General features: G+C 51.8%; 4 protein-coding genes, 1 long non-coding RNA gene, 1 other non-coding gene and 1 pseudogene across 6 annotated transcripts; 3 read left to right on the top strand and 4 right to left on the bottom strand.

Annotated features, from left to right (window-relative positions):
- Window positions 1-21602: 21602 nt before the first annotated feature.
- LOC126036939 (olfactory receptor 14J1-like) lies at window positions 21603-23681 on the bottom strand (annotated as a pseudogene).
- A 42328-nt stretch (window positions 23682-66009) lies between these two features.
- Window positions 66010-66082, top strand: TRNAF-GAA (transfer RNA phenylalanine (anticodon GAA)). Its single transcript has one exon. It is a non-coding gene; the product is annotated as a tRNA-Phe (tRNA).
- Window positions 66083-69719: 3637 nt separating this feature from the next.
- On the bottom strand, window positions 69720-95472 carry LOC126036938 (scavenger receptor cysteine-rich type 1 protein M130-like). Its single transcript, XM_049797170.1, has 18 exons — window positions 95286-95472; window positions 86846-86963; window positions 85378-85506; window positions 81434-81558; window positions 80649-80963; window positions 79008-79189; window positions 78474-78642; window positions 77932-78198; window positions 76115-76423; window positions 75574-75879; window positions 74696-75022; window positions 74295-74609; window positions 73624-73938; window positions 72684-72998; window positions 71821-71958; window positions 70995-71090; window positions 70118-70270; window positions 69720-69904 (listed from the first exon to the last, which is right to left on the bottom strand). The coding sequence occupies exons 1-18, from the start codon at window positions 95470-95472 to the stop codon at window positions 69720-69722; spliced, it is 3951 nt and encodes a 1316-aa protein (XP_049653127.1).
- A 2665-nt stretch (window positions 95473-98137) lies between these two features.
- LOC126036965 (uncharacterized) lies at window positions 98138-100504 on the bottom strand. Its single transcript, XR_007505410.1, has 4 exons — window positions 100408-100504; window positions 99346-99381; window positions 98741-98812; window positions 98138-98248 (listed from the first exon to the last, which is right to left on the bottom strand). It is a non-coding gene; the product is annotated as an uncharacterized LOC126036965 (long non-coding RNA).
- A 3407-nt stretch (window positions 100505-103911) lies between these two features.
- Window positions 103912-107435, bottom strand: LOC126036937 (putative olfactory receptor 13C6). Its single transcript, XM_049797169.1, has 2 exons — window positions 106838-107435; window positions 103912-103967 (listed from the first exon to the last, which is right to left on the bottom strand). The coding sequence occupies exons 1-2, from the start codon at window positions 107433-107435 to the stop codon at window positions 103912-103914; spliced, it is 654 nt and encodes a 217-aa protein (XP_049653126.1).
- Window positions 107436-111202: 3767 nt separating this feature from the next.
- LOC126036935 (putative olfactory receptor 13C6) lies at window positions 111203-114726 on the top strand. Its single transcript, XM_049797168.1, has 2 exons — window positions 111203-111800; window positions 114671-114726. Exons 1-2 carry the CDS (start codon window positions 111203-111205, stop codon window positions 114724-114726), a joined length of 654 nt encoding a protein of 217 aa, XP_049653125.1.
- Window positions 114727-133407: 18681 nt separating this feature from the next.
- Window positions 133408-140714, top strand: LOC126036934 (olfactory receptor 14A16-like). Its single transcript, XM_049797167.1, has 3 exons — window positions 133408-134373; window positions 136248-136387; window positions 140564-140714. Exons 1-3 carry the CDS (start codon window positions 133408-133410, stop codon window positions 140712-140714), a joined length of 1257 nt encoding a protein of 418 aa, XP_049653124.1.
- Window positions 140715-141338: the final 624 nt, after the last annotated feature.

The raw sequence follows: 141338 nt of genomic DNA, 5'->3' as shown, positions 1-141338 counted from the left end.
GGCTCGAGATCGAGGGGTGGACTTGACCATGGACACTATCGCACAGGTCATCCATGAATGTGAAACATGTGCTGCAATTAAGCAAGCCAAGCGGCAAAAACCCCTGTGGTATGGAGGGCGATGGCTGAAATATAAACAGTGGGAGGCCTGGCAGATTGACTATATCACACTCCCACGAACATGCCAAGGCAAGTGCCATGTGCTTACAATGGTGGAAGCAACCACTGGGTGGCTGGAAACATACCCTGTGTCCCATGCCACTGCCCAGAACACTATCCTGGGCCTTGAAGAGAAAATTTTATGGCAACACGGCACCCCAGAAAGAATCGAGTCGGACAACGGGACTCACTTCCGAAACAACCTCGTAGACACCTGGGCCAAAGAACATGGCATTGAGTGGGTGTATCACATCCCTTATCACGCACCAGCCTCCGGAAAAATTGAACGGTACAATGGACTGCTGAAAACTACATTGAGAGCGATGGGGGGTGGAACTTTCAAGCATTGGGATACACATTTAACAAAAGCCACCTGGTTAGTTAATACTAGAGGATCCGCCAATCGGGCTGGCCCCGCCCAACCAAGAGTTCCACATACTGTAGAAGGGGATAAAGTCCCTGTAGTGCGCATGAGGAGTATGTTAGGAAAGACAGTCTGGGTTAGTCCTCCCTCAAGCAGAAGCAAACCCATTCAAGGACCTGGGTACACCTGGTGGGTGATGCAGAAGGATGGGGAGGTTCGATGTGTACCTCAGGGAGATTTGATTTTGGGAGAGAATAGCCAGTGAATTGGGCTGTATGATATTTAACTGCTAAATAACCTGCCAATGCATGTCATTGTATCTATAGTGTCTATATGCCATATCAAGGGTATTATTGTGAGAATTATCCAAATGACTACAGGATGGACTTTTGAAACTGAGCCAAGTACAACAGCGATAGAACTTGAACTGGCACCCAACAATTTCCTCAAGATCAACATCTTCGACCTGCAGACCAGGGGCATGAGTTACACCAAATGTACTAGCCACAAGTTCCAGAGGCAGCGTACAACAACCCAACATCTCACACCATCTCTCTCTTATCCTGAAGAACTGTTACAACAGATAGAGCCCCAAAATCGATGGACACATTAGAGGGATAGCCCATAGGCTAAAGGAACACCGTGTGTGTGTGTGCGAGGTCAGGGGGGGGAGTCCATATACTTATATATAAGACAAGGAAAGTTGTAGTGGTTGATTGGGAAAAAAAAATGTAAGATCTGGGCATGATGTAGATGGTATAGAATAAGGGGCGGATAATGTCCTGACTCTTCTGTGGTTTTTTTCTACTTTGACAGCGCCACATTCCCACAGCAAGAAAATGTCCAATGGAAGCTCCATCACCCAGTTCCTCCTCCTGGCATTTGCAGACAGACGGGAGCTGCAGCTCTTGCACTTCTGGCTCTTCCTGGGTGTCCTGGGTTCAGCTGGGATAGAGTTAATTTTTACAGGAACCTGGGAGGTGGGGGCATAGCCAGGGAAGCTGACCTGAACTAGCCAAGGAGCTATTCCATACCATGTGACATCCTGCCCAGTATATAAAGGGGGAGCGGGCCGGGGGGTGGTCTCTGTTTTCGGTGGGGGAAGTGGCGGAGCGTCGGGTCCCGGGTGGTGAGCAGTTGCACTGTGCATCACTCTTTTTGTATACTTTTTTTCATTAGTGCCGTTGTTGTTGTTGTAATCTCTTTGTGTTTGTCCCAGTAAACTGCCTTTATCTCAACCCTCAAGGTTCCAGTTTCATTTTCTTTTCTCTCCTCCGTCTCCTCCCCATCCCACCGGAGGGGGGCGGAGGAGTGAGCGAGCGGCTGCGTGGTCCTTTGTTACCGGCCGGGCTGAAACCACGACACTGGGCATCTACCTGGCTGCCCTCCTGGGAAATGGCCTTATCATCACTGCCGTAGCCTGTGACCACCACCTCCACACACCCATGTACTTCTTCCTCCTCAACCTATCCCTCCTCGACTTGGGCTCCATCTCCACCACTGTCCCTAATTCCATAGCCAACTCCCTCTGGAACAGCAGGGCCTTCTCCTACCCAGCATGTGCTGCCCAGGCATTTCTGTTTCTCTTTTTGATCTCAGCAGAGTGTTCTATTCTCACTATCATAGCCTATAACCGCTACTTTGCCATCTGCAAACCCCTGCTCTATGGGACCCTCCTGGGCAGCAGAGCTTGTGTCCACATTGCAGCAGCTGCCTGAGGCAGTGGGCTCCTCAATGCTGTGCTGCACACTGCCAGTACATTTTCAGTACCCCTCTGCCAAGGCAATGCTGTGGACCAGTTCTTCTGTGGAATCCCCCAGATCCTCAAGCTCTCCTGCTCAGATGCCTACCTCAGGGAAGATGGGGTACTTGTAGTTGGTGTCTGTTTAGTCTTTGGTTGTTTTGTTTTCATTGTGCTGTCCTATGTGCAGATCTTCAGAGCCTGCTGAAGATCCCCTCCGAGCAGGGACGGCACAAAACCTTTTCCACGTTCCTCCTTCACCTGGCTGTGGTCTCCTTGTTTGTAAGCACTGCCACGGCTGCCTACCTGAAGCCCCCCTCCAACTCCTCCCCATCCCTGGACCTGCTGGTGGCTGTTCTGTACTGTGCCTCCAGCCGTGAACCCCCTCATCTACAGCATGAGAAACCCTGAGATCAAGGATGCCCTGAGAAAACTAATGACTAGATGCTTTTTAGAAGGAGCAAACTGCCTCTTGTCTTCTGCATAGTACTTATATCTCATTACAGAACCAACCTGTCTTTTGCTGGTCTTTTTTATGGTGATTTTGGGTGTGGTTTAACTTTTTCTATTTTGCATTTTTTTACTACTCTGAATGCTCTTCACAAAAAAACTGTCTTTATTCCTCCAGTTTCTAATTCACAACATATCCAGGCTTTCTGTGCCCTGGAGGCTGTGCAAATAAAGAGCTGTACCCTCTGTGTGTTTGCGCAAAATAATGTGCCCTGAAGTGACTCTTTTGGGTTTTTTTTTGCATCCTTCCTTTAATACCTTTTTTGGTGCTGCAGGGAGCAGTGCCTGTATGCAGAGGGGAAGAAGAAAAAAGTCCTGGCACAGCAACAGTGCCAGGGATCACCAGCGCTTGGTCTTTCCCAAGCTGCTCTCTTCCCACTTCCATGCTTTCCTTTTGAATCCTTGGGTTAGTATAATGCCTGAGCGCTCTTGAAGCTTGGTTAGAGTCCTGCTGTGTGGCATGCTTGTGACCGCAGGCGAGGACAGGCAATGGGCACTTGTATGACAGGGCTGGCCTCCATAGCAGCATTTCCATTGTACAAGGGGATCTCAGGCCTTGTGCTACAGATGCCTCCCACACCTGGTGCTCAGCCCTCTCCACCCCCGAGGAGCTGCTGTGCCCTTCAGAGTGTCTGGGGCTGTGGGGTGAGTGCCCAGAGCTCTGCCGCACCCTGTGATGGGCACTGCTGTGGGGCCATGGCAGACTGGGCTGCACTGGGGAGAGGGCAGGGGAGGTGGAGAGAGGTCAAGGGTGGTGGAAGGAGTTTAGGGGGAGCTGGTCTGGGCTGGAAAGTGCCCAAGAGAGAAAAATATCCATGTAGAGCTTGTACTGTGTGCCCATACATGGTAAGGACTCACACTGGGTGTTTGTGGTGCAGAGCCAGGGTTTGTGGAAAACAGTGAAGACATGCAGATGAGGAGGAGAGGAGGAGACTTGTCTGTGCCTTTGTTGGCATGGACAGACAGAGAAGGTGACTCAGGGTCTTCGTCACCCCCAGCATCTCTCATTGGCCATTTCCAGCACTTTCTGGTCACCCTAGGTTTACAGGTGAGTTTTGCTGTGAGGCCACCTCCATCTTTGTGGTGGTCCCAAGGCTGGTTTGGGGGAACAAACAGCCCTGCCCATCTTCTCTCCTTCCCCAGACCCTGGCAGAGCAGAGCTGTCTAGAAAACCCCATGTAGGACAATGCTGCAGCAGGGCATGTGTCAGCTGCTGGGGAAGCTGCAAAAGTAGCAGGGTCATGGTGGAACTGTGATCTGAAGCCATCTTTGGGATCACAATGGGGGGAAGGTCCCCACCCCTGACTCTCCCCTTTTCCATGCTGTGCCTGCAGAGTGGGACTGTGTATGGTCAGTTGGGCTGGGCCAGCACAAGGACAGGCGCCATGAAGCAGCTGCCAGGAGGCAGGTTCACATTACTCCCTTGCTGCAAATTCTCTACTCATCCCAACACCAAGAGGAGCATGGGGGACAGTGAAGAGGCGGTTAACAGTCAGTAAAGAACAACTCTCCCTCTCCTTCCTCCTCACACTTCTCCCCTCTTCCAGCTTGGGTCTCCTCCATGGGATCCCACAATATTTGTGGTTAAGGCTATGTGGAGGTCATTTCTTTCTGTCTTAGCTTTCTCCTTTATACTCACAGAATCACAGACATGTTGACGTTGGAATGGACCTCTGGAGACCCTCCAGTTCAACCCCCTCAGCTGAGGAAGGCTCAGCTAGAGTATGTTGCTCAGCACTTTATCTAGGTGGGTATGAAGTACCCCCATGTATGGGGACTCCACAACCTCTCCGGGAAGCCTGTTCCAGTGTTTAACCACCCACAGAGTCAAATGGTGTTTTCTTGGGTTCAGAATGGAATTTTATACACTTTCTTCTCCAGGCTGAAGAGTCCCACATCTCTCAGCTTTTGCTTCTAGGAAAGATGCTCCAGTCCCTTAATCAGCTTTATGACTCTTTGCTGGACTTGCTTGAGTAGGTCAGCAAGTATGATGCACTGGGCAGTGCAGCACTTGACACAGCACTCCAGCTGTGGCCTCAGCAGTGCTGAGTAGAAGGGAAGGATCACCTCCCTCCATCTGCCAGCAAGGCTTCTCCTAATGCAGACCAGGAGGCTGTTGGCCTTTACCATGAGTGTGCATTGCTTGCTCATGCTCAGCTGCTTGTCCTCTGGGACCTCAAGGTCCTTCCCTGTGGAGCTGCTATCTAGCTGGTTGATTCCCAGCATTACGTCCACAGTGTGGCTGGATCACAGGCTGTCCTCCCCCAGGGACTTGTCATTCTTGAAGATGATCTTCACCTCTGGCAGAGGTCCCACAGTGCTGCAGAGTCAGCTGGGACAGCAAACCCCTCTCCTGCCAGGGCTGCACAGCCCAGGCCACTTTCACTCTGGCCTTGGGGACTGCAGCTTTTGCTCTCTGTTGGAACATCATTCATCATGATGTTGCCACCTGCCATCTACTCCAGCATGCCTCTGCTGAGAAGCCAAGCCTTTCTAGACAAGGGCTCCCATCACTTGGTAGAAGCTTTCCTTGTTACAAGTCTGCCCTTGGCCCTGGAGCCACATCTGAGGTGTTGCAGTCCTAAAGGGCATCAAAGCCCACCACCTGTTGCATGGATAGCAGGAGTGCTGTTGACCATGGCAGAGCTGTGACATGAGTGGTATAAGCTGTGTTGAGGAAGGACAGCTCCCACGGGTTATTTGGTGAATGGAGGCACAACATGCTTAGGAGAGATGGACACAGAACGTGAGAAATGGGGAATGCCTTGCGTGATGTCAGGGCAGCTCAGATATATATGGACGCTCTCTATGGGACAGGCAAGTGATGAGGTGGGAGGTTCTGTGTGGTTCAGCTTCTGAATAGGCCGTCCAGTCTGATGCTCACCTGGACCTGGAACTCCCAGAAGAGGAAGAGCTGGTCAGGGAAGTGAAGACTGGTGTCAGCCTTGGCCATAGTGACCATGAAATTGGGGTCTCCCAGATCCCCAGGGATGGGAAGAAGGAGAGTAGCAGAGAGGAGACCCTGCACATCAGGGAATGAGAATTTGGCCTATTGAGGGCACTGGCAGGTGGGGTCTAAGATGGCAGTGTCAAGGCATTGAGCAGCATCACCTGCGGCCTCCACACACACCTCTGTCCATGGGCCTGTGCCCTCGTTTCAGCTGGGATAGAGCTAACTGTCTTCCTAGTAGCTGGTACAGTGCTATGTTTTGAGTTCAGGATGCGAAGAATGTTGATAACACTGATGTTTTCAGTTGTTGCTAAGTAGTGTTTACACTAAAGTCAAGGATTTTTCAGCTTCTCATGCCCAGCCAGCGAGAAAGGTGGAGGGGCACAAGAAGTTGTCACAGGACAGAGCCAGGGCACCTGACCCAAACTGGCCAACGGGGTATTCCATACCATGGGATGTCACATCTAGTATAGGAACTGGGAAGGGGGGGCAGGGAATCGCCGCTCAGGGATTAGCTGGGTGTCGATCAGCGGGTGGTGAGCAATTGCTCTGCACATCATTTGTACATACCAATCCTTTTATTACTACTGTTGTCATTTTATTAGTATTGTCATTATCAGTATTAGGTTCTTCTTTTCTGTTTTTTTAAACTGAACTTATCTCAACCCACGAGTTTTACTTTTTTCCCGAATTTCTCCCCCATCCCACTGGATGAGGGGGAGTGAGTGAGCGGCTGTGTGGTGCTTAAATACTGGCTGGGGTTAAACCACAACATCCTCATACCTACAGCCTCCGGACTATAAAGGTTAGGGAAGGGGGACACTGAGAAAAATGCTCAGGGAAGCTGTGAGCTGCACGGAGAGCACATGGAAGTTGTGGGCCTGCAGGAAGAGATTGCTTCTGGTTCTCTTTTAAACCAGCCCAAAGGACCTGGACTGGCATGTGCGGTGTCCTGGGCACTCCCCTGCAAGTGTGGGATATGAAGACAAGTTTTAGTGTGCAATGCAGCAGAGAGGTGCTGGTAGAGCTGGCTGGTGTCATCACGAGGCCTCTCAAACATCTTGGAAGGGGCAGAGAGATCAGGGAGGCTCCAGGATCCTCAGAAAAGGCAAATCTCAAACCCATTTTCAAGAAGGGCAAAAAGGAGGATGCAGAGTGTTACAGGTTAGCCACCTTCACCTCAGTCCCTGGCAAGGTGACAGGGAAAATTCTCTTGCAGCCATCTCCGTCACTTGATGGACAAGAAAAGGACTGCTGAACCCATGTGGGAGGGGAAAGAAGGGCATGCTGTGTACCTGGACTTTGCAAGACCTTGGATGTGGTTTTCCATAGTCTCCTTAGAGCGGATTGTTGATATCTGGACTGAAGACGTGGAAGATGCAGTGCATGGGAAGTTGGCTGGACGATCAGGATCAAATTCCATCAGTGGTACAAAGTCCTCTGAGGAGATAGATAGCAGCAGCATTCCACTGTGATCAGCAAAATTTCATAAAAGGTCATTAAAAGACAGAAATTAAGACTTTTTCTGCTATTACATAGGTTTCCTTTTCTGCACAGGCTTCAACATTTTTCTAAAACTTACATTCTGGTCTTGACTCAGTTGCCTGCACAGAGGTGGCCGTGGCAACCAAGCTGCCCTGTGGAAACTGAAGCACCCATGTGGGAAAAGTGGTGCAAGAATCCTTTGGATGTACGAGTGGGTTTTCAGGCAGGGAATCTCTGGGGTGGTGCAGTGCATCACCTTCCTCCAGTGCTGCTGGGTAGGCTGTGAAGAGGCCTCTCAAGCACAGCAGACAGTATGTCCCCTTGGATGGTGGCTGTGAGGTCACTTATGACTGGTCAGCAACAGCAGGGAGAGAGATACTCTTAGGTCATGAAGGTCATCAGGAAGCCACCCTCAACAAGATGACACTTTTGGGGAGGTCAGGAGCAGCCTGGGCAAAAGAAATGGGAGATCTGGGGGAGGGAAGAGGGGCTTGACCAACTGACACAAAAGATTTTGAAGAGGTAAAAAGGGGTTAAGGGGACGTTGCTGTGAAAACGCTAACTGTGAATACATTCCTGTTAAGCCCTTACACTATCTCTAACTAGTAACCTTAAGCCCGAACCATACCCCTAAATACTCCTCCTCCCCCTGACAGTAATCCACTTTAAGTAATCTAACAGAGTTTAGGCTATCCATAAAAACAAACCTTACATCTAAACCAAATCCCAAACCCATAAGCCCTTACACTTACACTTACCCGGTTGCTCAGACTGGCCCCTAGCCTCTACCCCTAGTATTAACATGTTGGCCTTAATCCTAGTCCTCACGCCAGCCCTAAACAAAACCCTTACCCACCATGGTAGCCCACACCTTAAACACTAGCCAGGGAACCTCAGCAGTACACCAAACTCTCTCCCTAAGCCTTTCCCTAATCCCCAAACCTGAAAGGTGAGCTCTAATCCCTAAACTCCAACCTCAACACTGAATCCAAAAAGCTCTTTTTCCCACACTCTACTGCCCTCATCTTGGTCACCTCTCCTCAACCTTACTTAAGCTGTATGGACCTTGGGACCGGGGCAGGGATTGTGAGGTCCTAGAACAGTCGCATGGCATTGGGAGAGGAATGTGAGGTGACCTGTATCTGATGAGCTCGTAGGCCACAAGGAGGAGATGGGTGGGAATGCTATGGTGAGGTCAGCTGTGCCTCAGGATCTCATGGGACAGCAGGAGGCACAAGGCTGGGAAGGTGGCTGTAAGGTGCCTTCTGTCCGTGGAGTTGATAGGCGAGCAGCAGGACCATGGCTGGGAAAGGGACTGTGAGGTCACTTCTTTCTGAAGGAGCCGATAGGTCAGCCCTTGACTCACGGCTGGGATATCTGCTTTTACGCTCACATCTGCCAGTGTCTCTAACAGGCCAGCAAAAGCGTGTTGATTGGGAGAATCCCTTTCCCTAAGTATCTGGTAGGTCTGTCCAGGACGAGGGCTCGGATATGGGTTCTCACACCTCTTCTGCCTGAGTACATGATGGGACAGCAGCAGGCACGTGGCTTGTAAGATCATGGTGAAGTTACTTCTGTCTGGTCAGCTGACATGCCACAAGAAGGCTGATGCGTTAAGCTATCACTCTGACATCAATTATGTCTGAGAAGATCATAGGCCAGCAGGAGGCACATGGCCATGAAGGCCAGTGTGAGGTCATTGGAATCTCCAATCTCTTGGGGTCATTGGCCATCAGCAGACACCTGGCTGGCATGTTGACTATGACATCACTTCTGCCTGAGAATCTGAGAGCCAGCAGCAGACATGTGCCTTGGTCATTGCTCTGCACCTGGAGGTTCTGGTTTGTGACGTCCCCAGTAAGAAAGGCATGCAGCTTCGGTGCAGTACCATTTAAAATGCCATTTCAGAGAGAGAACACTACAAACAGTGAATAAGGCCAACTACATACAGGGCTGTATTAGGAGGTGCGTGGCCACCCAGGCAAGGCTGTTATCATCCCTCTGGCCTCAGCACTGGTGTGGCCACATCTGGACTAGTGTGTCTGTGTGTGGGGTTCCCAGGTCTGGAGGAGCGGGGAAGAACTGGAGCTTTCCCAGAGGACATCTGCCAAGATGGGCACTGGCCTCTTTTTGGAGAGGCTGAAGGACTTGGGCTTATTTAGCCTGGTGAAATGGAGGCTCGGGGCACTATGGTAGTAGAGTGCACCTGCTTGAGAGATGATGGAGCTTTCCTTGGTGAAGTGAGAAGAGAAGGAAACCTGCACAAAGTGCAGCTTTGAAGGTTCAGACTGGATGTGTTGAGAAAGAAATGTCACTCAAAGGGTAGCCTTGTGGTGCAAGAGGTCACCCAGAGAGAGCCCGGGTCAGCCCACGGTGTCGTGTTTCAAGGAAAATCCAGCCAGGCTGAAGAGACATCAGTGAAGGAATAGAAATGCTGGGGTGAGAGCTAGGTGGGAAAGCAAGATGGACATCAACAGCCTGAAGGGAAAGAAGTAAGGCTTGGGACAGGTTATGACAGCCTGCAGTAGAGGTGGCCAAGTGATCTGGCAAGGCTGAAAGGCAGAACAGGTCCAAGGTATCTGTTGTCTTGGCTTTGTCAGCTGCCTCTGCCACCAAGGCCTACCAGACAAAACTGGTTTTGAGGCTCTGGAATTAGTTTCTTCCTCACCCCTGTTTGGGGAGGCTGGGAGGTGTTGCACAGTTTCCCTACACTTGGCATTGCTCACCCTCACATCCTGCTGACCCAGGAAGATCCCTGAGCCATGCATGAGGGACAGGATCTGCCTTCCCAGGGCCTGGGGATTAGGGCTTGGACTTTCTGCTGCATAAAACAAACCAAGGGTTTTCTCAGCATTGCAGCCACCTGCACAGTGCTTTTGCCTACCTGCAATCACAGACTCCAATTATCTGCTCTAACGAGTCCCTGGGGAGGCTTTGCCAGGAATGGCCCTCAGTGGGGCCCATTAATGTTTCAAGGTACTTTGCTTCTGACTTTGACTTCTTGAGAAGTTCATTTTAGTCTGCTCTCAGTAGCTGAGGTTCATGGACTGAGACTCAAACATACCATGGGGCTCATTAAGATACAGAAAACCCTAACGAGCCTTGTTTCTTCCTGCAATTCTCTTCAAGTCTTCAAGACTTGTACAGGTAATTAGAAAAACTTCATAGTGTAGTTAAGGAGGAAGATGTCAAAGTGTACCTATACCCATGTTTTTTTTCTTTTAAAGGACACTTTTTCTTACTTTTCAGTATAGAGAAGAGGTGATAGAAGCATTCTTCAAGTGATAATGATCCAGAGTATCTGCTCTGGAGGTCTGGACAGCTAGGAAAAGCAGTGCCTTGAGGTCTGACACTATGGACACACTTGCTCCTCACCTCTCAAACCTCAGCACTTCTGACATTGGCCACCTGGGGCCTTACATCTCTGTTCCTTGCCTCAGACTTCTCCACTGATCTCTACAGCTGGAGGTTACAGCTCCATTACATCATCTTCCCCCCCCCCCCCCCCCCCCCTGCTTAGCAAGCTGGCTGCACACAGGCCCAGAAGAATTTTTCTTATTTGCAAGCAAAGCAAATATAATCATTTTCAAGTTCATAAACAATAAGTCACACTCCTCAACCATATGCAAAGTACAAGCTGCTTCTAATGAGACTGCCTTTCTACAAGGGATCGTCTTATGAGAAATGTTTGTGACAGATACTAAAATGTTAGAGATAAACACAATTAAAGAATTGGACGAAGAGGCAATTGGACTACTGGAAGATAGGCAAGCTCTTAGTTCCCTGAAGCTCAAAGCAGCTGCATAGTGGAGAGGTATGTTGATGAACAAAGAGTAAGGGAAGGAGAGAAGTGGAGCATCAGGGAAAGGGCCTTTGCCTAGGCAGTCTGCATCTGAAAAGATGACTTTCAGAATGTCAGGACGGGTGTAACTATGTGAAGGACTAGAGCAACTAAATACACCATAGGACAGGCAGAATAGTGGCAATGAAGTTACAGGGGAAGATGTTTATTTCTTTGGAATGTCCTCTTTAAAGTGTCATGGAATTGGTAGGGGTCTCTTGAGAGTTAACACAACCCAATGTTAGGCCCATCTTCTAAAAGGCCAAAAGTGCAACCCAGTGAACCACAGGCTGTACAAGGTCACTTTGATGAGGAACGTGCTGTTGAGTGACTCCTCATGGGTGACATTTCTGGGCACCTAAAATAGGACAACTTCGGCATGGACTTCCCAAGGGTAAATCAGGCCTTGCCAACCTGATTGCTGTCATGATGAAGGAAGTGCTTTTGTGCATGAGGGGAGCACAGTGGATGTTGTTTGCCTCCTTTTGGCATGGTCTCCCTCAATATCCTTCTACTCAAGTTAGGACATTATGGTCTGGATGGATAGACAAAGAGATGGGGAAAACACCAGTTGGATGATGAGGCTGAGACCGCAGTGGTGAAGGGGCCATACCCTACCTGGAAGCCAGTGGGACATATTGGGGCATTGTGGGGCTGTACAGGGGACTCTCCTGGGTGCTGTGCATTTTAACACCTGTATCCATGACCCAGAGGACACAACTCTCACCCCATTTGTTGATGGCACCATATTGGGAGGACCATTCCTGTGCCTTGGGATGCCATTCAGGGGAACCCTAACAGGCAGAAGGACTGTCCTGTCAGGGACGTTGTGAGATACAAGAAAGACAAAGGCCAGATCCTGTGCCTGGGATAGACTGACAGCCTGCAGTGGCAGGGGAAGGGGACTGCCTGGCCAGAGAGCATCTCTGAGGAAACAGCCCTGGTGGTGCTGGGGGACAGAAGGCAAAACACGATCCAGGAGTGATCCACATGATCCAGGGCTACCTGGTAGCAGAGGTGGCCAGCAGTGTCCAGGAGTGTAGAAAGAAGAGCCTCACCAAAAGAGTGAGGGAAATTATTGTCTCCCCTGCCCATGACTTGTCAAACCTACTACAGTACACTACTGTGTCCCTTTTTGGGACCCTGGTTCAAGTGTCCAGGGTCTGGCTGGGGTGGGATTCACTTCCTTCATACCAGACCCTATGGTGTTATGTTTTGCATTGGTGCCTGAAACAGTGTTGATAAGACACCAGCATTTTAGCTGTTGCTGAATAGTGTTTGCACATCGTCAAGGCCTTCTCTGTTTCTCACTCTGCTCCCTCCCAGCGAGTAGGCTGGGGGTGGGTGAGAAGTTGGGGGGCAATGGGACACAGCCAGGCCAGCTGACCCCATCTGACCAAAGGGATATTCCATACTATATGATGTCATACTCAGCAATAAAAGCTCGGGCAGACGAAGAAGGTGGTGGGAGTTTCCAGTTGTTCAAGGTGTCTGTTGAGGGAGTCTGGCTGGGTGTCAGTCTGCTTGTGGGAGGTGGTGAGTGATTGCCTTTGCATTGCCTGTTGGGTTGGGTTTATATTTGTTTAAATCTTTTTTCATTCACCTATTATCTGTTTTTGTCCCAACCCAGAAGCTGCACAACAACTCCATGCAGCAGCATGGGAAGAGACGTGGCCAGCTAAGGAGTGCTCTAAGGAGAAGGACCCGGGCAGCAGGATGATGCCGTATGAGCCAGTGGGCCTCCCATTTCAAAAGGAGAGTGGAGGAACTGGAGAAGGTCTGGAGGAGGTCTGCCAAGGTGGAGTGTGGGGCCTAAGGCACGAGCTGTGAGGAGAGTCTGAGGGAACTGGGCCTCTCCAGCCTGCTGAAGGAGGCATGGGGCCACCTAAGAAAAGCCTACAGCTGCCTGGAGAGATAGTGGAGCCAAGCTCTCTTCTGCAGTGGCCAATGATATGACAGAAGCAACAACCACAAATTGCCCCTTGGGAGCTTTAGGCTGAGCCTTAGGGAAAATAAAATGGACTAGGAGGAGTGCTGTTGTGATCTCCACCTTTGGAGCTCTTCTTTGCTCCTCAAAGTCACAGCCAGCCTGGAGGCTGGCCTAGAGATTCCCCAACAGTCTCTTGCCCACCAGCCCTTCCAGGAGCCTGTGCCTTGCCACACACTGTACAAGAAGAGATCGAGTTGGAGGCGAGGGTCTCTACATCATACGCTGCTCATACAATTCAGGGTGGAAGGGAGCTCAGGTGGTCTGTAGTCCAATGCCCAGCTCCAAGCAGGGCCATCTCTGAGGTCAGACCAGGTTGCTCAGTAAATGTCAACATCCACAGAGAGAGTTGACACATGAACCAGGCATCTAGGCCACCATTACAGAAATGGAGACAAGGCATTTGACCAGCTCCCTGAGCACAGCTATGGGTCCCTTATTCACCAAATAACCAGTGGGAGCTGTCCTTCCTCACCTCAGCTTATTCCACTCCTGTCACAGCTCTGACATGGACCACAGTGCTTCTGCTGTCCACGCCCCAGGTGGTGGGCTTTGATGTCCATTAGGACTGCAGCACCTCAGTTGTGGCTCCAGGGCCAAGGGCAGATTTATAACAAGGAAAGCTTCTACCAAGTGACGGGAACCCTTGTCTAGAAAGGCTTGGCTTCTCAGCAGAGGCATGCTGGAGTAGATGGCAACATCATGATGAATGAGGTTCCCACAGAGAGCAAAAGCATTGGCTGGCACATATGGGAGAGCTGGTGGCCATCGAGCTTGGAGGATGTGAGGTTTTCTCCGCTTTGTGCTTGTAAAAGCTTTGTGTGAGTTGGGGTTAGGGATATTGGCAGGCAGGAGAAAGCTTAGAGGAGGCAGTAGGAACACTGTGTGTGAGGGACAGTTGAAGAAATAAAATATCCCAAGGGCTAGTCTATACACAGACATCTACCTTGATCGTCCCTAAGGCTGGGAGCTTTTGGGGGTACAGTCCTGCCCTACTGTTGTACCTGGAGAGCAGCTCCATCTACTCCTGCACCTCCTCCAAGCAGGGCCAGGGGTCCCTGGAGGTCCCTCAAACCTGGCACAGCTTTGGTTGCCATTGCCATCCATGGGGTCTGTCTTCACAGCAGCGTTCAGGCCCTGCAGTGCCAGCAGCCCTGTCCTAGGACTGACACTCTCCTTTCCTTGTCCCAGGGCCCTCCTCCCCATGGTTGCTTTCAGCAGAGTCCGTGTCTGACACAGCCGTCAAGGTCTCCTAAGAGGTCCCCAAGTACCCCAACAGGGACATCACCAAGTACATTGTGGAGCTGCAGCAGGTGGGGGGCACCAGCGAGCCTCAGTGGATTGACACCAACAGCGGTGCTGAGACCACCAAGATCGTCGGGGGTCTCAACGCCAGCACTAGCTACCGGTTTCGCGTCTGTGCCAAATTCCATGTCCCAGGGGAATGGAGCCAGCCCGTGAATGCCAAAACCCTGGGGGATGGAGAGAAGGGTGTCCCAGCAGACAGGGGGCTTGGCTCTGCAGGAGATTGGGCTCAGCATCTGGGTCAGCAAAGAGTGACAGGGTGCTCATGTGACTTCAGAGAGTGGCTCTGAAGCAGCAGCCCAAGCCCAAAACACTTGTGGGTGTCTTCAGATATCCTGCTCCGCCTAGTCCTGATGGGGCAGGGGTGGCATGGTGACAGCATGGCACCCACAGAGTGGCTCTACCTTGGCCAGAGGGTGACACGGAGTGTGAGGGGCTAGAGGAGCAGGGCAGAGCTGGCACGGGAGGAGCTGGTGGCTGGACCCAGAGCTGGTTGGAAGACTAGAAACCAGCAGGTTCAGTGGCAGGGCCCAGTCAATGACACCATCACCCCTGTGCCACCATGGCACCAGCAGCTTGGTGGAACCTTCCTTCTTTTCTTTCTTAGGGACACAAGTGACATTTGCTTTCCACATCTCTGCTCTGGGGCTCTTTATATGTCTGTGCTCTAGGCCTCTGTGTATCAGCTGAGGTCTGGCATTGTTGGGCCATGGTGTTATGCCATTGTACATCCCATAAAGATGTGGCCAGATCAGATAAAAGGGATGGTATGATGGAAGTGATAGCAGGTGTGTCCATTTCTTGTTGGCAAAGAAATATAGGGTCATCTATACAACGGCTCCAACATTGATTGTTCCAAGCACCCACCAGATAGGAAATGTAGATGTACAATATGACAATATAAGTGTGTCACCAGAACACAGTTCTCCATTCAAAGTGTTGGGAGGAAATACATTTTTAAATGGCTGTATAAATCTCTATTTACATAGAGGGAGAGAAAGTGTCATCATCTTGCTGGTCCATGTCCATGGCCTATGAAAAAAATTGTGAGAATTTGCAGACCTATATCAAAGTGCTGAAAAGTGACTTTTTGCACACTTATTACCCCAAGCCCTTTTCTGCATATGTTTCTACTTTTACATAAAATCTTAATTTTGGGGTTGACTCAGTTGCCATCACAGAGGTTGACGCTGCCTCCAAGATACCCAGGGGTGGCTGAAGACCCCACGTGGGACTGGGAAATGGGATCCATGACCTACCTACAAGTGCACTTCTGGAGCAGGAGCTGGTCACCAGGCAGGGTGTGTCCAAGCATCTCAATTGAGACTACTGATTTCTCCCCCTTGAGTAGAAAAGGAAGGCTGGGCCATGGCAGGCAAGATACCCAACATTAGAGGAGACCACTCTCATCTTTGCCTTCACCTGCAATGGAAACACAGGTACTTTACCCTCAAGGGAATGAAAAATGCATGGGTCCAGGTGTTGCAGAGTCTGCTTGAAGACACTCCTGTGTCCCAGATACATTGGGCTTAGTGCCTGTTTGGCTCTTCAAAAGAGAGCATTTCACTCACCTTGTCTCTTTTTTCCCCTCTGCCAATCAGGGGAGCTCGTGACTTCAATGTGTGACTTGCTGTGTGCAAACAGCAGATACGGACAGACAGAGTCCAGGGCAGGGAGTGTTTTGGGGGGTCCTGGGATCTCTGCTTACACAAAAATGTGGGTTTTGTTCACCTAAGGCTATGCGCTGTGGGAAGTGGACTTCAGAGGAGGTAACGTGTACTTAGTATACAGCCGTTGAGTGTATTACATCACTGCGTGTCTGTGTGCAGCTCGTTCTCCAAGCAGGAGGGAGTTGGTGCCCACAGGCTGAAGCATGCAGCTACAGACTTCAGTGAAGAAAGCTCAGGTTTGAACAAGGCTGCTGTAAGTGCCAGGTGGTTGTGAGAAAAGGTGGGGCTGGGGGTAGGGATGAAGAATGACCGTAGATTGTTCAGACGGAAAGGGTCTTGATTTTTGTATACATTAAAACTCCATTAGGAAGATCAATATGAATTGGGGATTTCTGATATTACATGGTGCCTGATCAGAAAAATAAACAAAAGTGGGGGAAAAAAAGAACCCTTTCTTATTGTTTAGTATTGAAATCTTTCCACTTTGACTACACTCCTGAAATCTCTCTAATTAACCACATAAGAATTGGAGACCTAAAGGAAAATACTGCACTAAGCCTTGGCCCGTTAGGGAGTTTTTATGTTAATGAGACCTCTGGTGCCAAGTTACTGAACTGCAGATCCTGAAAGACTGAACAAGCCTCTCAAGAAGTAAAAGCCAGCATCAAATTTCCAATTTTCTGAGGTTGTTAGTGGGCGCCACTGAGGAAGATCATTGAAGAGACCGTGGAGGGAATGACCAGACAAGGAGACCGTCCCTGGGGGCTGGTGAAAGAGGAAGTCGGAGACACTGGTTACAGGTGGAAGATCAATTGTGGAGGTGGCTGTGTGTCGTGGTTTAACTCCAGCCAGCAACTAAGTACCACGCAGCCGCTCACTCACTTCCCCCATCCAGTGGGATGGGGGAGGAAATCGGGAAAAAAAGGTAAAACTTCTGGGTTGAGATAAGAACGGTTTAATAGAACAGAAAAGAAGAAACTATAATGATAATGATAACACTAATAAAATGACAACAGTAGTAATAAAAGGATTGGAATGTACAAATGATGCACAGGGCAATAGCTCACCACGCGCCGACCGACACCCCGCCAGTCCCCGAGCAGCGATTCCCTGCCCCCCCCACTTCCCAGTTCCTATACTAGATGGGACATCACATGGTATGGAATACACCATTGGCCAGTTTGGGTCAGGTGCCTTGGTTGTGTCCTGTGCCAACTTCTTGTGCCCTGGCTGGGCATGAGAAGCTGAAAAATCCTTGACTATAGTCTAAACAATACTGAGCAACAACTGAAAACATCAGTGTTATCAACATTCTTCACATGCTGAACTCAAAATATAGCACTGTACCAGCTACTAGGAAGACAGTTAGCTCTATCCCAGCTGAAACCAGGACACTGTGAAAGCCCTAAATGTGTTTCACCAAGCAGGATGGCCAAGCCCTGGCCCCCATTCCCCTGGGAAGGGGAATCCTTTCCTTAATGGGATGCTTACAGCTCTTCCTGGGAGCAGTTTGATGGGGGGGGGGGCGGGGGGGTTGATGCCAAGTGAAGGACAGTGGGAGGACACCTCCCAGGCTGTTTTGGGGGTTGGTGAGGAGGGAACAAGGGCATAGGGCTGTAAGGAACCAGTGTCCTCGCATGGGCTTCTGCGGAAGACTGAGCAGCCACCATGGAGATGACAAGGACTTCAGTTGTGTTGGTGGGGAGGAGGGGGGCAGCCACAAAAAGGCCCTGTTTGCACCACAGAGAGTCCTACACTGTCCTATGCCTGTGCCAGTTTCCCTGCATATTTTAGCTGCCTCCCCCTGTTTCCCCACCTCACCCTGACCTTGGGATCTCCCAAGTAGAAGAACTTGGAGCAATGGAGAAACCTGAGCCGTGGGGAAAATGTGAGGGCAATGGACTTGAATAATTTTGTCATGGTTTCTTACAATCCAAATCTTTTTTACTTGGCATAAATTAAATTGATCTTCCCCAAGTCAACCCTTCTTTGCCTGTGACAGTAATTAGTAAGTGATCTCCCTGTCTTTATCATGACCCATGAGCTCTTCCATCTTATTTTCTCCCTTTGTACTTTTGAGTTGGAGGTGTGACTGGGCAGCTGGGTGGGTGTCTGGGTGTTGAGCAAGGCTAACCCACCACAGGACAGCAACCTCAGGACTGCTGTGTCCGGTATGGGGCTCCCCAGCACAAGGAAGACCCAGACAGACTGGAGAGAAAGTTGCAGAAGGCCAGAAGGATAGTTGGGGCCTGGAGCACATTTTGTACAAGGAGAGGCTGAGAAAGCTGGGGTTTGGAAGAATCCCTCAGAGCCAAACACTGGAGCAAGGATCCAAGCCAGTTGGAGAGATCTCTATCAGTGGAGATTTTCAAAATCTGTCGAGACAAGCACCTGATCTAGCCAGAGCTGCCTGAGAATGGGCTTGGCTGAGAGTCTGGCTGTGGCAAGAGCTATGGGACTTGATGTGTAATGAGTGTTGGTAGGAAACCGGTTCCCTTTGTATTAGTAACAGCAGTAGAGCTGAGTATCCTAGAGACCTGGAGGAAGACAGGGGTGACCATACAGTAAAAAGGTCCTTCCTCAGGGTTGGGCTGTATGGCTACTCACACTCTGGCTCTTCCGTGTTCCCATGATAGGTGATCCCCAACACTGACTGCACTTACCCCTTCTCTGCCCCCACCAGCCCCACGCCCCAGGACAGCATGACAGTCCTGGCCCTGGAGCTCCTCAGCCAGCTCTTGCACCTCTCCAGCCCTCTTCCCCTGGGCCAGCTGGGTTCCCGCTGCCTGCCCTGTGATTGCAGAGTCTTTCTTTCCCTGTGAATACCTGGAATGAACACTTTTGCGTGATTCCACCTGGGCAATCTCTCACTTTGTGGAGCTCTGGTCACACCCCAGGCACACGCTGCCCATGGAGATCCCCTGGATATCCAGGCAGCTACAGATTCCCCTCCTGGAAGATGGCTTCTGCCCTGTCACATGTGGGAATAGACTGGGTTTGTACCTCAGTGACCACTCATCTCCACTGTCACCAGGCACCAACAGGTGAGTTCTAAATCCACCCCACTAGCAGGTCACAAGATGTCAATGAGTTTTTTGCCCTTGAAACCATGGATCAATAGGCCTTTTTGGAGGTGCAGTATCTCGGACCTGTTCCTGACACACGGTTTGGAGAAACAGCCCTACCATCAGGCAGTGCACAGGGAAGATCCCTTTTTGTTACAGCAATTCTATGAGGGAGTCAGCTTGGACCCAGTGTTACAAAGACACATTTTTATATGGTCCTCCAGGTGAGACAGAGGAGGTTCATGTTTCACATTAAGTACGGGAAGTCCAAGTATAGCTCTATGAACATGAAACCCCAAAGAGCAATAACAACAATGATAATAAAAGAAAGCATGGGCCTAATATGGGAGTCACTTGTGGAAAAAGACTGGAAGTTTACCGGTGTTGAAAAATGCCTGTGAAATCACTTTCCTCAGGGCATTTTTCAGCTCCCTATTCCTCATGCTATAGAAGCGAGGGTTCACAACTGGAGGCACCAGCGAGTACAGCACTGCCACCACCACATCCAGGGATAGGGGAGCAGATGGAGGGGGGCTTCACATAGGCAATCATGCCAGTACTGACATACATGGAGACCACTCAGCCCACAAGACAGCAGCCCTAGCCAAGAGAACAAGGACCTCATTTCTGGGTCCCAGTCCTACCAATGCCCTTGGCTTTCCCCACCACAGGCTGACCTATACTGTCCTATGTCAGTGATCATTTTTCTGCAGATTGTAACTCTCCCCCCGCTTCCCCAATTCTCTCTGAGCCCATGATATCCCAAGGTTTACTGAAAACTCTCTGTCCTCACTGTTCTTCAAACCTAAAGCTGTAGTTTTCTGAGGCAATATTTCTAAGTTCCCTGCAACCCATCTGGCTTCTTTCAAAGCCTTGTTTATGTTCCTCTAGCATCCAAGTTGTGCTCCTCTAGCCCCAGGCTCGATTGAACTCTTACGTGCACGGGTCTCTCCCTGCACTACCATGTGTCTCACAAACCTTTCCCTCTTCACCTGCAGTGATGAAACTCAATCCCAGGGGGTCTGTGCATCCTCCACTCTCATAGATGTTTCCTGAGGTCCATCCAAGTATGAGAAGTGAAGCAGGAAAAGAGCAAGAGCAGCTCTTTTGGTATGATAGCCACCCTCAGCAGCAGGCCTTCTCCATTTTCTAGGCATGCACACAACATGGAAAAAATCTCTTCCATCCCTGACTTGTGGAAGAGGGGTCTTCCTTCCTGACATCTTCCCAGGACACACCTCCTCCTCTTCCCCATCCACAGACATCCACTGCTTTCCATTTCTAGCCTCAGAGAGGGTTTCAGGATTTGCTAAAGCCATCAGCCACCTCCTTGTTTCTCACTGACATCCCTCAACCCTCTCTCTGAGCCCTACACATGGCCAATCGATCAGTGCTGCTCAGAGCTACTGACCCTTCAGAAGAGGCCTTGAGATTCCTGCATATTCCTGGTGTTTACTAACTATCTTCCTGGCTCTCTCCAGAGCTCATGGCAAACATTGTTGTCTACAACGGAGCCTTTATGACCATCTTTTATGAAATCATTGTCTTTTTAAGATCTTCTCTGCAGAAAGAGTAGCCACAGAAAAGCACCAAACACACCAAAACAGAGTCTGAGTGAAGTGCCAGTAAGAAGCAGCTGAACAACACCCAAGGCTCTGGCTTCCTGGCAAGGAGTGTCTCCTGGTTGTCACCTTTTCTCATGACTGGAGCAGGAAAACTGTCCATCCCATGGAGCTCTGCAGTAGGAAGATGGAGCTGTACATAGCGTGAGGCGATACAAGTGACATCAGCAGGTAGAAAAGACTCCTGTAGGAAAGACGTTTTGAAGGAGCACCCTGACTTTGCCCAGACAAAAAAGAGACCAGGCAGTGTGCTGACATGATGGGGAGAAGTGTCCTGTGTAAAAAAGTGTGGATGAGAGAAGGTGGGATAGATTTGGTTTGCAAAGATTTTTAGGTAGTAGTTTCCGTGTCTTAACAGCCTGAGGTTTGGAACCAAGGAAAAATATGGAAGCTCTCAAGGACATTTTGGAATTGGTGGAACTATCACTAATAGTAGTAATAGGACAGTGCTGAAAAGGAACTCCTTTGTATTCTCAATGATGAACTAAAGCTATTTAATTTTCTTTTTATTTAACAAAATAGCTATGAGTTCTCAGTAATTAACCTCTGGTATACAATCCTTAGAACAAGTGTCCATGATGGCATCTCCTGGCAGCTGCTTCATGGCCACTACCAACACGCTGTCCCTGTGATAGCCCAGCCCCACTGACCATACATGGTCCCATTGCCCTACTGTGCAGGCACAGCATGTAAAAGGGCACAATAAGAGGTGGGGACCGTCCCCTCATTGTGATCCCAATAGCAGCATTCAGATCACGATTCCCCCATGCCCCTGCTACTTTTGAAGCTTCCCAAGCACCCGAACCCTGCCCTGCCGCAGCCTTTTCTCTTGTGGGGCTTTGCAGACAGCTCTGCTCCAGGGACTGCCAGGGTGTGGGGAAGGAGAGAAGCTGGGCAGGGCTGTCTATTCCCAAAACCAGCTCATGGCCCAGCAGGAAGATGTAGATGGTCTCACAGCAAAACACACCTGTAAACCTAGGGTGACCAGCAAGTGCTGGAAATGACCAAAAAGAGACACTGGAGGTCACAAAGACCCCGAGCCAACTTCCCTGTCTGTCCATAATGCCAACGGCACAGACCGGCCTCCTGTCCTCTGTACCTTCATGTCTTCCATGCTTGCCACAAGCCCTGGCTCTGAAAGACAAAACCCTGGTGTGAATCCTTGCCCTGCATGGTCACACACTACAAGCTATACACTGATATTTTTCTCTCCTGGGCACTTTCCAGCCCAGCACAACTCCCCGTAAACTCTTCCCACTTCCCTTCACCTCCCTCCACCTCCCCTGCCCTCTCCCCAGTGCAGCCCAGTCTGCCATGGCCCCACAGCAGTGCCCACCACAGGGTACGGCAGAGCTCTGGGCACTCACCCCACAGCCCCAGACCCTCTGAAGGGCAAGGCAGCTCCTTGGGGGTGGAGACGGCTGAGCCCCAGGGCTGGGGGACAGGTGTGGCACAAGGCCTGAGGAGATCCCCTTGTATGATGGAAATGCTGCTATGGAGGCCAGCTCTGTCACACAAGTGCCCATTGCCTGTCCTTGCCTGCGGTCACAGGTCTGACACACGGCAGGACTCTAACCAAGCTTGAAGAGCACTCAGGCATTACACCAACCAAAGGGTTCAGAAGGAAAGAATGGAAGTGGGAAGAAAGCAGCTCGGGAAAGACCAAGCGCTGGTGCTCCCTGGCAGTGCTGCTGTGCCAAGACTCTTTTCTTCTTCCCCTCTGCACACAGGCACTGCTCCCTGCAGCTGCAGAGAAGGTCTTACAGGAAGGATATCAGAAAAAAAATACACTGCAGGGCGCTTTATTTTTTTTAAACACAAAGAAGAGCAGAGGTCATTTGCACAGCCTCCAGGGCACACAGAACCTGGACAGACTGTGAATTAGAAACAGGAGGAATAAAGAAATTCTTTGTGGAAAGCATTCAGATAAGTAAAACAAAGTGAAACAGAAGGAGTAAACCCACACCCAAAATCACCATAAGAAGACTAGCAAAACACAGGCTGGGTCTGTAATGAGATATAAGTACTATGCAGAAGACAAGAGGAAGTTTATTACTTCTAAGAAGCATCCAGTCATTAGTTTTCTCGGGGCATCCTTGATCTCATGCTTTCTCATGCTGTAGATGAGGGGGTTCACAGCTAGAGGCACCACCGAGTACAGAACTGCCAGCACCAGGTCCAGGGATGGGGAGGAGATGGAGGGGGGCTTCAGGTAGGCAAAACTACCAGTGCTTATAAACAAGGAGACCACAGCCAGGTGGGGGAGACATGTGGAAAAGCCTTTGTGCTGTCCCTGCTTGGAGGGAACCCTCAGCACAGCCCTGAGGATCTGAACATAGGACAGCAAAATGGAAACAAAACACCCAAGGACTAAACAGGCACTAACCACAAGTACCCCAACTTCCCTGAGGTAGGCATCTGAGCAGGCGAGCTTGAGGATCTCAGGGATTTCACAGAAGAACTGGTCCACAGCATTGCCTTGGCAGAGGGGTAGTGAAAATGTACTGGCAGTGTGTAGCACAGCATTGAGGAACCCACAGCCCCAGGCAGTTGCTGCCATGTGGACACAAGCTCTGCTGCCCAGGAGGGTCCTGTAGTGCAGGGGTTTGCAGATGGCAATGTAGCAGTCATAGGCCATGATAGTGAGAAGGAAATACTCTGCTGAGATCAAAAAGAGAAACAGAAATGCCTGGGCAGCACATGCTGGGTAGGAGATGGCCCTGATGTCCCAGAGGGAATTGGCTATGGCTTTTGGAACAGTGGTGGAGATGGAGCCAAGGTCAAGGAGGGATAGGCTGAGGAGGAAGAAGTACATGGGTGTGTGGACGTGGGGATGACAGGCTACGGTGGTGATGACGAGGCCATTTCCCAGGAGGGCAGCCAGGTAGATGCCCAGCAAGAGCCAGAAGTACAAGAGCTGCAGCTCCCGCGTGTCTGCAAATGTCAGGAGAAGGAACAGGGTGATGCAGCTGCCATTGGACATTTTCTTCCTCTGGGAATAAGGCGCTGTCATAGTAGAAAAAAGAGAGTGAAGAGTCAGGTCATTATTCTCAGAGCAATATCAAAGCCATTTCCCTTAGACCCTCCCACTCTCTCACACACAGACCCTTTTCCTTTTCTAGGAGAACTTCCTTCAGGTCTGTGGCTGGAGCCCAAATTGGTGCTGACTGAGCGTGCAATGAAGAGCAGAGCCTCTGCCCATGGGCTCTTGGAAAGTCAGCCCTGCTCTGCAGCAGTGGGTTGATCGATCGGTGCGGGCAGGGGCCAGTCTTGTGTTTGACATTGTCAGCTGAAACCGCTTCTAGCACAGAAGGGCTTGTCAGCATCTGCACTCCCAGTGCTAAGGAACCATGAACGTAAAAGCAGTCTAAGAGTTCCAGCATTTTCTACAGCTGCCCACACTGCCGCTGGGGAGTTTTCTTAGATCTCGGGAGCCTTCAGCATTTCTGCTGCACTCCGGGAGAATAGCGTGAGCCAGGCAAGTCAAGAGGATTGCCTGTGGCTTAGTGCAGAGAGAGGGGGAGCTGCTCTGTCCTTCTGTCTAGTTCCCACTTGCAGTGTGCTTGCACTTTTCTGAGATGGAGGATGATCACGCTCCCCTGTTTTACCCTGAAAAGCCACCAGATACTGCTGAGAGCAGAGACATCCATGGCAGACCACCAAATGCCTCCCCCTGTCTCAAAGTCTCAGCAGGCTGCTTCTAGCCAAGAACACCCCGGGGTCATTTCACCAACCCAAGAGTATTTCCTCACTCATAGCAGTTCTCTGCTTCTCTATAAAGCTTTCAGATAACAGAGAGCTGCTACGAAACGTATTTGCATCCTGCAGGGCAGCTAACAGCTTGGAAGGACACTCGGAGGTGATAGCCAAGTGACCTGATGTGTTGACATCTCTGTAAGGGAGAATCAGCTCATTCCCCAGCCCCACAGACACCATTGAGCATAACACCTCAGATTATACAAAAGCTGGGACACTAATTCCCATGGACACAGCTGCATGGGAGAACCCACAGGATCAGTGTGTGACTCTGCAGCTGAAACTCCCATCCCCAGAGAACCTGACAGCAGGAACAAGATAACAGTAACACAAACAAGTGGAGAACCAAGGAAAAAAGCAGAGAATGACTGTCTCAGAGAAGCAAGGGGGGAGGCAGCTGCAGTCTCAGGAAAGTGTTACCCTCACCCAGCTGTGCATGGCACCTCCCAGACACCAGCACAGCCAGGCAGTTGTTCTCAGTCCCTGTGCTCTATCTACTTCGGGAGGCTCCTCTCAGACTTACTGATCACTCCAAGTTACAGCTCAGGAGTCTCAGGGACCGGTTCCAGCATGACAGCTCCTTTTCCATTTTCCCCCCAAATTCGCCAAGACTCGGAAACAGAAAACAGAGACTCAGAAAAGATCCTTAACTTTAGAGTAAACCCTGCTTTGACCTTCCCCTTGAAAAGTGCCCTTGGAAATGTCCTGTGGGTAATCTGGAGCTGTGAGCAGCCTTGACCCACACAGCACCCTCTTGTCAGCAGAAGGACCCTGCCCTACTGTGAGATGCTTCTTCCACCCACAGCTTCTCCCCACTCTGCTGTAGGACTTCCCCAGGCAGGCTGAGTACTTACCCTGACCAGTGGCAGAGTCCCTGCCCCAGCACACAGCCCCCCACGGTGCAGGGACCCTGCTCAGAAGGACAGCCCTGGGCACCCCTGGCTGCACACCCACCTTCACACTCTGCAGCCATCCCCAGCTGAAGGCAGCTGACATGCCCTGTCCCTCTGAGGGTGCAGCAGGGAAGCTGTGCTCCAAAGCACGGCCTTTTTCTCTGCACTGCAGAAACTGTGGGAGTCCCTCTGACAGACCCCATAGGCTGTGGGACGTGCCAGCTTTAGGAGGTCATTCCAGGAACCACAGCTGCATTGCCCTGCTGCCAGAGACTTACCTTGTTGAGGGCTGTGAAGATTTTTCTCCAGGTCAGCGATCTCTTCTCTCCTCCTACCCCATACTGCCTTTAACCTCCCTCTCCCTTCCCTCCTCTCCCCTCGGTGCCTGCAGGCAGTGCCCTCAGCCCTGCTGCGCTTTGCAGAGGAGCTGCTCCTGGGCAGAGCTGTCTCTCTGCAGTGCTGCCTGCTTGCCATGAGCTCCCTCCAGCCCAGGAGCCCAGCCCAGCTCAGCAGCAGAGGACCAGCCCAAGGCAGCCCTTTCTCTGCCCCCTCTGGGCTCCCTCCTGGTGTCGCTGGGGCTCCAGGGGAACCTGCTGGGAAACAGGCTGAGGCAATTACTGATGTTTCTTCCCTTCAGCTGGAGAGAGCCACTTCTTTCATGAAAGAAAAGTTTCTGCTCAGACACAAAGTTGCATCTACATGCGACCTTTTTTTTCTTTCCAGAAATATAATCCTTCTCTCAGACTTACTTTTAATGTACCACTTTTTTCATGTTATTTATTACACAGGATACTCAGTGAGTGAAAGGCAGGGATCTCCTTTACACCTACAGACAGAAGGGATCCTTGGGTCAATGCAGGCATCTCAGCCTTTGTTTCTATTCATGGCATTTGAAGGAGACTCAGCTCTTTCCCATGCACACCACAAAGCCACAGGAGGCGGGATTCCTCTTGACTCTCTTCAGGTGGGCGCAAAATAGGCACCTGCATGGGATATCCTTCTCTCAGGTCCCATCTGAATTCATGGAGATGGATGGCAGGAGTAAGGTGTTCAGATGCAAATACCTGTTGACATTTGAGTCTCCAGAGGTGGTCTAAGATACATGTAGGTAACAGCAAAGTGTAATGGAGAATTTCATAAAGGCAGGGCAACATATTCAGAATCACGTATGAGCCTGGTGGGAAATACCTTTGGCCAAGTGACATGACAGCTTATGCCCAAATAAAGGCCAAAAGAACCTTTTCCTACTCCTTATCTTCATGGCACTTTATACAGCTATTCATATGAACGATTGCAGTCATGTACCATAGCGAGAGATGGGTCTCTCTCTTTTCCATCAGCTGAATTTACTATACCTCCACTGGCTATAATGGCATGTGTCCCATGTTCATCCCCACATTGCCTAACAGAATTCAGGGCAGGTACTCTATTTAATGTCTCACAGGACCTACAAGAAAGCAATTCACATTCAGGGTGGTACATCACAGACACACCAGACAGCATCACTGAGAGTGCAATTTGGTGCCTGTGTGCCCTTGACTGATGCCATCAGTCAGAGTCATCAGTCATCATATGCCATCAGAGAGGCAAGGTCCATCCCTTCTCCACCCAAGAGCTGCAGGCATTGCATGAACATGAAGCAAAGTTGAACAGGGGTTTTTACTCACTTCCTTGATGATACAATCAATGAGAAGACCAAGAATTTTCAGAGTGTTCCTGGATACATCTTGTCTTCAAGGACAGCATCCTCCAAGCACAGCAATGGTCCATATCAAAACTCAGTGGAAACTCAGAAAGGAATTCAAGGGCACCAAGATGAACTTTTGGTACTTCAGGAACTAGTAAAAAAGAAAAAGAGAAAAGGTAGGTCCATTGCTGAAATAAGGAAGAGTAGGTGTAGATAGATCTGAGGTACTCTACATCACAGCCTCAGTTACCACCAGCCAGGTCTCACAGGCCATTGAGCTGTGAGGCAGGACTCTGGAGGAGAACAACCAGCAGTGGATGGGGATCAAGCGTGGGGTTACTCAAGCAAACTACACCCTTACCAGTCCATGGCAACCACAGGGGCTGCATCCAAGGGTGCTGACAGTGTTTTCTTCTCTAGGAGGTGCTGGTCTGTTATGACCCCAGTATGAAAGGGATTCAGACACTGTCAGCTACATTTTAAAGTTATGTTCATCATCGTTAACACTCTAAGGAGAGAATCATTCAGATCATCTTCGGTCCCTTTAGATGGTGGGAACCCCAGGTGGTGTAGCATTGAACGGGCCTTCAGCCCAAATGCAGCAAAGCATGCAGACCCCATCCCTAGAAGACAGTCTCCTGTTTTGGTCATTCAAGCTACTGTAGAATTTTCTTATAAAAGAAACAACTCTACTCATCGTGTCAACAGTCAAACAGAAATGATGTTTTCATGAGAACATCTTGCTGCATGGTTAGATACAGGCAAGGCCACTCAAGAGCCATAATATCCAGTACAGAGTGGGACCTGCCTGCAGGCTCTGGTGTGACAACATGCTGCGAAGTTGTCCTGTGTTCAAGGGATCTGTGCAGCATAGCATAGGATTGATGGCCGTGCTGTACGTGCAGCACAGCCGTAAGAACTCGATGTTCAATATTTTTCTGGTCAGGACCAGTGTGCAAGTTTCCCTGTGACAAGTCTGTGCTCCATAACGCTGTCACAGCTGAGATGCTGTGGCCCAAATGTGCACTGCCAGGAGGAGCTGGAGACCCATGGTTTGTCACAAAACTGTGACGTTTTTGGATTAAATGAGACGTGGTGGGACAGCTTGCTGAGCTGTGGTGCTGCAATGGAGGGATACAGGCTGTGCCCAGGGAGCAGCAGGGACGATGAGGACTATGTCCCCTGTATGAAAGGGAAGCTTGGATTTGTGGAGGTCCTCTCTGTGACAGAAAACAGGTTGGACTAGCATTTGTCATTTAGGATCAGAGCAGGAGTCAGCAAGAGTGACCTTGTGTTTGCAGTTACAAACTGTTTTCTCAGGCAAAGAAAAAGGGAAACGTCTTTTGTAGCAACCCCAGCAGGTCTCCAGGTTCATGAGCAGGTTCCTGTGGTGAACTTAAGTGCCCTGGCATTCCCTGGCAAGGCACAGCAACAGGGTGCCAAGAGCCTGAAGGCTCTTGGGACAACTTCTTCAGACAGTTGCCAGGTGGGCCACTGAGGGTGATTCTCACTTGGACCTGATCCTGGCCAACAAGGAACAGCTGGTTCAGGGTGTAATGATATCCAGTGTCAGTCTTGGCTGTCATGGCCATGAATTAGTGGGGGATGAGACAGCAAAGGGCAGTGAGTAAGGCCGGCAGCAGAGCACAGACCTGGGACTCCAGAGGAGAAGACTTGGACACACTCAGGAGACTGAGACAAGTGGTGCCATGGGAAGCAGCTCTGAAGGGTGAAGGAGCATGGGAAATCTGATAGGCCTTACAGGACAGCCTCTTCCAAGCACAAGAAGGATCTCCCCAAATACCCTTGAAGAGAAGCAACCATCTCCGCAGGCTGCTTGTGTGAACTGACTGAGCTCCAGGCAAAAAGGCAGCAGGCAGGAGGTAGAAACAAGAAAAGCTGCTGACAGAATCTAGAAACCTTGTCCCAGGATGTAGGGATGACGTTAAAGCCAAAGGTCCCATTGACTTCAGAGATGCAGGGGAGGATAGAGGCAGCAAGATGAGCTGATACTGGTTCATTAACCATAAAAAAATAGAGAAGGTTAATGAGGACCTGCTGCTGAGCTTCCTCAGTGTAGGAGCAGGTAAGGCTGAGGAACTTAATGACTTCTTTGGCTGTGCCTTCTGCCAGGCCTTTGTGACTGGTGGCAGGACCCTGGAGGAAAACAACCAGCAGTAAGTGGGGATCAAGTCAGAGGTTACTTGAGCACATTCAGCCTTGAACAGCCCCTGGGAGCAGAGGGGAATCATCCAAGGCTGGAGAGGGAGCAAGCCAATTTGAAAGCTAGGCTCACCCTGCATCACTTTTGACACATCATGAAGATCAGGACAAGTCCCTGATGGCTTCCAAAAAAGTTGACAGCTGTCTTCCAACACAGGCCAGAGGATTACCAGAGGAACAAAAGGCTGTATAACCTCCTGTAGGAGAGCAGTGTGTCCCTGAGCATGTCCTCCTGGATGATATTTCTGGGAAGATGAAGAGGAAGGAGACTGGGCATGGCCAGCATGGATTTGTCCAGGGTGGATCATGAGAGGCCAACCTCATGGCTTTCTAGGATAAAAGGGCTGGATTTCTGGATGAGGCTGGATGATCAGTGGGTGTCTTTTATGATACGATTGCATACAGCACATCTGGAAGGATGGAGAGATGGATGGAGGGATGGATGGATACAGAGATAGGTGGAACTGGGATTGATGGTTCAGCCCCAGTGGGTCATAAAATATTGGTCCCGTTCTGCTTGGAGACCTGTAAGAATTTGGCACTGAAGATGTTTGCATCTTGACTGCATGCCTCAGCCTCGAGATGGGGATTGCCCCTGCGGGGGGGTGGCTCTGCCAATCCAGCCACATGGGTCTAGGTGGTGCAGACTCTACTTGAAGACATTCCTGTAACCCAAATACATTGGGATGAATGCAGAACTAGCTAGTCAAAATCAAGCATTTCATTCAATTGGTCTCTTTGCTTTGTCATCTTCTCACTTTGACTACACTCCTGAAATCTCTCTAGTTCACCACAGAAACATTGAAGACTTGTATTGGGTTTGGCTGCGATGGAGTTAATTCTCCCCACAGCAGCCCTCGTAGTGCTGTGCTCAGCATTGTTAGCTAGAAAGGTGTTGATAACACACCAGTGCTTTAGCTACTGCTGAGCAGTGCTGACACAGCATCAAGGCTGTCTCTCTAGCATTTTTGCCCCTTCAATGGCAGGCTGGGGCTGGGCAAAATCTTGGGAGGGGATATAGCCAGGACAGCAGACCAAAACTAATCGAACAGATATTCCATACCATATGACTCAGCTATAAAAGCCGAGTAAAAGGAGATGGAAGGGTAGCATTTTCGTATTCTGTAGCAACCACTACACATACTGAAGCCCTGCTTCCCAGGAAGTGGCCAGACATCGCCTGCTGATGGGATGTAGAGAATAACATCATTTGTTTTTCTTTGCTTTCGCACGCGACCTTTGCTTTCACTTTATTAAACTCTCCTTATCTTGACCCACGGGCCTTTTGTTATGTTTTCTCTCCCCTGTCCAGCTGAGGAGGGGGAGTGATAGAGTGGCTTTGGTGGGCACCTGGCACCCAGCCAGGGTCAGCCTACCACAAGACTAAAGGCAAATTATACCCAGACTTGGCTCCTTGGGGTGTTTTGCATGATAATGAGTGCTCTGGGGCTGAGTTCCTGAACTGCAGATCCTTAGAGACTGACCAAGCCTCTAGAGAAGTCCAAGTCAGAAGCAAACCTCCAGGTTTGTGTGGGTGTTAGCAGGCCCTGCTGAAGTCCGTCACTGAAGAGACCATGCAGGGAATGAGCAGACAAAGCTCCTGTCCCTGAGGGTTGGTGAAGCAGGAAGTTGGAGGCACTTGGTACAGGAGGAACATTAAATGTGGCAGTCACTGTGAAAGCCCTTGACGGGCTTCAGCAAGCTGGATGGCCAAGCCCTGACCTCCATCCCATGGGGATGTGGCACCATTTCCTCTTGGGATGCTCAGGGCTCTTCCTGCGGGCAATGCGAAGTGGGAGTGTGTGATGCTGCCAGGTACAGGTCAGGAGTACAACACCTTGCAGGTTCTGTGGATGGTGGGTGAGGAGGCAACACAGCACTGGAGCTGTAAGGACCTCATGTCCTCTAGTGGGCAACAGTGGAAGAGACAGCAGCCATAGCCAAGAGAACAAGGGTCTCTGCTCTGCTGGGGTGTCAAAGCCCCACCAAGGCCCTCGGCCATCTCCAACACAGCTACACTGTCCTGTGACTGTGCCTACTTCCTTGCTTCCAAGCTGGGGTTTTCTGAGGATTTGCCAATTCCTGTGAGGTCCCCACAAGCCATCCCTTTTCTTTTAAAGCCTTCTAATGCTCATTTACACCCAAGATTTCCAAGGGCCAGACTTGCTAGAATCCTCCATTTAGCACCACAACACAGCACTAAACTGCACATCCTCCTTCTTCTGCTGTTGCCTCACATTACAAACTCAACGTGTTTCACTACAGCATGACTCCCGCCCCGATATTTTAAATCTTTTCCCTGCCTTTAACTCACCACTCACCGATACACCCACACGGCACTCTCTGTGCACGCTACATGGAAATATCTATATCAGCCCTCATTTGCCAAGGAGGGGCCTGCCTTCCTGCCATCTTCCCAGGACAATCCTCTTCCTCAACCTCCACACACCGACATCGCCTGCCTTCCAGTTCTGTTTTCAGACATGGTTGTAAGGATTTGATATAGCCGTTTGCCACAGCCATTTGCCACCACCTTCTTTCTCACTAACATTCCTCAACCCTGTCTCGCACACCTACACACGGCCAATCGCTGATGCTCAGCACCACTCACTCTTCAGAAGACGTCTTGAGTGTTTTGGATCTTCCTGGTGCTTTTTATAAGCTTCCTTGCTCCCTCCAGAGCTCATGACGAGCTTTCTTGGCCACAACAGGGCCTTGATGACCAACTCTTGTGAAATGGTTGCCTTTTTTATGATCGTCTGTGCAGATAGGGTAGTCACACAAAAGTAGCAAAAATATCAAAACGGGTGCTGAGTAAAGTTTCAGTAAGAACCAGGTGAGCCACACCCATGCCTGTGGCTTCCTGGAAAGGCATCTGTCCTGAGAATCAGATCCAGCCTCTGCCACTCTCTGAAGAGGGAAAACCAGCAGTGTCCAGGCCACCTGGGGAACATAAAGGGCGACCTTTTGCAAGACCACCCTTCATCTAAAGTGCTTTGGATGTGTCCCTGAGGATGGGCTATCATGCCTTATATGGCAGACACTGATTCAGCTGGCATTACCTAGAGGGGCTGACAGAGATGTAGACTGCTACGTTGCAGATATTTACATTTAGGCAGGTTAATGCTTTTTGGGGTACATACTGAGACTCCTAGGGAAACCACACAAACACATGAAGGATTATCAAAGGACTTTCTCCAGTTTCCCCATCCTCCTTAGAAATGGGAAACCCACTGGCTCACATGGCATCCATCATAACCCCCCAGGCAGCTCCTCAGCCAGTCATGTCACAGCCTGTCCCAAGGCATGGGGTTATTCTGAGCCAGTGCAAACCTTGTCCCCTTTGCCTTGTAAAACTTCTGGAGGTTTCTTTGGCCAAATCCACAAGTGTCTCAAGGTCCCTTTGGGCTGAAAATACACCACCTCAACATGTAAGGTCTGTGGGCCACTGCCTCAAGCAGTGGATGAATATGGAGGATTACAGGACACTGCAGGTGATGAAAGAGAACGATGCGCTTCATGGAGTTGCCTACCAACGTGCAAAATGCCACAGGAACCCTCTCAAAAACACCAGAAGAAGTTAGAAAAGAAGTAATGCATGGCCAATGGGGAAAAGATTAGCAGGGTAGGCTGTTCTTTTTGGATGGTGTTATGATAGTAAAACAGGAGCACTTGTAGTTTCAGGGAAGTAAAATGGAAGCAAGTGTAGGGATTGGCGCTCGGAAGATCTCGCGATGTACGGAAAGAGAAGGGTTAAAGGAGGCGGGATGACCGACAGACAGTATATAAGGGCGTGACGCAGTTGAATAAACGCCATTTGCAGCATCCTCATATTGGTGTCAGTGCTCTGTGGCCCAGGGTATGGTGGACCCTGTGCCGAGTCCCACGGGGTGATCAGACGAATGTCTACAAGTGGTGACCCTGACGTGATTGGACATCGGCGGATTACGCGGGGCGTAATCGAAGGCCTGGCCAGGCATGGAAGCAGTCCTGAAGGTGTTGGACTCATGCTCTAGAGAGGTAAAAATCCCTATGGGACAAAAAGAAGCGAAAGCTTGCCTAGAGCGGCTCCTGAAAGAGGAAGCGATAGAGCGCCCGGGGGACATATTGTCTCCTGAGTGCTGGCCGAAATGCACCGCGGCTTTAGCGGAACGGGCTATGGCGACACAGCATGGTCCGGAGTTAAAGACGTGGGGGCGGATTAGGGCGATTTTCAGGAAAGTGCGGGAGGAGGGCTTAACATGGAAGGAAGCAAAGAGATTGATGCACGCGCAGGCGGAGCGGGGCGTGCAGGCGGATGGGGAGGCGCGGACAGAAGGGCTGACGGAGGTAGCGGAGCAGACGCCTCTGGTGCTCCCAGTGCAGCTGTCAGCACCGGCCGAACCACCGGGATACCCTTGGGAGGAGTTGGAACGGGAGCGTGAACGGGCGAGAGAGGAGGAGCGGGAGAAAGAGCGACAGTTAATTCAGGAGGCAGAGGAACCCGTGGCTGAGCAAAGGAGACGGGAGAAGGAGAGGCAGAGACTAGAGGAGGCGGAGAGGGCTGTGATGAAGGGATCAGAAAAGGAGCAGGTAGAGGAGGGAGCGGTTCCCCTGTATGATCCGGAGGATTGGGTGCCGGGACGTGTTTTGCGAACTGTGCCACAAGCGCACCCTAAGATGGCGCCGACATCCGCTCTCTCCCCGGATGTCTCTCCGGAAGTCGGGAGAGGCGGAGCACGGCCAAAGGAAGGAGGAAGGAAAGTCAGGACACTCCCACTTCCGCGCGTAGCGGAAGAGGAAGAGAGTGGGCCGGACTCAATCGAGGGGTCGGCTCAACGGTTAGAGGAGGCGTGGCAACTGGTGGGCGGAAACCGCTGTTGTCCGCCACATGCAGCGATAAAACAAAAGGCTATTTCCGGCTGTAAGGCGCAGTCGGCAGCAGCCAGTGAAAAGGCAACGCCTATGCCTTTAACACCTGCGCCCAACCCAGCTACAGATCCGCTGCAGATGCTGCAGCGAGTAGTAGAGGAGTTGCAGGAGCAGGTGAAGCAACAGCGGGAGCTGCTACAAGCAGCTGGGGAACAGAAAGGAGTTCCCAATTCACCGAAGGTCACGTTGCCAGACTGGAAAATTGTAGCAAAGGAATGTGTTATGGACGGCATACGTTTTGAAGGACCCCCTTTAGTTTGCCCAGTCCGAGCTGGTCCAGGTGGTGTAGGGGTGGAGTGGTCTCCGTTAGATAGCAAGCTTTTGCAACAAGTGAAGAAGGCCGTGGATGATTACGGCTTAGGACATCCCATGACAGGCTCTCTTTTAGATGTGGTTTTTTCAGGTTCACTGACTCCCTGGGATTCGCGACAGTTTTGCAGTATGATTTTGACTCCCACCTTTTTCTTGATTTAGAAAGAAGCTTGGACAAACAGATTACAAGCAGCACTAGTTGAGGCCCGACAAGAAAGACCCAGAAACAGGAAAGTGGGAAGGTGGGTGGCGCTTGGTGACACAGGGAAGAGGGTATGCTGCAGTACAATCATCAGAGCACCCAGACTCACGCGTGCGCTGGGTGCCGGCACGGTGGTTGAAACCAGACCTCAGTCAATAACGATTTGTTGTGAGTTATTTTGCAGGATGCCGTTCAAAAGATCGTCTAAGTACCTGCACTGTGGTCGCTGCGACCCTTGGGTGCTTATCAAGTATGACCGCTGTGGACAACAACTCTGGAGACGCACCAACCGAGCATCAAAATGGTGTGACCGATGTTTTGAACACCGCAGATCCACTTTACAGCAACCGCTGTGTGTACCCCATAAGCAGGGGACTATGATATGCTTTTAGACAAAGCCAATCAATTACAGGAGGCAGGTGACAGTGGCTTGACAATGTCCTCTCGTCGACCTGGCAATGGCTCCTGTCTTTGATTGACTGAAAAACGTTGACCCTATTTGGAATCCTTTTGGTGGTGGTTATTATGGTTTGTTGTGGGATACCAGCACTGACTGTTTGCGTGCGGAAACTCTTTATACAGAGTGCGGGTACCCACCAGTACACGAATTACCATGAGGTGGTGGGATCACTTATAGCTGTAACGCCAGTTTGTACCGTCGGTCATCCGCCATAGTGAGGGGGGACTTGTAGGGATTGGCGCTCGGAAGATCTCGCGATGTACGGAAAGAGAAGGGTTAAAGGAGGCGGGATGACCGACAGACAGTATATAAGGGCGTGACGCAGTTGAATAAATGCCATTTGCAGCATCCTCATATTGGTGTCAGTGCTCTGTGGCCCAGGGTATGGTGGACCCTGTGCCGAGTCCCACGGGGTGATCAGACGAATGTCTACAAGCAAGGAATGTGGTCAAGTCTGTTTGGGGTCACCTGAAAAGCAACCCAGCACCTGATGTGCATGACTTCTGTGGCCAGAGAGAACCTGAGAGCTTTCCCTCGTTTGAAGACATGAAGGGGAGGGAAGGACAGCATCATTCATTCACGCTGGAAGGGACCTTGGCAGGTGTCTTGACCAACCTCCTTCACAAAGCAGGGTCAGAGCAGGTTATTCAGGGCTTTATTCAAACATCTCTTCATCATGTTCAAGGATCAAGCCTTTGCATATTCTCCGGGAAACAGCTTCCAGCGCTTCAGTATCCTCGTGTTGGAAAAGTTTCTCCCTGTATGTACCCTGGCCCTCTCTTTTTCCAGCCCATTGCCTCTTGTCCTTGTGTCTTGTACCACGGACATAAGCCTGACTCAGCCTTACTAGGACCAGTACCATGATGCTTGCATGTTCCCCCAGGACCTTCCTTTCTCCCAGCTGAACAAGCCCAGCTCTTTTAGCTTCTTCTCACACGACAAGTGCTTCAGCCCTGATCACCTTGGTGGCCCTCATCTGACCTGGATCCAGTTTGCCAATGTCTCTTTGGCACTACAGGGGGCTCAAAGCCTCGGGAATTCTTCTAGATATGATGTCAAATGTTCTGAGGAGAGAGGGATAATCAATTTCCTTGGCTGTGCTCCTGCTCCTGCAGCCCTTGATTCTGTTGGTTGTCTTTGCTGCTGGTTCATCTTTTGCCTCATGGCACCCAAGGACCACCAGAGCCTTTCCCACAGAGCTGCTACACAGCCATGCAGCCCCTTGCCTCCCTCATTGCAGGGGCATGGCCTGCTTTAGGGGCAGGACTTTGGATTTGTCCTTACTGGATAGCATGCAGTTCTCTTTTGGCCCACCCCTCCAGCATTCCTATGTCCTTTGGGAAGGCAGCCCTGCCCTCCAGTGCAGTGTTGGCTATCCTCAGTGTGGTGGTGTGCTGGTTTGGCTGGGATAGATTTCGTTTTCCTAGCAGCTGGTAGAGTGTTATGTTTGGAGTTCACTATGAGAAGAGTGTTGGTAACACTGATGTTTTCAGCTGTTGCTAGGTAATGTTTAGTCTAAAGTCAAGGATTTTTCAGCTTCTTATGCCCAGCCAGCCAGAAGGGGACACAGCCAGGGCAGCTGACCCAAACTGGCCAAAGGGTTATTCCATACCATGTGACATCATGACGTGCGGAAAACAGACTCCACAATCAGTGAGATTGTAAAGTAGGTATGTTCATTCAGTGCTGGGCGGCACGGGGGGTAGTTCCACCAAAGTCGTGCACGCGCGACTCGGCAGTTTGCCTCAAGTTTATACAGTCAGGTATTACATATTTACAATACGCCTATACATATGCATGACCTATCCCCGCTCCATATTAAAATTAGCTCCAAGAGGTTATTTCCATAGTCCCCTCCTAACTGCGCCTGCGCAGGGCCTCTTTATGGTGGTCGTCTGGTGGTCGCAGAGATGAAGATAGATGACTCCTCTTCGTCACCGCTAGTAACCTTTTTCCTTGCGCAGGCTCAGTGATTTCTTGGTATTCACCCAAGCTGCAAGACCAGTCTTACCTGGCTCTTGGGGCCTGCTCCTGCTTCTTATCAAGGACTGTCTTTACCTCATTGGCTGGTTCCTGGCACCAGCTCTTCTTATCAAGGACTGTCTCTACCTCAGCTAATTTCAACAATGTAAGCACTAAACATCTTCTTTCACCCCCCTTTATTATGTCTACTAAGACCCTTTTGACTCCCCTTGTCTCAGTCCCCCCTTTTCTAGAAAATAGTAAATTCTTTTACTATATTTAATCCTAGTACTTCTAACGCATTATTTCCCTATCTAGCATCCTCTCAAAGTATTTGTTGGTCTCGAGTTTTCGTCGTAACTGATTCTTTTGCCATTCACTGTAAGAGTCTCCTGTACTCTTACAGCACAAAAGGCCACATCGAACCACTATGCAAAGGACCACAGACAACAGAATGATGATTATTATTGTGACAAACAAATGCTTTAACCATGTCAAATTTGGCAACCAGGAGGTTAATTTTTCTAATATGCCTGTCAAGCCCCAAGAAGTGTCATCTTGGGAAACTTCATGTAGTATTTTAGTCCTTTCCCATATCTCCTCAAGATCTGTTTCAATTCGTTGGTTTTGATTGATATAGGTACAGCAGCTTTGGTTTATAACTACACATAAGCCCCCTTCCTTTGCTAAAAGCATGTCCAATCCCATTCTATTTTGGAGCACTACTTTACTCAGGGATTGTATTTCCAGTTGCAACCCTTGAACTGCATGAATTGTAGCACTTTCTATAATCTCTAATGTAGCAGATCTATTCACGATAGCTTTCTCCAACTCGCTTACCCCTAAAGACGGGAATAGCCATCAGACAGAACTATGGTACGTAGTACCTCGAATAACTAGTGGGTTTTCAGCCCGTTTTACACGGAGCCAAGGTGTTCTCAAAAACCCTCGGGGAGGCGAAGCTCCCTCGAATATACTGGCCTGAGGTGCAAGGTATCCTCGAACACAGTGTCCCTTCCAGTTCTGATGTAAACTCTTTCTGGCCTCGCCATCCCCACAGAGCCACCAGTATCCTGGCCCTGTGTTGCATCTTGGACCAAGATGCATCTCCCTTCTGTCTTGCTCTTGCCCCTTCTTTCCTGGCCCACCCTTTGGTTTCCGGATATAATAGAAACTGATACTTAAGTTTAGCCCAAGACGTTCTAATTTTCCTTTATCAAAAGTTCCCAGATTTTCCGCAAGGCTATAATTATCCATGTCTCCCCAAATATTATCAGTAATATTTAAGCAATGGCCAGTAATTAAGAGCTCTTTAGGGTTGGGCACCTCCAAATCAAAGTTGGGTCCCTGCTGGGTATTCCCTTTTCCATGAGGGCATGATCCATTCCTGTCTGGCCCGTCTTTAATGAGAGATGTCCAATTTGTGGTCGGGATTCCTAAAAAGGGGAGTTCCATGTTCCCTCGAGGAAGGGGATTACATACCCAACAATCTGATAAATTTAGTACTTTCGAGATACTCTCTGTCATATTTAAGTAAGTATTTCGATCCCAAGCCTGCCCCTTGGACAAGGTCCAACTCAGGAACATAACAATCAATGTCTCACAAATTTTAGCTTCAAAGGTCCTTTATCTTGTGAATTCCATTGTCCTTTGGGTGCCTTGTTCACCCTAGTGTGATGGATCCAGGCATTCTGTTCCTTGATCTTAATTGCGGTGAAGGAGGTAAGTAATACTTGAAATGGTCCTTCCCACTGCGGCTCCAGAGTTTTTTCTGTAAGAGACTTTACATACACATAATCTCCTGATTGTATATTATGCACAGGCCCATCCAAACCTCTCCCTCGAGTCCCTATCACATGCTTCTTGATTTTATTAAGTTGCTTACCTAATGCCACCATGTAAGAAGTCATAATTTCATCCCCCGCTTGTAGAGACACCCCTCTCTGTATCCCATAGGGTTGCCCATACAGAATTTCAAAGGGGCTCAGTCCTTCTTTCGCCCTTGGTCTTGTTCGTATACGCAGAAGGGCTAAAGGAAGAGACTGAGGCCATGTCAAATTTGCTTCTTGTCCTAATTTCACAATTTGCTGTTTGATTAAGTGGTTCATTTTCTCCACTTGACCACTCGACTGGGGGTGATATGGAGTATGAAGCTGCCAATCTATACCCAAGTGGCGGCTAATTTGTTGTACTATTTTTGAGACAAAATGTGGTCCTCTGTCAGAGGATATGGTTGCTGGAACCCCAAAACGTGGTATTATCTCTTGTACCAGTATTTTAGTTACCTCCCGAGCTTTAGCTGTTCTTGTTGGGAATGCTTCTGGCCAACCTGAAAAGGTATCAGTTACTACCAATAAATATCGATACCCCCCTTTTCTTGGAAGTTCTGTAAAATCAATTTGCCATTGTTGTCCAGGCCCATTGCCTTTTCCAATCTGGCCCATTTCCAGCTTGGGGGTATTCTTAGGATTAGTCTGGAGGCAAAGATCACATTGTTGTGTCACCTGTCTCACCGTGGTGTATAAATTTCTAGCCACAATTTCTCTTATCAAATGATTATACAGAGCTTCTGTTCCCCAATGTCTTTTTCTATGTTCCTCCCGTATCAAATGCCATAATAAGCAAGAGGGAACAATTAGCTTGCCCTGTGGGGTATGAGCCCACCCCTCTTCATTATATGACCCTTCTAAATCTGTAATGAGCTTTTGATCTTCCTTAGTGTATTTTGGCTTACCTTCTAGGGAAATCTGCCTATCAGGAATTAAGGCCCCTTCTGTTTTTACCTTTGTTTTGGCCACTTGTTTTGCTTCTCTGTCCGCCAGCTCATTCCCTTTTTCCAAATCTGAGCTCACTTTCTGGTGTGCCTTAATGTGCATAATTGCTACTTTCTTAGGGAGCTGGACAGCTTCCAGTAACTTCAGAATTTCTTCTGCGCGTTTGATATTTTTCCCTTGAGAACTCAATAGTCCTCTCTCCTTCCAAATTGCTCCATGTGCGTGTACAACTCCAAAGGCATATTTTGAGTCTGTATAAATGTTCACAACTCTGCCCTGGGCCAATTCCAGGGCGCGCGTTAGAGCAATTATTTCTACCTTCTGTGCGGAGGTGTTCGTGGGCAAAGCCCCTGATTCTATTACCTCTTGGCTGGTGGTGACGGCGTATCCCGCATGTCGATTACCGTTCAGGACGTAACTGCTTCCGGCTGTGAACCAAGTTTCCCCGTTTTCCATGGGGCTGTCTTTCAGGTCTGGGCGACTGGCGTATGTTGCTTCAATGGTTTCCAAACAGTCATGATGTACCGGTTCTCCTGTGTTCCCGCTGAGAAAAGAAGCTGGGTTGACAATGTTAGTGACTACAATCTCCACGTCATCCTGCTCTACCAATATAGCTTGATATCTCAGGAATCTTTGTGGAGAGAGCCAGTGTCCACCTTTTGCTTCCAGTACTGCTGATAATGTGTGAGACACCAAAACAGTCATTTTCTGGCCCAGAGTAAACTTTCGGGCTTCCTGTATATTCAGTATCACAGCCGCAACCACCCGCAGGCATCCAGGCCAACCTTTTGCAGTCGTGTCTAACTGCTTAGAGAGGTAGGCAACTGCCTGTCGATATGGGCCCAGGTTTTGTGCTGATATTGCCAGGGCAATGCCCTGCTTCTCATGGGAGTAAAGAAGAAACGGATTACTCGCATCTGGGAGTTCTAAGGCCGGGGCCGACATCAAAGCCTTTTTCAGTAGCTCAAAGGCTCGTTCGGTCTCCTTATTCCACTCAAGGTGTTTCTGCTCAGTGGCTGTCAACGCATACAGTGGTTTAACAAGCAATCCAGAATTATAGATCCACAATCGGCACCACCCTGTCATTCCCAGAAAAGTCCGTAACTCTTTTACTGTCTGAGGTCTCCGAGTTTGACATATTGCCTCTTTACGGACCTGTCCCAAAGTTCTCTGTCCCGCACTAATTTCATAGCCCAAATAATTCACTTTGCGTTGCATTACCTGTGCCTTTTTCTTGGATACCCGGTACCCCTGGAGTCCCAGGAAATTCAACAGACTCACCGTCCATGTCATACAATCTTTCTCTGTTTTGGTGGCGATCAGGATATCATCCACATACTGCAACAGCTTCCCCTCCTCAGACGGGGCTTCCCAGGATTCTAAGTCTTTCGCAAGCTGATTGCCAAAAATGGTAGGCCTATTCTTAAATCCTTGTGGCAACACCATCCATGTGAGCTGGGTCTTTCGACCACTCTTGGGGTTTTCCCATTCAAATGCAAATAACTTTTGGCTGGCTTCATGGAGAGGGAGGCAAAAGAAGGCATCCTTCAAATCTAAAACAGTAAACCAAGTCAATTCAGGTGTTAATACAGTTAACAGGGTATACGGATTCACCACTACCAGGTAAAGATCTTCAGTTATCTTATTCACCGCCCGTAAGTCTTGGACCACCCGATATGATCCATCGGGCTTCCGAACAGGTAATATAGGGGTATTGAATTCAGAGTCACACTCTTTTAATAATCCCAACTGCAAAAATTTTTCTATCACCGGCCGGATTCCTTCTCTGTCGTCTTTCTTTAGGGGATATTGTTTAATTCTTACCGGCTTTTGGCCTTCCTTGATCCTAACTTCAACAGGTGGAGCATTTTTCGCTCTTCCAGGTACATCGGTAGCCCATACCCCTGGATACACTTGGTTTAAGATGTCCTCGTTAATGCTTCCTTCTAGGGGGAGACTAGTTAGGGTTAGGCTCAATATTTGAATATATTGCTGATCTTTTACCTCCAGAGTAATTTCTCCCTTTTTGAATACAATTTTTGCTCCCAATGGTTCCAACAAGTCCCTTCCCAGAAGTGCCTTTGGGGAGTTGGGCATATATAAAAATTTATGAATGCCCCACTGTTTTCCTAATTTATATTCTAAAGGTTTACAAAAATATGCCTTTTCACTTTGGCCAGTCGCTCCTTTCACCGTGACATAATCATTTCCCAGGGGCATCAAAGCCTGATTCAAAGCCGAGTATGTTGCTCCTGTATCTACCAAAAATTCTACCTCTTGTTGTGTTTTCCCTAGCTTAATTATAACCAGTGGATCCGCTAGGGTAGATAACCCAGGTTCCCGTCAGTCTCCCTTCACAGGGGCTACCGTTCTTCCTGTTTGAGCCCTCTGATCCTCCTTGTTCCTTGGGCATTCCCTTTTCCAATGACCAAATTTCTTACACAAAGCGCATTGATCCTTGCCCAGTCGGGGCAAGTCTCATCTAGGCCCTCTTCCTCTTTCTTCCTGAATAACAGCCATTAATTTCCTCTGCCCTTGCCTATATCCTTCTTCTCTGTTACTAAATACCCTCCATGCTTCATCCAACAATATTTCTAAATTCCTACTCTCTGTAGGGCATAATTTCTGAAGTTTGCGCCTTATATCCCCTGTAGACTGACCCAAAACCAGGGAGACTAATTGTTGTATTCCTACCTCTGACCCAGGATCCAGCGGTGTGCTGCAGCGCATTACATCCCTCAGTCGATCCAGGAATTCAGATTGAGACTCTGAAGGACTCTGTTTAACTGCATATAAAGCTGACCAATTTATACTTTTGGGGATCGCTCTCTCCATTCCTTTTATAATCCACTCCTGATACCCCTGCAAGCTTTCCATATGTGCAGATCTATTAGCATCTCACTTTGGGTCTTGGAGAGGGCAATATTCCTTAATGTCCCCTCCTGTGATCTTATAATGATCTTCAGCAAGGTTCCCTGCTGTTTTTAAAATCAGCTGTTTCTCTGTCTCAGTCATATATTCCAATAATAGCTGTATATCCTTCCAGTCAGGGTTATGCTGTTTTACAATAAATTGGAAATGCTTAGCTACACTTATCGGATCTCTCCTATAATCTTTTGCAACCTTTTTCCATTCCCCTAGGTGTAGTTATTGGGCCTGAAAATAGCTCATGGTCACAAGTCTGTTCCAGGCGCCTTTAGACGGCCTTGAACACAATAAATAAGAAGATAGAAGAAGAAAGATCCCAATTAGGAAAACACAGGTGCACATTCCACGATAAAGGGAACTTGGCACAAACAACCTCAGTTCAGGGACTTATCTTGACCAATTGGACTAAGACAAGTCTTGTATGCTTTAATTAACACAACCAATTATGTCTTGTGTTTGTGCGCGTGGACAGTACCGATATAACCAATCACCGCCTATGCTTGTGCACGTGGACAGTACCGATGTAACCAATCACCGCTTATGCTTGTGTGTGTGGACACCAAGCGCTTGCATGTAGTAGCCAATCAAAGTCTCTCAACAACTTAGAGAATTGTATAAAAATGATTAGCTAAGCTCAATAAAATGGCGACTTTAATCATCACATTGGTGTTCCGTCGTCCGGGCCCTGCACGGATTAATCGCTAAACCCTACACTAGGTCAGCAGTAGAAAAGGGTACTTTAATTAACAACGTCCCATCATCTGGCTCCACCGCCTCTCGGAGAGGTGCTTGTAAAGCTGTTGAGGTAGTTTTCTTCGTAGTACGGGAAGATACAGGACTGCTCGGGGGGGTCGGAGTTCTATCCGAGTCTGCATCCTGTTCCTGTGGTCGAGGGGGAGGCTTAAACAAATCAGTTAGATCTTGTTCTAGTACCTGATGAATTTTATTTGTCTTTGTACATCTTTGTCCAATACTACATGCCGAACAACACCGCCTCAGTTTACCTCTAAGCTCCTTGTTGTTCTCTCGCTCAAGTGCAAGCACCATGGGGTCCTGTGGGGGTACCATTCCACAGTCCCTTTGCCACTCTGGATGATTTCGGAGGGTGAAAAACATGTCTGCATACGAAACCTCATCCCATTTTCCTTCTCTTCTTAAAAACAGCATTAGTTGTAATAGAGTATTATAATCTAGTGACCCATTAAGTGGCCACTTAGCATCACTTTCTAACTTATACAACGGCCACCATTGATTGCAGTATTTAATAAGGTTCTTTTTACTTTCCGTACCTCCGGTCCCAACAAGATCTTTCCAGTGAGCAATTACGCAACCCAGAGGACTTTTCCTCAATATTCCTCCTTGATTGTTTCCCATTTTATAACTCCTCCTACACGTCCCAAATTTCTGGAATTAAATTTTCCTTTACACACCAATCTCACTATTTCGGATTCTTAGTGACTTCTTTCCCAATCATAAAAGTGTGGAATTTGGAGAAAACACTCAAGGCAATTTGGTTTCCGTCTGCTAGATGTACAGTACCAGCTTCTCCCCCAAGATTTACACTTCAACAAAACCCAAGCTGGATGCTAATTATTATATAGTCCAGTTGCAAGCCCACATACAAAGCAAGGAATCACCCCTATTGATACATAAGGACATTCACACATTAACAAACATACATACACCTATAAATTTGAACATATCATTTCCACACACCCACACAAATTCTTTAACATAAATTTCCAAGCATTGACATCATATAAGCATCACTCGAGTTGACAACCTTCAGCAGCTGCAAAAATAAACCAAGCACAATTGCGAGGGAGTCCACTTACCCCATAAACTGAGCGCAATTGCGAGGGGGTGCGCTTACCCTTCTCCTGCCTCTTATATACCAGTCATCGACAGGTCCGTCCTGGCTCCCGATACTGGGATGCAGCAGTCACCCCGGATTTGCTCGATCTACCCCCAAGATCGCTAGCGGCCGCTCTATCGGTCAGCAAATCCCCCCAACAGGGTACCCTTCTCCCATACGGGGACTACGCTGCATGCCAGACGTCTCTGTGCGATTTACCAGCTGCCCCGGCCCGTACTTTTACAGGCTCCCCTTGTAAAACATACTGTTTGGCCCGCAGCTCTGCAGGAGGTTGTTGTCTGCTCCCGCGGTGAGCGGCTGGCAGCGGAGGCTCCTCCGAGGAAAGTGCTCAGGGAGCGCCGAGGGGCATCCGCTCCGCAGTCGGTCCCGCAGCCGAGCAGAGAGTCTCCTGCCTGGCTCGCCAAACTGACGTGCGGAAAACAGACTCCACAATCAGTGAGATTGTAGAGTAAGTATGTTCATTCAGCGCTGGGTGGCATGGGGGGTAGTCCCACCAAAGTCGTGCACGCGCGACTCGGCAGTTCGCCTCAAGTTTATACAGTCAGGTATTACATATTTACAATACGCCTATACACATGCATGACCTATCCCCGCTCCATATTAAAATTAGCTCCAAGAGGTTATTTCCATAGTCCCCTCCCAACTGCACCTGTGCAGGGCCTCTTTATGGTGGTCATCTGGTGGTTGCAGAGATGAAGACAGATGACTCCTCTTCGTCACCGCTAGTAACCTTTTTCCTTGCACAGTCTCAGTGATTTCTTGGTATTCACCCAAGCCGCAAGACCAGTCTTAGCTGGCTCTTGGGGCCTGCTCCTGCTTCTTATCAAGGACTGTCTTTACCTCATTGGCTGGTTCCTGGCACCAGCTCTTCTTATCAAGGACTGTCTCTACCTCAGCTAATTTCAACAATGTAAGCACTAAACATCTTCTTTCACCCCCCTTTATTATGTCTACTAAGACTCTTTTGACTCCCTTTGTCTCAGTCATGTCTAGTATATAAACTGGGGGGAGTTGGCCTGGGTGGGTGTCACGGATGCACGACTAACCAAATCCAACAGGTGTTAAAACTCAGATTTATTCTTCAGCAAAAGTTAGTTAGAAGTCCACATAGAAGTCGACATGCTGAATGATGTAAAGAGAATTAATACTACACGGCTGACTTAAGTATCCCCAAGTTTTAAAGTGATGGCTCAAAATGCGCACCTGAAAGCTGAAGGCTTTCTCCCTTGAGGAGTTACCTCAGTGGTGCCCTGACCGGAGAGGGAGTCCCTAGCTGCTGACCCACTGCTCCATGGAAGACTGCCAATGTGTCCTCTGGCAGGACCCCGTTTATACCGTTGTTGAATCTGACCTGTGGTCATTTAATTCTATTGGCTAGGAGGGTCACCTCGGTGTACCTGGTGCATCTCGATTGGCCAGTTCAAATTTCAAACTGCAGCCTCCAGGGTTTCCTTCCCCTTCTCCCTTCCTGGAGTTTCGTTTCCTGCTGGCAGGATGAGGGGGCGGGATGTGCTGCCACATCCTTAACCGTGCAAGTGGACTAGACCAGGCCTCCCTAGCCGCACAAGGGGCGTAGACCAGGCCTCCCGACTGGTGCTAGTGGGGTAGTCTGGGCCTCCCTGCACGTGCGAGCCATGTAGACCAGGCCTCCCTAACGGCACGGGTGGGGTAGATCTGGCCTCGCTGCCAGCGCCGGTGGGGTAGACCTGGCCTCCCTAGCTGAGTGGGCAAGGTAAACCAGGCCTCCTTACCAGCAAGGGTGGGGTAGACCTGGCCAACCTACTGGCACCGGTAGGGTAGACCAGGCCTCCCTAACTGCACGGGAGGGTACACCTGGCCTCCCTACCGGTGCCCTTGGGGTAGACATGGCCTCCCTGCTGCACCGGTGGGATAGACCAGGACTCCCTAACCACGTGGGCGGGGTAGACTTGGCTTCCCTGCCAGTGCCGGTGGGGTAGACCTGGCCTCCCTAGCCTAGTGGGTGGGGTAGACCAGGTCTCACTAACGGCAAGGGCAGTGTAGACCAGGCCTTCCTAACCGTGCATCAGGTTAGAACTGGCCTCCCTGCCGGTGCCAGTCGGGTGGACATGATCTCCCTACCTGAGCATGCGGGGTAGACCTGGTGTCCCTACCAATGATGGTGGGGCAGTCAAGGCCTCCCTAACCACGCAGGTGGGGTAGACGTGGCCTCCCTACCAGCACCGTGGAGTAGACCTGGCCTCCCTAAACTCACAAGTGAGGTAGACCAGGCTTTCCTAATCGCGCGGGTGCAGTAGAACTGGCCTCCCTGCCGGCGCTGACAGGGTAGACCTGGCCTCCCTAGCTGAGTGGGCGGGGTAGACTAGGACTCCCTAATAGCAAGTGAGGGGTAGACCTGGCCACCCTAACCATGCGGTCGGCATAGACCTGGCCTCCCTACCCACTCCCGTGGGCTAGACCTGGCCTCCATGATGCTCCGGTTGGGTAGACCTGGCCTCCCTAACCACGCAGGCGGATTAGACCTGGCTTGCTTAACCACGAGGGCGGATTAGACTTGGCCTCCCTAACCTCACGGGCGGAGTAGACCTGGCCTTCCTAACCGTGCAGCGGTGTAGAACTGGTCTCCCTGCTGGCACCAGTGGGTAAACAAGCCTCCCTAGCTGAGCAGGTGGAGTAGACCAGGCCTTCCTAACCGCGCTATCGGGGTAGACCTGGCCTACCTACCGGCACCGTGGGGTGGAACTGGCCTCCCTGCTGCACCGGTGGTTTAGACCAGGCCTCCCTAACCGCGTGAGCAGGGTAGACTTGGCCTCACTATCAGCACCGGTGGTGTAGACCTGACCTCTCTAGCTGAGCGGGCGGGGTAGACCAGGACTTGCTACTGGCAACTGCAAGGTAGAACAGCCCTCCCTAACCACGTGGGCAGAATAGACCTGGGCTCCCTACCCCAACCGGAGAAGTAGACCTGCCCACCCTAACTGCATGGGTGGGGTAGAACTTGCCTTCCTACCTTCGTGGGTGGGATAGACCAGGACTCCATAACCGTTCGGGCGGGGTACACCTAGCCTCCCTACCGGTGCCAGTGGGATACACCAGACCTCCTTAACTGTGTGGGCGGGGAAGACCTAGCCTCCCTACCCGTGCAGACGGGGTAGACCTGGCCTTCCTACACGGAAGGGCGGGGTAGAGATGACCTCCATAACCACACGGGAGGGGTAGACCTGGCCTCCATAACCACGTGGGCAGGGTAGAATTGGCTGCCTTAATCGCAGGGGTGGAGTAGACCTGTTTTCCCTACCCGAGCAGGCAGGATAGATCTGGCCTCCCTACCAGAGCCGGTGGCGTAGACAAGGCCTCTCTAACCGCGTGGACAGGTTAGACTTGGCTTCCCGACTGGCACTGGGAGGGTAGACCTGGCCTCCCTATCTGCGCGGGCACGGTAGCCTTGGCCCCCCTACCGGCGCTGGTGGGGTAGACCAGACCTCCCTAGCCGTGCGGGTTGGGTAGACCTGGCCTCCCTAATGGAGCCAGTGGGGTAGACTTGGTCTCCCTACCTCAGCAGGTGGCGTAGACCTGGCCTCCCTACCCACACGGGTGGGCTAGACCACGCCTCTCTAACCGGGTGGGCGGGGTAGACCTAGCCTCTGTAACCAAGCAGGCAGGGTATATTAGGCCTCCTTACCCGCACAGACGGGGTAGACATGGGCTCCCGAACTGCACGGGCAGGGTAGACCTGACCTTCCAGCCAGAGCTGGTGGGGTAGACCCTGTATCCTGAATGGCACCGGTGGTGTAGACCTGTCCTCCCTACCAGCAAGGGTAGGGTAGAACCAGCCTCCCTAACTGCCTAACTGCAAGGGCAGTGTAGACATGGCCTCCCTGTTGGCACTGGTGGGGTAGACCAGGCCTCCCTCACTGTGCGGGCTGGGTAGACCTGTCCTCCCTATCCGTGCAGGCAGGCTGGACGAGGCCTCCCTAACCATGTGGGCGGGGTAGACAAGGCCTCACTACCAGAAAGGGCAGGGTAAACCTGGCCACCCTAGCTGAGCGGGCGGGGTAGACCAGGTGTCCTTACTGGCTCCAGTGGGGAAAACCTGGCTTCCATAACCATGCAGGCGGGGTATACCTGGCCTCCGTAACCATGCGGGCAGGGTATATTAGGCCTCCCTACCCACATAGACGGGGTAGACATGGGCTCCCGAACTGCATGGGCAGGGTAGACCTGACCTCCCAGCCAGAGTGGGCGGGGTAGACCTGGCCTCTTTAATGGCACCAGTCGGGTAGACGTGGCCTCCCTAACCGCGCGGGCGTTGTAGACCTGGCCTCCCTTGCAGCGCCCCTGGCATAGACCTGGCCTCCCGACCAGCACTGGTGGGGTAGATATGGCCTCCCTAACCCCATGAGCCAGGTAGACCAGGCCTCCTTACCATTAAGGGAGGGGTAGAACTGGCTTCCATACCGGTGCCGGCGGGGTAGACCTGGCCTCCCTAGTCGAGCTTGCGGGGTAGACCAGGTCTCCCTACAGGCAAGGGCGGGGTAGACCAGGCCTCCGTAACCGTGCAGGTAGGGTAGAACTGTTCTGCCTACCCGATCAGGCGGGGTAGACCAGGCCTCCCTGCCAGTGCCGGTGGAGGAGACCTGACCTCCCTGCTGGCAAAGACGGGGTAGACCTGGCCTCTGTACCACTACAGGCCCCGCGTGGGCGGGGTGGACCTGGCCTCCCAAACTACGCAGGCGTGGAAAACCTGGCCTCCCTACTGTCACCGGAGGAGTAGACCTGGCCTCCCTGTGGCGCCGGTGGTGTAGACGTGGCCTCCCTAACTGCGTGAGAGGGGTAGACCTGGCCTACCTTACCACGTGGGCCAGGTAGACCAGGCCTCCCCACCGGTTAAGGGTGGGTTAGACCTGGCCTCCATAGTCGAGCTTGTTGGGTAGACCATGTCTCCCTACAGGCAAGGGTGGGGTAGACCAGGCCTCCCTAACAATGCAGGTGGGGTAGAACTGTCCTCCCTACCTGCTCAGGCGGGGTACACCACGCCTCCTTGCCAGTGTCAGAGGAGTAGACCTGGCCTTCCTGCCGGCGCTGTAGGGTAGAGCAGTCGTCTCTACCAGCGCGGGCCAGGAGGATTCAGCTTCCCTAACTATGTGGGCAGGGTAGACCTGGCCTCCCGACCACCACCAACATGCCTCCCAATCATGCAGTGCCCCTTGCTGTAGACAAGATGGACCTTGCCATAATGCTGGCATTCAGGTGCTGGCAAAATTGCACCAGCCCTTTTGGAAGGTCATGGTGGTTTTTTCCACCTCCGTCTCCAGTGGGACATGGCTTTCCTGGACATCCTGTGCCATATTTGCCAGCCGCATGCCATTGCACTAGGTGCCTCAGGCACGGCACTAGAGGCCATTCTTATGCCATATAAAAGATAGCTTGGACATTATATCGGTGCCTGCAATGCAGGGGTGTGCTCATGTCTGAGTTTTGCAGTGAGCTGAGCAATAGTGAGTGCCTAAACAGGGATCTGACCATCCTTCTGGTGCACACTTCCTTTTGGTTAGCTGAAAGACCAGCAGCTGCCATCGAAATGTGAGTCTAACTGACGTTCAGGTGCCCTAAACTTTGGGTATAACCTGAGGTCACCAAGAGACCCCTCTCCACAACCCCACAGCTGATACTCAGGAAGTTGTGGGTATCCCAGGTATTCTCAATCAGAGCCTGAAGACACGTTTTTGTTTGCAAAACGTAAGTTTTTGACCACCCCTGGCACCTCAAATGCTACCAGGTTTTTGTGTGTGAGCAGCTGACAGCCACCCTGCATCTGCATGAATCCCAGCAGGAGCTCAGGGCAGCGGCTGGCCTGCAGGCACCTGTTTTGCACAAACTGCACTGGAGCAAGGTTGTAAAAGACCTTTGAGTATAAGATCATTGAGTCTAGCCATAAACCTAACACTGCCAAGTCCACCACTAAACCATGGCCCTAAGTGCCACATCACATATAGATGTGTTTTAAATAGCTCCAAGGATGGTAAGTCAACCACTTCCCCAGGCAGCCTGTTCCAATGTTTGATGACCCTTTTGGAGAAGACATTTTTCTAAATATCGAGTCTAGGAATATTGATTTTTGTCAGAAGGTCCTTTCTCACCCATACCGGCCTCCTGCAAAATTGCTTGACTTCCTGCCTGTCTGGGATACTGTTCTGGTGCTTGAAGAGGACAGCCTTGCCCATCAAAGAGCTCTCCCCTCTTCTCTGCAGGACCATATCCCATGGGATACTGTCAAGGATGTCCCTTGGCAGACCAAAGCCTGCTCTCCTGAAGGCCTGAGCTTTGCCTTGTTCCTGAAGTCCTGCTCTTTGCCTCTCAGGAACCTCAACTCTACTTTCTCACCCCTGACTATTACACCCCTGACCAGCTCTTCCTTGTTTCCAAGGATGACGTCCTGCAGGACACTCCCCTTCACTGGCTCCTCAGGCACCCTTGCCACGAGGATGCTGTCAATGAACTCCAAACACCTCCTGGATGGCTTTCGCCTCGCTGCGTTGCCCCTTCAGCAAATTTCAGGGCAGTTTCAGTCTGCCATGAGGAGCAGGGCCTGCAAACAGGAGGCTTCTTCCAGTTGTCTGAGGAAGGCCTCACCTGCTTTTTCTTTCTGATCAGAAGGTCTGCAACACACAGACACCCACCACAACATTGCTTATGTTGTTCTGGCCTCTCATGCAGACTGTCCATCTGTCCCTATCCAGCAGTGCTCCATGCATGCCTGCTGCTCTCTCACATAAAGGGCAACTTCCCTTCCAGGTCCAGGCCGATGGATTTATCAGTACCTGACCTCCCCAAACCCCTCACCTTCTCCAGGAGGTGGTTTGAACAACATTATCCGTCCTGTAGCCAACTCACAGACTCTCAGGGCTCTCCAATATCCAGTCGAGGCTTATGGTCTCTAAAATAACTGGCTCTCAGGCCTCTTTCTATACTTGCTGCCTGCTTTGGTTTCATGTTTGCTACTGGTTTCACCTACCGACATACACACTGACATCTCCTGTTTTACCCCACAACCACAGCAGGAAGCTGAGAGCACAGACCCCAGAAAGTACCTTTCCTCCCAAGTAGCCCCTGCCTTGATGTGCTTCTGGAAAAAGTCCCCCTGGGCATGCCCTGGGGTGATCTGGAGCTGTGAGCAGCCCTGACCTAGGCAGCACCCTCTCAACAGCAGAAAGACCCTGCCTTGCTCTGCCTGCAGGTTGCTCCATCCACCCACAGCTTCTCCCCATGGTGCCATGGAAAGATCCCTGGGAAGGATGAGTGCTGACCCTGGCAGGTGGCAGAGTCCCTGCCCCAGCACACAGCCCCCCACGGTGCAGGGACCCTGCTCAGAAGGACAGCCCTGGGCACCCCTGGCTGCACACCCACCTTCACACTCTGCAGCCATCCCCAGGAGAGGGCAGCCTCATGCCCTGTCCCTCTGAGGGTGCAGCAGGGAAGCCCTGCTCTGGAGCATGTCCTCCCCCACACTAAAGAAACCCTGAGAGCTGTCCTGCCAGATCCTCGACACTCCAGCAAGGTGTGCCATTTCTGCGAAACTTAAATTGAAAATTCAGATAATGACTGCTCAGCAGTGGTAATTTGTGACCAAGGATTTATCTGGCATGGAGGGCAAGAAGTCCCAACTGCAGAAGGGGTTAAGCTGGCTGGAAGCAGGAATGCCAGAGAGAGGAGGACTCCCTGTCAGGGAGTGGTTTCCCTTGGAGATGAGATAAGGAGCAGCCACAGTATTGTCTTGTAGCCATCCTGAAATGGGAGGCTCAGGGGACACTTTGGGCAGCAGAGCTGGGCTGGGCAAGGGACCCAAAGCCAGGCTGAGGTGGTGTCCTGGTTCCAGCTCGGATAGAGTTGATTGTCTTCCTAGTAGCTGGTACAGTGCTATGTTTTTGAGTTCAGTATGAGAAGAATGTTGATAACACACTGATGTTTTCACTTGTCACTAAGGAATGTTTAGTCTCAAGGCAAGGATTTTTCAGCTTCTCATGTCCAGCCAGCAAGAAAGCTGGAGGGGCACAAGAATTTGGGAGTGGACACAGCCAGAGCAGCTGACCTAAAGTGATCAACGGGGTATTCCATACCATGTAACGTCCCATCTAGAATATAAACTGCGGGGAATGGGGGTAGGTGATTGCTGCTCTGGGACTAACTGGGCGTCGATCAGCGGGTGGTGAGCAATTGCATTGTGGATCATTTGTATATTCCAATACTTGTATTATCACAATTATTGTCATTTTATTAGTGCTATTATTATCATTAGTAGTGTCTTCCTTTCTGTTCTATTAAACTGTTCTTATCTCAGTCCACGAGGTTTACCTTTTTTCCCAATTCTCTCCCCGTTCCAATGGCGGGGGGGCGGGGCGGTGAGTGAGTGAGCGTCTGCGTGGTGCTTAGTTGCTGGCTGGGGTTAAACCATGACAGGTGTCCTGTGCTGACTTTCACATTATTGGTGCTGGTGCAAGTGTGTATGAGGAATCAGCTTGGGACGCATCATTTCAGACACCTTGTAGAAACACTTACAGTGCTAGGACTCTGCCCAAAGTAGTGTTCATTAAGTTATGTTTTTAATATACTCAAGCAAAAACATGTCTTTAATTCACTTCAAGGGGTACAGTAAAACTTCCCCAACTGTTCTTGAATTCTGTGTATGTTCATACATCTCTTCTTGTGTAAGCAGGAAAAATCAGAGCACTAGAAAATCTTTTCTTATTTTTCTTTATTTTTGAAATCTTTTCACTTTGACTGCACTCCTGAAACTGCCCTCAATAACTACACAGGAACTGAGGAATTAAGAAAAAATTTTGCCCAGAGACCTGGCTTGCTAGGGTGCTTTGCATATCAATGAGCCCTCTGGTGCCAAGTTCCTGAATTGCAGGTGCTGGGAGACTGAACAAACCTCTGGAGAAGTAAAAGTCAGCAGCAAACCTCCAAGACTCTGAGGGTGTTAGCAGGCCCCACTGAGGACCATCACTGAAGAGAGCAGCGAGGTAATGCCCAGAAGAGGTGGCTGTCCCTGGGGGCTGGTGAAGGAGGAAATCAGAGGCACTGGTGACAGGTGCAAAATGTTGGGGGTGGGACGGGGACCCAGCCCCACCAAGGCCCTTGGTTGCCTCTGCCACCTACACTCTCCTATGCCTGTGCTGTTTCCCTGCACATTTTAACCACCCCCTGCTTCCCTAACTCACTCTGACCCCCATGATGCCGCAAGATTTACTGATGTCTCTCTGGTTGTTGCTTCAAACACAAATCACTGCTTACCGTAGGATTGGCCAATGCCTGGGAGTTCCCCACAACCTGTCCAGTTCTTCTAAAGACTTGTGAATGCTCCTCTGTCATCCAAGATGCCCCAGCCCAAAACTCAAATCCTCACTCCACTTCCCAGCACTGAAACGCATGTCCTCCTTCTCCTGCTGCCTCAAAATCAAAACTCCACCTATTTCACTTTAGAATCACCCTCCCCCCTGCCCCCCCCCCCCCCCCGTTCCTATCTTCTTTCTGCCTTTAACACACTCCCTGCTACACCCCACCCTCTCCCTGCATTCCCATGTGGCTCACAAACCCTTCCCTCTTCCCCCGCAGTGATGGGACTTAACTCTAGGAGGTTCATGCCTCCTTCAGGATCCTGAGGCCCATCCAAGTTGGGGATTGAAGGAGGGGAAGAGAGCAAGGTCAGCTTGTGGGGCATGACTGGTCACAGCCACCCTCAGCAGTGAGCATTAACCATCTCCTAGGCATGCACACAACATGGAAAAATCTTTCATCCCTGACTTGTAGAAATGGTGTCTTCCTTCCTCACATCTTCCCAGGACACACCTCCTCCTCTTCCCCATCCACAGACATCCACTGCTTTTAATTTCTGCCTCAGAGAGGGTTTCAGGATTTGCTAAAGCCATCAGCCACCTCCTTGTTTCTCACTGACATCCCTCGACACTCTCTCTGAGCCCTACAGATCACCAGTCAGTGCTGCTCAGAGCACTCTTCAGCAGAGACCTTGAGATTCCTGCACATTCCTGGTGCTTAATAACCATCCTCCTGGCTCTCTCCAGAGCTCTTAGCAAACGTTGTCTACAACAGGGCCTTTATGACCATCTTTTATGAAATCATTGTCTTTTTAAGATCTTCTCTGCAGAAAGAGGAGCCACAGAAAAGCACCAAACACACCAAAACAGAGTCTGAGTGAAGTGCCAGTAAGAAGCAGCTGAGCAACACCCAAGGCTCTGGCTTCCTGGCAAGGAGTGTCTCCTGTTTGTCACCTTTTCTCATGAAAGGAGCAGGAAAAATGTCCATCCCATGGAGCTCTGCAGAAGGAAGATGGATCTGTATGTTGTGTGAGGTGATAGAAGCAGGATCAGCAGGTACAAAAGACTTCTGTAGGGAAGGCTTTGCGAGGGAGTACCCTGACGTCACCCAGATAAAAAAATGGAGACCGGATAGCGTGCTGACACGATGGTTAGAAGTGTCCTGGGGTAAAAGAACGTGGATGAGAGAAGGTGGGAGAGATTTGGTTTGCAGAGATTTGAGTTAGTACTTTCTGTGTCTGAGCAGCCTGACGTTTGGAGCTGAGGAAAAATATGGAAGCTCTCAAGGATGTTTCAGAATTAGCGGTATAACAGTAATAACAGTAACAGGACAGTGCTGCAAGGGAACTCTTTTCTATGCATGATGATGAACTAAAGCTCTTTCATTTTGCTTTTACTTGACAATATAGCTACAAGTTCTTAGTGATTACCCTCTGGCATGCAATTCTTAGAACAGTGCTTTTCTAATCACTGCTAACTCTTTACTATCATTTAAAGATCACACCTCTTAGACAAAATTACCCTTAAGTCAGCTCTGCTCCATTTACTTCTCACAATTTTTATCAGGATGGGGAGATGGAATAGGGGAGTTCTTTTGGTTTTAGGCAAAGGTGGCCAAGGGACAGATCCCAGGTTAGTGAAAAGGCACAAAGGCAGGCAAAACCTGGATGTGGTGTACACTGACATAGCACCGTTACCTGTCGTTCCAGGCCCTGAAGTCCTAACTGTGCAGCAGGGAGCCTGGAAGCTCTGAGCTGCTTTCATGTCCCCTGCATTTCAGTATGTAAAATGAAGCTAGCCTACTCCTAAAGTTGGTTTTGATTCTCTCCAGAGCCTAAAGCACCACATGGGTCAAGAGATTGGCCAGGACACTTGAAGAGCAATCACACTTCTCTGGACAAAAGCTTAGGTGTTCCCAGGAATCTCAGGTGGCATGGCATACCGGTTCCTAGGTTCAAGGACCTGGTCAACTGCCTTGTCTCCACATCTGTAATGGTGGCCTCCCACCAAAGGGTAGGCTATCACCAACACCAGGGTCAAGCTGGCTACGGAGCTGAAACCTGAAAAACCTCCAAACATGGAAGTGAAAGATGCTTTCTGGGTGTCCTGCTGCAGTGCAGCACCAGCCGCCTTTTCCCTTTTTCCCTAAGGCCCAGTGGGAAGCTGCCAGGAAGAAGTTTCTGCCTCTTGCCTCTGCCATAACATTTGGCACTGCAGAAGGGTTTGGCTTGACCATCTCTCCAGGTAGCTGTCACCTGCTTTTAGACTGCCCTGTGCTTCCCCTGCAGCACACTGAGTAGGACTACTGCCCTCAACCTCTCCATGCAGCTCATGTGCTTTAGGCCCCTCTCCCCAACAGGACAGACTTCTTCTGGACCTTCTCCAGTTTCCCCATCCTCCTTTCAAAATGGGAAAGTCACTGGCTCACATGGCGTCCGTCATAACCCCCATGCCCTTCTCCGCAGGGAACTCCACATTCAGTCAAGTCACATCCTGTCCTGATCCACAAGGTTTTTCTGCCACAGTGCAGAACTTGTGCCATCTCCCCTGTAAAACTTCTGGGGGTTTCTGTTGGCCAAATCCATAAGTGTGTCAAGATCCCTCTAGGTTGAAACTCCAACAGATCAGCCTTTCAGTTTTGCAGGCCAGTGCCTCAAAGGAGATAACACTACGGGGAATTGCAGGACAATACAAGTAATGAAAAAGAGTGATGTGATTAATGGAGCTGCTACCCAAAGTTGAAAATACCACAGCAACCATCTCATAAATAGGATACGAAACAAGAAACGCAAGACCAATGTGGAAAGGATTAAGAGGGTAGGCTGTTCCTCTTGGCAGGTTTTGCAAGAGTAAAAGAGAAGAGCTTGGGTCGGGGGAGTAAAGAGAGAAGCAAATGATGTGGCCAAGGTTGTTTGGTGTCAACTGTGAAGCAGCTCTGCACTTGATGTGAATTATTTCTGTGGTCAGGGAGAACCCGAGAGATTTCTCTCATTTGAAAAGATGAAGTAGAAAGAAAGAGAGCATCATTTAGGCTGGAAGGGACCTTAGAATTTTCTCAGCCAACCTGCTGCTCAAAGCAGGGCCAGACCAGATTACTCAGGGCTTTATCCAAAGACGCACTGGTCACTTTCTGGGATAAAGGCCGCACAAAGACCCTGCGAAACAGCTTCCAGCATTTGGCTATCACCATGTTGGAAATGTATTTCTCTATATGTACACTAATGCCCTTGTTTCAGCCCATTGCCTCTTGTCCTTGTATCTCGTACCATGGCCACGAGCCTGACTCAGTCTTCCTGGGAACACTGCAATGCTGCTATATATTTCGACCAAGATCTTCCTTTCTCCAGGCTGGACAAGCCCAGCTCCCTCAGCCTCTCCTCACACTTAAAGTGTTCTACATTGTGACTGTTAAGTGGGCCCTTTGCTAAACTGTCTCCAGCTTGCCAACATGTTTCCTGTGCTGGGATCTGAAATCTGGACAGTGTTCGGTATAATCCCTTCCCTCAATCACCTGACCGTGCTCCTGGTTGTACAGCCCAGGGTGCTCCTGTCCTTCCTTGACACCAGGGCACACGGCTGCGTCCTGTCCATCTCGCTGCTCACCAACACCTTTCCAAAACACCTCCTTCCAGCCAGGCAGCGCCCCAACCTGTGCCACTGCCAGGGTTAGTCCCCTGTGGGGACAGAAACTGGCATATGTCTTTGTGGGATTTCCTGACTTTCATGCCAAGGCATGCTCTCCTCTTCCTTGAAGCCCTTCCCTGAGCACAGGGGTGGAGACCATTTCAGGAAAGACTCAGGCACAGCAGGCATTCATTCCTTCAGCCTCAGCTGTTCCTGCTGTCATGAAATCACCTTCCCCATTTACCAGCAGCCCTGCATTTCCCTTGTTCAGCCTTGGTCTCTCAGAAGTGACCAAAGCTCTTCTGTTTGCTTTTGACTTCCCTTGCTACCAGCATCTCCAGGTGAGCTTTTCTTTTCCTACACATATACGTCCACAACAAAGGCAATAAAAATTCCTGCTTTCTACTGGTCCTTGCTGACACCTCCTGGCAGCTTCTTTGTGGCCTCTGTCAGTGGCCTGTCCCTGTGCTGGTCCAGCCCCACCGCCCATACATGGTCCCATGGCCCCACTCTGCAGTCACAGCAAACGAAAGGGTACAGTCAGGGATGGGGAAAGTTCCCCCATTGTGATCCCAATGGCAGCCTTCAGATCACAGTTTCCCCACAAACCTACTACTATTGCAGATTCCCCAGCACCAAACCCTGCTGCTTCCTTGTCTCATGTGGAGCATTGCAGACAGCTCTGCTCCAGGGTCTGCCAGGGTCTGGGGAAGGAGAGAGGCTGGGCAGGGCTGTCCATTCACAAAAGGAGCCCTTGGCCCACCAGGAAGATGGAGATGGCTTCACAGCAAATCTCACCCTTAAATATGGGGTGACCAGCAAGTGCTGGAAATGGCCAATGAGAGACACTGGGGGTGAGGAAGACGCTGAGACACCTTCCTCATCTGTCCACACCACCAAGGGCACAAACCAAAGGCTCATCTAGAGGGTCCCAGTACTATTGAGATTGTTTAGGCCAGAGACAAAGACAATCTCTTTTACAATCTTCTTGGAGAGATGACCCCTGTTTCAGAGGTCTAAAAATTTGGCTTAAGTTAGTCTGAGCTTCAAGGCAAAATCAGGCCTCTTCCTACTGTGTCTCCTTTTACATGCAGAACTTAAAGTGAAATAAAAGGCCCTGCTCTTGGTCTAAACCATTTCATTAATTTCTAATTTGATTACCTCTTGGTCTTTTCATACATGATGGTTTCATTTAAGTCAGTGATAAAAGTCCCCTCCAGCTGGTTTCACTGGGAGTGGGACCTGTCCCAAGGAAGACATCAATATGCTTGTACTTTGTGGGCAGCCTAAATGTCTTTTAAACAAACTGTGATGGAAAGCAAAAGCTGACCACATTCAGGATGCTTATTTTGTGTCTTGAACCCATATCTAAAAAACCAGATTTAATACACAGATTGAACAAACAAGTTAAGAACCAGCGATTATTGTTGTTATGATTTACAGCATATGGAATATGCTGATGTGAATATTTTGCTTCAGAAGATTATTTTGCAGAGAGAAGCGTTCGCATATTTCTTAGCTATGTTCTTAGTTATGCCATCACTAAAAATTAGCAAAACAGTTAAAAGCTTGCTTAAGCAAATTTAGACAACCATGAAGAAGAAGACACAGAGAAAACCTGTGCTGATTTGTTGATTATTTTACTCCTGTTGTCCCTCTCATATCTGAGGAGTATTTTTGAAGGCAGACATCCTTCACATTTCTTCTACACTGCAAGTGCTATCTTGAGAGTCCTGGGAGGCAAAGGGACAGACCCTTGGAACAGCTTGAGGACGGCTGGTCTGTCCATCAGCCTTGCTCTCAGCTGCCCTGGGCTCACTTGTCTCGTAGCTGGAGCATGACCACACTCAGATGTTCCTGCAAAAGGAAATTGGATACTGCTCAGACCTGAAGAATCCTGTTTCAAAGTGCAGGTGACCTTCACACTTCTCTCCCCAGTGATGAGCCAAGCACTTCTGGATGCCCTGAAGGTAGGGTGTCTTGAGAGGAGAGTCAGCTTTATCCCCACCCCAGGGACTGTTTTGCCCAGAGACCCACAGGGTAGAAGGGGGTTTGGGCACCTTGCTCCCGTGGACAGATCTACCTGGCAGGACCTGAACCCCCCATCCCCAGAGAGCCTGACAACAAGAACAGCAGCACAGGGGTGGGTGGAGAAAAAGGGAGAAATGCCCCAATGCTTCTTGCAAGGGAGGCAAGGCCAGGAAGGGACAGAGGGATACTCAGGAGAGTCCTTTGTGTGACCTATGGCTGCAGAGGAGGCAGCTGCTGCCTGAACCCCATAGCTCTGAGGGCAGAGGCTTTACTAGGTGGCAGAGGAGACCAGGGGCCTCTTTAGGGGAAAAGCATGTTCACTGAATGGCTGACAGGGAGGTCTTCCAAATGCCCCCTCCCAGCCTTTACTGTTAGCCTGTTCCTCTCATCTCTTGCCCATGTCTCTGCTGCCTGGAGCTGTTGCTGCCAGGAGCTGCTTCTCTGTTCCCATGTCTCCTCCACGTTAGTGCTCACAGACCCAGTGCCACCAGCTGTGTGCTCAGCTCTGCCCTGTAGACACCTCCTGGCAGCAGGGCACTGCCCAGGGGCATCTTTCTACTGGAAAGTCCTCAGGAGCAGATCAGATACACCCCCAAGAGATCACAGGAGTGATGGGGCTTTCTGTAGACTGAGGTGGGTAAAGTGACTTAATCAGGTTCCTTAAAGAACTATTGACCTATGACTAATGCTGTAGGAGCCTCCTCCTCTTGTCCAAACCTGACAGGTCCATTACCATTCCCCCCACAATAACATCAGGAAACTGAAAGCACAGACCACAGAAAGCACCTGTCCTTCCAGGTAGCCTTTTCCAGCCTTGTTGCGTCTCTTCAAAAGCCCCTAGAAATGTCCTGGGGGTGCTCTGGAGCTGTGAGCAGCCCTGACCCCAGCAGCACCCTCTCGAAAGCAGAACAACCCTGCCCTGCTCTGCCAGGGGTCCTTTCTTCCACCCACAGCTTCTCCCCACAGCACCGTGGGGAGCTCCCCAGGCAGGCTGAGTGCTGACTCTGGCAGGCAGCAGATTCCCTGCCCCAGCACACAGCCCCCCACGGTGCAGGGGCCCTGATCGGAAGAACAACCCTGGGCACCCCTGGCTGCACACCCACCTCCACACCCCTGCAGCCATCCCCAGGAGAAGGCAGCCATCATGCCCTGAGCTTCTGACAGTGCAGATGGGAATCCCTGCTTTGGAGCACGTCTTCCTCCTCTACACAAGGAAACCTTTGAAAATTCACCTGACAGAGCCCTTAGACTGTAGGCTATGTCAGCTTCTCGAGATCCCTCCAGGAACTGCAGCTGCATTGCCCTGCAGCCAGAGACTTACCATTTCAAGGGCTGTGAAGATTTGTCCACCAGTGAGAGCTCAGCATCCTCCCACTCCTGACTGCCTTTAAGCTGACATGGTTGCAGAGTGTGAAGGTGGGTGTGCAGCCAGGGCTGCCAAGGGTTGTCCTTCTGAGCAGGGTCCCTGCACCATGGGGGGCTGTGTGCTGGGGCAGGGACTCTGCCACCAGTCAGGGTAAGTACTCAGCCTGCCTGGGGAACTCCAACAGCAGAGTGGGGAGAATCTGTGGGTGGAAGAAACAACTCGCAGCAGGACAGGGTCCTTCTGCTGACAAGAGGGTGCTGTGTGGGTCAGGGCTGCTCACAGCTCCAGATCACCCCCAGGACATTTCCAATGGCACTTTTCAAGGGGAAGGTCGAAGCAGGGATTGCTATATAGCTAAGGATCTTACCTGAGTCTGTGTTTTCTCTTTCCTAGACTTGGGGAATTTTGGGGAGACATTGAAAAGGAGCTGTCATGCTTGAACAAGTCCCTGAGACTCCTGAGCTGTAACTTGGAGTGATCAGTAAGTATGAGAGGAGCCTCGGGAAGTAGAGCACAGGGACTGAGAACACCTGCCTGGCTGTGCTGGTGTCTGGGAGGTGGTGTGCACAAATGGGTAAGGGTGAATCTTTCTTAAGTGCCCCGCTGCTTCTCCCCTTGCCTCTCTGAGCCAGACCATCACTGGTTTTGTCCTATTTCCCCACTCATCTGTGTTATTGCTATTGTTATCTTGTTCTTGCTGTCAGTTTATCTGGGGATGGGAGATTCAGCTGCAGAGTCACACACTGATCCTGTGGGTCCTGCCATGCAGCTGTGTCCATGGGAACAAGTGTCCCAGCTTTCCTATCATCTGAGGGGTTATGCTCAATTCTGTCTGTGGGGCTGGGGAATGAGGTGATTCTCCCTTACAGAGATGCCATCACATCAGGTCACTTGGCTATCACCTCCGAGTGTCCTTCCAAGCTGTTAGTTGCCCTACAGGATGCAAACCTGTCTCATAGCAGCTCTCTGTGATCTGAAAGCCCCGTGGAGAAACACAGAGATGCTACGACTGAGGAAATGCTCTTGGGCTGGTGAAATGAGCCCTGTGTGGTTTTGGCTACAAGCAAGGTGCTGACACTTTGACAAAGGGTGAGACATTTGATGGTCTGCAGTGGATGTCTCTGCTCTCAGCAGTGTCTGGTGGCTTTTCAGGGTAAAACATGGGAGTGTGATCACCCTCCATCTCAGAAAGGTGCCAGCACAGTGCAAGTGGGAACTAGACAGAAGGACAGAGCAGCTCCCCCTCTCTCAGCACTAAGCCACAGACAATCCTCTTGACTTGCCTGGCTCACGCTGTACTCCCGGAGTGCAGCAGAAATGCTGAAGGGACCTGCGATCTAAGAAAACTCCCCAGGGGCGATGTGGGCAGCTGTAAAAAACCCTAGAACTCTTAAACTGCTTTTACCTTCCTGGTTCCTTAGCACTGGGAGTGCAGATGCTGACAAGCCCTTCTGTGTTAGGAGCGGTTTCAGCTGACAAAGTCAAACACCAGACTGGCCCTTTCCCGCACCGATCCCATGAACCTACTGCTGCAGAGCAGGGCTGACTTTTCAAGAGCCCATGGGCAGAGGCCCTGCTCTTCATTGCAAGTTGAGCCAGCACCAAGCAGGGCTCCAGCCACAGACCTGAAGGAAGGTGTCCTGGAAAAGGAAAAGGGTCTCTGTGTGTGAGAGTGGGAGGGTCTATGGGAAATGGCTTTGATATCGCTCTGAGAATAATGCCCTGACTCTTCAGTGTCTTTTTTCTACTTTGACAGCACCCCATTCCCAGAGGATGAAAATGTCCAATAACAGCTCCATCACCCAGTTCCTCCTCCTGGAATTTGCAGACACACGGGAGCTGCAGCTTTTGCACTTCTGGCTCTTCCCGGGCATCTACCTGGCTGCCCTCCTGGGAAACAGCCTCATCATCACAACCATGGCCTGCGACCACCACCTCCACACCCCCATGTGCTTTTTCCGCCTCAACCTCTCCCTCTTCAACTTGGGCTCCATCTCCACCACTGTCCCTAAATCCATAGCCAACTCCCTCTGGAACAATGATGCTGTCCTTCCTTCTCCTTCATCTTTTCAAATGAAGGAAATCTCTCAGGTTCTCCCTGACCACAGAAATAATTCGCATCAGGTGCAGAGCTGCTTCACAGTTGACAGCAAACAACTTTGGCCATGTTGTTTGCTTCTCTTTTTATTTCCCCCACCCAAGCTCTTCTCTTGTACTGGTGCAAAACCTGCCAAGAGGAACAGCCTACCATCTTATTCCTTTCCACATTGGTCTTGCATTTCTTGTTTTGTATCTTATTTCTGAGATGTTTGCTGTGGGATTTTCAACTTTGGGTAGCAGCTTGGGTTAATTTTCCTCACAGTAGCTCCTACGGTGCTTTGCATTGGTGGCCAAAACAGTGTTAATAACACTGCCATGTTTTAGCTATTGCTAAGCAGTGCTTGCACAGTGTCAAGGCCGTCTCTGTTTCTCTCTATGCCCCCTCAATGAGTAGTTTGGATTGCTTGACACTAGAAGAGCAGGGGATGTCATTTAGCAAGGCCAAGCTTCTTGCTCTCTATTGGTGTCTGTGTTCCTGTTTTTGGTAGCGGATGGGCAGCAGGAGTCCCTGGGAGAAGAGACAACGGATTATCCCATGCCGGACACAGCCAAGTCCAGCCAGCTCTGCAACAGACCTACTGCTGGCAAAAGCTAACCCATCAGCAAAGCCGGTGATCCCTCTGTGAAAGTGTATTTAAGAAAGGGCACAAATGCCAGAGTGGAACAGGAGTAAGGAAAGAAAAGAGCGTGAGGAAATTCCTGCAAACAGCAAGGTCAGTGAAGAAGAGGGGGAGGAGGAACTCCATATGATGCAGAAGAGAATCTCCTGCAGCCTGTGGAGGATCAAATGCCAGAGAAGTTGGATATTTCCTGAAAGAACTGTAGCCAGTGGGAAGGATGCCACAGGAAAAGCGTAAGGAGGGAGCAGCAGAGGTGAACTGTTAGGAACTGTTAGGAACATTCCCTCTTTTACCACTCACAGGGAAAGGAGGTAGAGGAGTCAGCAATGAAGGAATGAAGCTGAGCCTCGGAAAAAAAGGGGAAAGGGGAGGTGCTGTTGTAGTATTTAACTTTTCTTCTCACTATCCATCTGCCCTGGGTGCAGCTGGGATAGAGTTAATTTTCACAGGAACCTGGGAGGGGGCACAGCCAGGACAGCTGACCTGAACTAGCCAAGGAGCTATTCCATACCATGTGTCATCATGCTCAGTATATAAATGGGGAGCGGGTTGGGGGGTGGTCTCTCGACTTTCAGTGGGGGAAGTGGCGGAGTGTCAGGTTCTGGATGCTGAGCAGTTGCACTGTGCAACACTAATTTTCTATATTCTTTTATTAGTAACGTTGTTGTTGTTGTAACTTCTCTTTTTGTGTTGTCCCAGTAAAATGTCCTTCTCTCAACACACGAGGTTCCATTTTTTTTTTTTTTTCTTTTCTCCTTTCTGGTTCTCCTCCTCATCCCACTGGAGGGGAGCGGCAGAAGTGAGTGAGTGGCTGCATGGTCCTTTGTTACCAGCTGGGCTGAAACCATGACACCAACCATATTTGAATTGGTAATAAAATAAGTTGATTTTCCTCCTTTTGAGCCTGTTTTGCTCAGGACTAATTGGGAAGTGATGTCCCTGATTTCATAACAAGCAATTCAGAATTTTTTTCCTTCTTTTTCTCCTTCTCTACTGTTGAGGAGGAGGAGGAGTTAGAGAGTGGCTGGCTGGGCATCTGGTTGCCAGCTAAGGTCAACCCACCACACAGTCTCCCACAGTATTCTTATATCAATGCTAGGAAGCTACAGTCTTGAGAGGTGGTCAAGGAGGTGAGTAAAAGACTGATTGGATGCATCAGGGTCTCTTCTGGGGCTTAATGATGCTATCCGTGTCCTGGAGGAGCTGACAGTTTTCGGATGACACAAACCTGAGGTGCAGACCAGTCTATACACTGGAGTGCTGCCTTCTGGAGGAACCTTGACATGTTGGCAGAGCGGGCCAAAAAGAACCTTCTAGATTTCAGAGAGAAGAAATGCCAAGTCCTGCCCCTGGGGTGGCCTAACGCTAGGCAACAACCCTGGGTAGGGTGCAGCTGAGCAGAAAAGGCCCTGGGGGTCATGGTGGACAACAAGCTGCCCATGAGTCAGCGGTGAGCCCCTGCAGCCAAGAAGGACAAGAACAGCCTGCCTGTATGAAGAGAAGCATGGCCAGGAGATGAGGGGGAGGGACTCTCCCCCTCCACTCACTGCTTGCTAGACCACATGCACAGCACTGCACTGAGTTTGAGGCCTCCTGCCCCCAGCACAGGAAAGACATGGATCAACTGGAGCAAGTTCAGTGAAGGGGCACCAACACAGTCAGGTGTGGGGGGGTGTGCACGGGGCTGGAGAACTTTCCACCTGAGGAAAGGCTGAGGGAACACTGTGCAGTATGAAGATGAGAAGGCTTCGGGAAACCTCACAGGATCATTTCAGTACCTACCAGGCAGTTAAGAAAACAGAACCAGGCTCTTCATCGTGGTGCATGTTGGGAAAATGAGAGGCAAAGGACAGAAGTTGAAAGAATGTTCAGGCAGGAGATGAGGTCCATGAGGTCATAACCATAAGGTCACTTATGTACTGGAAGAGGTTGCCCAGAGAGGTTATGCAGTCCCAGTCCTTGGAGGTTTTCAAGCCTTCTCTCCCCCTAAATATGGTCTCCACACATTGAACAGAACACTCTTGCTCATGCAAGAAGGAAGCAAAAGCCTATGGCACTAGAAAAGCTCTGCTTCCTCTGGGCCCTCTCTTCCCTATGAGAGAAGTCTTCCACCATCCCCACCCTTCTTCCACCTGCAGCTTTGGCAGCTGCCTGTGCCTGGCCTGCCCACTTGCCTTCACCACTCACCTTTGTACCTGAGGCCCAACACATATCTGTATGTCAGCCTGTGGCCTGGCAGGGGTGGAACTGGGACAAGGGTTGCTGGGGCAGGGCTGAAGTAGCTCAGCTGGGAGAGCGTTAGACTGAAGATCTAAAGGTCCCTGGTTCAACCCCGGGCTTCAGCACTGATTTGCTCCTGTAGATTTTTGCAGAGACTGCTTGCCTGCCTTCTTCCAGCCTGCCCTGGCCCTCCTTGCTCCTTCACCTCTTGGCAGAGCACTGCCCCTGCACTGTAGCTGCAGATCTGCAGGTTAGAATGAGCCTTCCTCTTGCACTGCAAGCCCCCAGCCTTCCCCCGGACAGGACTCTCCATTCAGTGCTTCTTTGGGGTGGTCTCTAGCCACCCCTCCTTCCCTGCGCCACAGCAGTTGGCATCTCTCCTTTGCAGGGTCTCTGCAAAGACCCTGTCTCTCTCCTCTTTGCCATTCTCAATGGTGCACAGACTGCTTCCCTTGTCATAGACACATCACAGGAGAAGAGCATCTCTCCTGCTGGCAGGCATCAAGGGGATGGAGCTCAGTGGAAGAGCGCCCACTTCGCATGTGGGAGGTCCTGGGTTCAATCCCTGGCATCTCCAGGGGTGGTGCTTTTGCCCTGACTGCCCAGCCTCAGGCAGCTGTGGGCTGGAGCTCGGGCACTGCTCCTCCCCAGGCCCTTTGGGCCTGACCTGTCCACCCAGGGCTTGGCTGTGAGGTGGGCAGGGCTGTGGGATGCCTGTGTGTGCTGCCTCTTCTGAGCCCTTTCTTGGAGGAGAAGCAGGCAGCTGTGCTGGACCCGAGCCCAGGTCACTGCCCTGAATCCTAGACCCACAAACCAGCCAGGGGAAATGCTTGGCAGCAGAGTGTGCCTGCAAGGAGACTTCAGGGAGGGTATAGACAGCAGCAGCACACTACAGAATCCCTTCTGGCTGCACTGGGAGATGTGGTGTGAAGGTGCTGGTCCAGCCCAGGTGTCCTTTGGGACCAGAGCCACACTGCCCTGCTGGCTTTCCAGGGCGAAGGCTCTGGGATTGTCCTGTCTCCACTCTAGGTGGAGATCCCATACCACATGGGAAGCACTCTGTGCCAGCAGGTAAGGCTGTCAGGGCTGGACAAGCATGGGCAGGGCTGTGGGACTCCCAGCTGGAATTTTGTCTCCACCATCCTTCCACCATTGCCTCTGGCTTGAGAAGAGCCTCAGCTCAGGGAACCTGGATCTGCTGAGGTCAGGAACAACCCTGCAGAGGTGGGACCGGTGCAGACCTCTTGTTCCTGGGGTGTTTGGTGACTCCGCCACTAGTCCGTAACTACTGTGCTGGTAGGATCAGGGAGTCACAGGCTGTCCATAGCCATGCACAGGCAGGGAGGGCCAGGAGATGGTGCCTCGGCTGCTCCCCTGGCAATAGCACCCACAACCAAAATGGGGCATGAGACACGGACTTTCACTGAAGGGTGCCCAGCACCCTGTTGAGCCGAAACTCAGAGACATAAGGCTGCTCTCCTATGGGCTTTAAACAGCCAGGCTCTGCCCAGCATGGGGGCTGCAGTGCTGAGACTTGGGGTCTCACTGTGACCCCCCTCAGGCAGGTCCTCGGGAGCTGCAGGAACAACCACAGATCTGGGGTACAGAGACAATCTTGCTTTGCTGCAGACAATGGACCCAGCCTGCAGGGCCAGAGAGTTCAGGTCCCCACATGCCATGAAACAGGCTCTTCCAGCTCAGGTGTGCTGCCCCCTCAAGCACACACAGGCCTGTGGCTCATCTCCCCAAGCAGGAAGAGGAAAATACCTGCCAAGCACCAGGGTAAGGGAGAAGTATTACACCTGTGGGAGGGCAGAGCTGGCAGTGAGGTGGCACAGGACAGGCGCTGGGTTCCTCTCCCCAGTCCCCACTTGGAGCACCTTGAGTCTGCACGTCAGTGTCCATACTGCCCATAGCCCCCACCATCCTGTGTTCAGAAGATAACACTCCCCCCTTCTTTACTTCACTTTTATACCTTACTTCTCTGGGATGCAGGGCTGGAGCTTGCCCCCATGGGAGTTTTCCAGGGGATGGAGGCTGTGTTTGCAGTGCCCATGTCTGTCACCCATCACAGTGGGGGTCTCACCTTGGGAACGCTGCTCTCCCATTGGGTCTGCCAGCAGGAAGGCTCTGGGGTATGGGGCAGAGGGATGTGTGTGCCTGGGCTTCTCCCAGATCCCCCCAGGATCACCCCGGGGTGGAAGAGCTCCGAGCAGGGAATGGGGCAATGGTGAAGTGGGATAGGATGCTGGTGACAGCCACCTCCTCCCCGCTTCTCATCTAGGGCCAGATCCTGCTGCTTGCAGCAGTACTGAGCTCCAGTAACTCCCCACAGGGAACCCTGCCACAGACAGCCAAGGCACCTTCCAGCCCACAGCAGTGGAGCCCTTTGGGAAGCGCCAGAGGGGTGTGGAGACCCACCAGGACTACAAGGGAGAGCAGTTTAGACACCAGGTCCTGCCCAGGTGTCAAACCCTTCTCCCTGCCCGGTTCATGTATAAGATGTTTCTCTGCCCATGGGCACTGGGGCAGCTTAAAGCCACAGCCAAGGAAAAGGAACCATGGCTCAGCTCCCAGCAGTGCCTCTTTTAGAGGAGGGACACAAAATCTCCTCTGCCATGGAAATGTGCCCATGTGAGCATCCTCCCAGATGAGCCCTTCTCCAGGCCAGGGACTGGACAACAGCTTTTAGCTGTAGCACACATCTCCTAGGGATCTTCTCTTCTCCCCCTGGCCCTCCAACGGTGGTGGGGGAAAGGTGCCCCCATCCCCTCTGTTCCCATTCGTCTTGTACCTACACACAAGTACCACCCTGACACAAATCCAAACTGACATCCATGGAGAGGCAGAAGAAGAGCAGGGGTAGGAGCTGGAGAAGAGCAGGAGGAGGGGGTCCCAGGGCTGCCGTGGGGCCTTACAGCCTCTGCTCAGATAGAAGGCAGCTCAGTGCCTTGACAAGAGTGCTCAGGGTCTGTGAGGGCCAAAGGCAGCAGGAGCAGCCCATGGAGACTGGGGTCCTGGCAGAGCATGAGGAGAGGGACTCCCAGTCCCATGGTTCCCAGAAAGCAGCTCTGCACCCTGTGCTGGTGCAGTGGGGAGCAGAGCTGCCTCCTACCCATGGTGGGAGGTAATCCGTGGGCCATCTTCCCCCCTGGAGCTGGTTGGGGTGTTCAGGGCACTGCGGCAACCTCAGGGCTCACCCTGACATGGCAGCTCTGTCATGGCCTCTGCACTGTGGGACCAGCATGGCCCAGGCCCTGCCTTAGGCAAAGAGCAGCTGGGAAACCCTAAACTGACAAAATGGGTGCTCCCAATGCGGTGCATCATGGGACCTTACAGAGAGCCATTTTGACTAGAAACTGCCTGTGGCCAGTAGGATGGAAATGTCTCTGTCAGCAGGATTATTCCCCAGGGACCATGGGCTCTCGCTGCTCCACAGCCTGACCCAAAGCCTGCTGTCCCTGAGACATGCCGATTTCCCCACCTCCATGACTTTGTTCTCTGTCCTCCTCATCAGCCTCAGGAAGATGCCCTCACACTTGGCCAGGCAAGCACCAGCTCCGAGTCAAAGCCCCCAGAGTCTTTTATTAGGAACAAGGATGATGCACAGCATAAAAATGTGAATAAAAATAGAGGAAACTCCAGGCAGTTTCTGTTGCTCATGGGCCAAGGCACATGGTTCCCTGGTGCTCATGGCTCTCCCAGCTCCACAGACCTCTTCTCCCTCCTGGCTGCAGGAAGCTGCACAGCAGGGATGGGCTCTCATGGCCTGGGGCCCTGGGACTGTTGTGCACAGAGCTCTGGTGTCACAGCCGTTGTGTCCTCAGGGGGGTGTGCCAGAGACACTTCTTCAGCATCATCATAGCCCATGCTCCCCAGGGACAGGGGCCACGTGTTTCCTTCAGCTCCAGGGACCCCAGCACCTCTCCAGGAGCGCAGGCTGGCCCCTGCAAGCAGCAAGGCAGGACAATGCAGTTCAGCCCATGGGGTCTGTAGAGCATCTTCCTCCCTGCTCCTCACCACATTCAGCTCCTTCTCCTACCCCTAGTCCCTCCAAGGAAAACTCCTGGGACAGGAGGCTGGGGCCTCAGGACAGCAGTGACTTGGGTGGCACCTGGGCTGGCACCCCAGAAACCAGCAATGCTAAATTTCCCTCTCACCTCCAGGTGCATCCCTGGGCTCTGCTCCTTCCTCTGGCTCCCCGGCCATTTCCCTCTCTCCCTGCCCAGGGGCAACATCCTCCACGGGATCAGAAACCTTCCTGGCATCATCATAACCTTCTGCTGGGTCACGTCTAGGTGGGACAAGAACATCTGAAGAGAGAGGGGAGCTGGTGACAGTGAGAAGATACATCCTGCAGAGCAGAGCGAAGATGCGCAGGGACACAGGGCTGAGACATGGGTATTGGCAGCACCACAGGAGACCCCCATGTCCTCCCCATCTCCAGCGGTGACACAGAGTGACACCTCTGCCCATCACATGTCTTCAGGGAGATCAACTCCTTCTTGCCTCTGTTACCTGGTGCTGAGCCCAGACCATCCTCCTCCTCACTGACCCCAGGGTAGGGCTGCAGCTGGGTCAGGGACTCCTCTGAATAGGAGCCTGCAGAGATGCACGGTGGCTGTTAGGAAGTGAGCCCCACTGACCTGCCTCGTGGTCAGAGCTGCTGGGGAAGGGGGACCCACAGAGCTGGGGCTGTGTGGGGAGGAGGGCTGGGAAATCCCCCTGCCTCCCTGGGGCAAACCCTGTCTCAAAGGTGCTCCCAGAGCTGCCCTAGGACAGCCCCTTCCCTCACTCCGTGGGTGTCTCTTGGGGTGCAGGGGCAGGAAGAGAGGGGCTGTCCTGCTGGGACAGGCAAAGCTGTTTGTTTGGGAGAAAGCTCCCCTCCCAGGCCCAGGACCTGGATGGTCTCCCCACAGAACATGTGGCCCCAGTGTCACAAGGACCATGGGCTGGGGGGCTTCAGGGAATCAGCCTGGGGTTGGGGCCAGGGGAAAGGGTCCTGCAGAAGTGCCTCCAGGGAGGACCCACACCCACCTGAGCGACCAAACCTCGCCTGCTTCTCCCACACTGGGCTGTAACCGATCTCCTCGTACAGGGCCTCAGGGAAGGGCTCCTGAGCACTCCTGGAGCCTGGGGACAGAGGTAGGGCTGGCAGAGGGACAGGCAGAGGGGCAATAGGATCATACTGCCCTGCCCCAAACCTGTTTCTTGGGCCAGCCCAGGACTGGCCCAATGGCACAGCCCCACTGCACTGTGCAGGCACAGCCGCCACATCCCCAGTGAGGGCAACATTGCCGCGGAGATTATCTGGGGCAGCATCACCCTCACATCATCCCATCAGAGACAGCACTCATGCCCCTCTGGCCCCAGGGTCATGCACCCCTTGGCTGACCCTGGAGCAGCTCCCATGTTTCCTCTCCACCTGGAGCTTTCCCCTATCTGCCCCATGGGTCTAGAGTAGCCAGGGGTTGGGCAGCGCTGGGCAGAGGGGACAGCCTGAGGACCTGACACCACGAGGATGGACCCTTCTGCCCTGCACTCCTCCCATCATCTCCCTTGTCCCAGAGCCCCCCCCAGCACTACCCAGAGCATTGCCAGCCTTGGCCATCTCCCTTCTGCTCACATTTCCCCCAGCCCTGCTCTGGCATTTCTCTCCTTGCCCCATCACTACCTCCCCCCTTCTCTGGGTGCTCTTCACCCCTTTCTGCTGGTGCCCCATGGCCTGGCACTCAATGGGGTGGTGCATGGGACAGGTGGCAGCACACGGTCTGAACGCCCAGCTCTGTCAATGCCCCTCACTGACACCCCGCAGCTGTTCCAGGAGGTATCTCCCCCCTGGGACCGCTGTGGAAAGACCAACCTCTGCGCCCAGCCCTGGTGCTTAGAGCTTGCCCAGCCAGGAGGGCCAGAAGCAGGCAGAGAAGGGCCCCCAGGATGATGCAGATGATGACAGGCACTGACACTCCCCCGCTGCCACTCAGACGGCCCCGGGGGGAATCTGTGTGGGCAAGAATATGGAAAGGGCAGCACCAGGCCTGGGTGAGGTGGGAAAAGCACCATTCCTGACCCCCATCACACAAGGCAGCAGGGCGTGGAGCACCCCAGGGATGAGCGACGGAGAAACTTCTACCCCAATGAGGAAATTACAACCTTCCCTACCCTCCTCACCACCACACCAGTGCATACTCCTGGGAGCTTCACACCCCAGCAAGGAGCCCCTTCCACCCAGCTGTGGGTCACAAATCTTGCCCTGGGGATACCCAGCTGCAGGGGCAAGACAAGTTACCTGCTTGGGGTGGGACTGCTGCTGTCCTGGGTGTAGCTGCAGAGGAGGAAAAGGAGAGCTGGGCTGAGAGGGTGGGTGTGCGGGTACCAGGGAGCCTCCCCCCCAACACACCGTGTGTGTCTGTGGATGTCCCTGACACATCCCACCCAAATTGCCTCTCCTGCAGTGCTAGAAAGAGAGGCAGGGATACGGCTCAGTGCCTCTGCTCTGGGTGGCAGGCAGGATGGCACAGGCAGCCCAGGGGATAAACCTGGGGCTGCAGGGCCCCATTGGCAATGGCCAGAAGACATCCAGTTCCACCGAGGCTGCTCCCCACTTGGCACCAGGCTCCTGCTCTCCACAGGAACCTTCTTGCTCTTGGGATGTTACAGGCCATGCCAGGACCAATGGTGCAAAAGGCCGTCCCCTGAGAAAGGGGTCCCAGCCCTGCCGCTCACCTAGGCAGCGCACAGCAGCATCCTCCTTGTGCCGGCAGGCACCGCCATCCCCAGGCCGGGCCCAGCAGTCCTGCAGAGACGGCTCTGTCCCACGGCACTCCACCTGCTCCAGCCAGATGGGGCCCGTCCCCTCCCCAAACGCAGCCTCATGCAGGGCAGACATCGCGGGGCCACAGCCCAGCTGCCTGCACGCCACCTCGGCATCCCGCATGTCCCAGGAGTCGTCACACACTGTTCCCCAAGAGCCACGGTGCCAGACCTCCACTCTGCCCGAGCACCTGTCCTCACCTCCCACGGCACGAATCTTCTCCCTGTCTGGAGAAGGCAAAGACCTCCCATGGCACGGAGACTGCAGGCAGAGCCCTGCCAGACAAGAAGCATCCACAGAGGAGCAGCTCCCTACCTGTGCACCTCGTGGAGTTGGGGCACGGGGCCAGAGGGATTGAGGGCATCTCTGGGCGTCTCCCTGAAGAGGAAACACTGTGGTGAAAGGTCTGGTTTGGGAGATCGTGCAGAAGAGAGCAGGGCTGAGCTCTGCTTGTGCCTCCCTCTGCCATCTCGATCACGGCAGCAACTGAACCCTGGTCATTGAGGGGACACGTACAGAACTGTGGGGGGACCCCGACTGCTCAGCCCCAAAAAGTCCCTGTTTAACAGAGCAGCAGGAGCGTGTCTATGGAGGGGAGGTTCTTCTGAACCCTGTCTGGTCTCTTCTGAGACCTCACTTGGAGATGCCTCTGCCTCCCCCAGGCGCTGCTGGCAACCTGGGTGGCAACTGCTGCTGGATGTGTGTGGCTGTGATCGCTTTTCTGCCACCAGCAGCAGAAGGGACTGACATGGAAAGGGAAAGCCCCTCCAAGCTCTTTCTCTGCATTTGGCCATGCCCAGCAGGCAACAGGTGCTGGGGTGACACTGGGGTGCCCAGGTGGCTGAGAGTTACCATTGCAGGTGATGTGGGTCTCCTCTTGTGGGTCTTCACATGACCTTGGTTTCCAGGGAGCAGAGCGGCACTGCCAGAAAGAGATGGTTTTCTCTCCACACTGCACGTTATCCAGCCACGTAGGGCCAGACAGCCTTCCGTAAGGCAGTTGTGTTTCCAGGGTTCCTCCATCCCCACAGCCCAGCTCCTTGCATGCCAGAGACACCGTGTCGAGAGTCATCGAGTTGGAGCAAATGCTGCCCCACGTCCCGTTGTAGAAAACCTGCAGGCGCCCGGAGCAGCCATCACTGTTCTCCAGCCTCAGGGCCACAAACTCTGGGAAGAAAGGCACCAAGGGGGAACAGACTGGTCTGGGGCTGTCGACCCAGGACACCTCTGCACCCCCCAGGCCCTTATCCGGGCAGGGCCAGGGCCACTACGTCCCCCTTGCACCCAAGGGCAGAGAGAAGTCCCTGATGGACAGACACCCCTGCCCTTCCTGCTAACCCTTGAGGACAACTGAGCTCCCCAGGAACACTCAGTGGGACTGAGGGTACCCGTGCATGGGTATCCACAGGACATGCTCGGGCTGGAGCTCAGAGGCAGCCAGGGACAGCCTTGGCCATGCCTGTCTCTCCTTGTGTCCTGGCCTCTGCGAGCGCCAGGTTTCCACTGCAGCACCCACCACAGACCTGAGCAGACGACTCCCGCATCCTCTTTGTGCCTGCAGTCATGCTGCCCCCAGGGTCTGGCAGGGCAGTCCCAGAGAGCAGCTTCGGCCCCAGAGCAGTTCACGCCATCCAGCCAGATCTGCCCGGAGCCTTCCCCGAACTGAGCGGAGCCAGCTGCCTCCACTGCCCCTCCACAGCCCAGCTGACGGCAAACAACGGTGGCATCAGACAGGTCCCAGCCATCATCACAGACAGTCCCCCAGATGCCCTGGTAGTAGATCTCCACTCTCCCAGCACAGCGCCCAGACCCGTTCACCAGCCGGACCCTCCAGCTCCCTGCAGTGGGCAGAAACCTCGGTTGCTGTCAGGGTCCGGCTGCCCACCCACCCCATCACCTGGGGGGCCCGTGCAGTGCCGCTCACCCCAGCAAATGACTCCCACGTCCTCCACAACCCCTGCTGCCAGTGCACTCTTGGGCAGGGAGGTGTTGCAGAGGGCCAGGTTGGCCTCGTGCCCTGCGCACCGGACCCCTCGCAGCCCCACGGGACCCGTCCCTCTCTGAGGCTTTGGGGGGTTGTAGACTGTCCCTGCCTCTCCGCACTGCAGCTGCCGGCACACCACGCTGGCCTCCTGCATGTCCCACTGGTCGTCCAGGACTCTGCCCCATGTCCCATTCTGGAGGATCTCCACTCGCCCGTCACACCGGCTCCCTCCACCAACCAGCCGCAGGGATGCAAAGCCGGCTGAGCCTGGGGAGAGCAGAGATGCCACAGCTCCCTTTAGGGAGCAGGGCAAGGGTGGATTTTCTGACCAAACATGACAAGATTGAGCCTTTTGCTGATGAGAAGTGAGGGCAAGACCCGGGCCCTCTCTGCAGCTCACACCCAGGTGTGCTGCTGTTGGGTGCACCCAAGCACCTGCTGCCTGGGTGGTGGGATGAGTCTCTGCAGAGCTTCTCTGGGGATGGGATGCAGTTTGCTGCCAGAGAGGTGGAGCACAGCCCTGCAGCCCTGTCCTGGGCTTGTCCCACAGTAGGAGAATGGAGGAGTCCAGGCCTGGTGGTGGTGCTGGGACCTAAGCCACTGCCCTGGAGGCAGATGCTTGCCTCCATTAAGCCCTCAGCTCTTAGAAAGTAGAGCGCTCACCCTGAGCTGGCAAAGCCCTCCAGATGGCTCCTGGGGAAGCCAGTGTTTCTCCAGGGAGAAATTCAGCATTGGACTGATGTGGGATCCCTGCTTTAGGTGGCCACGTCACACACAAAGGGCAAATGGAGTTAATTCAGCATTTTTCCAGCACTCACCTGAACAAACGACAGCAGCGTTGCTCCCGTGGGAGCATGGTGAGGCTCCCAGGGTGATCACTGGGCACTGTTCCAGGTGGGCTTCTGTCCCATCACAGTGGAATGAGTCTCTCCAGACAGGGCCAGTCCCTCTCCCAAAATGCTCTCCTCCAGGAATGGACTCAGCAAACCCACAGTTGAGTTGACGACAGAGAACATGCGCATCCAAGAGATCCCAGCGGGAGGCACAGAGGGTCCCCCAGGTCCCCGACACCTGGACCTCTACCCTCCCTGCACACGCTGTGCTGCCGTTCACCAGCCTGAATCCTGTGTATTGTGGGGACAGAGGAGAATGAGAGAGGGTGGATTGGTCCTCGTGTACCCACAGTAGCTGGCAGGGAGGCCAGAGGGACAACATGCCTTTCTTCACCTTCTGCACTATATTCATGCTGCAGACAATGCCATCATCCCTCCTGTCCTAACACCTGGCCCAGCACGGTCCTTGCTCTGTTCCCCAAACCCTGGCACAGCCATGGTGTTCAACACCTCCCTGAGTCCTTACGTGTGCAGGTGACAACAGCGCTGTTTGCGTGGGTGCAGGGCTGGTCCCTGGAGGACCTTCTGCGGCAGGAGATGAGGTGGGATTCATTCCCCACACACTGCAGCTCTCCATCCCAGATGGGACTGACCCCTTCTCCAAAGCGAGCTGGCCCAGGAAAAGGCAGGGCCACGCCGCACTGCAAATCCCTGCAGACCACGTCAGCAGCTTTGGGACCAAAGTGTGAATCACAAACAGTTTTCCACAGGTTCCCATCAAGGATCTCCACACGTCCTGAGCAGCGGCTCTTCCCTTCCACCAGCCGGACAAATCCTGGAAAAAAACATAACAACTGGGAGTTCCCAGAGCCCTCTGGCAGTTAAATGCCCACATCCTGCATCATCTCCAAGCAAGCCATGACCAAACTGTGCATTGCACATCCCAGGGGAATTTGTTGGGGGAGTGTTGGTGACACAGGCACATCCAGACCCTGACACAACCCATCTCTACAGCATCACAGCGCTCGAGGGTATGTGTCTGTCGCAGACTCACAGCCACAGCTACTGCTCAGACAAACTGCTCCCACACAAGGTTCCCTGTGTTGCCTGGTGTGGTCTCCCCAGCACCACAGCAGTGTGAGCAGTTTGGATCCAGGAGAACTGGCTCAGATGGTAATGACTGCTGCAGCCTGCTCAGCCCCTGCAGAGCTTGGGGCCAGCAGGACCATCACCCGGATGCAACCAGAAGCACCCCCTGATCCCAGGCGTATTCCTGGGGTGTTGGAAGGTTCATTTTAGGTGGAAGATGTCACAGAGCAGAGAAACGGTGCAGCTGCTATCATGTCTTGTGCCTGTGCAGATCCCGCTGATGTCTGCTTGGGGGGAGGGAGTTCGCATCCAGGGACACAGTGCTGTGCCTGGAGGTGTCCACAACCCAGATGGATGGCGAGACAGAGGGGCAGGAGACTCCCCCTGGACCCATGCCAACTCTCAGAGAACAACAGGCACAGATGAGAGCCACTAAGTGCTGGAAAAGACCTGGTTTCATAGGGCAAGATGGGGAACCATGGGCAGGCAGGAGGTCTTGGGCAGTGGGTCAGCGCTGCCTGTACAGGGTCATGTCCCCACAGGACTATTCACAGCCCCAGGGACATCTCAGTACCAGCCTGTGCATGCGGTGGTGCAGGAGGAAGCAGCCAGAGTCGACCAGCTGCCAAGCCCCTAACCCTCGCAAATGCTGGTCCACACAGCTGAGTCCTGGGCACAGGCAGCAAAGGGCTTTGTGGCCACCCTGCTCCATTCCCCAGGGCCCAGCACTCATCCTCTCTGAAAAGCCCATTTGATGCAGGTGAGGTCCTCATGCCTGTGAAGGGGAATGACCCAGGAGGATCAGCCATCTCATGCCGTTCCTCCAAGGCGTGGAGTGCCAATCAAGTGCCCCCGCGTGTTTCCAGCACAGGGACCCTCAGCATTGTTGGCTGCGAACTGGCAGAATGGGTGGAGATCAGTGAAGCCCAATGGACACCCCGGGGAAGGGATGGAGGATTCATCTGCAGCCCAAGACACTGACCGAGGGTGACTGAGACACTCTGGCAAGGTCAGATCACCCTGGGGTAGGATCCCTCTGGGCCTTCCCCAAGGACTGGGGACATCAGCAGTGACAGTCCCAGCCTGGCAGTTAGACCAGCACCACTGGGCCCTGCTCTGGTGTCCACTTGTTGCTCCCTGAGGGCACAGCCAAGGACCCTTCCCCCACCTCAAGACCCAGAGGTAGGCAGCAGGCTGTCCCCTTACCAGAACACGTCACTCCAGCATCTTGAATGTGAAAACAGTTATGTTTACCCCATCCTCTGTGTCTGCAGTCAGACAGGGCAGACTCGGTGCCTTTACAGCCAACATCATCCATCCATATGGGGCCAGATCCTGCCCCAAAGTGTCCATACTGAGGAGTTCCAACAGCAGACCCACAGCCCAGCTGCTTACAAACCACTGCTGCATCGTTGATGCTCCAGTAGTCACCACAGACGGTCCCCCACTGACCATGTTGTTTCACCTCCACTCTCCCAGCACAGCGACTGCCGCCATCCACCAGCCTTACCTCCACAGCACCTTCAAAAACTGACACAGGACCAGTTAGAGCAGCGCCAACCCCCATCACTGGAGGTCTGGGGGAACCCCCTACCTGTGCCAAATCACAGGTACTGGGGCAGGAGCCTGTCCCAGTCTGTCCCCCGAGCAGTTCAGGGGTCTCTTCTTTCCTCACAGGCGCTTCAAGTCTAGGGGTCTGCATTTCTGGCCCTGCTGGGTCATTTGTGGTCCCACAGCCTTTGGCACCTCCTTCTACCCCAACACCCAGCTGCCACCTGACCCTGGCCCATTCCCACCTGGGGCACCTGCTTCTCCCCAGCCAGCACTCTGAGAAGAGACCTGCCCCACCAAGGCTCCCCCAAGCACACTCTGCTGCTTCTCCTCAAAGCCCCCAGCTCCCCTGGACCACAACCTGTCCTGCCCTCCTCCCAGCTTACCCTCTGCCTTCAGGCCTTTCTGTGTCCCCTGTGGAACAACACGATGATCCCACTGAGTCCTCCCCACTGAGCCCTCCCAACCCATGCCCCCTCCTTGTCCTTGAGCAACAGACCAGCCCTGCCCTGTACAGGATCCCCCAGGAAGGTCACCTCTCTGCCAGACTGTGGGAACAGATAGACCACTTTCTTTGTCTCAAAAGGCACAAACTGCCCCTGCTCAGGCTGGAGCTCACCCCAGTGTTCAGGACCCCTCCCTGAGTCCTTACGTGTGCAGGTGACAACAGCACTGTTTGCGTGGGTGCAGGGCTGGGCCCTGGAGGACCTTCTGCGGCAGGAGATGAGGCGGGATTCATTCCCCACACACTGCAGCTCTCCATCCCAGATGGGACTGACCCCTTCTCCAAAGTGAGCTGGCCCAGCAAAAGGCAGGGCCGTGCCGCACTGCAACTCCCTGCAGACAACATCAGCAGCTTTGGGACCAAAGTGTGAATCACAAACAGTTTTCCACAGGTTCCCATCAAGGATCTCCACACGTCCTGAGCAGCGGCTCTTCCCTTCCACCAGCCGGACAAATCCTGGAAAAAAACATAACAACTGGGAGTTCCCAGAGCCCTCTGGCAGTTAAATGCCCACATCCTGCATCATCTCCAAGCAAGCCATGACCAAACTGTGCATTGCACATCCCAGGGGAATTTGTTGGGGGAGTGTTGGTGACACAGGCACATCCAGACCCTGACACAACCCATCTCTACAGCATCACAGCGCTCGAGGGTATGTGTCTGTCACAGACTCACAGCCACAGCTACTGCTCAGACAAACTGCTCCCACACAAGGTTCCCTGTGTTGCCTGGTGTGGTCTCCCCAGCACCACAGCAGTGTGAGCAGTTTGGATCCAGGAGAACTGGCTCAGATGGTAATGACTGCTGCAGCCTGCTCAGCCCCTGCAGAGCTTGGGGCCAGCAGGACCATCACCCGGATGCAACCAGAAGCACCCCCTGATCCCAGGCGTATTCCTGGGGTGTTGGAAGGTTCATTTTAGGTGGAAGATGTCACAGAGCAGAGAAACGGTGCAGCTGCTATCATGTCTTGTGCCTGTGCAGATCCCGCTGATGTCTGCTTGGGGGGAGGGAGTTCGCATCCAGGGACACAGTGCTGTGCCTGGAGGTGTCCACAGCCCAGATGGATGGCGAGACAGAGGGGCAGGAGACTCCCCCTGGGCCCATGCCAACTCTCAGGGAACAACAAGCACAGATGAGAGCCACTAAGTGCTGGAAAAGACCTGGTTTCATAGGGCAAGATGGAGAACCATGGGCAGGCAGGAGGTCTTGGGCGGTGGGTCAGCGTTGCCTGTACAGGGTCATGTCCCCACAGGACTATTCACAGCCCCAGGGACATCTCAGTACCAGCCTGTGCATGCGGTGGTGCAGGAGGAAGCAGCCAGAGTCGACCAGCTGCCAAGCCCCTAACCCTCGCAAATGCTGGTCCACACAGCTGAGTCCTGGGCACAGGCAGCAAAGGGCTTTGTGGCCACCCTGCTCCATTCCCCAGGGCCCAGCACTCATCCTCTCTGAAAAGCCCATTTGATGCAGGTGAGGTCCTCATGCCTGTGAAGGGGAATGACCCAGGAGGATCAGCCATCTCATGCCATTCCTCCAAGGCGTGGAGTGCCGATCAAGTGCCCCCGCGTGTTTCCAGCACAGGGACCCTCAGCATTGTTGGCTGCGAACTGGCAGAATGGGTGGAGATCAGTGAAGCCCAATGGACACCCCGGGGAAGGGATGGAGGATTCATCTGCAGCCCAAGACACTGACCGAGGGTGACTGAGACACTCTGGCAAGGTCAGATCACCCTGGGGTAGGATCCCTCTGGGCCTTCCCCAAGGACTGGGGACATCAGCAGTGACAGTCCCAGCCTGGCAGTTAGACCAGCACCACTGGGCCCTGCTCTGGTGTCCACTTGTTGCTCCCTGAGGGCACAGCCAAGGACCCTTCCCCCACCCCAGACCCAGAGGTAGGCAGCAGGCTGTCCCCTTACCTGAACACATCACTCCAGCATCACGAGCGTGATTACAGTTATGTTCACCCCATCCTCTGTGTCTGCAGTCAGACAGGGCAGACTCGTTGCCTTTACAGCCAACATCATCCATCCAAATGGGGCCAGATCCTGCCCCAAAGTGTCCATCCTCAGGAGCTCCAACAGCAGACCCACAGCCCAGCTGCTTACAAACCACTGCTGCATCGTTCATGCTCCAGTAGTCACCACACACCGTTCCCCACTGATCGTGTTGTTTCACCTCCACTCTCCCAGCACAGCGACTGCCGCCATCCACCAACCTCACCTCCACAGCACCTTCAAACACCAGCATGGGATGAGTCAGGGGAGTGCCAAGCCCCATCTCTGCCGGTTTGGGGGAACCCCCTACCTGCGCCAAATCACAGGTACTGGGGTAAGAGCCCTCTCTCCCTCTCTCCTCCAGGCTCTCCCCAGTTCAGTGCAGGGGTCCCTTCTATCCCCACGGGCTGCACGAGGCTGTGGGTGCCCAGTTCCGGCCCAGATGGGTCACTCACCATCCCACTGCATAAGGCAGCTCTTCCCACCCCAACAGCCACACACACACTGCCTAGCGCTGCACTGGACACCTTCTACTCCCAAGCCCAGCACCCCCTCAACAGCTCCTTGTACCCAGGCCTGCAGCTTCCAGCACAAGCCTGCACCTGCCCCAGCACCATCCAAACCCATCCCCACCCCCAGGGCTTTTCACATTCCCAGGGAGCACTGAGATGATTCTGAGGATCCCCCAACCCGTGTCCCCTCCTCACCCCTGGTGTCGGCCCAGTCCATGCCCTGGGCCAAGCTCCCCAGGAAGGATGTCTCTCTACTGTAGATGCCTCGGTCCCCTTCTCTCTGTGGGGTCCAAACTGCTCTCATGGGGTCAGGGGGTCCCCTGGACGCAGGGGGCAGTGAGAAGCACACAAACCCTCCGAGGTACCCTAGAGCTCGGCAGTGCCCTGGGCATCTTTGGTGCTGCCATCACCAGCTAGGCCACCACCAGCTCCAGAGGTACAGTGCTGGGGAACAGGGCATCCCAAAGGGGTACCCCAGGACAGGTTGTCTATGAATCCAGCCAGGCACAGGCTGCCCTGAACACTGGAGCCCTGGAAAAGGAGCTATTCTTGCCACCCCAGATGGGCACAGGGAAAGGCCCAGGGTCCATGGACCTGAGCACATTCTGCCCCTCATATCAGTAGCACCTGCAAAAAAAAACCATTCCCAGACAAATCCCAATGACCACACTGGTACCTGCTGGCCCTGGGCTGTAGGACAAGGGTGTCAGCACTTACCCCTGCACAGCTGTACCCAGAGGAGAAGCCACAGCACCTGAGGGGACAGGAGTCCCTCGGTGCCCATCCTGAGTCTCCTGCCCTGCCAGCACATCCCTGCTGCACCACACTCCCTGCCACGGGTGCTGGGGACTCATGGGGACAATGATGACGGGAGGCCAATATATCTGTGCAGATGCCAGCCCAGCTACAGGAGGAGCCAATCGAAGCAGCAGCACCTTTTTAGACATTATCGGGAGCCATCTCCCCTCTGACACAGCCCAGCCCTCCAATGAACTTCTCCAGCGCCATTCATGACCATATATGAGAGATGGCTCCACTACAGGTGTCACGTCACTGTGGTGGGGGGCCAACACAAGACAGGGCCAGTTGTGCGGGGGGAACAGGTTTTTCACCCCCTGAACTGTGCCATGTGGACTAGGAGCACTGAGCAACTCCTGCACCGGGCACATCCAAGAGCCCCTGGTGCGAGTGTCCAGCCACTCCTGTGCCATGGGAATCACAGGGCTGAGACTGCAGCGGGGGCTGTGTCAGGAAGGGAAGGAAACAGCCCCTTCCCGTGCTTCAGACCCTGCTCTACTGGGAGCAGCAGCTGGGAAAGGGCCTTGGCCAGGGGAAGAACTTCATTCCACAAGTGCCGGCTTGTTCATCCCTCCCCAGAGAGCCCCATGGTGGGTCCCTCGCAGTAGCCAGAGACGGAGCTGGAACATGTCCCTGCCCAGCAGCAGACATGCAGCCCAGAGGCTCAGACACATCCCTGACTCTCAGCATGTCACCCAGGGGCCGTTATTCCCCACGGGTGGCTCAGGAGCTGCAGCCTGCAGGTGCACAAACCACAGCCCACGTGGCCTCGCAGCGCTCCCCGTGCTCCGGAGGAAGTCTGTGGTTTCCTCCTGGCGCCGTGCCCAGGCACATCCCTTCGGTACCCCTGAGCCACCCCTACCCTGACTGCTCCAGCCAGGGCTGCAGGGGCTGCTCCTTCGGCCTTGCAGAGACGGGGCCGAGGGGATCCCGTCCCCCTCTCGTGCCCTTGTGACAGCACACGGCCGCTCTGCACCGAGCCCCGCAGCCATGGGGTGCCATCAGTGACATGAACACTGTCATCCTCCCATGGCTACCACTGTGTGCTCATGATTTATATTGACGGTGACCTCACACCCTTCCTACTGCCACCACTGCGTGTGCCTGAGTTACAGTTCCACATGTGTGGTCATGGTGGATGGACTTCTGCTAACGATGGGTCTTCCAATAAGCCGTGTTTGGTTGTGGTCTGAATATTATTTTGGTGACACCAGAAGCACCTACCCAAGCTCTGTGCCAGCTCCTGGCCTATCATCTGTCCAGGCACGATTGACATCACAAGTTCATCCATACACAGCCACATGCATACTCCTTGCCTATCTGCTACTCAGCCACAGGTGACGACATAGTATCTGCATCTGACATGGGCCTGCTCCTGGCCTATTGGCTATTCAGACACCAATGACCTCAAAACCACCAACACAAACTAGGAGCCTGCTCCTGCCCTATCAGCTACTCAGGCAGCAGTGACATTAGAAGCACCTACACGTGCCGTTGGCCTACTCGGGGCCTATGAGCTACACAGGCAGGAGTGACCTCATGAGCACAGACATAAGCCATGGGCCAGATCCTGCTCTATCAGCTACTCAGGCACCAGTGACCTCACATGTATGTGTACACCCATTTGCCAGGTTCTTGCTGTTGCAGTAGCCTGCCTCCAGTGACCTTTCAAGAACCTCTAAGGGCCATGAACCTGGTCCTGGACTATCAGCCCTTCAGCCCAGAGCGACAACACAAGTACATAACCAAACCATATGTCTCCCTGTCCTGGTTTCAGCTGGGATAGTTAATTGTCTCCCTAGTAGCTGGTAGAGTGCTATGTTTTGACTTCAGTATGAGAAGAATGTTGATAACACTGATGTTTTCAGCTGTTGCTAAGTAATGTTTAGTCTCAAGTCAAGGATTTTTCAGCTTCTCATGCCCAGCCAGCGAGAAAGCTGGAGGGGCACAAGAAGTTGGCACAGGACTCAGCCAGGGCACCTGACCCAAACTGGCCAATGGGGTATTCCATAACATGTGACGTCACATGTAGTATAAAATCTGGGGGAGTGGGGGCGGGAGGGATTGTGGCTCGGGGACTAGCTGGGTGTCAATTGGTGGGTGGTGAGCAATTGCACTGTGCATCATTTGTACATTCCAATCCTTTTATCATTACTCCTGTCATTTTATTAGTGTTATGATTATCATCCTTAGTTTCTTCCTTTCTGTTTTATTAAACTGTTCTTATCTCAACCCACGAGTTTTACTTCTCTTCCTGATTTTCTCCCCCATCCCACTGGGTGGGTGGGGAGTCAGTGAGTGGCTGCGTGGTGCTTAGTTGCTGGCTGGGGTTAAACCATGACAAAGAGCCAGTTAATATGCTGGAGGGCACTACTGCAATCCAGAGAGATCTAGAGAGGTTGGAGTGTTGTGGTTAATCATAGTAGGCAGCTCAGCCCTATAGAGCCGTTTGCTTACTCGACGCAAGTGGGATGGGGGAGAGAATCAGAAGGGTTAAAGTGACAAAACTCGTGGGCTCAGATAAAAACAGATTAATAGGTAAAGCATAGCTGTGCATGAGTGCCAAGCAAAATAAGGAATTAATTCACTCCTTCCCATCGGCAGGCAGATGTTCAGCCATCTGGAGGAAAGCAGATCTCCATCAGGTGTAGCAGTTACTTAGGAAGGCACACACTGTAACTCTGAATATCCCCCCTTCCTCCTTCTTTCTCCAGTTTTTATTGCTGAGCGTGACATCTAATGGACTGGAATATCCCTTTGGTTAGCTGGGGTCAGCTGTCCCAGCTGTGTCCCCTGCCAAATTCTTGTGCACCCCTAGCCACCTCGGTGGTGGCGTGGTGTGAGAAGCTGAAATGGCCTTGATGGTGTGCAAGAACGGCTCAGCAATACCTAACACATCCCTGTGTTATCAACACTGTTTTGGTCACAAATCCAAACCACGTAGCCCTATATGATCTGCTATGAGGAAAATTAACTCCATCCCAGCCCCAAAACCAGGACAAGCTCCTCCTCTTATTCCATACCGCTTACAGCATGCTCAGGTCTCTCGCTATCCAATACAGCCTCGGTAACCATCACCCCCCTTCCCAGTCTCTCATTTAAACACAGATATCATTCCCTTACTCTGTGGACCACTCCTGTAAAATGGGCACAAAATGTCCATCGAGTTCATTTAGTCCATGATTTGGGTTCTGTCTGTTATGGTGCTCACTCGGGACAGTGCTGGTCTGCCTGCTGATCCTGACCCGTGAGCTCACAGAAGGCCCATCACCTGTCCCAAGGCAGAGAGCCATGCATTCCCACTGCTCGCTCTATTGCAATGGGCATCTCCCCCTCCTTGCCTTACAAGACTGTCCATCCCTGGCCGCACTCCTGCTGTGAGTGGAGTGTGGACCAGGGCCTGCAAAAAGGAGGCTTCTTCCAGTTGTCTGAAGAAGGTCTCATCTACTTCCTCTTCCTCATCAGGGGCACTGTAGAAGACATTCACCCACCACAGGGTTGCCCATGACCTTTCAGCTCTCATCTGACTCATTGTCCATTCCCAGGCAGAGCTCCACCTGTTCCTGCTGCTCTCTGCCATAAAAGGCAACTTTGCCTCTGGGTCCAGACCTATGGCCTTATCCCTACCGGACCCCTAGGACCCCACAGTTTCTCCAGGAGAGGGGATTTGTAGGGGCCTGCAATTCCTCATGCTGTTATCTTGTGGCAGATACCCCCGAGCAAGACAAGCCAGCTGCACGCAAACATGAAAAGCTGACCAAATGGTTCTTCAGCCCACGGGGACCTTGAGAAACTCTGCGGTTCAGCAAGTGGAAATCACTTAGAGTTTTACAATGAGAAGTGGCCAGTCCTGCATAGGTGGGTGGCAGGGGAGAATAACCCCATACATCAGAACAGGCTGGGACCTGACCAACTGAGATGTGACCCTGAGGAGAAGGGTCTGGGCACTATGAGGGATGCCCTATGAGCCAGTAGAGTATGGACACTGTGAACAAGGCCAGCTACATGCGGGGCTGCATTGGGAGGAGTGTGGGCTACCCAGACAACCTGAGTTATTATGCCCCTCAACTCAGCCCTGGTGTGACCCACACAGATGGGTGTGTCCCAGGGTGATGCTCCCCGTTTTGGAGAAGTAGGGAGGAACCACAGAGTGTGGAGTGGAGGTCACCAAGGTGGGGTTTGGGACCTAGTGCCCATGGCCTGTGTGGAGTGGCTGAGGGACCCGGAGTTCTTTGGCCCAGTAGTGTGGAGGCACCAGACAGTGTAAGAGTATCCTGAGCGTGCTTCCAGGGTGGTTTCAGAGATGGTGGAGGTTTTCACTGTAGTAAGTGACAGCATGAGAAAGAACTAGTGCCACAAAGGGAAGCTGAGGAGGCCCAGAGTGAACACAAAGAAATGTCCCTCAAAGGGCAGTGCTGTGGTGTAACAAGTCACCCAGAGGGAGACTGGATCAGCCCAAGGCTTTGTGTTTCAAGGAAGAGCCAATGAAGGTGAAGAGATGTCAGTGAAGATATAGAAATGCTGGGCTGAGAGCTACGTGGGAAATCAAGATGGGGGCCTGCAGCCTGAAGGGAAAGAGGTGCAGGCATTGGACAGTGTAGGACAGGCTGCAATACAGGTGGCCAAGGTCTCTGGCAAGGCCGAAAGGCCCAAAGTCCTTGTCTGCTTGGCTACGGCAGTTGCCTCTGCCACCGAGGCCTACCAGGAGGAACTATTTTGAGGCTCTGGACTTGGGAGTGACAACTCTGAAAAGCTTTTTGATGTCACAAAGTTGGATTTAATCTTAGAGGAAACTGAGTCCCTACTTACCCATTGCTGTAGGGCAGGAGTGACTCCTGCAGGGCCCACAGCAGAGCCCCACTGCTCCCTGGGTCACCCTCAGCCAGCACCAACCACAGCCCATGAAAGGGACGTGCCGCAGGTCTTCCTGAAACAGGAGAGGCAATATCAGTGGGATTTCTATGAGACATGAATCAGGTTTTGCTTAGAGAAGTCTCTTCAAACTTGTCACTGTCTTTTGCTTCTTGGACAGTCCCTCATGCCTAGAGGAAGTTAATGTCCAGCTGCAGCTCTATCACTCAGTTCCTCCTTCTGGCATTTGTCAACATGCGGGAGCTGCAGCTCTTGCACTTCTGGCTCTTCCTGGGAATCTACCTGGCTGCCCTCCTGGGAAATGGCCTCATCATCATTCCATTGCATGTGACCACCACCTCCACACCCCCATGTACTTCCTCCTCCTCAACCTCTTTTTTTTTTTACCTGGGCTACAATTTCACCACTCTCCCCAAAGCCATGGCCAATTCCCTCTAGGACATCAAGGCCAACTCCTATGCAGGATGTGCTGCCCAGGTCTTTCTGTTAGTATTTTTGATCTCAGCAGAGTATTTTCTTCTCACTGTCATGGCCTATGACCACTACATTGCCATCTGCAAACCCCTGCACTATGGGACCCTCCTGGGCAGCAGAGCTTGTGTCCACATGGCAGCAGCTGCCTGGGGCTGTGGGCTCCTCACTACTGTGCTGCACACTGCCAGTACATTTTCAGTACCACCCTGCAAAGGCAATGCCCTTGACCAGTTCCTGTGTGAAGTCCCTCAGATTCTCAAGCTGTGCTGCTCAGACGCATACCTCAGGGAATTTCAGTTTCTCATGTATAGTGTTTTCATCTTTTTGAGGGTGTCTTATTTTCATTGTGCTGTCCTGTGTGCAGATCTTCAGGGCAGTGCTGAGGATCCCCTCTGAGCAGGGATGGCACAAAGCATTTTCCATATGACTCCCTCACCTGGCCATGGTCTCCTTCTTTATAAGCACTGCCATATTTGCCTCCCTGAAGCCCCCCTCCATCTCGTCCCCATCCCTGGACCTGCTGGTAGCAGTTCTGTACTCAGTGGTGCCTCCAGTTGTGAAACCCCTCATCTGCAGCATGAGGAATCGGAACCTCAGGGATGCAGCGTGGACACTTATGACTGAAAGTTTTCCAGAAGCTGCAGAATGTCCATCCTCTTCAGCATATGGCTCATAATGTAACTCATTGCAGGTCCAGCCTTTATTAGTTTTTGTTGTCATTGTTGTTGGGTGAGGTTTTTTTCTTGCTTTTTTTTTAACTTGTGATAATGTTGTCCACAAAGAAATGTGGAGACTCCACTTCTCCTTTGTTATCTACCTCACTAGTGTGGCCCAGCAACTGTGTGAACAGGGAGCTATACTCTTTCTTTAATTAAACAAAAGAAATGTACTCTCAGTGAGTTACCTGTCTGACACCCAGGCAACTAAAACCAAACCAAATGTTCTTCTCCATAAGTTCCCTAACAAGTTAGAGGGCAAACAAAGGACCTAAAACCTTCCATGGAGAAAGGAGGATGGGGCAATCATGGAATCCCCCACACCTATGGAATGGGGAATGTTCCCAGCCTTTAGACAAATCTCTTTCTCTCTCGCATGATCTGCATGGTGTTTGTGTTTGGGAAAAACATTATCACCATGCGGACAGTGGCAAAGCAACATTTGCGCACTCCCATGGGCTTCTTCTTGGGGTATTGGTCTTCCCTGGAGAACTTCTACAGATCCGCCACCCTGCCTCAGCTGATGGCCAGCTGCATGATGGGGGTCAGCAGCATCTCTGCTCATCACGGTGTTAGTGTAGTTTCCTGCAGCTTTTGCACGTACAGAGTGTTTACTGCTGGTGACTACATCCTACAATCAGTACTGGGCTCTGTGCCACCCCCTGCTCGCTACAGGACTCAGGAACTGCCAGGTCTGTCTCCTTTGCTAGGGGGATTTCTGTCACCTACAGTAACCATTTCAGTCATTTCTCAGATACAAATCTGTGGCCCCAGTGGAGTGGACCACTTCTTGTGTGATTTCACCCCATTGCTGGAGCTTTCACACACTGGCACTGTGACACTCATGCTCTTTGCTGTCATGACCTGCTTTTTAGATCCCATCCTCCCCTTCCTGTTCACATGGTCATCCTGTGTGCATCAGAGCTGCCACCCTGAGGAAGGCCTTCAATCCAGGGCAGGCAGGCAGAAAGCTTTCTCCACCTGCTTCTCCCGCCTCACTAGTGCTACTGTTTTCTATGACACTCTCATCCTTGGCTGTGTGATGCCCAGAAGAGCCCTCCTGAGAAAGTTTGTCAAAGCCCCGTATCTACACCATCCTCACATCCCTGTTCACTCCTCTCATCTATAGCCTGTGGCCTAGACAGGTTGGGGGAGGGGGACACTGAGAAAAATGCTCAGGGAAGCTGTGAGCTGCACGGAGGCCCCATGGGAGTTGTGGGCCTGCAAGGAAGAGATCGCTTCTGGTTCTCTTTTGAACCAGCCCAGAGGACCTGGACCGGCATGTGCGGTGTCCTGGGCACTCCCCTGCAAGTGTGGGATATGAAGACGGGTTTTAGTGTGCGACGCAGCAGAGAGGTGCTGGTGGAGCTGGCTGGTGTCATCATGAGGCCTCTCTCAAATACCTTGGAAGGGGCAGAGAGATCAGGGAGGTTCCAAGATCCTCAGAAGAGGCAAATCTCAAACCCATCTTCAAGAAGGGCAAAAAGGAGGATGGGGAGTGTTACAGGTTGGCCACCTTCACCTCAGTCCCTGGCAAGGTGACAGGGAAAGTGCTCTTGCAGCCATCTCCATTGCTTGAAGAACAAGAAAAGGATTGCTGAACCCAAGTGGGAGGGGAAAGAAGGGCATGCTGTGTATCTGGGATTTGGAAGTCCTTGAATGTGGTTTCCCGTAGTCCCCTTAGAGCAGATTGTTGACATCTGGACTGAAGACGTGGACGATGCAGTGGGTGGGCAGTTGGCTGGATGATCAGGATCAAATTCCATCAGTGGTACAAAGTCCTCTGAGGAGATAGATAGCAGCAGCATTCCACTGTGATCAGCAAAATTTCATAACAGATCATTACATCTGGAAAATAAGACTTTTTCTGCTATTACATAGGTTTCCTTTTCTGCATAGGCTTCCACATTGTTCTAAAATTTACATTCTGGACTTGATTCAGTTGCCCGCACAGAGGTGGCCATGGCATCCAAGCTGCCCTGTGGTAACTGAAGAACCCTTGTGGGAAAAGTGATGCAGGAATCCTTTGGATGTACAAGTGGGTTTGCAGGCAGGGAAGCTCTGGGGTGGTGCAGGGCATCACCTTCCTCCAGTGCTGCTGGGTAGGCTGTGAAGAGGCCTCTCAAGCACAGCAGACAGTATGTCCCCTTGGATGGTGGCTGTGAGGTCACTTCTGACTGGTCAGCAGCAGCACGGAGAGAGATACTCTGAGGTCATGAAGGTCATCAGGAAGCCAGCCTCAACAAGTTGACACATTAGGGGAGGTCAGGAGAAGCCTGGGCAAAAGAAAAGGGAGAATTGGGGGAGAGAAGAGGGGCTTGACCATCAGACACGAGAGATTTTGAAGCCTAACTGAGCTTAGGCTACCCCTTACCTCACAGTTTATATCTAAACCCAATCCCAAACCCATAGCCCCTTACCCCTACACTTACCCAGTTGCTCAGCCTCGCCCCTAACCTCTACCCCTAGTATTAACATGTTGTCCTTAATCATAGAATCATAGAATCATTTAAGTTGGAAACACCTTCAAGATCATTGAATCCAACCATTAACCATTCCCACTAAACCATGTGCTGAAGTACCCTGTCCACTCCTAGCCCTTGCCCCAGCCCTAAACAAAACCCTAACTTACCACACACTAACCTAACACACCTTAAACACTAGCCAGGGAACCTCAGCAGAACACCAAACTCTTTCCCTAAGCTTTTGCCTAATCCCCAACCCTGAAAGGTGAGCTCTCATCCCTAAGCTCCAACCTCAACACCGAATCCCTGAAGCTCTCTTTCCCACACTCTACTGCCCTCATCTTGGTCACCTCTCCTCAACCTTACTTAAGCTGTATGGACCCTGGGACCGGGGCAGGGATCGTGAGGTCCTAGAACAGTTGCATGGCATTGGGAGAAGAATGTGAGGTGACCTGTATCTGATGAGCTCATAGGCCACAAGGAGGAGATGGGTGGGAATGCTATGGTGAGGTCAGCTCTGCCTCAGGATCTCATTGGACAGCAGGGGGCACAAGGCTGGGAAGGTGGCTGTGAGGTCCCTTCTGTCCTTGGAGTTGATAGGCCAGCAGAAGGACCATGGCTGGGAAAGGGACTGTGAGGTCACTTCTTTCTGAAGGAGCCGACAGGTCAGCCCTTGACTCATGGCTGGGATATCTGCTTTTACACTCACATCTGCCAGGCCAGCAGAAGCGTTTTGATTGGGAGAATCCCTTTCCCTAATCACCTGATAGGCCCGTCCAGGGCAAGGGCTCAGGTGTGGGTTCTCACACCTCTTCTGCTTGAGTACATGATGGGACAGCAGCAGGCACGTGGCTTGGAAGATCACTGTGAGGTTACTTCTGGCTGGTCAGCTGACATGCCACAAGAAGGCTGATGGGTTAGGCTATCACTCTGACACTAATTATGTCTGAGAAGCTCATAGGCCAGCAGGAGGCACATGGCCATGAAGACGAGCGTGAGGTCATTGGAATCTCCAATCTCTTGGGGTCATTGGCCATCAGCAGACACATGGCTGGCATGTCGGCTATGACATCACTTCTGCCCGAGAATCTGATAGCCAGCAGCAGACATGTGTCTTGGTTGTTGTTCTGTACCTGGAGGTTCTGGTTTGTTACAGTAAGAAAGGCACGCAGACTCAGTGCAGTAGCATTTAAAATGCCATTTGATACAGCAAACACTACAAACAGTGAATAAAGCCAACTACATACAGGGCTGTATTATGAGAGACATGGCCATCCAGACAAGGCTGTTCTCATCCCTCTGGCCTCGGCACTGGTGTGGCCACATCTGGACTAGTGTGTCTGGGTGTGGGGTTCCCCTTTCTGGAGGAGCAGGGAAGAATTGGAGTGGTCCCAGAGGACATCTGCCAGGATGGGTATTGGGGTCTCTTTGGAGAGGCTGAGGGGCTTGGGCTTCTTTAGCCTGGTGAAGTGGAGGCTCAGGGCACGATGGTAGTAGAGTGCACCTGCTTGAAGGGTGGCTTCAAAGGGGATGGAGCATTTCTTGGTAGTGGGAAGAGAAGGAAATCTGCACAAAGTGCAGCTTGGAAGGATCAGACTGGGTGTGTTGAGAAAGAAATGTCACTCAAAGGGTAGCCTTGTGGTGCAAGAGGTCACCCAGAGAGAGCCCGGATCAGCCCATGGCGTTGTGTTTCAAGGAAAATCCAGCCAGGCTGGAGAGACATCAGTGAAGGAACAGAAATGCTGGGCTGAGAGCTAGGTGGGAAAGCAAGATGGACGTCAACAGCCTGAAGGGAAGGAGTTAAGGCATGGGACAGGTTATGACAGCCTGCAGTAGAGATGGCCAAGTGCTCTGGCAAGGCTGAAAGGCCAAACAGGTCCAAGGTATTTGTTGTCTTGGCTTTGTCAGATGCCTCTGAGGCCAACAAGGCCTACCAGCCAAAACTGGTTTTGAGGCTCTGGACTTAATTTCTTCCTCACTTCTGCTTGGAGAGGCCGGGAGGTGTTGCACAGTTTCCCTACGCTTGGCATTGCTCACCCTCACATCCTGCTGACCCAGGAAAAGCCCTGGGCCATGCATGAGGGACAGGATCTGCCTTCCCAGGGCCTGAGGATCAGGGCTTGACCTTTCTGCTGCATAAAACAAACCAAGGGTTTTCTCAGCATTACAGCCACCTGCACAGTGCTTTTGCCTACCTGCAATCACAGACTCCAGTTATCTGCTCTAACGAGTCCTTGGGGAGGCTTTGCCAGGAATGGCCCTCAGTGGGGCCCATTAATGCTTCAAGGTACTTTGCTTCTGACTTTGACTTCTTGAGAAGTTTATTTCAGTCTGCTCTCAGTAGCTGAGGTTCATGCGCTGAGTCTCAAACACACCATGGGGCTCATTAAAATACACAAAGCTCTAGGAAGCCTTGTTTCTTCCTGCAATTCACTTCAAGTCATCAAGACTTGTACAGCTAATTAGAAAAACTTCATAGTGTAGTTAAGGAGGAAGATTTCAAAGTGCACCTATACCCATGACTTTTTTCTTTTAAAGGATCGTTTTTCTTACTTTTCAGTACAGACAAGAGGTGATAGAAGCATTCTCCAAGTGATAATGATCCATAGTGTCTGTTCTGGAGGTCTGGACAGCTATTAAAGGCAGTCTCTTGAGGTCTGACACTGTATGGACACCCTTGCTCCTCATCTCTCAAACCTCAGCACTTCTGACATTGGCCACCTGGGGGCTTACATCTCTGTTCCTTGCCTCAGACTTCTCCACTGATCTCTACAGCTGGAGGTTACAGCTCCATTGCATCATCTCCCCCCCCTGCTCTCCTTAGAGAACTGGCTGCACACAGGCCCAGAAGATTTTTTCCTATTTGCAAGCAAAGCAAAGACAATCATTTTCAAGTTTCGTAAACAATAAGTCACACTCCTCAACCACATGTGAAGTACAAGCTGCCCCTAATGAGGCTGCCTTTCTACAAGGGATAGTCTTATGAGAAATGTTTGTGACAGATACTAAAAAGTTAGAGATAAACACAAGTAAAGAACTGCCTAAAGAGGCAATTAGTCTACTGGAGGACAGGCAAGCTTGTAACTCCCTGAAGCTCAAAGCAGCTGCATAGGGGAGAGGTATGTTGAACAAAGAGTAAGAGAAGGAGACAAGTAGAGCATCATGGAAAGGGCCTTTGCCTAGGCAGTTTGCATCTGAAAAGATGACTTTCAGAAATGGTCATTGTATCAGGCCAGGTGTAAGTATATGAAAGACTTGAGAAACTAAATACACTGAGAGAAGGGGAGTCAAAAGAATCTCAGTACACATAATAACGGGGCGTGAAAGATGATGTTTAGTGCTTACATTGCTGAAATTAGCTGAGGTAGAGACAGTCCTTGATAAGAAGAGCTGATCCCAAGAACCAGCCAATGAGGTAGAGACAGTCCTTGGTAAGAAGCAGGAGCAGGCCCCAAGAGCCAGCTAAGACTGGTCTTGCGGCTTGGGTGGATACCAAAAATTCACTGAGCCTGCGCAAGGAAAGAGGTTACTAGCAGTGATGAAGAGAAGTCATCTTTCTTCATCTCTGCGACCACCAGACGACCACCACAAAGAGGCCCTGCACAGGCGCAGTTGGGAGGAGACTATGGAAATTACCTCTCGGAGCTAATTTTAATATGATGCGGGGATAGGACATGTATAGGTATAGGCATATTGTGAATATGTAATACCTGACTGTATAAACTTGAGGCGAACTGCCGAGTCGGGCGCGCACGAGTTTGGTGGGACTACCCTCCGTGCTGCCCAGCGCTGAATGAACATACCTACTTTACAATCTCACTGACTGTGGAGTCTGTTTCCCACACGTCAGCTGGACACACAGGGGATCACTCCACCTAGTGTGTGCACCTGTCTGGTTTAACCATGCAGGTTAAATACACACCTGTTATACATATTCACTAAATTTCTGGGAAATGTCATACATAATCATCAACTGTCAGATAAATCATTAGCATATATACATGTCCCTTTACGCAGGCGTGGTGAAGTCTTTGGTGGTCTTCAGAAGCCCTCTGGTGGTCTTCCATAGTCTTCCTCACTTTGTCCAATAGTTGACCTCTCTTATGTGATTCTGCGTAGTCCGATTTTTGCCATCATGTATTAGATTACGTAAAAAGAACATTCAATGTTAATTCTTGAATTTAACGTTTCTAGTGATTGGCCCTCAGTCACACCACCTTATCAATATTCTTATACTACAACAATCATTGGTTAATCTTACTTAGTTCCACTAACTGGAATCTTGATCAAAGTGGGGTTTCTAAGCAACAGAACTAAGGTCCATAACGATCTCTCTCAGTTTCTTAGGACAAAACACTACAAACTAACAAATCGGTCAAAGTTTCTATGGTTAACTAATGTTAGACAATACTTATTCTTTTATGATTGTATACAGCACATTTTGTATGTTCTTAAGTTTCGACTACTACATTGCGAGCTTCAAACCCCTATATTCTACAATCTTTACCTTTTGATCAAACCCAGCTCATATAAAATTTTAACTTATCAGAATATTTGTAACATCACCGACTGAAGGGTAGTGTGGTGAAACCTAATCAATATTCCGATTGGCAACAGATCTTTAAAGACACACTAGTATCTAACTTGGGGACACACAGTATAGAAGAGAAGAACAGAAAATGTAATGCGAGAAAAAGTCGACACAGCGGTTTGCTTTCCCACCGTTGGTGGTCCACATCTTCTGGCCATAAATAACACATTCATCTCCTTTCTTCTCAGCCTTTGGTTTTATACCAGCCACATCAGAGCCTGCTCCAGTCTTGCAGAGTCCAGGCGGATCCTCCTGGAAGTGGTGCCACTGGTTTCTCGATGGCCCATCAACTACTGTGAGCAGTGAAGTTTGCTTCATGACGTTGCCTCCATGTTTGCTCTGCCAGGCCTGTGTCTTGATAAATTTTGGTTGCTGGTTTCCCTTTTTTCTATTGGTTTCCCAGTTGACAGCTCCTGCCCTGACCCCACAGCCCAGGGACAAGCCACAGTGAGACAGGGACCCAAAGGAACCTTAGTAGATATAGTAGATATATGGATGTAGCTAGGAACTGTTTAGTAATTATCTAGCTTATAATGAAGTTAAAGAAAATTCAGTAGAGGTAGACATGGCGAGAGGATGAGAAGTGATGATTAACGTTTGCATTGTTGAGGCTGGCTGGGGCAGGAGATAGTCCCTGAGAAGAAGCAGCAGTCGACCCCAAAAACCAGCCAAGACCGGTCTTGTGACTTTTTGGAACTAATTTGAAAATGAAGTGGAGATAGATCATGCCTATGTATGGGCGTATTGTGAAACTCCATGTATATGTAACACTTGACTGTATAAACTTGAGGAGAACTGCCGAGCCGGGCGTGCACGACTTTGGTGGGACTACCCCCCGTGCTGCCCAGCGCTGAATGAACATACCTACTTCACAATCTCACTGATTGTGGAGTCTGTTTTCTGCACATCACAGGAAATCATAGAATCAGAGAATCAAGGAATCATTGAGGTTGGAAAAGACCCTTAAGACCATCACATGCAGTGGCGTGGGGGAAAAGATCCTAATGTAAAAGTCAGTGGTAATTCAGTGTATGCCTGGAGAGACAAAACCACAGCCACGAACAGCCCCCAGGACATCATGAACACAAAGTCCTGCACAGCTCGGCCATGCAAGGTGGAGGGGAGGTGCATTGAGCATCTGGAGCCCATGACTGTCCTGATCCAATGTCAGGGAAAGTTTCAATATGATCCCAAGAGCCAGATTAAGACACAAATGAGGTCAAATGCCGTATACCCAAAACAGCTTTTATTATCAAAAGTAGCAAACGTAGAAAATAGTAGCAATAGGATAGAATGGAAGGAAAAGGCAGAAATCAAACAAGCAGTCGGGATAGAGTTGCAAGAATAGTCACCACCATGGATCAAGCAGCGTCCCGTTGGTCCTCAGTCTTCAATTCTTCAGTTATGGGTGCACACCATGGCCTGTGTCCATGTCTTTTTTTATACGGCATAGCCTAATGCATGCACATACGTACTGTTAGCACGCTGCAGGTTTCGTCTATCACATGATCTTTGGGTGATCGACACCAGAAACCAGTATGTTTTCTCAAAGACTACAGCTTCCATGACAATGGTAGTCTCCACATTCCTCCATGCTTCACCAGCTCCAGCCTGCCTCCTCCCCTGGATGCCTCAGTGGCCTGGTTATCGTCCTTATGGGCCAGAGGAGTGTCCTGCTTAAACAAGCCATCCCAGAGACAAATGGCTCAAGATAAATAGTTCACAGTTCAGCCTCTCACAGCAAACAATTTTTGAGACAAATGCCTCGAGATGACAGTCTCTCACAATGACCTGCCCTCCTAGCCTGTGATGGGGGGTGCCCCAGGGAAGGCTGTGGGCTGGGGGTCCAGGAAGGCACTTGGGTCCAGCATGAGGCTCTGAAACCTCCTGTGAAACCAGGACTGCTGAGGCCATGAGGCAGGGAACCGCCACCCCTCCCAGAGCAGGGCAGAGGACCCAGGGGTCCAGGCTGCCTGCTCATGATCCTCTCCTGCCCCGACACCAAACTGTGCATACATTCTGTATGGTATGTCTAAATATTTTGATGGTTTCCATATTTTGCACCAGCCGTGGAAACTGCTTTGCTGCTAGGTGACTGTAAAAGTGTGATTTGGTAAATAATTATTAGAAATCTTACACTAACACTATGATTGAAACAACAGACAAAAGTATAGCCAAGCAATTAACTAGTAGAGGTAGTTACTCTTAAGTTTTGCAGTTCTTTGCTCTTTGGACTAGATGTTCCTGGACACTAGATGAGAACAATGTTGAGACTGACCACATGTGATTGATGCTGCCTTAAGCTTCAAGATCAAAGAACAAGGACAGGAATAAAGACTTCAAGGACAGCCAGCAAGAACTTCAAATGGGTCGGTGGTCGCAAAAGCAGCCCTTTGACTCAAAGGGATCCTTCATGGCACGTGATCGGATATAGGCAGTACTAAGATAATCAGTTGCAATAATTTTTATGTAAATGCATACTAATCTGATTAATATGCAATTAGTTATTCTATATAACCTGTTAGTGCTAAAGCTGTGGGATGCACGCGAGGTGGAACTATCCCCCGTGCATCCAGCACTGCAATAAAGAATGCCTGCTTTCTAAAACTCCAAAATGAGTCTTGCACATTGTCTTCGACTGGCTTTTCGGTATCACTCACTAGAGCCCTGGTAAGAACCTCTTTCCCGCTGTTCCTCCAAAACACCGGCTGCCCCAAGGGTTGGCACCATCTGCCCCTCACCTCTCCCAGCCTCCTGGGGGGACACTCCAGGTTGCCCTAATCTGGGGGCACATGGTGGGTGGGAAGGGGACACCCCAGGTACCCGCGCTCCCTCAGGCCCTCTGCTCATCGTGGTGGTGCAGCCAGAGAGGACCCAGGAATCCGGGCGCTGGCCAAGGAGATGGGACATGGATGCAGGCACACACACACACACACACACATATGCAGCGCATAGCTTTGCTGAAGGGGTTTATTGATCATGAGAGGGAAATGGCCCGGGGCTCCCAGGGGATCAGGTGGGGTCATCCAGGGATGATCATCTCCTCATGCCGCTGGAGGGGGACAGGACAGGGCTGTCACCATCACTTGAGGACCTGCAAGAGAGAGCCCAAATTATGACGCACACACACTTCCCCCCAGTGTCCGCTGGGACATGAGAGGGGCCTTGTCCCCACCACCTCTCTCTGCAGAGACCTGGGGAAGGAGAAGGGAATTGGAGCCCTCCATCTACCCAGGACAGGACTTGGCTCACCTGAGATCCAGATGGCACCCAGAGCCCCCTATCTACCCCAGGATGCCCCTATATCTCCCAGAAGCCTGCCCAGACCTCACAGTGATCCTGGGGGGTGTGTATGGCACAACCCCCCTGCCTGGCCTGCACAGTGACCTTCTGGCTCCATAGAGCCCTACTGCATGCAAGGAAAGGCATGGGGGCAGCTCTGTGCAGCTCACCCTGGGACATGCATGAGGGACAGTCCCCTCTCTTTCCCTCTGCCATACCCAAGGTCTGCCCACCCCAGAGGGCTCAGGGATCCCCCGGGGCCCAGGATCCTTTGTGGGGCTGCAGACGCCCTGACGTTGCTCACCTGGACATCAGCAGCTACAGGCACGCTTCTCCGCTGCAGAAGAAGTCTTAATTCCTGTTCAGTCAGAAAATCCTGGGGAGAAAGGGAGGATTAGCGACATGCTTGGGTGCACTGGGTTGTGCTGGGAGGCAGGGGAAAGCAATGGGATCCTTGGGGAAGGTGCCTCTGGGACAAATGGGGTACATGAGCTCATATGGTGGTGCACAGAAAGCAGTGGTGGTCCTAGGGAGGGGGCCCACCTGGGTGTGTGGCTGGGGTGTACTGGGTTGTAATGGGATGGATGGGAATGCAATGGGGGCCCTGGGGAAGGGGCCCTCCCTGGGAAAGATCTGTGGTGCAGGGCTGTTCTCTGGGGTTGCAGTGGGCTGCACTAGGGCACACTGGGATGCCCTGGAGTGTCGTGGCTATAGAGGGAGAAGGTCTGGGGCCAGCAGAAGGCGCCTAGTGTAGTTCAGTGAACCTTGTTCCTAAATCCGACTGACTTGTCTTGTAGAGAGAGCATGAAAGCTCAATGGGATGTCCCTGGTCCCAGCAAGGGATGGGAGCACCAAAGTGCCCTCCAGTTCCCCTGACTGGAGGCCCTCCAAGTCCTCCCCACTACTTACCCTCAGGTTAACTTCTCCACTTCCTTCCGGGAGTGCCTAGGGAAGAAGAGCAAAGGAGTGGTCTGCATTGGACCTTGATGGGGCTGTAGGTGGGGCACAGGTATCCCCAGCCCCCTCCAGGACCATGGCTTCCCCCTGGTCTGAGCGGGAAAATCCCTTCTGCTCCCCCCAGCCCCATTCCTCCAAGTGTCACCTGGGATACCTGTTCAGGCAGGGACCAGGGGTGGGGATGGAGACAAGGATAGTGTGGGGAATACAGGGCCTCCAAAGAGGATGGGGGTGAGGGTGAGGGTGAGGGTGCCCCCAGACAGTGCACTGGGGTGAATCAGTGTACCCCAAGGGACTGGTCTGGGGGTGCTGAAGGGGCAGGCCTGCATGGGAAGCAAGTGACAGGTAAAGGAATTCAAGTGGAGGGGACACAGGCACTTCAAGCGGGGGGGACACAGGGACTTCAAGCGGGGTGGGTGGTGGGAGCAGAAGGAAGAGGGCTGCAGAGGATGGAAACGAGGGGATTGGAAGAGCGTTTGGCAGTGGGGGTTCAAGCAAGGGGGTCTGGGGACAATACCGAATTGGGCAGGATGAAAGGCAAAGGACTGAGGGGAAAGACTGAAAGAAAGGCATTGGGAACAATCAACGGGAGGGCTTTTGAGGACCCTAGATAGGACACAGAGGAGATCCCAGGGAGGAGATGTCTGAGGGCACCAAAGGATGGGATAGGGAGGCTCAAAAGGGAGAGATGGGGAGGGCACCAAGTCAAGACACCCGTGGGGGTCCTCATAGGAGTTTGTGGTGAACCTTCCCAAGGAACTTGGGCTCTGGGCACAAGAATATTAATTGCAGGGGAAGTGGAGGGAAGAGCTGGAATTGTGGGAGGGAGAAAGTCGCATTGCCCAGGGCTGGAGGTGAGGGGAGCCTGGGGATGCTCCTTGCTTGGGAAAGGGAGAGGCCAAGCCAAGGGATTTTATGCTCACCACGACAATTTTGTTCTGCAGGAGAGCTGATGTCCTGCAGCCAAGACCCCTCCCCAGCCTTGAGCCTCTCCCCGTGGCATTGAGGACTCACCTGAGCATCTTCTGGCATGCACAGCAGGATGGTGAAGAGCAGGGCCAGGCTGAGCACGGCGACCTTCATCTTCCTCTGCAGTGTGGCGAGTGCTGGGTGAAGCTTCAGAAGGTGAGGGCAGATTTATCCCTCCGCCTCTGGCACAGAGTTGCCCCCGCCTTTGGCACTGGACCAGCCACCTTCCATGGCATCGGTCCGGCTTCCTCCATGGGGCAGCTGCACATGGAAGGGCCCAGGCACCTGGGGGTGGTGAGGGGGGGCAGGCAGTGACCCACTGACAGCTGGACACCCTACGGTGACAACCCACTGCTCCAGCACAAAACCATCCTCCCAGCAGCCCCCAAAGCCAGATGCCCCCATCTCCCAGTGCCCCTCACCTCCCAGCACTGCCATCTCCCAGTGTCGCTCCCCTCCCAGGCCAGGCTTTCCCTCCGGGACTCCCCCAGAGATGAGGTCAGCCTCAAACCAGGGGTCTCTAAGAGTCATCTCTGACCCCTCTCCAGCCCCTTGGGTAAACAGGGTGCCTGGACTGACCCCTCTTCTGGGGGCACCAGGGACCCTGGGGTTTGGGAACACTGGGTGGCAGGAGGACAATTGGGGGCATGGGCAATGGGGACAGCCAGATGGCTGGGATCTTCAGTCGCTGGAGGCAATGGGAAGCACTGGTGAATGTTGGGCACTGGGAGATGAGGGTAGGGCTTGGGGGAAGCCCTGGGGTGGTCGCAGTGTCCAGTTCCAGCCCACCCCATTTCCCGTGCACTACAGGCCCCAAACTGGTCCAGTCCCCAGCCATGGCTGCCCCAGAGCAGAGATCAGAGGGGACTAACCCCCGCCCTGGCCCTCACCCTGCCACTGACTTGGGCTGCTGTGCCCACCCAGATGGCCTGGGTCCCACTTCTGCAGAGTTGCTCCCAGCTGGTGGGTCCCAGTAACCCTGTCCCCAACAAGGCTCTGGCTCTAGACCTGTTCCTGGCTGGCACTTGGCCACAGCTCACCAAAAGCCCTTGTCCGCAAAAAGTGTCCCTTCAATGCCCTCATCCTCGGCCCAGGCCAGTGCTGTCCCTGAGCAGGACTTGGCTCTCCAGAGGGACACGAAGAAGCGGACACTTGTCCGCAGGCAGCCACTCAGAGCTAATTGTGGGGACAGAGCTGCCCTGGCAAGAGGAGGGATGTTTGTCCCTGCAGCATCTCTGATAAACCGTGTTTGTCCAGGGCCCGTGGCACCAGGAACCCGTTCTGCAAGCTTGGTCTTCACGAGAGCACCCGATGAGGGAGGCTGTGGTGGGGGTTAAATCATCCTGGACGCCTGGGCTCCCCTCCAGCCCCAGCAGCTGGCAGAGGTGGGCAGTGCTGGGGGACCGGGCAGGAGCAAGTCCTGGGACACCCTGCACACCTGGGGCTCTCCCGCTGCCCTGGGGACAAGCTGGAGCTCAGAGGCAGGGGCATTCCCAGGGAACAGCCTGACTGTTGCTGTCCTTTGGGAAAGCCTGGTGGCACAGCAGTCCTGCTGGAGTGAGAGTCACGCGATCTGCCATCGCTGCTGTCTTCAAGGATGCAAGTGCCCCAAACAGCAGAGGGAATGGCTGGTACCTCTGTTAGCAGGGACAAACTCATAATGAAGATGGGCATATTTTGGATCAACAGGTTCTGTCACCCCTGTTTTACCTCCCTGTAGGTGCTCACAACTATGAGAAGTGATACATAACAGGACACATATTTATTTATGTCTGCATAATGAGAAGACCAGCATTTTTACTGGTCTTGTGAGCTAGGGCCGGTAAGGTCTCAACCAGGAGACGCAGCACATATTTACTTGTCTCTTTAGGTAGCTGATAGTCAGAAGTACCCACACGTAATGACCAGCAAACCCACTAGCCACACACTGAGCAACGGCAGCATTGAACACATTGGACTCATTGCCTGTCCGGAGTTCGTGGGACATCAACATTGCGATAGCAGACCCATGAATACTTCGTAAGGTTGTCACATTCCTCTGTAAACTCATCCTCTGTTTGTTATGTGCCTCAGTAATTCAAGCTACCATGCTGTGCTTCCCAATCGCCATTCTCTTCCAAAAACATCCAGAAGCCCATGTCACATGTCTCAAAGTAAAACAGTGCTCTATTTTAGTCTTCTGTCTATGCAGGTGAGAGGAAAATCTGTTTCTATGAGATGCAAGCTGGGAATCAAAGGCTGGTGGTAAAGATCTGGTTTAGGTTTTGAAGTCAGTGGGAGGTTTGACTGAGTTTCGGTGCAGCCAGGGTGTCCCGGCCTTTGTTCCCATGATGATACAGACTCCTGTCACAGCTGCAAAGAAAGCCTGTCTGATTTTATCCACATGAAAAGAGATAAATAACAATACACTGATACGTGGTGCATGAGAAGTGTACATGTCTCAGATCCTTCTTTGACAATATGTGTGTTTTTTTAAGGGTGATGGTTCTATCTTTACGGGACACTGACTATAAATAAGAGATGTGTTGTGGATCCGTTGTGAAAAGATTTAAGGCAACTGACTTGAATATTTGCTTTGGAAAGTGCCCAAAGAGCCGGCAGTCAGTCACCTGGAGGATTTTCATTTTGACTGCTTCTGCTTCCTGCGCTATTTATTAGATAGCTAAGTTACACAGTGTTGAATTGGAGAGCATATTTAAGTATGCTGTGATGTTATTCGTATTCTGAAGTGATTTTGCAAAGAATCGATGAATTGTACGCACTGTCATAACTGAGGGATATTGACTTAGGAGAGGTCAAGGCTGCCTTTGAGCTAAATGCAAAGCAGGTGGACGGCATTTGATCGCCACTTAACATGAAAGGTGCAATTCAGGAAGATCCCTGCTGCTGGTGTAATGGTCTCTAAGAAGACATGCTTGTGTTTTTGTAACACGAGTGTAATGAAAAAAGTAAAATGTCATGCGTTTGCCCATTTGACAAAGAGATGGACAAGAGACTTTACAAGGTTGGTCTAAAGCGTAGCTACTCCTACTTGTGCTGTCTCCTACCACCTTCTCCGAGCAGGGCTGAGAGCACTTCTGAATTTTCTCTGTTTTTTCTTGCAGTCTCTTCTGTGAGGCAGTGGAATTTTTACCACATTTATTTTCCCGATAAAGTTTTAGCATGGTTGTTCTCCTCAGGCTTTGAGCTGCAGCAAGGTATCCCGTTGTTGTACAGAGGGAAAGGGGAGAAAAAGAAAAGTGCATGTGCTACCTCTTCTTTGGTGGAGACACTTGGGTTATCTGTTCATCTTGCATACGTATATAGGGTTGGAGCCTCAGCATTCACCCCAGCTCTCCCCTCTACCATTTTCAGACGCATTTTCCCCAACCTCATTGTCGGAAACCCAGGGATGGAGGCAGGGATGGAGAGAGAGACCAACCGAGGCAGGCACAAAAGGGGAAGAGAAGGGCTGGGGCTGGGGAAAGGAGGGGCAGAGGCAGTTGCTGCAGCACTGGCAGGCGTGTTAGTGGCAACAGGTGGAGAGTGGCCGTTCTGTTTTCCCCACCGTTACGTCTTGCGTCCCAGCTCCCAGTACCCTCGAGGTTCCCAGTGGCCCTTAGAACCTGCAGAAGGTGGGGGGACGGACAGGGCTCAGCAGGGCGTCTCTGTCCGGCTGTACTACTTTTGGCTGGGGTAGAGTCAACAGCAGAGTTGACCAGAGCATATTAGATGGAATTTACAGCTTTGATATCTGTTCAGCAGTTGCTGGTCATGGTATTGACTTAACTGTTCTCACCATTAGTGTATCTGATCCGTGCCAGGCTCCTCTTTGCTGTACCTGTTAAAGGTTGGGTTTGCCTTTTGCAGTTTGCTGTGGTCTGTAGCACTTGGTGGTGTTTTGCCTGGGGGGTTTATTACAAAAGCACTGGCCTTGATCTTAATCAGGTATCTGAGCTCTGCACTGATGCCATTACTCTGAGAATCATCTCATGCAGACAATTAACAATTACACCTTTTCCCTTTTCTCCTCTGAGAGTTTTTGGGTGGAGGAAACACAGAATGGCACCTTCACCACCTTTTTCTTCATGGCATATATTTTCTCCCTCGTTATCAATAAATTCTCAGTAGCTTGAACATCCTTGGGTAACCAAAATACTCCTTATTGGTACTTCTCAAGAATTTTTGTTCCGCTTTCTCTAGGGTTAAACAACCATTTAGGAATACCACCCAGGGATATGTCCCAGGGCACTGTGGTTATGGGTGGCAAGGCACGCAGAGGAAAACAGGCAGGTACCTAGGATGGTTGTCACCTCCAAGGGTCTGAGACTTCAACCCAGATGAGCACGGGATCCTGATGAAGTGACAGAATGTTTGCCCTGGTGCTGGCTATGCCAAAGAGACACAGCTTGTTGCGCTGTGCTGGGGCCTGCCCTTCGCCTACTGAGCACTATTCAGCACTGTTCAGCACCCTCAAGGAGAAGAGAGGGTCTCTGCATCTAACGACATACAGACACTGTGGCTGAACCAGAGACCCAGGCCTCAACTATGCCAGTCGCGCCTATAGGCAAGAAGAAACAACGGAAGCTGAGGTCAGCTTGGCAGATATGCAAACAGATTTCAGCCATCATCCAGGAGAGCCAATTATCAGCTGGCTGCTCTGATGCTGGGATACTGGGGCCAAGGGTCGGGAATTAGAGGGTAAGGAAGCCCGGCAGCTTCCCAAAATAAGAGAATGCTTATTCCTTAAGCTGCCCGGCAGCTTAAGGAATTGGAGCTTTGGAGAAGTGTGTTCCCACCCTCCGTGGGGCCCTCTCCTCTGTCCACATTGTCCTGTTCACAAAACTCCAGCATTTTTACAGAGGTCATTTTGTCCACCAAAGCTCTTTTAGCGGATGTGTGAGACATTGAATTTGTCAGGCCATCACAGGGTCCCCCACAGGGCTACGGGTCCTGCCAGAGAACCTGCTCTAGCCTGGGATCCTCTCCAGGGGGCCAGAGAGAACCTGCTCTTTTGTGGGCTCCTCTCCATGGGCTGCAATTCTTCCCAGAAACCTGCTCCAGTGCGGGCTCTTTCCACAGGGTTGTAGATTCCTTCCAGGCACATCCACGTGCTCCGGTATTGGGTCCTCAATGGGCTGCAGGGGGAGAGCCTGCTTCACCAATGTCCTCACCACGGGCTGTAGGGGATCCTGTGCTCTGGCACCTGGAGCACCTCCTCCCTGTCCTTCTTCACTGACCTTGGTGTCTGCAGAGTTGCTTCTCTCACACATTCCACCATCTCCTCTCTCCCAGCTGCTGTTGTGCAGCAGTATTTTACCTTTTCTTCAATCTGTTATCACAGAGGTGCTACAGCATCGCTCATGGGTTCAGCTTTGGCCAGCGGCAGGTCCATCTTGAAGCTGGCTGGAACTGGCTCTGCCAGACCCGGGGGCAGCTTCTGGTACCTTCTGGCAGAGGCCACCCCTGCAGCCTCCCCCACTACCAAAGCCTTGCCATGTAAGCCCAGTACACCAGGCTGCTGGATGTCACCTCCACCACAGCTAATTCCCTCAGATATTGGATACCTCCCTCAACTGTGGTCCACTTCCCTCGGGAATTTGCAAGATATTCCTTGAAGGGGTGCCTGTCCTTCACACTTGACAGGAGTTGCCTCCAGAGGCCGAGGACTGCTGCCCCTTTTCCAATCTCTTTGTCAATGGCTTTACCCCTAGCAAGGGATCCCAACTGCCGGGCTTCCTAATCCTCTAATTCCTGACTATTGGCCCCGGTATGCCAGCGTCGGAGCAGCCAGCTGATAATTTGTTCACCTGGATGATGGCTGAAAGCTCACCGCTCACTTAGGGGTAGGGATCGGGTGGTTTCGGACTCATTTATAATTTCACTCTCTTCCCCCTCTTGCTCTTGTGACAGCTCAGCTGCAGAACAGGCTGCCTCTTCTGATTCTGCTTCCTGTTCCCACTTAGGAAAACCTTCTTCCTCCCTTAATAAACAAGCTGACCTCAGCTTCCCTTGTTTCTTCTTGACTATAGGAGCAACTGATATACTTGAGGGTTGAATCTCTGGGTTAGCCACAGTGTCTTTGTTTTTATGTCTTTAGATCCAGAGACCCTCTCTTCACCTTGAGGGTGCAGAATAGTGCTCAGTAGGTGAAGGCCAAGCCCCAGCACAGTGCAACAAGCTGTGTCTCTTTGGCACAGCCAGCACCAGGGCACCCTTTTTGCAAACATTCTGTCACTTCATCAGGATCCCGCAGTCATCTGGGTTGAAGTCCCAGACCATTGGACGTGACAACCATTCTAGGTACCTGCCCATATTCTCCCACATGCCTTGCCACCCATAACCTCACTGCCTCAGGGTGTATCCGTGCGTGGCAGTGCTAAGTAGTTGGTTAAATTCAGAGAAGGCTGAAAAAATATTCTGGAGAAGTGCCAATAGGAGTATTTGGTTGCCCAAAGATATTCAAGATAGTGAAGGCAAGGGAAAAAATATCTACCACACCAGAGGAGCAGGTGAAGGTGCGCAAGCTCCAGCACTGGTGAAAACTCACAGAAGAAGTGGTTAATGGACTTGGGGCCACAGAACTGCAACTGGGAGAAGGCAACTGTGACTACCAGCAGCAGCAGTGAACTCCCTAGCCAAGATGCAGCTGCAAGATGGAAAGAGACCTTCCAGGTCATGAGGCTTGCATAGAGAAAGGGCTGGCATATGGCCAAGTACCGATCATAGGACATGGCTGCCAGCAGGTAACACTCGGTAGTTGCAAAGGAAGCAAAGAAGTAGAACTGAGCCATGCAGCCATGTGCAGAGATGCTGTTGTCCCCAGTCAAGAAGCTGGCCAGCAACCGTGGCAGGATGGTGGAGCTGTAGCAGGTCTCTAAGGAGGACAGATTGCCCAGGAAGAAGTACATGGGGGTGTGGAGATGTCGGTCTGCCACCACTAGCACAACAATGAGGATGTTCCCAACCATGGTGACTGAATAGATCATAAGCAAGAGAAGAAAGAGCAGGTTCTGGAGTATGGGGACATCACGTATTCCCAGCAGCACAAAATCCGTGGATGATGTCCAGTTGTCATTTTCCCGTTCAGCCATGCAATGTTGTTTGTCTTTTATTTCCCCAGTTGCCACAAAGAGGGGCTACAAGAAAGAAACACATTTCAGCATATACCTTCAATATTTTTGTGTGTGTGTAGGTGTATTGGTTTTGTTTGGCAAGGTTTTGGTAGCGGGGGGGGGGTTACAGGGGTGGCTTCTGTAAGAAGCTGCTGGAAGCTTCCCCTGTGTTCGAGAGAGAGAGAGCCCATACCAGCCGGCTCTAAGACGGACCCGCCGCTGGCCAAGGCCAAGCCAATCAGTGATAGTGGTAACGCCTCTGTGATAACAGTTTTAAGAAGGAAAAAAATGTTGGGACGGGGAGAAACTGCCGCCGGAGTGAGGAGTGAGAACATGTAAGAGAAACAGCCCTGCAGACACCAAGGTCAGTGAAGAAGGAGGGGGAGGAGATGCTCCAGGCGCCGGAGCGAAGATTCCCCTGCAGCCCGTGGTGAAGACCCTGGTGAGGCAAGCTGTCCCCCTGCAGTCCAGGGAGGTCCACGGTGGAGCAGATATCCACCTGTAGCCTGTGGAGGACCCCACGCCGGAGCAGGTGGGTTCCCGAAGGAGGCTGTGACCCCGTGGGAACCCCGCGCTGGAGCAGGCTCCTGGCAGGACCTGCGGATCTGTGGAGAGAGGAGCCCACGGAGCAGGTTTTCTGGCAGGACTTGTGACCCCGTGGGGGACCCGCGCTGGAGCAGTGTGCTCCTGAAGGACTGCACACCGTGGAATGGACCCATGCTGGAGCAGTTCGTGAAGAACTGCAGCCCGTGGGAATGGCCCACGTTGGAGGAGTTCGTGGAGGACTGTCTCCCGTGGGTGGGACCCCACGCTGGAGCAGGGGAAGAGTGTGATCAGCCCTCGTCCTGAGGAGGTGAAGCGGCAGAAAATAACGTGTGATGACCATAAACCCCATCCCTGTCCCCCTGTGCCGCTGGGGGGGGCTTGGCTGGGCAGCGGGGGAGCGTTTGGGCGGGCTGTGTGGGGCCAGATAGCCTGTGCCCTTCACTTCATCATTCACAGGGCTATTTCAATTCTCTCTTGGTTTCTTTTTCTTTTTTGTTGTGGCTGGGTTTTGCTTGCTTTCTCACTCACAGAATTATGATGAAGTAGGATTTGTTCTGCAACGCTCAGCTTTCTCAGTCCCATGCAGTGGAGATGGCTGGGGGTATACATTATTCTGAGTAGCTTTTGGAAAACTCTCAGAAGAGTTCCTGTGATGATCAGCGCTGGAAGAAATGCATTCCAGCCCAAGAGGTGGTCATGAGACACTTGGAGGGAACTGCTCTTGCAGAGAGCTGTGTTTCTCGGGCATGAGCTTTCTCCAATCACATGCTGAGGCATGACCCTGACATTGTCCATGCTCCTGACCCTGATGCTGTCCCACCTCACCCCCAGGCCTCCTGGGGATGCCCTGCTCAGCGTCCTGCTTTTTCACTTGTGCCCCACAAGCACAGCTGGCCATGCTGGGGTCCTGCTGCTGGGCTGGGATTTGCAAGCAGGCAGCCTCAAAGCCCTCAGGAACCACTGCTCAGGAGGGAAAAAATGGAAAGCAGCTTTCAATCACAGAATCATGGAGCAGCTCAGCTTGGCAGCCACCCCAGCTTATCATCTAGTCCAACCGCCCCTTCTAAAAAGCAGGGTCAGCTAGAGCATGTGGCTCAGGACCATGCCCCATCAAGTTTTTAATTCCCACAAGGATGGAGCCTCCCAAACCTCTCTGGGCAACCTGTTCCAGTGTTTGACCACCCTATCTTTAAATGGAATTTCCTGTCTTTCAATGTGTCCTTTCTTCATGGCACCACTGAAAAAAGCCTGGGATTTTTCTCCTTAATCCTTCTCGTTACTCCTCCCTTCACAACTTCTCCCATGTGGCTCGGTTACCTCAGTTAACCTTTCCCTATCTTCTTTTTGGTCCTCTCCTGGTCACTTTTTATGCTGCGTTTTGACCTACAAAGTGGGCTTTAGCATGCTCTCTGGCCGTTCCACAGCACAGTCCCTTGCTCATCTGAAGCAGTAACTCCTCATCTGGCCTTTCCCAATGGAAGAAATTGGCCTGTGTGGTGGTGGGGAAGGAGTGGGGTGGGAATCCTATTCCCCTCATGTCGGTGTTTCAGAGAGCTGTGGCCACTCACCCTGTGGTGTGCCCATCCCTTTCTTTGGATGACGGACAGCATCTGGCATGACATTTCACACAATGGGTTTTTTTGGAGAGTGGGGGTTGTTTTTTCTGGCATGCTTTTTCTTTCCTGAGAGTGGAAGGATGTAGATCCTCAACACCTGTAACTTGTTTTCCAGGTCATACCCACAGGCATATGAAAGTTGTCTGTTTCTGTGTGAGCAAATGCACATCACAGGTTTATTCTGCAGTGAGAAAGAAGAACTTGTGTTGGGCAGCTTGCCTCTAGAGTCTCCGGTGGGTCTGCTGGGATGAGTGTTCTTAACCCATGAGGAAGAACATTTTTTTGTGCTTTCATTATACAAGAAACACGTAAATCTAATGTGAAAGGAGCAATGTCCTACTGTGATGGGTTGACCCTGGCTAAACACCAGGTGCCCACCAAAGCCGTTCTATCACTCCCCCATCCTCAGCTGGATAGGGGAGAGAAAATATAACAAAAGGCTCGTGGGTCGAGATAAGGACAGGAGAGATCATTCACTATTACCGTCACGGGCAAAACAGACTCAGTTTGCAAAATTAACTCAATTTATTACAAATCAACCAGAGCAAGGTAATGAGAAGTAAAATGAAATCTCAGAACACCTTCCCACCACCCCTCCCTTCTTCCCGGGCACAACTTCACTCCCAGATTTCACCACCAAGCACCCCCAGCGGCACAGGGGGACAGGGATGGGGTTTATGGTCATCACACGTTATTTTCTGCCGCTTCACCTCCTCAGGACGAGGGCTGATCACACTCTTCCCCTGCTCCAGCGTGGGGCCCCACCCACGGGAGACAGTCCTCCACGAACTCCTCCAACGTGGGCCATTCCCACGGGCTGCAGTTCTTCACGAACTGCTCCAGCATGGGTCCATTCCACGGTGTGCAGTCCTTCAGGAGCACACTGCTCCAGCGCGGGTCCCCCACGGGGTCACAAGTCCTGCCAGAAAACCTGCTCCGTGGGCTCCTCTCTCCACAGATCCGCAGGTCCTGCCAGGAGCCTGCTCCAGCGCGGGGTTCCCACGGGGTCACAGCCTCCTTCGGGAACCCACCTGCTCCGGCGTGGGGTCCTCCACGGGCTACAGGTGGATATCTGCTCCACCGTGGACCTCCCTGGACTGCAGGGGGACAGCCTGCCTCACCAGGGTCTTCACCACGGGCTGCAGGGGAATCTTCGCTCCGGCGCCTGGAGCATCTCCTCCCCCTCCTTCTTCACTGACCTTGGTGTCTGCAGGGCTGTTTCTCTTACATGTTCTCACTCCTCACTCCGGCGGCAGTTTCTCCCCGTCCCAACATTTTTTTCCTTCTTAAAACTGTTATCACAGAGGCGTTACCACTATCACTGATTGGCTTGGCCTTGGCCAGCGGCGGGTCCGTCTTAGAGCCGGCTGGTATGGGCTCTCTCTCTCTCGAACACAGGGGAAGCTTCCAGCAGCTTCTTACAGAAGCCACCCCTGTAACCCCCCCCCCGCTACCAAAACCTTGCCAAACAAAACCAATACACCTACACACACAAAAAAATATTGAAGGTATATGCTGAAATGTGTTTCTTTCTTGTAGCCCCTCTTTGTGGCAACTGGGGAAATAAAAGACAAACAACATTGCATGGCTGAACGGGAAAATGACAACTGGACATCATCCACGGATTTTGTGCTGCTGGGAATACGTGATGTCCCCATACTCCAGAACCTGCTCTTTCTTCTCTTGCTTATGATCTATTCAGTCACCATGGTTGGGAACATCCTCATTGTTGTGCTAGTGGTGGCAGACCGACATCTCCACACCCCCATGTACTTCTTCCTGGGCAATCTGTCCTCCTTAGAGACCTGCTACAGCTCCACCATCCTGCCACGGTTGCTGGCCAGCTTCTTGACTGGGGACAACAGCATCTCTGCACATGGCTGCATGGCTCAGTTCTACTTCTTTGCTTCCTTTGCAACTACCGAGTGTTACCTGCTGGCAGCCATGTCCTATGATCGGTACTTGGCCATATGCCAGCCCTTTCTCTATGCAAGCCTCATGACCTGGAAGGTCTCTTTCCATCTTGCAGCTGCATCTTGGCTAGGGAGTTCACTGCTGCTGCTGGTAGTCACAGTTGTCTTCTCCCAGTTGCAGTTCTGTGGCCCCAAGTCCATTAACCACTTCTTCTGTGAGTTTTCACCAGTGCTGGAGCTTGCGCACCTTCACCTGCTCCTCTGGTGTGGTAGATATTTTTTCCCTTGCCTTCACTATCTTGAATATCTTTGGGCAACCAAATACTCCTATTGGCACTTCTCCAGAATATTTTTTCAGCCTTCTCTGAATTTAACCAACTACTTAGCACTGCCACGCACGGATACACCCTGAGGCAGTGAGGTTATGGGTGGCAAGGCATGTGGGAGAATATGGGCAGGTACCTAGAATGGTTGTCACGTCCAATGGTCTGGGACTTCAACCCAGATGACTGCGGGATCCTGATGAAGTGACAGAATGTTTGCAAAAAGGGTGCCCTGGTGCTGGCTGTGCCAAAGAGACACAGCTTGTTGCACTGTGCTGGGGCTTGGCCTTCACCTACTGAGCACTATTCTGCACCCTCAAGGTGAAGAGAGGGTCTCTGGATCTAAAGACATAAAAACAAAGACACTGTGGCTAACCCAGAGATTCAACCCTCAAGTATATCAGTTGCTCCTATAGTCAAGAAGAAACAAGGGAAGCTGAGGTCAGCTTGTTTATTAAGGGAGGAAGAAGGTTTTCCTAAGTGGGAACAGGAAGCAGAATCAGAAGAGGCAGCCTGTTCTGCAGCTGAGCTGTCACAAGAGCAAGAGGGGGAAGAGAGTGAAATTATAAATGAGTCCGAAACCACCCGATCCCTACCCCTAAGTGAGCGGTGAGCTTTCAGCCATCATCCAGGTGAACAAATTATCAGCTGGCTGCTCCGACGCTGGCATACCGGGGCCAATAGTCAGGAATTAGAGGATTAGGAAGCCCGGCAGTTGGGATCCCTTGCTAGGGGTAAAGCCATTGACAAAGAGATTGGAAAAGGGGCAGCAGTCCTCGGCCTCTGGAGGCAACTCCTGTCAAGTGTGAAGGACAGGCACCCCTTCAAGGAATATCTTGCAAATTCCCGAGGGAAGTGGACCACAGTTGAGGGAGGTATCCAATATCTGAGGGAATTAGCTGTGGTGGAGGTGACATCCAGCAGCCTGGTGTACTGGGCTTACATGGCAAGGCTTTGGTAGTGGGGGAGGCTGCAGGGGTGGCCTCTGCCAGAAGGTACCAGAAGCTGCCCCCGGGTCTGGCAGAGCCAGTTCCAGCCAGCTTCAAGATGGACCTGCCGCTGGCCAAAGCTGAACCCATGAGCGATGCTGTAGCACCTCTGTGATAACAGATTGAAGAAAAGGTAAAATACTGCTGCACAACAGCAGCTGGGAGAGAGGAGATGGTGGAATGTGTGAGAGAAGCAACTCTGCAGACACCAAGGTCAGTGAAGAAGGACAGGGAGGAGGTGCTCCAGGTGCCAGAGCACAGGATCCCCTACAGCCCGTGGTGAGGACATTGGTGAAGCAGGCTCTCCCCCTGCAGCCCATTGAGGACCCAATACCGGAGCACGTGGATGTGCCTGGAAGGAATCTACAACCCTGTGGAAAGAGCCCGCACTGGAGCAGGTTTCTGGGAAGAATTGCAGCCCATGGAGAGGAGCCCACAAAAGAGCAGGTTCTCTCTGGCCCCCTGGAGAGGATCCCAGGCTAGAGCAGGTTCTCTGGCAGGACCCGTAGCCCTGTGGGGGACCCTGTGATGGCCTGACAAATTCAATGTCTCACACATCCGCTAAAAGAGCTTTGGTGGACAAAATGACCTCTGTAAAAATGCTGGAGTTTTGTGAACAGGACAATGTGGACAGAGGAGAGGGCCCCACGGAGGGTGGGAACACACTTCTCCAAAGCTCCAATTCCTTAAGCTGCCGGGCAGCTTAAGGAATAAGCATTCTCTTATTTTGGGAAGCTGCCGGGCTTCCTTACCCTCTAATTCCCGACCCTTGGCCCCAGTATCCCAGCATCAGAGCAGCCAGCTGATAATTGGCTCTCCTGGATGATGGCTGAAATCTGTTTGCATATCTGCCAAGCTGACCTCAGCTTCCGTTGTTTCTTCTTGCCTATAGGCGCGACTGGCATAGTTGAGGCCTGGGTCTCTGGTTCAGCCACAGTGTCTGTATGTCGTTAGATGCAGAGACCCTCTCTTCTCCTTGAGGGTGCTGAACAGTGCTGAATAGTGCTCAGTAGGCGAAGGGCAGGCCCCAGCACAGCGCAACAAGCTGTGTCTCTTTGGCATAGCCAGCACCAGGGCAAACATTCTGTCACTTCATCAGGATCCCGTGCTCATCTGGGTTGAAGTCTCAGACCCTTGGAGGTGACAACCATCCTAGGTACCTGCCTGTTTTCCTCTGCGTGCCTTGCCACCCATAACCACAGTGCCCTGGAACATATCCCTGGGTGGTATTCCTAAATGGTTGTTTAACCCTAGAGAAAGCGGAACAAAAATTCTTGAGAAGTACCAATAAGGAGTATTTTGGTTACCCAAGGATGTTCAAGCTACTGAGAATTTATTGATAACGAGGGAGAAAATATATGCCATGAAGAAAAAGGTGGTGAAGGTGCCATTCTGTGTTTCCTCCACCCAAAAACTCTCAGAGGAGAAAAGGGAAAAGGTGTAATTGTTAATTGTCTGCATGAGATGATTCTCAGAGTAATGGCATCAGTGCAGAGCTCAGATACCTGATTAAGATCAAGGCCAGTGCTTTTGTAATAAACCCCCCAGGCAAAACACCACCAAGTGCTACAGACCACAGCAAACTGCAAAAGGCAAACCCAACCTTTAACAGGTACAGCAAAGAGGAGCCTGGCACGGATCAGATACACTAATGGTGAGAACAGTTAAGTCAATACCATGACCAGCAACTGCTGAACAGATATCAAAGCTGTAAATTCCATCTAATATGCTCTGGTCAACTCTGCTGTTGACTCTACCCCAGCCAAAAGTAGTACAGCCGGACAGAGACGCCCTGCTGAGCCCTGTCCGTCCCCCCACCTTCTGCAGGTTCTAAGGGCCACTGGGAACCTCGAGGGTACTGGGAGCTGGGACGCAAGACGTAACGGTGGGGAAAACAGAACGGCCACTCTCCATCTGTTGCCACTAACACGCCTGCCAGTGCTGCAGCAAGTGCCTCTGCCCCTCCTTTCCCCAGCCCCAGCCCTTCTCTTCCCCTTTTGTGCCTGCCTCGGTTGGTCTCTCTCTCCATCCCTGCCTCCATCCCTGGATTTCCGACAATGAGGTTGGGGAAAATGCGTCTGAAAATGGTAGAGGGGAGAGCTGGGGTGAATGCTGAGGCTCCAACCCTATATGCGTATGCAAGATGAACAGATAACCCAAGTGTCTCCACCAAAGAAGAGGTAGCACATGCACTTTTCTTTTTCTCCCCTTTCCCTCTGTACAACAACGGGATACCTCACTGCAGCTCAAAGCCTGAGGAGAACAACCATGCTAAAACTTTATCGGGAAAATAAATGTGGTAAAAATTCCACTGCCTCACAGAAGAGACTGCAAGAAAAAACAGAGAAAATTCAGAAGTGCTCTCAGCCCTGCTCGGAGAAGGTGGTAGGAGACAGCACAAGTAGGAGTAGCTACGCTTTAGACCAACCTTGTAAAGTCTCTTGTCCATCTCTTTGTCAAATGGGCAAACACATGACATTTTACTTTTTTCATTACACTCGTGTTACAAAAACACAAGCATGTCTTCTTAGAGACCATTACACCAGCAGCAGGGATCTTCCTGAATTGCACCTTTCATGTTAAGTGGCGATCAAATGCCGTCCACCTGCTTTGCATTTAGCTCAAAGGCAGCCTTGACCTCTCCTAAGTCAATATCCCTCAGTTATGACAGTGCGTACAATTCATCGATTCTTTGCAAAATCACTTCAGAATACGAATAACATCACAGCATACTTAAATATGCTCTCCAATTCAACACTGTGTAACTTAGCTATCTAATAAATAGCGCAGAAAGCAGAAGCAGTCAAAATGAAAATCCTCCAGGTGACTGACTGCCGGCTCTTTGGGCACTTTCCAAAGCAAATATTCAAGTCAGTTGCCTTAAATCTTTTCACAACGGATCCACAACACATCTCTTATTTATAGTCAGTGTCCCGTAAAGATAGAACCATCACCCTTAAAAAAACACACATATTGTCAAAGAAGGATCTGAGACATGTACACTTCTCATGCACCACGTATCAGTGTATTGTTATTTATCTCTTTTCATGTGGATAAAATCAGACAGGCTTTCTTTGCAGCTGTGACAGGAGTCTGTATCATCATGGGAACAAAGGCCGGGACACCCTGGCTGCACCGAAACTCAGTCAAACCTCCCACTGACTTCAAAACCTAAACCAGATCTTTACCACCAGCCTTTGATTCCCAGCTTGTGTCTCATAGAAACAGATTTTCCTCTCACCTGCATAGACAGAAGACTAAAATAGAGCACTATTTTACTTTGAGACATGTGACATGGGCTTCTGGATGTTTTTGGAAGTGAATGGCGATTGGGAAGCACAGCATGGTAGCTTGAATTACTGAGGCACATAACAAACAGAGGATGAGTTCACAGAGGAATGTGACAACCTTACGAAGTATTCATGGGTCTGCTATCGCAATGTTGATGTCCCACGAACTCCGGACAGGCAATGAGTCCAATGTGTTCAATGCTGCCGTTGCTCAGTGTGGCTAGTGGGTTTGCTGGTCATTATGTGTGGGTACTTCTGACTATCAGCTACCTAAAGAGACAAGTAAATATGTGCTGCGTCTCCTGGTTGAGACCTTACCTGCCCTATCTCCTCCCAGTGCTAGCTCACAAGACCAGTAAAAATGCTGGTCTTCTCATTATGCAGACAAAAATAAATATGTGTCCTATTATATATCACTTCTCATAGTTGTGAGCACTTACAGGGAGGTAAAACAGGGGTGACAGAACCTGTTGATCTAAAATATGCCCATCTTCATTATGAGTATGTCCCTGCTAACAGAGGTACCAGCCATTCCCTCTGCTGTTTGGGGCACTTGCATCCTTGAAGACAGCAGCGATGGCAGATCGCGTGAGTCTCACTGCACCAGGATTGCTGTGCCACCAGGCTTTCCCAAAGGAGAGCAACACCCCAGTGGTCAGGCTGTTCCCTGGGAATGCCCCTGCCTCTGGGCTCCAGCTTGTCCCCAGGGCAGCGGGAGAGCCCCAGGTGTGCAGGGTGTCCCAGGACTTGCTCCTGCCCGGTCCCCCAGCACTGCCCACCTCTGCCAGCTGCTGGGGCTGGAGGGGAGCCCAGGCGCCCAGGATGCTTTAACCCCCACCACAGTCTCCCTGATCGGGCGCTCTCGTGAAGACCAAGCTTGCAGAACGGGTTCCTGGTGCCACGGGCCCTGGGCAAACACGGCTTATCAGAGATGCTGCAGTGACAAACATCCCTCCTCTTGCCAGGCCAGCTCTGTCCCCACAATTAGCTCTGAGTGGCTGCCTGCGGACAAGTGTCCGCTTCTTCGTGTCCCTCTGGACAGCCAAGTCCTGCTCAGGGACAGCACTGGCCTGGGCCAAGGATGAGGGCATTGAAGGGATACTTTTTGGGGACAAGGGCCTTTGGTGAGCTGTGGCCAAGTGCCAGCCAGGAACAGGTCTGGAGCCAGAGCCTTGTTGGGGACAGGGTTACTGGGACCCACCAGCTAGGGGGCAACTCTGCAGAAGTGGGACCCAGGTGGTCTGGGTGGGCACATTGGCCCCAGGCAGTGGCAGGGTGAGGGCCAGGGTGGGGGTTAGACCCCTCTGATCTCTGCTCTGGGGCAGCCATGGCTGGGGACTGGACCAGATTGGGGCCTGTAGTGCAAGGGAAATGGGGTGGGCTGGAGGTGGGAACTGTGACCACCCCAGTGCTTCCCCCAAGCCTTACGCTCATCTCCCAGTGCCCAACATTCACCAGTGCTTCCCATTGCCTCCAGTGACTGAAGATCCCAGCCATCTGGCTGTCCCCATTGCCCATGCCCCCAGTTGTCCTCTCGCCACCCTGTGTTCCCAAACCCCGGGGTCCCTGGTCCCCCAAGAAGAGGGGTCATTCCCAGCCCCCTGTTTACCCAAGGGGCTGGAGAGGGGTCAGAGATGACTCTTAGAGACCCCTGGTTTGAGGCTGACCTCATCTCTGGGGTAGTCCCGGAGGGAAAGCCTGGCCTGGGAGGGGAGCGACACTGGGAGATGGCAGTGCTGGGAGGTGAGTGGCACTGGGAGATGGGGGCATCTGGCTTTGGGGGCTGCTGGGAGAATGGTTTTGTGCTGGAGCAGTGGGTTGTCACTGTAGGGTGTCCGGCTGTCAGTGGGTCACTGCCTGCCCCCCCCTCATCACCCCCAGGTGCCTGGGCCCTTCCATGTGCAGCTGCCCCATGCTGGAAGCCGGACCGATGCCATGGAAGGTGGCTGGATTAGTGCCGAAGGCGGGGGCAACTCTGTGCCAGAGGCGGGCTCCTTGCCAGGGCTGGTGTCTCTGCCAAGCTTGGATTTGCCCTGGGGGCTCTCGGGGAGGGGGGAAAGGAGGAGTCCTGGGAGGGATAAATCTGCCCCTCACCTTCTGAAGCTTCACCCAGCACTTGCCACACCGAAGAGGAAGATGAAGGTTGTCGTGCTCAGCCTGGCCCTGCTCTTCACCATCCTGCTGTGCATGCCAGAAGATGCTCAGGTGAGTCCTCAATGCCACGGGGAGAGGCTCAAGGCTGGGGAGGGGTCTTGGCTACAGGACATCAGCTCTCCTGCAGAACAAAATTGTCATGGTGAGCATGAAATCCCTTGGCTTGGCCTCTCCCTTTCCCAAGCAAGGAGCATCCCCAGGCTCCCCTCACCTCCAGCCCTGGGCAATGCGACTTTCTCCCTCCCACAATTCCATCTCTTCCCTCCACTTCCCCCGAAATTAATCTTCTTGTGCCCAGAGCCTGATTTCCTTGGGAAGGTTCACCACAAACTCCTCTGACGACCCCCACTGGTGTCTTGACTTGGTGCCCTCCCCATCTCTTCCTATTGGGCCTCCGCATACCATCCTTTTGGTGCCCTCAGACATCTCCTCCCTGGGATCTCCTCTGTGTCCTATCTAGGGTCCTCAAAAGCCCTCCTGTTGATTGCTCCCAACACCTTTCTTTCAGTCTTTCCCCTCAGTCCTTTGCCTTTCATCCTGCCCAATTTGTTATCGTCCCCAGACCACCTTGCTTGAACCTCCACTGCCAAACACTCTTCCAATCCCCTCGTTTCCATCCTCTGCAGCCCTCTTCCTTCTGCTCCTACCACCCACCCCTCTTGAAGTTCCTGTCCCCCCCGCTTGAAGTCCCTGTGTCCCCTCCACTTGAATTCCTTTACCTGTCACTTCCTTCCCACGCAGGCCTGCCCCTTCAGCACCCCCAGACCCGTCCCTTGGGGTCCACTGATTCACCCCAGTGCACTGTCTGGGGGCCCCTCTCACCCTCACCCTCACCCCCATCCTCTTTGGAGGCCCTGTATTCCCCACACTATCCTTGTCTCCATCCCCACCCCTGGTCCCTGCCTGAACAGGTATCCCAGGTGAAACTTGGAGGAATGGGGCTGGGGGGAGCAGAAGGGATTTTCCCGCTCAGACCAGGGGGAAGCCATGGTCCTGGAGGGGGCTGGGGACACCTGTGCCCCACCTACAGCCCCATCAAGGTCCAATGCAGACCACTCCTTTGCTCTCCTTCCCTAGGCACTCCCGGAAGGAAGTGGAGATGTTAAGCTGAGGGTAAGTAGTGGGGAGGACTTGGAGGGCCTCCAGTCTGGGGAACTGGAGGGCACTTTGGTGCTTCCATCCCTTGCTGGGACCGGGGACATCCCATTGAGCTTTCATGCTCTCTCTACAAGACAAGTCAGTCGGATTTAGGAACAAGGTTCTCTGAACTGCACTAGACGCCTTCTGCTTGCCCCAGACCTTCTCCCTCTATGGCCACGACAATCCGGTACATCCCAGTGTGCCCCAGTGCACCCCACTGCAACCCCAGAGAACACCCCTGCACCACAGAGCTTTCCCAGGGAGGGCCCCTTCCCCAGGGCCCCCATTGCATTCCCATCCATCCCATTACAACCCAGTACACCCAGTAGACAGCCACACACCCAAGTGGGCCCCCTCCCCAGGACCCCCACTGCTTTCTGTGCACCACCATATGAGCTCATGTACCCCATTTCTCCCAGAGGAACCTTCCCCAAGGATCCCATTGCTTTCCCCTGCCTCCCAGTACAACCCAGTGCACCCAAGCATGTCCCTAACCCTCCCTTTCTCCCCAGGATCCTCTGACCGAGGACGAATTAAGACTTCTTCTGCGTTACAAACGCGCGCCTGTAGCTGCTGCTGTCCAGGTGAGCAACATCAGGGCTTCTGCAGCCCCACAAAGGATCCTGGGCCCTGGGGGATCCCTGAGCCCTCTGGGGTGGGCAGACCTTGGGTATGCAGAGGGAAAGAGAGGGGACTGTCCCTGATGCATGTCCCAGGGTGAGCTGGACAGAGCTGCCCCCATGCCTTTCCTTGCATGCAGTAGGGCTTTATGGAGCCAGAAGGTCACTGTGCAGGCCAGGCAGGGGGGCTGTGCCATACACACCCCCAGGATCACTGTGAGGGCTGGGCAGGCTTCTGGGAGATATAGGGGCATCCTGGGGTAGATAGGGGGCTCTGGGTGCCATCTGGATCTCAGGTGAGCTAAGTCCTGTCCTGGGTAGACGGAGGGCTGCAATTCCCTTCTCCTTCCCCAGGTCTCTGCAGAGAGAGGTGGTGGGGACAAGGCCCCTCTCATGTCCCAGCGGACACTGGGGGGGGGGGGGTGTCACAATTTGGGCTCTCTCTTGCAGGTCCTCAAGTGATGGTGACAGCCCTGTCCTGTCCCCCTCCAGCAGCATGAGGAGATGATCATCCCTGGATGACCCCACCTGATCCCCTGGGAGCCCTGGGCCATTTCCCTCTCATGATCAATAAACCCCTTCAGCAAAGCTACGCGCTGTGCGTGTGTGTGTGTGTGTCTGCCTGCGTCCGTGTCTCGTCTCCTTGGCCTGCACCTGGATTCCTGGGTCCTCTCTGGCTGCACCACCACGATGAGCAGGGGGGTGAGCGAACGCAGGCACCTTGGGTGTCCCCTTCCCACCCACCATGTGCCCCCAGATAAGGGCAACCTGGAGTGTCCCCCCAGGAGGCTGGGAGAGGTGAGGGGCAGACGGTGCCAGCCCTTGGGGCAGCCGGTGTTTTGGAAGCACAGCGGGAAAGAGGTTCTTACCAGGGCTCTAGTGAGTGATACCAAAAAGCCGGTCGAAGACACCGCCCAAGACTCATTTTGGAGTTTTAGAAAGCAGGCATTCTTTATTGCAGCGCTGGATGCATGGTGGATAGTTCTACCCAGCTCGCATCCCACAGCTTTAGCACTAACAGGTTATATAGAATAACTAATTGCACATTAATCAGATTAGTATACATATACATAAAAGTAATTGCAACTGATTATCTTAGTACTGCCTATATCCGATCACGTGCCATGAAGGATCCCTTTTAGTCGAAGGGCTGCTTTTGCGACCACCGACCCATTTGAAGTTCTTTCTGGCTGTCCTTGAAGTCTTTATTCTTGTCCTTGTTCTTTGATCTTGAAGCATAACGCAGCTTCAAACACATGTGGTCAGTCTCAACACCGTTCTCATCTAGTGTCCAGGAACATCTAGTCCTAAGAGCAACGAACTGCAAAACTTAGGAGTAACTACCTCTACCAGTTAATTGCTTGGCTATACTATTGTCTATTGTTTCAATCATAGTATTAGTATAATATTTCTAATAATTATTTACCAAATCTCCCTTTTACAGTCACCTAGCAGCAAACCAGTTTCCACGGCTGGTGCAAAACACGAAAACCATCAAAATATTTAGACATACCATACAGAATGTATGGAAATATGCTATCATGAGCACCATCCCCCATGCAGCACAGTTTGGTGTCGGGGCAGGAGAGGATCATGAGCAGGCAGCCCGGACCCCTGGGTCCTCTGCCCTCCTCTGGGAGGGGTGGCAGTTCCCTGCCTCATGGTCTCAGCTGTCCTGGGTTCACAGGAGGTTTCAGAGCCTCATGCTGGACCCAAGTGCCTTCCTGAACCCCCAGCTCACAGCCTTCCCTGGGGCACCCCCCATCACAGGCCAGGAGGGCAGGTCATTGTGAGAGACTGTCATCTCGAGGCATCTGTCTCAAAGATTGTTTGCTGTGAGAAACTGAACTGTGAACTATTTATCTTGAAACATTTGTCTCTGGGATGGCTTGTTTAAGCAGGACACTCCTCTGGCCCATAAGGACAATAACCAGGCCACTGAGGCATCCAGGGGAGGAGGCAGGCTGGAGCTGGTGAAGCATGCAGGAATGTGGAGACTACCATTGCAATGGAAGCTGTAGTCTTTGAGAAAATATACTGGTTTCTCATGTCGATCATCCAAAGATCATGTGATAGATGAAACCTGCAGTGTGCTAACAGTACATATGTGCATGCATTAGACTATGCCCTTTAAAAAAAATGTGGAGACAGGCCATGGCGTGCACCCATAACTGAAGAATTTTTGACTGAGGACCAACGGGACGCTGCTTGATCCATGGTGGTTGTCCTGGGTTCAGCTGGGATAGAGTTAATTTTTACAGGAACCTGGGAGGTGGGGGCATAGCCGGGGCAGCTGACCTGAACTAGCCAAGGAGCTATTCCATACCATGTGACATCCTGCCCAGTATATAAATGGGGAGCGGGCCGGGGGGTCCTCTCTGTTTTTTCGGTGGGGGAAGTGGCGGAGCGTCGGGTCCCGGGTGGTGAGCAGTTGCACTGTGCATCACTCTTTTTGTATACCTTTTTTCATTAGTGCCGTTGTTGTTGTTGTAATCTCTTTTGTGTTTGTCCCAGTAAACTGCCTTTATCTCAACCCTCGAGGTTCCAGTTTCTTTTCCTTTTCTCTCCTCCGTCTCCTCCCCATCCCACCGGAGGGGGGCGGAGGAGTGAGCGAGCGGCTGCGTGGTCCTTTGTTACCGGCCGGGCTGAAACCACGACAGTCCTTTTTGGCGCCCAACGTGGGGCAGAAGGGTTGAGATAACGACAGATCTGGCCAGAGCGTGTTGAAACAAATTTGCCAAACGCATTTCTTAGATATATAGATGTTAGTCACAATGTTGTTTCATTTGTTTACATGGTGGCGTTTTGTAAGCTCTTATATGCTCTATGTATTGCCTGTAGTTGCGTATCTCATCTCTGGGAGAGTGATTGGGATTATCATTTTGCTGTACTGGGCAATGTCGACTTATGAAATGATTACATCACTGGTCATGAGGTTAAGCTGGTATCTGTATGAGGCAGTGATATCATTTCCATACTTTGGGCGCCTTCTGTCGGATTTTATTGGTAATTACACCCAATCCATGGGGAAATTAGGGGGGGATACCTCCCCCCGTCCGTTCACCTCCCTCTTCTCCTTCCGACTAATTACAACAGCTTTTGAGAATTTTGAATATCCTTGGGATGCGCAAGCCAGTGTGCTGTTAGTGCTATGCCTCCTGAATATGTTTCAGGTCTTGTTTAGGGCTACAAAAACGCTCTTTAAGAGTACCACTCAGAGATCTCCCCCAAAGCTGGAGACTCATGGGTGGCACGGCATGTGGGAGCATATGGGCAAGTATCTAGAGAACTTCTCACCGCCAGTGACTTGGAAGTTCACTCCCGAACAACTACAGAACCCTTATGAAGTGACAGAATATTTGAAAGAAAAATGCTGTGGCTATTCCAAAGACATACAACTCGCTGCACTGTGCTGGGCTCTGGCCAATATCTACCAAACACTGCTTGATATTATGCAGCACCCTCGGGGGGAAAAGGGGGAAAAGATGGAAAACAGGACAACATGTACCGTGGCTACCCAAACCCTGACAACAGACACCGTGGCTGCCCCTACCCCGACAACAAGCACCGTGGCTGCCCCTACCACGACAACAGGTACCATGACTACCCCTACCCCGGTGACAGACACTGCAGCTGAACCAGAGAACCAGCCTGTGCCAGTATCAGTCGCCCCTGTACAGAAAAAGAAACACACAAAGAAATCAGTTCGCTTAGCGAGAGATGAAGATGAACCAGGGTCATCGCGAGAACAGGAGGTAGAGGCAGAACCTGAAATAATTACCCGATCTCTATCCATGAGTGAGTTGCGTGACATGCGAAAAGATTTTAGCCGCCACCCAGGTGAGCACATTGTTACCTGGCTGCTCCGATGCTGGGATAGCGGGGCTAGTAGTGTGGAATTAGAGGGTAAGGAAGCCAAGCAGCTGGGATCTCTGTCTAGGGAAGGGGGCATCGACAAGGCGATTGGGAGAAAAACACAAGTCCTCAGCCTCTGGAGGCGACTTTTGTTAGGTGTAAAGGAAAGATACCCCTTCAGGGATGAAGTTACATGTCACCAAGGCAAGTGGACCACCATGGAGAGAGGTATTCAGTACCTGAGAGAATTAGCCGTGCTGGAGGTGATTTACAATGATCCAGAAAATGCGCAGTCACCCACAGATCCAGATGAAGTCCAATGCACACAACCCATGTGGCGGAAGTTTCTACGAAGTGCACCACCAACCTATGCCAACTCATTGGCAGTAATGTCCTGGAGAGAAGGCTATGGAGAAACGGTGGATGAATTGGCTGTCCAACTCCGGCAATACGAAGGGAGTCTCTCTTCCTCCCTACGGGCCTGTGTCTCAGCTGTGGAGGAGTTGTCCCGAGAGTTCCAGCAATTCAAAGTGGATCTGTCCTCCTCCTCACCTGTACAGGCCCGCATCGCAGTTATTGGGAGTAAGCGTTCCTCTGCCCAAGAGAGAGGAGAGAGAAAGTACACTCGACGGGCTAACCTGTGGTTTTACCTGCGTGACCATGGAGAGGACATGAGGAAGTGGGATGGAAAACCCACTTCAGTCTTGGATGCACGGGTACAGGAGTTGCGAGAAAAAGCAACCAGAAAAGAGAATTCTTGGAAAACTGCTGCTCCAGTTTCCCGTGAGCAGTCCCCCAGACGCAGTAGATGGGCTGATCTCATTTCTGATCCCCTTGAAGGGACTTCCGATTTACGTGTGCAGAAAGTGAGTAACGGATGTTCTAACCAGGATTAGAGGGGCCCTGCCTCCAGCCAGGTGGAGGAGAGGGACAACCGAGTCTACTGGACAGTGTGGATTCGATGGCCTGGCACATCAGACCCACAGGAATATAAGGCTCTAGTGGACACTGGTGCACAATGTACCCTAATGCCATCTAGTTATAAAGGGGCAGAACCCATCTGTATCTCTGGTGTGACAGGGGGATCCCAAGAGCTAACCGTATTGGAAGCTGAAATGAGTCTAACCGGGAATGAGTGGCATAAACACCCCATTGCGACTGGCCCAGAGGCCCCGTGCATCCTTGGTATAGATTATCTCAGGAGGGGGTATTTCAAGGACCCAAAAGGGTACCGTTGGGCCTTTGGTATAGCTGCATTGGAGACGGAGGAGATTGAACAGCTGTCTACCCTGCCGGGTCTCTCCCAAGACCCTTCGGTTGTGGGGTTGCTGAAGGTTGAAGAACAACAGGTGCCAATTGCTACCACGACAGTGCACCGGCGACAATATCGCACCAACCGAGACTCCCTGATCCCAATCCATAAGCTGATTTGCCAACTGGAGAGCCAAGGAGTGATCAGCAAGACTCACTCACCCTTTAATAGTCCCATATGGCCCGTGCAGAAATCCAATGGGGAATGGCGACTAACAGTAGATTATCGTGGGCTGAATGAAGTCACGCCACCGCTAAGCGCTGCTGTGCCAGATATGTTAGAGCTTCAATATGAACTGGAATCAAAGGCAGCTAAGTGGTATGCCACAATTGACATTGCTAATGCATTTTTCTCCATTCCCTTGGCAGCGGAGTGCAGGCCTCAGTTTGCTTTCACTTGGAGGGGCGTCCAGTACACCTGGAATCGACTGCCCCAGGGGTGGAAACACAGCCCCACCATTTGTCATGGACTGATCCAGGCTGCACTAGAAAAAGGTGAAGCTCCAGAGCACTTGCAATATATTGATGACATCATCGTATGGGGCAACACGGCAGAAGAAGTTTTTGAGAAAGGGAAGAAAATAATCCAAATCCTTTTGAAGGCTGGTTTTGCCATAAAAGAAAGTAAGGTCAAGGGACCTGCGCAGGAGATCCAGTTCTTAGGAGTAAAATGGCAAGATGGGCGTCGTCAGATCCCTGTGGACGTCATCAACAAAATAGCAGCTATGTCCTCACCGACTAATAAAAAGGAAACACAGGCTTTCTTAGGTGTTGTGGGTTTTTGGAGAATGCATATTCCAAATTACAGTCAAATTGTAAGCCCTCTCTACCAAGTTACTCGGAAGAAGAACGATTTTAAATGGGGGCCTGAGCAACGACAAGCCTTTGAACAGATTAAGCAGGAGATTGTTCACGCAGTAGCTCTTGGGCCAGTCCGGACAGGACAAGATATTAAAAATATGCTCTACACTGCAGCTGGGGAGAATGGCCCTACCTGGAGCCTTTGGCAGAAAGCACCTGGGGAGACCCGTGGCCGACCTCTGGGGTTTTGGAGTCGGGGATATCGAGGATCCGAGGCTCGCTATACTCCAACTGAAAAAGAGATCTTGGCAGCATATGAAGGAGTTCGAGCCGCCTCAGAAGTGGTTGGTACTGAAACACAGCTCTTCTTAGCACCTCGACTGCCAGTGCTGGGCTGGATGTTCAAAGGGAAAGTTTCCTCTACGCATCACGCGACTGACGCCACGTGGAGTAAGTGGATCGCACTGATCACACAGCGAGCTCGCATAGGAAACCCCGGTCGCCCAGGAATGTTAGAAGTGATTACGGACTGGCCAGAAGGCAAAGATTTTGGAATGTCGCCAGAGAAAGAGGTGACACGGGCCGAAGAAGCCCCGCTGTATAATAAACTGCCAGAAAATGAGAGGCAATATGCCCTGTTCACTGATGGGTCCTGTCGCATTGTGGGAAAACATCGAAGGTGGAAGGCTGCTGTATGGAGTCCTACACGACTAGTCACAGAAACTGCTGAAGGAGAAGGTGAATCGAGTCAGTTTGCAGAGGTGAAAGCCATCCAGCTAGCGTTAGACATTGCTGAAAGAGAAAAGTGGCCAGTGCTCTATCTCTATACTGACTCGTGGATGGTGGCAAATGCCCTATGGGGGTGGCTACAGCAATGGAAGAAGGGCAACTGGCAGCGCAGAGGTAAACCCATCTGGGCTGCCGCACTGTGGCAAGATATCGCTGTTCGGATAGAGAAGCTAGTGGTAAAAGTACGTCACGTAGATGCTCATGTACCCAAGAGTCGAGCCACTGAAGAACATCAAAACAACGAGCAGGCAGATCAGGCCGCCAAGATTGAAGTGTCTCAGGTGGACCTGGACTGGCAACGTAGAGGTGAGCTATTTATGGCTCAGTGGGCCCACGATACCTCAGGCCATCAGGGAAGAGATGCAACATATAGATGGGCTCGAGATCGAGGGGTGGACTTGACCATGGACACTATCGCACAGGTCATCCATGAATGTGAAACATGTGCTGCAATTAAGCAAGCCAAGCGGCAAAAACCCCTGTCGCATGGAGGACGATGGCTGAAATATAAACAGTGGGAGGCCTGGCAGATTGACTATATCACACTCCCACGAACACGCCAAGGCAAGTGCCATGTGCTTACAATGGTGGAAGCAACCACTGGGTGGCTGGAAACATACCCTGTGTCCCACGCCACTGCCCAGAACACTATCCTGGGCCTTGAAGAGAAAATTTTATGGCAACACGGCACCCCAGAAAGAATCGAGTCGGACAACGGGACTCACTTCCGAAACAACCTCGTAGACACCTGGGCCAAAGAACATGGCATTGAGTGGGTGTATCACATCCCTTATCACGCACCAGCCTCCGGAAAAATTGAACGGTACAATGGACTGCTGAAAACTACATTGAGAGCGATGGGGGGTGGAACTTTCAAGCATTGGGATACACATTTAACAAAAGCCACCTGGTTAGTTAATACTAGAGGATCCGCCAATCGGGCTGGCCCCGCCCAACCAAGAGATCCACATACTGTAGAAGGGGATAAAGTCCCTGTAGTGCGCATGAGGAGTATGTTAGGAAAGACAGTCTGGGTTAGTCCTCCCTCAAGCAGAAGCAAACCCATTCAAGGGGTTGTTTTTGCTCAAGGACCTGGGTACACCTGGTGGGTGATGCAGAAGGATGGGGAGGTTCGATGTGTACCTCAGGGAGATTTGATTTTGGGAGAGAATAGCCAGTGAATTGGGCTGTATGATATTTAACTGCTAAATAACCTGCCAATGCATGTCATTGTATCTATAGTGTCTATATACCATATCAAGGGTATTATTGTGAGAATTATCCAAATGACTACAGGATGGACTTTTGAAACTGAGCCAAGTACAACAGCGATAGAACTTGAACTGGCACCCACCAATTTCCTCAAGATCAACATCTTCGACCTGCAGACCAGGGGCATGAGTTGCACCAAATGTACTAGCCACAAGTTCCAGAGGCAGCGTACAACAACCCAACATCTCACACCATCTCTCTCTTATCCTGAAGAACTGTTACAACAGATAGAGCCCCAAAATTGATGGACACATTAGAGGGATAGCCCATAGGCTAAAGGAACACCGTGTGTGTGTGTGCGAGGTCGGGGGGTGGAGTCCATATACTTATATATAAGACAAGGAAAGTTGTAGTGGTTGATTGGAAAAAAAAAAAAATAAAAAAAAAGTAAGATCTGGGCATGATGTAGATGGTATAGAATAAGGGGTGGATAATGTCCTGGGTTCAGCTGGGATAGAGTTAATTTTTACAGGAACCTGGGAGGTGGGGGCATAGCCGGGGCAGCTGACCTGAACTAGCCAAGGAGCTATTCCATACCATGTGACATCCTGCCCAGTATATAAATGGGGAGCGGGCCGGGGGGTCCTCTCTGTTTTTTCGGTGGGGGAAGTGGCGGAGCGTCGGGTCCCGGGTGGTGAGCAGTTGCACTGTGCATCACTCTTTTTGTATACCTTTTTTCATTAGTGCCGTTGTTGTTGTTGTAATCTCTTTTGTGTTTGTCCCAGTAAACTGCCTTTATCTCAACCCTCGAGGTTCCAGTTTCTTTTCCTTTTCTCTCCTCCGTCTCCTCCCCATCCCACCGGAGGGGGGCGGAGGAGTGAGCGAGCGGCTGCGTGGTCCTTTGTTACCGGCCGGGCTGAAACCACGACAGTGGTGACTATTCTTGCAACTCTATCCCGACTGCTTGTTTGATTTCTGCCTTTTTCTTCCATTCTATCTTATTGCTCCTATTTTCTACTTTTGCCACTTTTGATAATAAAAGCTGTTTTGGGTATATGGCATTTGACCTCGTTTGTGTCTTAATCTCGCTCTTGGGATCATATTGAAACTTTCCCCGACATTGGATCAGGGCAGTCATGGGCTCCAGGTGCTCAATGGACCTCCCCTCCACCTTGCATAGCCGAGCTGTGCAGGACTTTGTGTTCATGATGTCCTGGGGGCTGTTCATGGCTGTGGTTTCGTCTCTCCAGGCACGCACTGGAGTACCACTGACTTTTACATTAGGAATTTTTCCCTCTATGCCACTGCACATGATGGTCTTAAGGGTCTTTTCCAAACCTCAATGATTCCTTGATTCTCTGATTCTATGATTTCCTGTCTTCAGCAGGGTCAGCTGCAGGGGAATATTTCTCAGGGGTCTGGGGGGACCTGAGAGTCCCCAGGGCAGCAGAATGCAAGCGGGGCTGACAGGCAGCACCATCCTGTGGTTTGTCCCTGGGCTGTGAGGTTGGGTCAGGAGCTTTCAACTGGGAAACCAATAGAAAAAGGGGAATCCAGGAACCAAAATTTATCAAGGCACAGGCCTGGCAGAGCAACCATGGAGACAACAGCAAGAAACAAACTTCACTGCTCACAGTAGTTGATGGGCCATTGAGAAACCACCGGCACCACTTCCAGGAGAATCAGCCTAGACTCTGCAAGACTGTGAACCAGGGGAATGCTGGACTGGGAGGGATGCGGGAATCCATAGAGATGTGCAAACCCGTGAAAGACATGCAGGGGAAGGTGGAGCAGGGAGAAATAAAGATAGGGGTTGGCAGAAAAGGGTATCAAAGGGGCCAGTCCCATGTCAAATAACCGTCGATATCAATATGTGTTGGGGGGTGAAGGGATTGAGAGCAGCCATGCAAAGAAAGACATGGAGGTACTGGTGGGTGAAAAGCTGGGCATTAGCCAGCAATGTGCCCTCACAGCCCAGAAAGCCAACCATATTCTTGGCTGCATCAAAAGAAGCGTGACCAGCAGGTTGAGGGAGGTGATTCTGCCTCTCTGCTCTGCTCTCGTGAGACCCCACTTGGAGTACTGTGTCCAGCTCTGGGGTCCTCAGCACAGGAAAGACATGGACATGTTGGAGTGAGTCCAGAGGAGGGACACAAAAATGATCAGAGGGCTGGAACACCTTTCCTGTGACAACAGGCTGAGAGACTTGGGGTTGTTCAGCCCCCAGAGAAGAGAAGGCTCCAGGGAAACCTTATTGCGGCCTTTCAGTAATTCAGGGGGGTTATAAGCAAGATGGGGACAGACTTTTTACTAGGACCTGTTGCGATAGGGTAAGGGGTAATGCTTATAAACTAAAGGAGGGTAGATTCAGACTAGATATAAGGAAGAGCTTTTTTATGATGAGGGCGGTAGAACGCTGGAACAGGTTGCCCAGAGAGGTGGTAGATGCCCCATCCCTGGAAACCTTCAAGGTCAGGTTGGACAAAGTTCTGAGCAACCTGTTGAGGTTGAAGATGTCCCTGCTCATGGCAGAGCATTTGGACTAGATGACCTTCAAAGGACCCTTCCAACACAAACTATTCAAAGATTCTATGATTCTATAATTCGATGGTAAAATGGGCCAGTCAGCGCACTTGTTTGGCTGAGCCCTGTGCCTGATCACTTCAGTCTGTCCTGTCTTCTTCTACCTTCTTATTCAATATTTTCTTTAATATCTCTGAGTATTCTCACTCTGTCATGTGTGTGTGTGCATATGCGATGCAAGGACTAGGGACACTTGTCCGCAGGCAGCCACTCAGAGCTAATTGTGGGGACAGAGCTGCCCTGGCAAGAGGAGGGATGTTTGTCCCTGCAGCATCTCTGATAAGCCATTTATTGTTTACCACTCAACAAATCTGAGTTTTCACACCACTTGGATTTCATTGTGTGAGCCTGCTTAACACATACCCAACTCTTTTTCTAATAAAAGAAGTGCCATAGGACATAAGTCTCTCAGTAGCTGAGGGAGAGAACATCAGTGATTGCCTCAGCCTGTTTTCCAGCAGATCCCCCTGGAGCCCCAGGGACACCTGGAGGGAGCCCAGAGGGGGCAGAGAAAGGGCTGCCTTGGGCTGCTCCTCTGCTGCTGAGCTGGGCTGGGCTCCTGGGCTGGAGGGAGCTCATAGCAAGCAGGCAGCACTGCCGAGAGACAGCTCTGCCCAGGAGCAGCTCCTCTGCAAAGTGCAGCAGGGCTGAGGGCACTGCCTGCAGGCTAAGAGGCCAGAGAAGTCAGGAAGAGGGAGGTTAAAGGCAGTCAGCAGTTGGAGGACAAAGGAGGGCTTTGTTGCAGGACACATCTTCACAGGGTAGTTCTCTGACTGCAGGGCAATGCACAAGAGTATCCTGACGGGATCTTCAAAAGCTCGCACAATCCACAGCTTGTGAGTTCTGTAAGTAAAACTCACAGTTTCTCTACAGTAGAGAAGGATGTGCTCCAGAGCAGGAATTCCCTGCTGTACCGTCAGAAGGACAGGGCATGACAGCTATTTTTTTGTGGGGACGGCTGCAGGAGTGTGAAGACATTTGTGCAGGGCACACACGCCCCCCCCCGCCCCGAGCTGTGCTTTAGAGCGGGGTCCCTCTGCTGCAGGGGGCTGCGTACCAGGGCACAGTGATCAGTAGGTCTGCTAGGAGCCTGTTAAAGTGCCTTGAGCCACTGTCCTGCCTAGGGACAGCACCCCCTTTGCTGGACCCATCAGGGTTGTTCTGAGCTGCCCTTTTGCACCTGCAAACAGGAGCATGCACCCAGCCAGTGCTCTGCAAACAGGCAGGTTTCTGTAGGTCCAAGATGGGTGTGCAAAGGTTGGGATGGGGTCTGTGAGTGCTGACAGGGAAAAGAAATGGGATAGGAAAACATCTCCCAGGAAAAAATCTCCAGGCAACAGGAATATGATCAGGGTATGAGAGGAAACAAAACGCAGAAATGTTGTGGGAGGGAGAATTCAGAAATCTCTGTATGATCCCCTCCAGCGCAGACCCCTTCCTCTGAGCAAGCCCCCTTGTCTCCTCTCCCTCCCAGCAAAGTCTCTGCCCTTCAGAGCTGGGGGGTCCAAGGCATGAACCATCTCCTCAGCAGCCAGAGCGCCAGCAGAGCCGTGGGTGCAGCTCTCCAGCCACGTGCCCATTTCCCTCTACAGAGCTCAGGGCTGAGAGCATCTGCCTGGCACTGTTGGTGTCTGTGAGGAGGTCTGAACAGCTGAGTAAGCAGAACTTTCCTGAGTGCCCAGCTGCCTCCCTGCTTGCCTCTCTCAGCCAGACCCTCACTGTATTTTCCCATGTTTCTCGAGTTGTCTGTGGGTTTTTTAGTGTTATTTCATTCTTGCTGTCAGGCTCTGTGGGAATGGGAGTTTCAGCTGCAGGGTCACACTCTGACCTTGTGGGTCCTCCTATGCAGGTGTGTCCATGGAAATGAGGTGTCCCAGCTTTCTCCTGTGGGGCTGTGGGCAATGCAGTCCGTGGGGCTGGGAAATGAGCTGGTTTTCCCTGGATTACATGTAATCATTAGGACATTAACTATCTCTTTGGGCTGGCTTTCCAAGCTGTGAGTTGTCCTTAAGCATGGAAATCATTCACATAAGCATGTTTCTGTTATCTGAAAGACCACAGAGAGAAGTGTGGAGATGCTATGACTGAGGAAATGCTGTTGGGTTGGTGAAATGAGCCGTGTGTGTCCTTGGGTAGAAAGAGGGCGCTGAGACCTTGAGAAAGGGTGAGGCATTTAGTGGTCTGCAGTGGGTCCCTCTGCTCTCAGCAGCATCTGGTGGCTTTTACTGGTACCATGGGAGTGTGATCACACTCCATCTGAGAAAACTGCAAGCATGGGGCAGCTGGGAACAAGCCCAACCAGTTCTATTCACTCCTCACTAAGCCACAGTGAATCCCTTTCCCTCTCACATCTCAGCTCATGATTTCTGATTTCAGAGAATACTCACAGGGCAGTATGGGAGAAGTAGGTTAAAAAAAAGCAAGGCCCCTAAAACTTCTTTCTGCCACCAACATTCTTTAACACTGGGAGTGCAGATGCTGACAAGCCCTCCTGTGTTAGGAGTGATTTTATCTGACATATTCTGAATATCAAGCCCAGCCCCCCTGCCACATTCCCATCTAATCACTGCAGTGGGGCTGGGTCAACTGCTCAAGAGGCAATGGGCAGAGGCCCTGCTCCAGCACACAGAGACACAGATAATGAAGCGGAAGACCAGAGGCAGAATGAAAGTTCCTCCTGAGGAAGGAAAAAGGGTGTGTGTCAGGGGGAGGGTGTAGGAGACATAAATTTGGTTTACTCTGAGATGTTTCTAGTAACTTGTCACTACCTTTTCCTCCTTGGACAGTCCCCTGTGTCCAGAGGAAGCAGATGTCCAACGGCAGCTCCATCACTGAGTTCCTCCTCCTGGCATTTTCAGACACACGGGAGCTGCAGCTCTTGCACTTCTGGCTCCTCCTGGGCATCTACCTGGTGGCCCTCCTGGGAAACGGCCTCATCATCACCACCGTACCCTGTGACCACCACCTCCACACCCCCATGTACTTCTTCCTCCTCAATCTCTCCCTCCTCGACCTGGGTGCCATTTCCACCACTGTCCCCAAAGCCATGGCCAACTCCCTCCGGGACACCAGGGCCATCTCCTACCCAGGATGTGCTGCCCAGGTCTTTCTGTTAATCTTTTTGATCTCAGCAGAATTGTATCTCCTCACTGTCATGGCCTATGACTGCTACGCTGCCATCTGCAAACCCCTGCACTACGGGACTCTCCTGGGCAGCAGAGCTTGTGTCCACATGGCAGCAGTTGCCTGGGGCAGTGGGTTCCTCTATGCTGTGCCGCACACTGCCAATACATTTTTACTATCCCTTTGCCAAGGCAATGCTGTGGACCAGTTCTTCTGTGAAATCCCCGAGATCCTCAAGCTCGCCTGCTCAGATGCCTACCTCAGGGAAGTTGGGGTACTTGCAGTTAGTGCCTTTTTTGCTTTTGGATGTTTTGTTTTCATTGTGCTGTCCTATGTGCAGATCTTCAGGGTTGTGCTGAGGATCCCCTCTGAGCAGGGACGGCACAAAGCCTTTTCCATGTGCCTTCCTCACTTGGTCGTGGTCTCCCTGTCTATCAGCACTGCTATATTTGCCTACCTGAAGCCCCCCTCCATCTCATCCACATATCTGGACCTTGTGCTGGCAGTTCTGTACTCAGTGGTTCCTCCAGCTCTGAACCCCCTCATCTACAGCATGAGGAATCAGGACCTCAGGGATGGCATTAGGAAACTGATTACACGGGTCCTCTTTTGCACCGAGAAACATCCCATCTCTCCACAAATGACTGCCAGGGTATTCCACACCAGTCCTGATTTTTTTTGTTGTTCTCTTTATTATTATTATTGTCAATTTTCATTTATTCAATGAGAAATTAATTTCTATCAGAAATGAATTTTTATCATTCTTCATTTATAATGTTCCTACAGTACCGTTAGGATTCCTTTTGCTTCTACAGAGGTATGAACCCCCTCTCTCTTACCTGGGGCCTCTATAAAGGTGTCTAATGCCTTTTGAGATCTGAACACATTACAACATCTGTGTAATAAAATGAGATCTCTTCTGTGCTGCGCATGAACACTGGACTTGTCTTCCAATGCTGGAGTCAGGAGTAGACATGTAAACGGCTGTTGCTCAGGGTTCTGCATGACTGCAGGAGCAAAAGCCTCTCAGTCACCTTGTGACTAGGTAGAGATGAAGGATTGGATTTAGGGCTCACCCGTCACTGTCTAGTGACAGTGGAGGCCATGGCTGGTCACTGAGTGACATACCCAAGGCTGTCATATGGCAAACGGGGCAGACAACGTCATTCTCAAGGGGAAACTGGAGCTGCCTGGAGATCCCCCAGGCTCTCCAGGGACAGAGTGTGCCCAAGGTGGGCAGTGAATGTGAGAGAGCACCCAAGGTGGAGTCACCGAAGGTAAAGTGCCAAATTGGTTTATCCACAGGGAAACAAGGGCTCTGCAATCCCAGAGGATGCAGCATGGACCCCACAGCAGGGGTGAAGGAGTCTGGAGAGTGATTAGTGTCACCCCCATTCAGTGGAGGCCCAGTCATCTCTAGTATTGACGCAGAGGAAGGCTTTGGGTCACTCAGAATTGCTCTGTCAGGGCTTGCAGGCACTTGTACATGTCTCGGACCACCCTGGCACTGCAAATGCAGCAGGCCACACAGAAGTGTGAGTAACCAACTGCCATCCTCCATCCCTACTGGTTAGAGAAGGATCTCAGACCAGGTACTTGCATGCAGGAGCCTCTTTTGTGCACATCTGCACTGCAGCAAGAGGGTGGGTCTGTGGGGTGCATGGGGGAGCTGAATACCCATCCCCTCCAAGGGTTTCTAACCAGAGGCTGGATATCTGCGCTGGCTCGGCAGAGTCACTGCCCTACAGAAGGGAAAATGGACCTCTTGCTGTCACTGCCTAGGGACAGAAATGGGGGTTAACAGAGGGGGAAATCTCCATCTCTTTTAGACACCTGCTCTCGGTGAAATCATGCTCTTGGAATTAGCTGTCCTCCATTCTTTGGAGAGGGAATTCAAGGACACAGTGAGAAAAATGGTTTCAGAGCCATTTTTCATCTAGAATGCCTTGACCAGCCCTATGCCGTCGTGGTACCCATGGTGCCTAAGGGCACGCCTGCAATGTGCTTGGTTTTTCTTGTTGCTGTCTCCGTCATACTTGCGATCCTACAGAAATGTTTGGATTCATCCCAGCTCCACTAATGGTGAAACCTGCTGTGTGTGACCTAGAAGCATTCTGTAAATGCTTACAATATTATCGCAGCTGGCTCCCTAATGCTATGTCTTTAAAAAGTGTCATCTCACCACCACAGTCAGCTAAATTGCTGACTTACATTACTGCTGCCTCAATGTCCTGCTGTTGTATGGGAGAATGTGCTGACTCACGGTGATGCTACCTCAATGTCCTGCTGTGGTATGGGAGAATGTGAGGAACTGTGCTGAGTTGCTGACTCATGATGCTGCTGCCTCAATGTCCTGCTGTTGTATGGGAGAGTACGCACAAAGACGTCCCCGAAGAAACCACCACACCCGTACCTGCCAAGCTGTGCTTGCCCCATAGGGTAATGAGTTCTGTGGAAATGGGTGGACTTTTCCAAAAAATTGTGGGGACTGGGACAATAAGAGAACTGCGTACTCCCCTCTCACAGATGGAAGACCTGAACCTGGAAAACATCGGAGGGACTATGACACCTGGCTATGAAGGAGTGACACCTGACTGGCAGCAGAGGAACCCAACCCTCCATCACCGGCACCAGAACCGACTCAGCGGGACGTTGCTGGCTTCATGGTGGTGGTAACTACTCTTGCTACCTCTCTTCCATTCTCTTGCTTAGGTCTGCCTCGTTTTCTCCTTCCTCCCTCTGTTCTATCGCAATTATTGGTTATTGTAGGAAATAAAATTTGTAAGGTTGTACAGCATCTGACCTCGTTTGTGTCTTAATCTCACTCTCGGGATCATTTAACAAACCTCCCTGATATTGGATCGGGAGAGCATGGTCATAAAATCGGAAAACACTAGATCCAAAAGGTAATGGAGGGCTCTGCAATCCCAGGAGAGGCAGCAGGGACCCAGCAGGCACAGGGAGGGAGGCTGGAGAGTGATTCATGCACCCTCAGGAAAAAAAAAGTGGCCTGGATCTAGTGTAGCACCCAAACACCTCTCGTGCTTCTGGATGAAATAAGAAAGAGAAATCCATTTCTGCACATGCCAGTTAAGGGCTGGCTGCTCTATGGCTGGAGCAGCAGGAGCTGCTGGAGGGGTCGCAGGATCCCCAGGACCAAGGCTTTCAACGCTGTCCTGGGGAGCGGGGCTGGCAGTGGGAATGGGGGGAAGGCAAAGGCTGTCTTGGTGAGGACTTTCCTGGATACAAGGGAGTCATTGGCCTCCATTTCCTCATGCCATTGCTGGCCTGCAGTTTGGGGCTGACAGGAGGGCTGACATGCTCTCCTCCCTGATGCCCCTGCTCCCCATCTTCCTGGCACTGCTGTTCCCTTCAGAGGAGCTCAGGCTTTGGTAGGAGATCCCAGAGCTCTGCAGCTCCCTGTGGTGGGTACCAGGGAGAGCTGGGAATGGGGCTGAGCTTGTCCGAAAAATGGAGATGACCATTGAGCTCCTCAATATGACTGGGCAGTGTGGGCTAACAGCATTGTACTCCTGGTGCAGAGCCAGCACTTGCTGGAGAGAAACCAAGTGTGGAAGGTGCAGAAGAAAAGCTCGGTCTGATCCCTTGCCCCCTGGACACAAGGAGAAGCTGCTGCGGGACACTTGTCACAGGGCAGCCCCTCACATCACTCATCTCCAGTGCTGGCTGCTCAGCCCAGCTTTGGGGTGGTACATGGCCAGCTCCATCCTCCCACACGTCTCCATATCCTGAGTAAGGAAAAAAGGCCAGCCCAGCATGGCTTGTCTTCTGGACCAGACCCCAAGAGTTCCCAGAAGATGGCTGTCTTCTATGCCCATGTGAGACGCAGCTGGGGTCAGCAGGGCCTGGGTGCTCAGCTCCCCCAGTTTCTGCTAGGAGGCTTGGGAAACTGGGAAGCCTCAGGCAGAGGAAAAAGGTGCTGAGTACCTCAGGTCTGTACATGCCCTTGGCGACAAGGTCCCCTGCCCCACTGAGCAGCAGGTACACATTTTCCTTAGCTCCTCTCATAGCTTTTGCTGTGGATGTACTTAGAGAAGCTGTTCTGCTTATCCAGCCTTTGCTGGTTCCAGCTCCAGCTGAGCTCTAACTAGAGTTGCCCTGACTCCACCCCTGCATGCACAGACAGTCTCTGCATTCCCCCTGGGCAGCCCGACCCTCTTTCACTTGCCTGTGCACATCCACCCAGCAGCCTGTCCTCTCTCAGCAGCTGTGGATGAAGCCCCACAGATTTGAATGGGCCAGGTTCTCTCCTCGATCCTTGTGCACTATTGGGATTTCCTCTCCTCCTTTCCAAATTAAGAAGAATTTAACTGTATTTTGTAAGAGGAGAGAGTCAGACATGAAACTGAGAAGAAAGCTACCTTGTCCAAAAAGCTGGAGCTTCCAGGAGGCTTCCAGTTTGAAGGAAATTTTTCAGGAATGGCCACCGGCTCAGTCATGAGGCACAGTTATTGTCTGCTGTACTGAGCGAGATTTGCTGGAGCTCCTTTCAGGTGCAGGGGGCTGGAGACAAGGAGCTTTTCCCTTCTCCCATGTCCTCCAGTCAGTTCACGGTGGTGCATGGAGGGAGTACAAGAGACTGACACAAGAAAAGTTCACACCAGAGGCAAGGGAAAGTGTTTTCCTCATGAGGACAGTCAAGCACAGGAAGTGGCTGCCCAGAGAAATTATACTATTTCCATTCTTGGAGGTTTGCAAGTCGTAACTTAGATCCAGTGCTGAGCAACCAGCTCTTACTCCAGAGTTGACCCTGCTGAGCTGGAGACCTCCTGAAGTCCTTTCCAACCTGAGTGTGCTGGTTTTGGCTGGGACAGAGTTAAATTTCTTCACAGTAGCTTGTATGGGGCTGCGTTTTCGATTTGTGCTGAAAACGGGGTTGGTAACACACTTATGATGTCGTCACTGCTGAGCAGTGGTTGCACAGCATTAAGGCTTTTTCTGCTTCTCACACTGCTCTGCCAGCAAGTAGGTTGCGGGTGCAGAAGAAGTTGGGAGGGGACACAGCTGGGACAGCTGACCCCAACTGACCAAAGGGATATTCCATAGCATGTGATGTCATGCTCAGAAAGAAAACTGGGGAGGTAGAGGTCGGAAGCAGCTGCCATTGCTTGGGGATTGGCTGGGCATTGATTGGTTGGTGGTGAGCAATTGTCTTCTTTTGCATCACTTGTTTTTCTTGGGTTTTATTTTCCTCTTGCTTTGAGGTTTTTTTTGGTTGGTTTTTCTTTTTTTTTTTTTTTTTTTCCCCTAGCAATTTCATCACTAAGCTTGCCAAGTAGAGACAACATTATGGAGAGAGGGCAGAGGAAAAGTCCAGGATGTTGGTGGGTTGTTCCTTGTGAAGCCCTGTCAGCTGTAGCAATGTGAGAGTCCGTCAGGACAACGGGCATCGTGAAGCCATCAAGTCAACCAGAGCATAGGGGAGGGCAGCGGAGATTCAGGTAATGGTGACAAGATTGGGACCTCAGCTCTGTTAGGGGGGAGCAAGGGACAACTGCTCCGGAAGGCAGAGCTAGCTGGGAAGTGAGGGGTATCCCCAGGTGAGCAGGGAGGGGGCCTCACCAGCCTGAGCTCCCACCAAGGGAGCAGGGCAGGCCAGGGGGCTGGCAGCTGGAGGCAGTTCAGAGTCCAGGTCATCTGGCAAGGTTCTGATGATGGAGCAGGTCCACGGTCAAGCCAGGAAGTTGATGCACAGATTGGGGTCAGGATGAGGTCTGGTAAGGGTTACCTGAGGGATCAAGCTCAGCCCAGACATGTCTCCTCTGCAGCAGGACCTCAAGCAGAGGAGCATATCGCCTGCATCTCTCCCCCATTGTGCACCTTCCCCTCTGCCGGAGAAAGGGGCTGAAAGAGACTGCCCTGTGGTGCTGCTGTGGAAGGTGGTGTGCACAGCTGGGTAAGGTGAAGGGTCTCCTGGGTGCCCATCTGTCTGTCCCTCGGCAGGAGGATGACACTATTGCTCCTTGTTTTCCCCATCTGTGCCTGCTGCTCCTGTTCTAGCTCCCAGGCTCTTTGGGATGGGGCGTTCAGTTGCATTTCAGACACTTGACCCTGTTGGTCCTGGCATGGAAGTGTCTGCAAGGAGGTGCCCAAGCCCCCTTCTAACCTGTGGGGCTCCAGGATGTAGTCCATGGGGCCTATGTCTATAGCCTACATCATATGGCTATGACTCTCACATCTTCTTTAAACCAACACTGTGTTATTGTGTTGTTGTGGGACTCCTGCCAGGCTGTAGTTTGCCCTCCAGAAAGGCACAGCTCTCCCTTTGTGATATCTGTGATACCATCGTGGTATCAGAGAGTCCTTGGTTTGGTCATCTGAGTCAGGATACTTATGCATCACACCTTCTTTGTCACTTTCTCCACGTCTGGGCTAAGAAAGGCAGAGGAGTTAGGAGATCTGCACTTTGAAACTGCACTCCTCCTTTTTTAGCACAGTACACTTTCTTTTCTGGCAGGTAACTCACAAGTGTGACTGCCATTTAGCTGACAGTCATTACACCTCCATGGGTCAATACTTTCACTGAGAGCAACGGAAAGGTTTTCTACCCCTGCAGAGAAAGACTTTCCAGGGTGATGGGGGCATCTCATAAGTAATTACAGGTAGAACTAGGCCCCTCTGCCACAGTCCATGTTGTAGAGAACAGCGTGTGAGGAGCTGCCTCTGTGGATGCACATGTGCATCAAAGCGGGTCACCTCCATTCCCCATGGAGTGACTGCAGAAATGGTACAGACAATACACTGGTGTGAGGACAGGGTCTGTCTCATTGGGATGAAGACCCCTGGAATGGGGTGGGTAACCCCTGACTTATCATGCCTAGTTATCTCCTGAAGCTGGAGTGGGACCTGGTGGGGATCAGCACGGCAGTTATAGACACAGGTTTAGGCCCACATGTGCAACAACATCCAGCTGCTGGAAATGGGGAGTGTGCTGAAGACCAATCGATATCAGTGGGCCAAAGAGAAGGATGACAGAAATTCAAGGCTTGCCTAAGGGAGATGATACTGCCACTGTCTACGGCTAGCTTATGGGATGGTGCAGAGGAGGATGAGTCAGAGTCTTCCCACGTGGGCACAGTGGAAGGATGAGAAGCCATGGGAAAAAGTTGGGCCATGGGAAATACAGACTAGGCTTAAGAGAAAAGAATCTGCACTATAAGATCTGGCCGGCACTGGGAACGTGCACCCAGAAAGACTGTGGGATGTCCACAATGGAGATAGTCAAGCCTCAACTAGACATAGTGCCATGGGGGTTTTTGGATCGTAATGGATGACTACTTAATACGGGTAGAAAAAGAAGGCTGGGCAACAGCACCCAAGGTGCCCAGCATTCGAAGGGATCACTCTCATGCCTGCCTTCACTGACAATGGAGCCCCAGGTACTTTACCCTGCAGGGAATGAAAAATGCGTGGGTCTAGGTATTGCAGAGTCTGCTGGAAGACACTCCTGTGTCCCAGATACATTGGGATTAGTACCCGTTTGACTATTCAAAAGAGAGCATTTCATTCACTTTGACTCTTTTTTCCCCCCTCTGTGAATCACGGGAGCTCGTGACTTCAATGTGTGACTTGCTGTGTGCAAAGAGCGGATATGGA

Source organism: Accipiter gentilis, unplaced genomic scaffold (genome assembly GCF_929443795.1).
Source record: "Accipiter gentilis unplaced genomic scaffold, bAccGen1.1, whole genome shotgun sequence".
NCBI classification, from domain to species: Eukaryota; Metazoa; Chordata; class Aves; order Accipitriformes; family Accipitridae; genus Astur; species Astur gentilis.
This window is presented reverse-complemented; position numbering and strand designations above follow the sequence as displayed.

Coding starts and splice junctions, on each gene's coding strand:
- LOC126036938 (XM_049797170.1), bottom strand. CDS start 95,472: ATGAAGCAAACTTCACTGCTCACAGTAGTTGATGGGCCATCGAGAAAC. Junction 74,610..74,695: donor CGTGGGAGTCATTTGCTGGG/GTGAGCGGCACT, acceptor TGCCCACTGCAG/GGAGCTGGAGGGTCCGGCTG. Junction 71,959..72,683: donor TGCTGCTGTGCGCTGCCTAG/GTGAGCGGCAGG, acceptor TTGCCCACACAG/ATTCCCCCCGGGGCCGTCTG.
- LOC126036937 (XM_049797169.1), bottom strand. CDS start 107,435: ATGGCTGAACGGGAAAATGACAACTGGACATCATCCACGGATTTTGTG. Junction 103,968..106,837: donor TCACCTGCTCCTCTGGTGTG/GTAGATATTTTT, acceptor CACCTTCTGCAG/GTTCTAAGGGCCACTGGGAA.
- LOC126036935 (XM_049797168.1), top strand. CDS start 111,203: ATGGCTGAACGGGAAAATGACAACTGGACATCATCCACGGATTTTGTG. Junction 111,801..114,670: donor TCACCTGCTCCTCTGGTGTG/GTAGATATTTTT, acceptor CACCTTCTGCAG/GTTCTAAGGGCCACTGGGAA.
- LOC126036934 (XM_049797167.1), top strand. CDS start 133,408: ATGTCCAACGGCAGCTCCATCACTGAGTTCCTCCTCCTGGCATTTTCA. Junction 134,374..136,247: donor CTCCACAAATGACTGCCAGG/GTATTCCACACC, acceptor CCCCTCTCACAG/ATGGAAGACCTGAACCTGGA. Junction 136,388..140,563: donor GGGACGTTGCTGGCTTCATG/GTGGTGGTAACT, acceptor TATCATGCCTAG/TTATCTCCTGAAGCTGGAGT.